The 144,179-nt window shown below is 42.6% G+C and overlaps 1 protein-coding gene across 1 annotated transcript; it reads right to left on the bottom strand.

The window, feature by feature from the left end:
• Positions 1 to 46,433: 46,433 nt before the first annotated feature.
• LOC124545395 (ankyrin repeat domain-containing protein 2-like) lies at positions 46,434 to 100,140 on the bottom strand. The gene is made up of 5 exons (XM_047124311.1): positions 100,008 to 100,140; positions 92,361 to 92,530; positions 92,192 to 92,239; positions 61,896 to 61,971; positions 46,434 to 47,152 (listed from the first exon to the last, which is right to left on the bottom strand). The coding sequence occupies exons 2-5, from the start codon at positions 92,449 to 92,451 to the stop codon at positions 46,663 to 46,665; spliced, it is 705 nt and encodes a 234-aa protein (XP_046980267.1). The 5' UTR covers positions 92,452 to 92,530; positions 100,008 to 100,140; the 3' UTR covers positions 46,434 to 46,662.
• Between the last annotated feature and the right edge of the window lie 44,039 nt (positions 100,141 to 144,179).

Here is a 144,179-nt window from a genome sequence, read left to right as displayed (position 1 = left end):
ATTTCCTGAAGTAACTTCAATATCAATTTATGTTATATGTCACAATAATGTTACATTATCACTCGTTTGTTGATGTAGCGTATTACCGTACACACATTTCATAGAAAAATTAGTACTTACATTGCTGAGATCTACTTTCTTTACACTGATATTTTCGCCAGAATTAGGTAGCAGAGTGAAATAATCCCTTTCGCATTTTAGAATTCAAATAAAATAAAAACTTGCTGCGTGGACGTACACTAGCAGAAGCTCTAGCACAAATGGAGAGCTCTGAAGTGAGTGAAGTTTAAGCTGATGACTTATAATTGGTGATCATTCCACCCTATGCAGATGAAATAACAGATGAAGAAGACAGTGAAGAAAATTCACTGTACGATGGTTATATTGCACAAGATAAAACTGGTACTTTAGAAATTAAAACCAGCAGGACTGACGCCAGTGTTATCGATTTACCGCCCGAAACTAAGCGAAGAAAAGCATTAGGACATGAAGTGAAAAGTGGTGCATGAGCCCTATTCACAATAAGAGCGATGGTAGCTAAAGCATGTCCCTTGGTTGATACAAAAAAATGGAGAAGGGAAATTAATGAGAATTCTATGACTACATGTTTGACATAGATAATGAAGTTTTGCTAGTGAAATGAAGGGACAACAAACCAATATGCGTAGTCACAAATTACGGTACTATTACTCCTTTAAGCTGTGCTAAAAGAAGCTAACAGGCGAATAAAAAGGAAATATGTGTTACAAAGCCTCATCTCACTGAACAATACAATGTTCATACGGGTAGTGTTCCTCTGTACGACAACCAGATATCACTTGATAGCACGATGATAAGATGAAAGAAGTGTTGTAGTCATTATTCGCCCAGATGACTGATATCTGCGTAGTAGCTAAATGTCGCACATACCAAATGCTGTATAAGAGTTGAGGGACATGAAAGGGAAGCAGTGGTTGGGAAGGGAGTAAGACAGGGTTGTAGCCTCTCCTCGATGTTATTCAATCTCTATATTGAGCAAGCAGTAAAGGAAACAAAAGAAAAATTTGGAGTAGGTATTAAAATCCACGGAGAAGAAATAAAAACTTTGAGGTTCGCCGATGACATTGTCATTCTGTCAGAGACAGCAAAGGACTTGGAAGAGCAGTTGAACGGAATGGATGGTGTCTTGAAGGGAGGATACAAGATGAACATCAACAAAAGCAAAACGAGGATAATGGAATGTAGTCGAGTTAAGTCGGGTGATGCTGAGGGTATTAGATTAGGAAATGAGACACTTAAAATAGTAAAGGAGTTTTGCTATTTCGGGAACAAAATAACTGATGATGGACGAAGTAGAGAGGATATAAAATGTAGACTGGCAATGGCAAGGAAAGCGTTTCTGAAGAAGAGAAATTTGTTAACATCGAGTATAGATTTAAGTGTCAGGAAGTTATTTCTGAAAGTATTTGTATGGAGTGTAGCCATGTATGGAAGTGAAACATGGACGGTAAATAGTTTGGACAAGAAGAGAATAGAAGCTTTTGAAATGTGGTGCCACAGAAGAATGCTGAGATTAGATGGGTAGATCACATAACTAATGAGGAAGTATTGAATAGGATTGGGGAGAAGAGAAGTTTGTGGCACAACTTGACCAGAAGAAGGGATCGGTTGGTAGGACATGTTCTGAGGCATCAAGGGATCACCAATTTAGTATTGGAGGGCAGCGTGAAGGGTAAAAATCATAGGGGGAGACCAAGAGATGAATACACTAAGCAGATTCAGAAGGATGTAGGTTGCAGGTCAGGACTGAAGACCACAACAACAACAAACAACAACAACCAAATGAGAAGGTCTTACTTCTGAATGCCTGACGGAGAACAGTGATAATGTATGTTGCAAAGAAAACAGGATCAACACCGAAACGCAGAACACCACAAAGAAGAAAACTGATGGGAGAACGGGTGAGCATAGATGTACGACTAGATCCTGGAAAACACTTTACCGTGCCAAGTAAAATGCAGAAGAGATGTGCACATTGCAAGAAAGAAACAACAAAATGTGTGAAAGGTGCAATGTTGGTGTACATGAAGAGTATTTCGATTCACTTCATACTGAATAGATACTAAAAGCTATTGCAAACGGCGTTTTTAGTTTGTTCACGATTTATATTATAGTTTTCTGCATTGTAAACATTTTTTTTTGTCAGATAATTTTGCCAATGTCCCGAAATAGGACAGCATTTGGTTTTTGTACTAATACAGCGAAATTTTTAAGAGCAGATTTTTCTTTCATTTATTACTCAGAGTTTCACATTAATGTAAAAAAAGTTGAAAAAAAATAACTAATAAAGTTTTGGCAAGTAATGGGTTATTGAACTTTCACGAAGAATCCGACCATATTACTCTGAAACGACAGCAAGCATGCAGATGCTTACTACTGATTCTTTTAACAGCGTAATCTGCTTCTGCAGAAGAACTACGGAAATAGCCACTGATAAAGAATTTTTAGGGAAATGGCTTTGTCGATAATTGATTCTGTTCTGTAGTGGAATTCAAAAAGTTGTCTACTAGCCTCCAATACATACTTCTCTATTGTCTTATGCTGATTTAAACGAAACACTTGCCATGACCCAAGAAATAGCTGAAGAATGTGTAGAAGAAGCGATTATCGTAACATGATTTGAGCAGAGCCGAAACGGCTATGCATGTTCAAGAAAGTGAAGAGCCTAAATTTAATAATATTTTCGTACATTCGGTGGGTTCCGCAAACAGATAGCATTTTTAAAGCAATAGGAAAATTCATAGCCTACTGTGGATTGGCTGAAGTACTGGTTCAGACGAAAGTATTAGCAGGCGGCTCAGGGAACAGCTTTTTAGACTGCCAACACTTTGATCGTTCTAAGCGACTACACCCGCTGACCGCCGCTGTCTTGCAAAAGTTGCACTTTGAACAGTGTTTATCTACTACTCAGTTTTCGCTCGAGATGCCCGACGAACTGCTGAAAATAATTCCTGATGCAACAACTAATCAAACTCTTTCTGACGTCAACAAAAGGATTGAGTTTCCTGATTTATTGAGCCTCGTAGTTAACCGTTATAAAGGGTTCTGCAAATGTACTTGGGTGAGTGTATATGGGAAAGGTCTAATACTACAAGCAGTATTGCGAGTTTGTCTAATTCCTCCGTCAGTTCTCGAGAAGCACACCTACCAATAACTTCGAAATGCACTTGGACTCAATTTTCAGCTGACTGAGTTTTTTCCTGCATTAAACTAATTTAATTATGCTACACTGTTCTTAATATAATTAAAGTAACTTAATCATTTCGCACGAAGAGAAATCACCCCTGGCTACCGAATTTCGACGAGGAACATTTGGAATTAGACATACGAAAGCCTATTTTGTTAGATCAGCTGTTGACTTACGCTAGAGCAGGCCATTAATGCTAATGCCCGTCATCAGTCAAGGAAAAAACGATTATGCGGTGCAATCTGTGCCTAACTTGTCTCAATATTGGTTATAATAATTGCAGGAAGAAAAAACAAAGAAAAAAGTGCTCATGAAAACTTCAATTTAGTTCCAATTCCACATTTAATGGAAAATTAATTAATACGTATGTGCAATAACAAAGACCGTGAAAACGTATTGGAGCAAAATACCCAAACGTAAAAGCAATTTTCGCGACCCCACATAGTGTCGAAAAAACAGAAGTAGTGCGGAACGACGAAACTGATCAAGAAGGAGAAGCATGTCTAGCAGTGTTACAACAAAATTCCCAACAAAGAAGAAATAATGTAATAGAAGAGCAACGTTAAAATTTTACGGAGACAGATCGGCAACAAAGCAAACATACAGAAAAATACGAAAAAGATCGGGTAGCAATAGTAGTGATGAACAGACTACAGAAGTAATAAATAAACTTCGCTTATAAAGTCAGGTCGCGGCACAATCATTGAAGACATCTTCAAATACAGGATGCGCAAGAAGGCAAGGATGTCACTGTCTTAAAAAATGAGGCATGACTATAAAATGTAATGAACATCCAAGCACAGTGATCGGGAGAACGGATAAACTACGTAAATACTGTAAGGCGAAAAAACTTAAGGGAGGAACGCCAAGTATACGCTCCTCAAATAGTAAAATTACACTGAAGAGCCAAAGAAACTGGTACACCTGACTTTTATCGTATAGGGCCCCCGCGAGCACGCAGAAGTGTCGCAACACGACGTGGCATGGACTCGGCTATTGTCTGAAGTAGCGCTGGAGGGAACTGACACCATGAAACCTGCAGGGCTGTTCATAAATCCGTAATGCTTCATCTATATTTTTTATAAATTTTTGCTTTAAAATTTTCGCATATTGGTACCCTATTTTCTGTATGTGTAAAGTAAAGTGTACTGTACTGGAGGTTGAAGTTTTTTGCACTGTATGTCAGTAATGTATTTAAAATGCTATATAAATTGTTTATTACGTTAAAATATTTTCTGATGGCATTTTGTATTTAAAATTGTTTGTGTATATATTCAAAATATCCACGGGTGTACTGCCGGTCTACAGTGTCCAACTGGCACAATATTTCGGCGGTCATACATGTCGCCATCATCAGGTGAACTGACGGACTGAGTGTTGTGTCGGTATCTGGGCCGACACCGTGAAGTTGAGATGGCTGAAAATGAACGCTAGACTAACGCTGTAGCCGATAGGGCACGCAAGGCTAACGCCGACGGGCGTGAAGTCTGGAACATGAGAACTTATAAATGAATAAGAAGAAAAGTATGTAGATGCTTATTACTTATCTTTTTATTAGTCCTTGGAATACATCTCTCTTGAATACTCGTAAGCTATAGGCACTGATAAAAATGGCGCCTTGCTAGTTCGTAGCCATTAACTTAGCTGATGGCTATTCTGTCTCTCGGCTAATGAGAGAGAAAGGCTTCGTACATCTGGTCGGTAGCTAGGTTCTCGTACAACTGGGGCGAGTGCTCTCTCGTATCACGAGACCTGCCTTGGTGGTGGCGCTAGGTCTGCGATGACACAGTGGCGACACGCGGGTCCGACATGTACTAAATGGACCGCGGCCGATTTAAGCTACCACCTAGCAAGTGTGGTGTCTGGCGGTGACACCACATTCCTCCCCCGCAAATCGGCGAACGGTCGTGAGATAAGGCTTCCGCCCGCCGTGGGGAGGACCACATGTTGACGTATGCGATGAGGTGGGGAGCCTAACAACAGGCGAGGCTGTGCCACCCGCACCCGGCCATACGGTCCGAGGGGAGCTAGGAAACGCCTGAAAAACTAGTCCAGGGTGCACGGCAACATGCGGTGTATGCGCCCGTAAAGAGACAGGAGGGACCGAAGGATCAACCTCCATTGCGTCGGGGTAGCCGACGCGCGATGACGTCATGTAGTCCGGAGCGGGCGGGAGTTCCATGGCGGAGGACAGCTGGTCACGGGAAGCGATCGGCGGCGCGTGACCCTGGGAGGCGCTTGGCGGCTGCAACGAAGCGTCGAATGCGGGTGGCGCCGGCGGGAGAACAAGCGGCGGCGGCGGCGGCTGCTGCTGCTGCGGCGGCGGCGGCGCGTCGCCATGGGGCAAAATGGAAGGCATCGTCGGTAACACCTGGGGATGAGGCGAGCCAGTAGATGGGTCCCCAGGGCGCTGACCGGACGGCACCGTCGCTGAAAGCAGACGGGGAGCGGCAGAACCCGAGCGACGACAGAGGCGCAGCTGATTGAGATGCCGACGCACCTCACCAGAGGCCCCCAAAACCAAATACATCGCGCGGCCGAGGCAGCGAAGAATGCGCCCTGCGAGCCAACGCCGTGAACCTCGATAGTTGCGATAAAATACAACGTCGCCTGGAGCAAAAGCAGGAGTCTGCCGCTGCACAGGAACCTGATGCGGCGGATGCAGCAAAGACATCAAGGTGCGATGAGGACGACCGTGGAGCAACTCAGCCGGCGAGCGACCATCTCGGGGCTGAGAGCGATACGAAGACAAAAAGAGCAACAATGCGTCCTCCCGAGAATGCGACTCTTTCAATTTCAACATCTGTGACTTGAAAGTCCGGACCAATCGTTCAGCGGCACCGTTGGACTGAGGCGAAAACGGCGCGGATGTCAGATGTTGAATACCATTGGCCTGGCAGAATGACTGAAATTCTGCGGACATGAATTGTGGGCCATTGTCGGAAACAATAGTCTGCGGAAGACCTTCAATGCAAAAGATAGCCGACAACGCTTGGATGGTGGCGGAGGACGTCGTGGAAGACATCCGGACAACAAAAGGAAAATTACTGAAGGCGTCGACCAGAACCAACCATCGAGCATTCCAGAATGGACCAGCAAAATCAATGTGCAAGCGTTGCCAAGGGGAAGCGGCTTTTGGCCACGCAAAGACTTTCCGCGGCGGTGCGGACTGGTGTTCGGCACACGCCGGGCACGAAGAACACATATTCGTAATCGCAGCATCGATTCCGAACCAAGTACAGTGCTGACGAGCAAGTTGTTTCGTTCGCACTATACCCCAATGTCCTTGGTGAAGAAGCCGTAAAACAGAGGACTGTAACGAACGTGGGACCACGACTCTGGACTGATCATTATCAGAACGCAACAACAAAACACCACGTCGAACAAAAAGTCTCTCCTTGTGAGCAAAAAATCTGCGAACCAACGGATCCTCGATCCGAGACTTTGACAAAGGCCATTGCGTAGCAACAAAACGTAAAACAGTAGCAAGGACAGGGTCAGCAGCAGTGGCTGTAGCGACACGACGAAAATCAATCGGAAACGATTCGACCACTTCATCGGTTTCCGAATCAATGAACATGCAAGCAAGTTCGGAAGAATCGAATGCTTTATCCTCAGCAACAGGCAAACGGGACAACGCATCGGCGTTTCCGTGCTTAGCAGTGGACCGATACAAGATATCGTAGCGGTACTGCGAGAGGAAAATAGACCAGCGAATGAATTTCTGCGCTGTACGTGGAGGTACAGGCTTGGTCGGATGAAAAAGCGATGTCAAAGGTTTGTGGTCTGTGATGATGGTAAAGTGACGACCATACAAGAAATCATGGAACTTAGTAACACCAAACACGAGAGCCAAAGCTTCTTTCTCTATCTGTGAATAATTTCTTTGCGCAGACGAGAGCAATTTGGACGCAAAGGCAATAGGGCGATCATGGGAGCCAACTTTGTGCGCAAGCACAGCACCGATCCCGAATTCCGATGCATCTACCATCAACAAAAGGGGTTTCCGGGGATCGAATGGCGTAAGGCAAGTATTAGAAAGCAACGCCGATTTCAACTGGCGAAAGGCGCGTTCACATTCCGTCGTCCAGACGAACGGAACACCTTTACGGCGTAAGCAATGAAGTGGAGCTGAAATGGAAGAGGCATTGCGCAGAAAGCGATGATAATAGGTGATTTTACCCAACACACTCTGTAGCTGTTTCACATTTTGAGGGGAAGGCAATTCTTGTATGGCACGGAGGTGCTCTGGACTCGGATGTATGCCTTGGGCATTAATGACATGTCCCAGGTATGGTAAGTCACGAGCAAAAAACACACATTTGTCCTTCCTCAAGCGAAGACCATTTTGCCGCAAGACCTGAAATAATGTTCGTAAGTTCGCAAGATGATCTTCTTCTGTCTGTCCGGAGATCACTATATCGTCCAGATAGTTTGCTGCAGTAGGGACCGACGCACAAATAGTTTGTAAATATTGCTGAAACAAGGCAGGGGCGGATGCACACCCGAATGGCAGTCTTTTGAAGCGGTACAATCCAAGATGCGTGTTAACCACCAATACGCGCTGGGATTCGTCGTCCACCGGTATTTGCAAGTACGCATCGGCTAGGTCCAACTTTGAAAAATATTTTCCCGGGCACAGTTTAGCAAAAAGATCTTCCGGGCGGGGCAAAGGAAAAGTAGCAGTCACTAGCTGTGGATTCACTGTGGCCTTGAAGTCCACGCAAAGTCTCAGTTTTCCGGAAGGTTTTGGCAAAATTACTAAGGGTGAGGCCCAGAGAGAAGCTTGCACACGTTCAATTACACCCTGTGATTCGAGATTGTGTAACGTTCTTGCGACCTCATCACGCAATGCGTGGGGAACATTGCGCGCCCTGAAAAATTTCGGTTGCGCGTTTACCTTCAGTTCTAAATGTGCTTCATAGTTTTTAGCGCAACCTAAGCCCGGTGCAAAAATGTCTGCAAATTCGTCACACAGCCGAGAAACACTGTCTGTAGGCACAGTCTGATTCACTGATAGGACCTGATTTACAATAGACATGTTAAACAACTGAAACAAGTCTAGACCAAACAAGTTCGCTGCAGAAGAAGAACGAAGAACGTAAAACGACACAAGTTTTGTTTGTCCCTTGTATGTTGCAAGAAGGCTGCACTGTCCGAACACAGGAATTGTCTGTCCGGAATATGTAGTTAGCTTAACATTTGCGGAACACAACGGAGGTTTGCCCAGTTGTTTGTACGTGTCGTGATTGAGCAATGAAACTGCAGCTCCGGTATCGAGCTGGAACGGTATCACTTTGCCTTCAAAGTCTAAGTCCACAAAAAGTTTATTGTTCTGCTGACAAGAGCGACTGTTTTGTGCAATTGGAACAGACACTGGTACAGAATCACTTGCGAATTGACGTGATTTCCGGCGACGTCGACGCACAGTTTTTGTGGGACGATCACAGTCACTGTTAGAGAAAGTGTCACTGGACGAAGCGGAATTAACGACATGAATGTCCATAGGCGAAGGTCCACGAGCCTGAGTGTCCTTGGTTCGATTCCGGCGCGAAGCAAAGGGCCTGGAATGATTGTGATTGTCTGATCGGAGCTTTTTCTGGCAAACACTTTGAACATGTCCTTTCTTATTGCAGTAAAAGCAAATAGCTTGGCGTGACGGGCAATGTTCACGCGAATGTCTAGTAGCACACCGCGGGCACGATTTCACTACATTTGTGGGCTGGCGCGGCACACGTGGCTTAGCGCGCGGCGGCAGCTGCGTTTGTTTGTGCGATGGCAGTTGACCGGGCCGCGCAGCGCGTCCAGCGGGCCGGTGAATGTTACACACGGCTGGCGAAGTTTCAAAAGATTCCTGAGCACAGTCAAGTGTGTCCTGTCTATCCAAGATGTCTATCACTTGTGGAAGGGAGGGATTAACTAGTTTCAAAATTTGCTCCCGTATGCGAACATCAGAAACGTTCTGTGCAATTGCATCACGCACCATTGTATCTGAATAAGAAAGACCACAGTCACATTCAAAAGCACAGTCCCTAGTAAGTCCTTGCAAGGTTGCTACCCACTCCCTATTAGTTTGACCGGCCGTACGTTTTGTACGAAAGAACGTATACCGTTTTGCAACCACATTAACTGTTTCTTTGAAATAGGCATCTAAAGCAGACAAAATTTCCTCGTAGGACAGAGTTGCTACGTCGCGTCGGGGAAACAATTTCACTATCACACGGTATGTGGACACACCGACACAAGAAAGCAAAAACGGCTGCCGCTCTTTACCTTGAATTCTGTAGGCAGCTAGATGAAAGTTGAACTGGCGAGACCACTCGTGCCAGGTCTCATCGGCTGCCACGTATGGTCGAAAGGGAGGTGCAACAGCGTTTAGTGGCAGCGGTAGCGAAGAAGCGGCGGCGGCCGCATCGGTGTGCAGCGCACGTTGACCCTGGACGAGCTGTCCAAGGGCATCCAATAACGCCTGCGTCTGCTGATTCTGCAAGCGATAAAATTCGGACAGTACATCTGGAGAATGTGGCGAAGCCATGACACAATTAAATGTAAGCAATCAGAAAACACTTTAAATCGTCGCCAATGTTGTGTCGGTATCTGGGCCGACACCGTGAAGTTGAGATGGCTGAAAATGAACGCTAGACTAACGCTGTAGCCGATAGGGCACGCAAGGCTAACGCCGACGGGCGTGAAGTCTGGAACATGAGAACTTATAAATGAATAAGAAGAAAAGTATGTAGATGCTTATTACTTATCTTTTTATTAGTCCTTGGAATACATCTCTCTTGAATACTCGTAAGCTATAGGCACTGATAAAAATGGCGCCTTGCTAGTTCGTAGCCATTAACTTAGCTGATGGCTATTCTGTCTCTCGGCTAATGAGAGAGAAAGGCTTCGTACATCTGGTCGGTAGCTAGGTTCTCGTACAACTGGGGCGAGTGCTCTCTCGTATCACGAGACCTGCCTTGGTGGTGACGCTAGGTCTGCGATGACACAGTGGCGACACGCGGGTCCGACATGTACTAAATGGACCGCGGCCGATTTAAGCTACCACCTAGCAAGTGTGGTGTCTGGCGGTGACACCACACTGAGCTCCTGTGAACGTGCCGGCACGGAGATCCGTACACTATGGCTGCTCAGGGAGAACTGGTTTCGGTCGCGGCGGCGGCCGATTTAAATACCCTCCGCCCGCGGCGCGCTCACTCCGCCGTCCGCGCCCCGCGCCACGGTCGCGCGGTGGAACAGATTGCGACGGCGTCTGAGATGACGTCGGTGTGATGGCTCTGTCCGCCGTGGTCGTCACAACTATACATTTGCTCGATTTACTCTTGATTAACCCAATCGCTGGTTCCCAAGCCTTGCTAAGATTATAGCCACAGTCACGGTTTATGAGGTCGTCATTGGTGCGAATTTCGATGGCCTGTCTAACAACGCTGTCCCAGTATCTCGACGTCTGTACCAGAATCCTCGTGCGTTCATACTCCATAGCGTGATTTTCCGACAAACAATGTTCAGCGACCGCCGACTTGCTCGGATACATCAGTCGAGTGTGCCTCTGGTGTTCACGGCATCGATCCTCGACGGTACGCATCGTCTGACCAATATACGACCTGCCACATTGATACGGAATATGGTACACGCCGGCCTTCCTCAAACCGAGGTCATCTTTGGCGCTCCCCACCAGTGCACGAGTTTTATTCGGAGGACAAAACACAGTTCCGACCCGGTGTTTCTTCAAAATGCGGGCGATTTTCCCCGAGAGTGCGCCTGTATATGGGATAAACGCAGTGCCTACCTCCTCCCTCGTGATTTCATCCATCTGCACAGGTTGTGCTGTAGTGGGTGGGCGGAGAGCACGTTGAATCTGCCACTCTGAGTACCCATTTTCTCGAAATACAGTTCTCAGATGTTCCAATTCCTGGGGTAGACTCTCTGCGTCAGAGATAGTGCGCGCCCTATGTACTAGAGTTTTAAGTACCCCATTCCTCTGTGAAGGGTGGTGGCAGCTGTCTGCGTGCAAATATAGATCAGTGTGCGTTGTCTTCTGATACACCCCATGGCCTAGGGTGCCGTCAGGCCTTCTCTTGACCAGGACGTCAAGGAAAGGTAGTTTACCCTCCGTTTCAGTCTCCATAGTGAATCTGATGTTGGGGTGTATCGAGCTAAGATGTGTAAGGAAGACAAGGAGTTTATCCATACCATGTGGCCAGATGACGAACGTGTCGTCCACGTAACGGAAAAAGCAAGTAGGTTCCCATTCGGATGACGACAGGGCTTCCTCCTCGAAGTTCTCCATGTACAAATTCGCTACCACCGGTGAGAGTGGGCTACCCATGGCGACTCCCTCCGCTTGTTCGTAGTATACTCCATTAAAAAGAAAATACGTGGAAGTCAAGACATGCCTAAAAAGTTCAGTGGTCTTTTCGTCAAACTTCTGACTGATCAATTCTAGTGACTCTCGCAGGGCTACTCTCGTGAACAAGGAAACGACGTCAAAACTCACCATGATATCTGACTCACCCAACGTGAAGCTATCAAGGCGTTTAACAAAATCCACGGAATTACGGATGTGATGAGGGCATTTACCCACATAAGGACTTAATATTCCCGTCAGGTATTTGGCCAACAAATATGTAGGTGCCCTGATGTTGCTGACAATGGGGCGTAATGGTACCGCCTCTTTGTGAACCTTCGGGAGTCCATATAGTCTAGGCGGTACCGGACCTTGGGGTAACAATTTCTTAGCGTCACCCTCCGGTAAATCTGCGTCCTTGAGAAGCGACCTCGTCTTGCTGTCCACCTTCTTTGTAGGGTCAACGCTGATCTTCCGGTACGAATCGTCATTTAGCAGGCTGTGCATCTTATCAGTGTAGTCCTTATGGGAGCAACAACTGTAGCATTGCCTTTGTCAGCCGGTTGTTCATGTTGATGTAAATTTGACAATTGTAAGAAAAGGTCACGCTTAGGGACAATGTATGAAATAGGTGTCAAGCAAAAGCCAGTGTGCTTTTGTTTGGAACGGAAGTGGCTCTGGGTAGTCGAAAAGGCGGCAAGGGCGAATTGGCGCGCTACCTAGAGCAAGCGCGGGAAGTAAGTAGTGGCTTACGGCATAGCTGCGAGTTGCTGGGCTACTGTATGTAAAACTGAACGACGCCAAGAAGACAAACTGAGCCCATACATCAAGAAACTTGCATGTTGTACTGTGGTTAGTGCAGCCGTTATAATTATTCGCCACACCCAAGCCTACAGCCACCTGATAAGATTTTTTTTTTGTATTCTAATTTTGTACTGCGTGAAGTATTAATTTAAACTGTGTTTGATTAATGAATAATCATTCTTGAACTTCAAAAGATACTGGTTCACCCTGTTATTTCATCCTAATCGTACACCTATTTAGGGTTCCTTACCGATGTTTTATTAATCCGAGTATCGTGTTTTACAGACATATGAAGTGCCAAATTAATATAAAGAGGCAACATTTAAATTGTTTTTGTGTAAACAATGAGAGTAATAGCTTTTGAAAGTGAATTCCAGTAACAAAGAAGTTTTCTTGAAGTGAAATCTTCAGTATAAAAAGTGCGCAGTTTAGTATTTAAGCATTTTAGTATTTAAGTTGCTTGGTTATAGATAGTGCTTTTCGAAAGGTCCCCCCCCCCTTCCCCCCCCCTCCCCCCCCCTCCCCGCCCGCCGAAATTTCTTAGCTCCCTGCTTCCTTGAAGTTATCTAGTGGTCTTTTTCTCTTTTAAAAACGTTATGTATAAGGGTGTCGTTGTCAAAAAGAAATTCCCTTGTCTGCACAAACGTAGTTTACGTGGAGTAATATTTATTTGAGAAAGCAACTTAAACAGTAGCAAAAAATAGGCAAAATTCATACTTCTGCTTTTCCAATACTTCACTGTTTTCTTGCCAGGATAGACTGGCTAACGTTAGTTCTTATTTTACAACACTAGATGAACTTTGATCTGAGTTGTCCTAGCTTCAATATAGTATTATTCATACTGCGTTTCTTTCTAACCACTGGATAAGAAATGAATAGTCTAATTTACTTACCCATCAGACAAAACACACAGTCAAATCCTGTAAAAAGGGTAACTCTATTGATTAGCTTTTCCTATTAGCAGGATTATCCTCCCGTAGTCTACTTTATTTGGAAACTAAATCACATTTAGTAAGACGGTTATACATGGCATCATGGAGACAGGGTTTTCTGTTATTTAGGTAAAAGCATACCAAATTCTAGTAATAGCAGTAGGGGGTATACGTGGCGCCTGATGACAAAACTTTTTACAGTAGTTAAAAGTCCATAAGTGTTGCGTACATAGTTCCGCGTAGTCAGCATGTACATAACTTTCCCACTAGAGCGCGCCCCGCTAAGCACAACAGCGCAGGCGCAGCGCTCGTCCATCTCCGCACTACGAGATGGCACTGCCTTAGAGACGGACCAAATTCTGCTTCCGCCGATCCGTGTATTAATATGTAATGCAGCCAATGAGATTGCTGCTAACGTAGAACCTTTTCTCCTCGCGGATCACACTCGCACAGTGATACCTGAATGCACGAGGTATTATAACGAGTGTACAGACCTCCGATTAGTCAGTCTGCATTTGTCTGCACCAGTCTGTACCAGTCTGTATTAGTCTGTACCAGTCTATAGTCAAGTTTCAGTCTGCACCTAATAAGATTATCATATTCCTGTACATAGCCATGAAGAGAAATGTATAGAGCCTTTGTCAAGTATCAGAGATATGTGAGAATAAGATTAACGTACCAAGACCAAAGGAACTTCAGATTGTCAATTGTAAATAGCATCCAGAATCAAGTTACGTAAGGCTTATGCTTGTTACTATTTTAATAAATGTGTGTGGAAGTTAATCAAGTTCTGTTTAAAGTTGGTCACCGTCAATCTGCTACTCTAAGCGTGCAAGTGGCATTTCTATCGTCTGACCTAACAGCAGAAGATAAACACGCCATGATAAGACCACGAGACATATTGCTGACACTCGTGTACTTCGTTAGAGCAACAAGTCAAATAATCTGATGGTGTGTGTACCGAACGTCTTTCAGTACGCACACCACAATAAGTAAATACAGTTACACATTTTACAGATAGGTATGATTCTTTTGGAAGAAGTATTAAGGTCTCAGGAGGAAGAATTTGTTGAAGTGGTTAGGAGAAAGGTACAGCAGTATAAATTATTATGTATGTGGTTTAAGCAATTATTGAAAATGAGTAACGATAAGTATACGCAATATAAAGCCGTAAAGCAGAAGGATAAGGGTGATGACACTTCTGTAAACAGTGAACAAGAGCAGAACAGAGAGGAATCGATTTTGCTAATGGAAAAGCAAGTAGAAAATATTGATTTGGGGGGTGAGACTTCTATGCTGTAAGTCCATCTCAGATTAAGAAAGAAGATTCACAGGAGGAAGACAAGATGGTTGACAATAGTCAACAAAATGCATTGTATGCATTACTATACAGTATGCATACACAGCTGAAAGCACAAGACAAGAATAATTCCATTTTAAGCGAAAAAATGCAGGCACAAAATGAAAAACTTACGAAAACACAGTCTGAAAACACTGCCAGTATAAACGAATAACTTAAGAAACAGAGTGAGCAAATGGAAAGAAATAACCAAAAGTTAGAAAAAGTTAATAATAAACAGGTTTTCCAACTGAGGAACTTATTAACATGAAGAAAGATGTGAAAAATGTAGGTGAAACTGTTAGTAATATACAGGCAGAAACTGTGGACATTAATGACAGGTTTGAAACCGAAGTTGAGAAAATACAGGAAAGGGTCAAAGGTTGGGGAAAAGTTTACCCCTTCCTCAGAAAGCAGTAACGAAATCGAACGAAGAACAGATTTCTCAACTGAGAAAGACTGATCAAGATAGTGAGAAAAACCTAGAAATGAAAATAGAGCATTGCGAAGAGATGTGCTGCATAACATTTGTAGTATACAGGAAAAAGTTAGTGACGTAGAAAGAAAGATTACGTATAATGTCTCTTATGTAGTAAATATAACACCAATTTATAAGGGACTAGAGGGTGAAAAAAAATTCGACCCTTACCGAAAACACAGTGGATTATCGCCTGTGGATTTTATTAATAACAATTTCCTGAAAAAATCACACATCAGGAAAACGTAAATATGTCAATTACTGGTTTAGTAGGAGACACTAGACGATTCGGAACTAACGTAAGCACTGGAGCAATGACCTTCAGTGAATTTAGACTTCTACGAGGAGTATTGGTCCGAGAAGATATAAAATAGCCTTTGGCGAGAGTTTATAATGGTGAGAACGTTAGAAGGTAAAGGCCGAATGAACATGAAAGAATTTTGTGAATCATAGTAGATGAGACTGGTTCACTTAAGGAATCGAAGAAACTGGTATAGGCTATGTGTATTCAAATACACAGATACGCGACCAGGCAGAATACGGCGCTACTCTCGACTACTCCTGTTGTTGTTGTTTTTGTGCTCTTCAGTCCTGGTTTGATGCAGCTCTCCGTGCTACTCTATCCTGTGCAAGTTTCTTCATCTCCCAGTACCTACTGCACCCTACATCCTTCTGAATCTGCTTAGTGTATTCATCTCTTGGTCTCCCTCTACGATTTTTACCCTCCACGCTGCCCTCCAATACTAAATTGGTGATCCCTTGATGCCTCAGAACATGTCCTACCAACCGATCCCTTCTTCTCGTCAAGTTGTGCCACAAACTCCTCTTCTCCCCACTCCTATTCAATACTTCCTGAGTAGTTATGTGATCTACCCATCTAAGCTTCAGCCTATATAAGACAACAAGTGTCTGGCACAGTTGTTAGATCTGTTACTGCTGCTACAATGGCAGGTTATCAAATTTAAGTTAGTTCCAACGTGGTGCTATAGTCGGCGCACGAGCGATGGAGCACAGCACCCCAGAGGCAGCGATGATGTCGAGATTTTTTCCCTGTACAACCATTTCACGAGTGTACCGTGAATATCATGAATCCGGCAAAACATCAAATCTCTAACATCGATGCGGCAGGTAAAAGATCCTGCAAGAACGGCTCCAACGACGAATGAAGAGAATTGTTCAACGGGGTAGAAGTGCTGGGGATTTCAATGCTGAGCCATCAACAAGTGTCAGCGTGTGAACCGCTCAACGAAACATCATCGATATGGGCTTTCGGAGTCTAACGCCCGCCCGCGTCCCCTTGATGATTGTACGACACAAAGCTTTACGCCTTGACTGGGCCCATGAACACCGACATAGGACTGTTGATGACTGGAAATATGTTGGCTGGTCGGATGAGTCTCGTTTCAAATTGTATCGAACGGATGGACGTGTACGGGTATGGAGACAACCTCATGAATCCAAGGACCCTGCATGCCAACAGGGGACTGTTCAAGCTGGTGGAGGCTGTGTAATGGTGTGGGACTTTTGCAGTTGGAGTGATACGTCTAGATCGGTCTCTGATAGATGACACGTGCGTGAGCATCCTATCTTATCACCTGCATCCATTCATGTCCATTTTGCATTCCAATGACTTGGGCAATTCCAGCAGTGCAATGCGACACCCCTACACGTCCAGAATTGCTACAGACTACCTCCAGGAACATTCTTCTGAGTCTCAATACTTCCTCAGCCCACCGAACTCCCCAGACATGAACATCAATAAGCATATCACGGATATCTTGCAACGTGCTGTTCAGAAGAGATCTCCACCTCCTCGTACTCTTACGGATTTATGAACTTTCCTGCACGATTCACGGTGTCAAATCCCTCCAGCACTACTTAAGACATTAGTCGTTTTGCGGCACTTCTGCGTGCTCGTTGGGGTCCTACACGATACTAGGTGTACCAGCTTCTTTGGCTCTTCAGTGTATGAGTAATGATAAACTGAAAAACATCGCTTTGTTTCTGGACCCTTTGGAAACGGATCCTTTGTTATTTAAATGGGTCCAATATAAAATTTATTATTCGTTCGCGTTCAGTAACACTGTCACCAAAATTTCCTGTATCTGACGAGGATATATTATGAAGGTCCTCAGTCTTATTAAGATTTTAGGTGTGAGTTTCTTCTGTTTACCGAACCTCTGGCAGACAATGTGTTCTAGATGAATATAAAAATAAAATGAAGTAAAATGAATATTATGAATTTTTGGAAGTTATTCGAAACTTTAGGGTAAAATGTTAATTAAAGAGATCTTTAATATTTTAATTAATCTTTAAACCAGGTGGCGAACCCAAATTGTTTCAGGGGCCTCTTTGATGACGTGCAACGTCAAAGCGTACCATATTTTATCTTTTGTTCACTCTTAAGATCGCTGAGGTGTGGAGGGTGAGAGTTGCAGATGGCGCATGAACAAGCGTGCAGTGGAAGGAGTGAAGTAAATAGGCATAATTTGCGCCATCTTATTCAGTGCAGTTTCCTTTCGTGCTGCACGACTGCTATAGTGGATAATCGACGATTACAAGCACTTTCTTTGCAGAGACGCTGATATTCGTATGTGGTAAATTTTTTTCTACCAAAGAATATGACAGTAAAGTATGCTGCTTCTGATACAGATGTTCCATGAGTATCCTGTTACGTGCCCTACGCGTTTAAAGAGTGATAGATACTGTACGAGGAAAACTTGCTCAGCCATCTAATTCAACTTAGCACTCAACAAAGCGATAATAAGAACAATAAAATACACACGACGTAACTGATACTGCAGCGCAACACAAACGAGCACTGCACAGACTGGCTGATGTTTCAAAAGTTCTAAACATCACGGGCGAGATCCCTTCAGAACATAGAGGAATCGTCAAAACGTGCAAAAAATAGTGGAATACGGGGCTTAATTTGGGCTGGAACATGCCAGTATCTGTTGCACATCGTGAATACATGCCGAGAATTTATGAAAGACTTTAAAGTCAAAGCGAGGGTTAAATTTTTCTCTGGTTTACATCTACCTTTTGTAACAGTATAAATCATATCGCTGCACAACGACGTCGTTTTCACTGCGATCTCGTTAGGAATTGTTCGCCAATGGGACTGTGTACACATCAAATAATTTCTCGCGGATCTCGCATTCTCCATGAATCATCAGGTGTTAAATGACTCGGTAACAATTTGCAACCCGTAGTTCTTATGCATTCCGCAAATAAGAAGCTACACCTTTGAGTTTGTTACCTGATTGTTTTGGAACGCAGTGGGCGAAGTCCGCACCGGATACTGTTTTAAAACGTAATGTAGGATAGAATTCGCCGCTGCGCAGGCGCCGGTGAACGCCACAGTGATTAGCCTCTGTGTTACGAAAGAATGTTAGCGATTTCTTTGCAAGAAACATTCTACAAGAATGGCAATTTGCAATAGCTACAAAACTGCAATGTGCGGCCGGCCGGAGTGGCCAAGCGGTTCTAGGCGCTACAGTCTGGAGACGCGCGACCGCTACGGTCGCAGGTTCGAATCCTGCCTCGGGCATGGACGTGTGTGTTGTCCTTAGGTTAGTTACGTTTAAGTAGTTCTAAGTTCTAGGGGACTGATGACCTCAGCAGTTAAGTCCCATAGTGCTCAGAGCCATTTTTATTTTTTTATTTTTTATTTTTTTGCAATGTGCGTTGACTGACCTCTCTTTATTTCTGCTCTTCTCCTGGTGTATATCGAGGGTATTTCTGTTCGTTCGTGTTACACATTTGCAAAGTGTTCCTTATGACGTAGACTGTAGTGTTCCTGTTCTTTTTCGATATAAAACGTGCCTTTGTTTTCTATGGTCAGCCATATTGTCACACTATGTAAGCATAGGTTTTAAATTGTAAGACATTTCCACGGGCAGATATGGACTCTGAACACAATCTATTGCTTATGAACTGTAGATTAAAACTGAAGAAATTGAAAACAGGAAGGAATTTAAGGAGATGGGACCTGGATAAACTGGCTAAACCAGAGGTTGTACAGAGTTTCAGAGAGAGCGTAAGGGAACAAATGGCAGGAATGGGGGAAATAAATACAGTAGAAGAAGAATGGGTAGCTTTGAGGGATGAACTAGTGAAGGCAGCAGAGGATAAAGTAGGTAAAAAGATGAGGGCTACTAGAAATCCTTGGGTAACAGAAGAAATATTGAACTTAGCTGATGAAAGGAGAAAATATAAAAATGCAGTAAAGGAAGCAGGCAAGAAGGAATACTAACGTCTCAAAAATGAGATCGACAGGAAGTGCAAAATGGCTAAGCAGCGATGGCTAGAGGACAAATGTAAGTATGTAGAGGTTTATCTCACTAGGGGTAAGATAGATACTGCCTACAGGAAAATTAAAGAGACCTTTCGAGAAAAGAGAACCACTTGTATGAATATCAAGAGCTCAGATGGAAACCGAGTTCTAAGCAAAGAAGGGAAAGCAGAAAGGTGGATGGAGTATATAGAGGGTCTATACAAGGGCGATGATCTTGAGGACAATATTATGGAAATGGAAGAGGATGTAGATGAAGATGAATTGGGAGATATGATACTGCCTGAAGAGTTTGACAGAGTACTGAAAGACCTGAGTCGGAACAAGGCCCCGGGAGTAGACAACATTCCATTAGAACTACTGACAGCCTTGGGAGGGCCAGTCCTGACAAACCTCTGCTATCTGGTGAGCAAGATATATGAGACAGGCGAAATACCCTCAACTTCAAGAAGAATATAATAATTTCAATATTGACAGATGCGAAAATTACCGAACTATCAGTTGAATAAGTCACGGCTGCAAAATACTAACGCTAATTCTTTACAGACGAATGGAAAAACTTGTAGAAGCCGACCTCGGGGAAGATCAGTTTGGATTCCGTAGAAATATCGGAACACGTGACGCAATACTGACCCTAAGACTTATCTTAGAAGCTAGATTAAGAAAAGGCAAACCTACGTTTCTACCATTTGTAGACTTAGAAAAAGCTTTTGACAATGTTGACTGGAATACTCACGTTCAAATTCTGAAGGTGACAGGGGTAAAATACAGGGAGCGAAAGGCTATTTACAATTTGTACAGAAACCAGACGGCAGTTATAAGAGTCGAGGGACACAGGGTTGTAGCCTCTCCCCGATGTTATTCAATCTGTATATTGAGCAAGCAGTAAAGGAAACAAAAGAAAAATTCGCAGTAGGTATTAAATCCATAGAGAAGAAATAAAAACTTTAAGGTTCGCCGATGACATTGTAGTTCTGTCAGAGACAGCAAAGGACTTGGAAGAGCAGTTGAACGGAATGGATAGTGTCTTGAAAGGAGGATATAAGATGAAAATCAACAAAAGCAAAACGAGGATAGTGGAATGTAATCGAATTAAGTCGGGTGATGCTGAGGGAATCAGATTAGGAAATGAGACTTTTAAGTAGTAAAAGAGTTTTGCTATATTGGGAGCAAAATAACTGATGATGGTCGAAGTAGAGAGGATATAAAATGTAGACTGGCAATGGCAAGGAAAGCGTTTCTGAAGAAGAGAAATTTGTTAACATCGAGTATAGATTTAAGTGTCAGGAAGTCGTTTCTGAAAGTATTTGTATGGAGTGTAGCCATGTATGGAAGTGAAACATGGACGATAAATAGTTTGGACAAGAAGAGAATAGAAGCTTTTGAAATGAGGTGCTACAGAAGAATGCTGAGATTAGGTTGGTGGATCACATAACTAATGAGGAGGTACTGAATAGAATTGAGGAGAAGAGGAGTTTGTGGCACAACTTGACTAGAAGAAGGTATCGGTTGGTAGGACATGTTCTGAGGCATCAAGGGATCACCAATTTAGTATTGGAGGGCTGCGTGGAGGATAAAAGTTTTGGAGGGAGACCAAGACATGAATACACTAAGCAGATTCAGAAGAATGTAGGTTGCAGTAGTTACTACGAGATGAAGCAGCTTGCACAGGATAGAGTAGCATGGAGAGCTGCATCAAACCAGTCTCTGGACTGAAGACCACAACAACAACATCATGTAAGCATATTGACGTATGATGTTTTCGAAGGCGAATAAAGACTAAAAATAAATATTTGTAGCAGCTCTAAGAATATCGTCTTCCCTCCAGGGATTCATATTTGAGTTCCCGAAGCACCTCCGTAGCACTTGCGAGTAGTTCGTACGTACCGGTAACAAAAATGGTTCAAATGGCTCTGAGGACTATGGGACTTAACATCTATGGTCATCAGTCCCCTAGAACTTAGAACGACTTAAACATAACTAACCTAAGGACATCACACAACACCCAGTCATCACGAGGCAGAGGTACCGGTAACAAACCTAGCAGTCCGTCACTGAACTGCTTCAGTGTCTTCCTTTAATGTGACCTGGTACGGATCCGAAACACTGGAGCAGGACTCAACAATAAGTCGAACTTGCGTTCTATATCCGGCCTCCTTGACATAGGAACCACCATTTCCTAGAATTCTCCCAATAGGCCACTTTCCTTTCGTACCACGATCCTCATATTACATTACATTTCATAGTCACGCCCAGATATTTAAACAACGTGACTGTATCGTTCTGGACACTACTAATGCTGCAATGGGGCGCCGTGTCAAACACTTTCCGGAAATATAGAAACATGGAAGCTGTCTGCTGCCCTTCATCCAAAGTTCACAGTATATCATGTGAGAAAAGGGCAAACTGAGTTTTGCACGAGTGATACTTTCTGAAACCACGCTGATTCGTGGACATAAACTTGTCGGTCTCAAGAAAATTTATTATATCCGAACTGAGAATATGTTGAAGGACTCTGCAGCAAACCGATTTTAGGAGTATTGGTCTGTAATTTTGGGGCTCCGTTTTCTCCCTCCTTACACGGAAGCGAACTGCGCTTTTTTCTTATCGCTTGGGACTTTGCGCTAGGCGAGAGATTCGCGATAAATGCAAGCTAAGTAAGGTCCCAATGCCGTAGAGTAGTCTTTGAATAACCGAATTAGGGTTCCATTCGCACTTGGCGATTTATTTGTCTTCATCTTTTTCAATTGTTTCTCTACGCCAGGGATACTTTCTCCTATTTCGTCCATACGGTCGTCCATTCAATGGTCAAACGATGGTATATTTGTACGATTCTCCTGTCTGAACGATTTCTTCAACGTGAAATTTAAAACCTTGGCTTTCGTTTTGTTATCTTCATATGCCAGACCACAGCTTCTGGTGGATCACATGAAGCCCACTGTAACGTAATTGGCTGCATAAGTCAAAAGTTCTCTGAGCCGTACAAATGTGTTAGAAGGTACAATGTATGTTTTTCTCGTAAGAACTACTCCAAACTTAGACACAATATCTAGAACACTTTCATAATGCAAGAAGATCTACCGTATCTGTTCGTATGTGTTAGCCAAAACGTCGTGTGTGATTGAAGGCAATGATAATCGCTGAATAATTTGTTCACACACGTATTCTGAATTCGTCAGCGGCGCCCGCTCCCTGGGAGACGGTGTTGCTGCCCCGAGCTCCGCCACCCGCCCCAGCTATGTACTGCACAGGCGGCCGCAGTTGCTGCAGGCATTGTGCTCTGCGTGCTCGGTGTCTGAAACTTTGCCAAACGGCGCTCACTGCCTGCCATCCAGTCCTCATTGCACCCCAAGGACGCAGAACGGAAAATTCCTGGACAGCTTTGACGTTCGTGGAATTCCGATAGCTGGGAGTCGCGTATCAGCTTATCGTTTACTTCGAGTGCTGATTGCCAGGTGCCTGTTGGTGATAAAACCCGCTTAGTCGGAGATAAGAGTCGGTACGCATTGCACAGTATCTGCTTCTTTTTTTGGTAGAAACAAGGGAAATGTTTTTCACATGAAGTTCAACATCGAAGCGCTAGGACACGTCTTACTATCAGAAATGTGCAGCCTATGAACCCTTTCAGTCTCCATTTTCAGCCTCCAATGCGAGGCTGAACAGTCGAAATGTCTCTGAAAATGCACATCAGTCAGTCAGTTGTGGCACACATGTACAGGATTGCTGTCGTCGCAATCCTGACGTTAACACGAGCTCCTCTTGACGTGTCTAAATAGTCCGGTATAAAAAGGGCAGAAGACTGTGGCGCACTACATCTTTTGCAACTCGCGAATATTCAGCAGCGGAGAAGATATTAGATAAATCCGTTATCGTCGGAAAAGGCAATAAATAAGAAATATTCGACGTCATGAGAGAGCTGCACATATATTCCGAATGCTTCCAGACTTTTTATACGAAAAGTCAAAACTGATTCTGTACTTCCGTAAAGAAAGTAAAGGATAAGTTTCAGAGAAAAACAACGAATCGGATGCATCCTATTTGTCCGAAAGAGAGACTGTTAATATCCTCAAGATGAGCAGAGAAGAAAATAATTTGTGTTTGCGAAGCAAGTATTTGTTTTAAAACGTTTCAAAGAAACGTCAGCTCTCAATCATGGTATGTTGCTCCATATATGGAGCGCAAAATAAACTCAATGCAGCTTCCGTTGTTTTGCAAGTACTAAGGTGCTGGATTTTCGTTGAAAGTACTTTTATTCAATTCTCTGAAACGTCATTCCACAGTTTAGTCACGAAACATCACAGGTTTTATTGCTGAACCTGCAACCTGAATACATATGTCTGCGCCTTCTGTAGCTAGATGGGAGGAGATGACAAACCGATTCTATTTTCTGCAGCTCATGTCTATAGTGTCGACTGGAAACATGTAAGAATAACAGAGGTGCCACGGCGCTTGCGATCTGCCTTTGTGAACCACAAAGAGTTTTTCAGTAGTATTGGTTCAAATGGCTCTGAGCACTATGAGACGTAACATCTGAGGCCATCAGTCCCCTAGAACTTACAACTACTTAAACCTAACTAACCTAAGGATATCACACACACATCCATGTCCGAGGCAGGATTCGAACCTGCGACCGTAGCGGTCGCGCGGCTCCAGACTGAAGCGCCTACAACCGCTCAGCCACAACGGCCGGCTTCAGTAGTATTGTTAGGCATTGCAGACGTAGGCTGGTTATTTGTACAGTGCACACAGGTAAAAATGGAAACAACATCGATGGACGCGCTTGTAGAACAGTAACAAGGCCATCTTAATTTATCAGACCCATCTCCATTTCCGGGTGAGACGTACAAGGCCCATTATTATTTTATGGCAGATCAGGCTTTCCCCCTTCTCACAAATATATGAATTTGTTATGAAAGCGCTTGACAAACGAATGAAGAATGTACCGGACGTTTCAGAAATAAGTACAGAACTTTTGTGGGGTTGTAGGTTGGCTATATGCAATCATTTTAAGTATACCATCATGGGGTCACTGATAGTTTGTGTGCCACACAACGCCAAGAGGAGACATCGATGTACACGGTGATTACTGCAGTAAATACTCGATGATCATGAAGACGGAGTTTTCCAAACACTGGTAGAACTAGCATTTAGAGCATGAGCAACGGAGCTTATGCTATCTGAAGGATTGTTGTGGAACATTTGTAGTGCTCGTTCCACGAAACCAGGATTGCGTACACTCTGTGGCCGACCTCGAGCGTGGAAACCTCCCTCTAAGGTGCCCCTTTCATGGAGGCGATGATCCACAGTAGCAGACGTTGTCTGACCTGGTATTCGTCTGCTTGAATATCGTTTTGTGTGCAGACGCCGGTCTCCTTCCACAGTTCCCTACGCACGATAACACAGAGTAAACAATCTTTTTACATTTGCAAGTGCATACCACTGTTCCATTGTACCTTACCTTTGTGTATTTCGCTTTCACCTCAACGTAATTCGCCGTCAAGTGTTGCACCAAATGGCAGCTCACTTCAGGTGTACATCACCGAATCAGCTCAAAGGGAACTAGTAAGGAGTTTCCTCGTTAGGCCGCGAGTACCAGTGAAAACAAATGACATTAGACATCCAAACTCACGGGTATGTACCATCCTTTATCGCACCATCAGGGGGACCGATGTCTTTCTGAGGTCGCCCACAGTCGTAAATACGCCTCAGCGACCCCATGTTCGTAAACTTAAAAAGATAGCCAATAGCCAACCATCATCCCACACAACTTCTGTACTTATTTCTGAAACATCTGGTATAACAGCTCATTGTCATGGGGACAGAAATCAGTTGAATGCCTGTATGGTGTATTAACATCTAAAATCAGAGTATTAAGTGCGCCATTGTATTGAAACCCTTCCAAAGTTGACGTTATCATTCAAGGTAGGAGCGTGTTACACAACGTTATCTGGAACTGTGACGGAAGCCGTCCTGTGTGGCCGAGCGGTTCTAGGCGCTTCAGTCCGGAACCACGCGGTTGCTTCTGTCGCAGGTTCGAATCCTGCCTCAGGCATGGCAGTTTGTGATGTCCTTAGGTTAGTTAGGTTTAAGTAGTTCTAGGGGCCATGACCTCAGATGTTAAGTCACATAGTCCTTAGAGCCATTTGAACCATTTGTGAACTGTGACGGAACATTCTGAAAATCTCAATACATCAGTATCACAACAGGAAACAAAATGAGCAGTCGGACAACTCCACAGCATAGTAGACAATGTCGTTGCACATACTTTGTAGAACGCTTTCCCATCCCAGGTCAGGATAGGTACTGTATTCATACTACACACTGATAATCAGAATAATACTCAAAGGCGATGTGCTACCTTTCACTTCCACAGTGTTACAAGAAGATGGTTTAGGTACTATACTTAGTACTCGCAGTGGCGCAAATTGTTTGAGATAAACACTGTTTTTATCACATGAATCACCTTCCCACTTGTAGTCAGGTTTGAATCATACGAGCTCACTTAAGTGACGGCAGTTACAAATTTCGTTACATGTCTGCCATTACGGCGGCGCATTGGACCCGTTCAATATGACGCTGTCTGTTGGAAGACTCGTCTCAAACTGCCACTGACTAGGCGAGGACAGTCTGTTGAAGTTCGCTACTTAAATTTGGAATATCCATTTTGAACTTACGTTTTTGTGGTGACATTATTGGCTTTCTGTAGCAAAGCCACATGTGTTTTAACTTCATGGCATTTGAGATGTTTCTCGAAATATATTCTGATTTTCCTCGAAATGCTTAAAAAACTTTCATTGACGTCTTGTATGTTTATTTGTGCTTTCCTCCTCCTGTTATCATTGAACTTAGCAAATAAAAGCGAAAAGCTGACGTAGAGTCACTACAACAAAAGAGCAGTATCCCATATATGACAGGGTTGTTTTTACAGAGGCCTTATATGAAGCAGAATCCACAGTAGTAGTGGATGATTAAAAGTCACGACGTCGAGGAACACGAATGGAAATAGTTACAAAAATCCATTGTGCTATTGTTATAGACGGAAGTGGGATTAGAAGACCCTAAAAAGGAACCCTAAGAAAACGCAGACGAAATTAAACAGAAAGTCAGCAAAAAAGCCGACAGTTTTGCGGACACTTATGCAAGACGGATGAAAACAGCCCGAATAAGAAACTTTTTACGATCATTAATGCTAGCAAAATTTGAAGACCAGTTGGCTGAAACTGTAAGTAGGCTGTTTAGGTTTTCTTCATTGGTAACGCCATGTAGCGCTCTGTATGAAAATCACTGGCTGTGCTGTGTGCAGGCTATGGCTGGTTTGCGTTGTAGTCTGCCATTATAGTGTTGGGCAGCGGCAGCTGGAAGTGAACAGCGCGTAGCGTTGCGCAGTTGGAGGTGAGCCGCCAGCAGTGGTGGATGTGGGGAAAGAAATGGCGGAGTTTTGAAATTTGTAAGACTGGATGTCATGAACTGCTATATATATTATGACTTTTGATGATATTAAGGTAAATACATTGTTTGTTCTCTATTAAAATCTTTCATTTGCTAACTATCCCTATCAGTAGTTAGTGCCTTCCGTAGTTTGAATCTTTTATTTAGCTGGCAGTAGTGGCGCTCGCTGTATTGCAGTAGTTCGAGTAACCAAGATTTTTGTGAGGTTAGCGATTTGTGAAACGTATAGGTTAATGTTAGTCAGGGCCATTTTTTGTAGGGATTTTTGAAAGTCAGATTGCGTTGCGCTAAAAATATTGTGTGTCAGTTTAAGCACAATCATGTATAATTTTTCTAAGGGGACATTTCAAAACAAACAAAGATAGACCTGAATTTTTGCAAAATTAAAAAAAAAGAATTAATAAAGAGGAAGAAAAGAAGAGAGGAGGAGGAGGGGACGCTCCGATTGACGTAATTTCACACTTAGCACTCACACTGAATATAGCAACAACATGAAATGTTAGTAAGATGTCCCGGGCTATCGTGCAGTGGTCTAAGGGTTTTCACATCAATACAAAACGTATCGTTCCCACTTGCGGAGGACATTTTCATTACTCACTGCAGCAAAACTGTGCTTCCGCGTGTTTCCGTGCAGTGGCGTGACGTCACGTGTCTTGACTACCCGAGCGCAGTTGGCCGTTGACGACTGCCGGGTCCGCTGCTGCTATCACCCCCTGGCGGAAGACTCGTACACATTTTCTTCAGCACCAGGATCCAGATACTAGTTAATTTCAGGCCCTCCTCTTTCCTATTGAAATGACTACTGTGTTCTTACAATTCAGTAATCGGTATAGCCTTACTGCTAGCCCAACAGAATTTAACAGACCTTTCTGAATGCCAAAGGTCCCCAAAGAACATGTTTCCCTGAGGCCTATTGTGAGTGGTATTGGTTCGTCTACCTATTCGATTGTGTAGATCTTGACAACATTATTACGACCATATGTGGGCCGAGCAGATTCGTACATCAAGTACTCGGCACATTTTACCTGTATATTAAACGGCATATTGGTCCAGCCGAGCAGTTTTGATGTGGCATCGCTTTTCACCATGGTTCCGTTCAGTGAAGTGTTGCAACACCTGAATCAGATTTTTCCTCCCGATATTGAACAACTGTTTAAAAATTTCCTCACAACCACGTATTACAAATGGAATGATGAGTTCTATGAATAGATGGACGGTGTAGCTATGCGAAGCCCCTTAAGCCCAGTTATTGCGAAGTTCTTTATGGTAAAATTCAAGGAGCAGACAGTGGAAACTCCAAACGAAAAGCGAACATTTGGCTCTGGTACGTGAATGATACGATTGCTTTCTTGCAGCATGGCAGAGAGGAACTAAGTCTTCTCACAAAGATATCATTGGGATCAATCCGAAGATTCAGTTTACCACGGAGGAGATGGCAGACGGAAGAAGAACGAGCAAGGCGTGAAACTGAATGACAGCAGGGTTCTGTTGGTGAAGAAGATGTGGACCAGTGTTAAACCATCGGGTGATAGCAACTGCTGACGACGGTAGTAAACAGTGGCAAATTGCGCCCGGGTATTCAAGATATGTGACATCACGCAGCTGTGCTGAGCCACCCGGAAGTGCATTTTTACTGCAGTCAGCAGCGAGGCGGGGGGTGAATCGGATGTGAAATTCACTAGACGTGCATAATAGCACAGAATATTTTATTAATTGTGACACTGCCAGACAGAATAGCAGCAATCATGTGTCAGAAAAATAAGCCAGTGGAGAACAAGGCACCGTCAATAAGTCAGCAGAAAAATAAGAAAAAACTGTATAGACAGGTGCAAGAAACACATGCCAGAAGTGAATACAGTAGCATAAATCAGGCACCAGAAAAAGAAGGCAGAAGTGAACAGCGCAGCAGATATTCGGTACCAGAAAAATAAGCTTCAATTGAACAGAAAAGCAACAAAAGAGATGCCAGAATGTAAACAGTAGAAGTTCACAGAGCACCAGCAACTAGGTAGAAGAAAAAAAAGCTAGTGGTAAACAGAACTGGAGCAAAGCGGTACCAGCAAAATAAAGTAGAGGAGAATACAGCACCAGCGACCAGGTAGCAGAAAAATAAGGCAGGAGTGAATAGAGCAGCAGCAATCAGGTACGAGAGAAAGTAGCCAGGAGGGAACAGAGTAGCAGCAGCCAGCTACAAGAAAAATAAGTCGGAATTTAATTGAGCGGGTGCAATAAGGTAGCAGGGAATTGAGTAAGAACTGAACTGAGCAGCAGCAACCACGTACGAGAGTAAAAATACTATCCGCCAGATAGGTACCTGTAAATCTAGCTGAAACTGAATAGAACAGCAGCAGTCATGAACCAGAAAAATAAGCTGGAAGCGAATTGTGCAGCAGAAATCTTGTACCAGATGAAATTAAGCCAGACAGGAATACAGCAACAGCAGTCATTTACCAGATTAATAAGCCTATAGGGAGTAGAGCACCAGCAATTAGTTAGCACAAAAGGAAGCATAAGGTGTATAGAGCAGCAGTAATCAGGTATCAGAAAAGTAAATCAGACGTGAGTAGAGCAGCTTCATTCTCGTACCGCAAAGATAAAACAGAAGTGAAACCAGCAATAGAAGCCTTGTACCAGAAAAAAAAGCTAGGCAGGAATAGAGGAACCAAGAAAAGAAGCCTGAAGTGAATATAGCAGTTGCAATCCCATACCTGCAAAAATGATCAGTAAGCGAAAAGTGCAGGAGCAATAAGGCAACAGAAAAATGAGCCGGAAGTGAATAACGCGGCAGCAGTCAGTTAGCAGAAATAAAACAAGAAGTAAATAGTGCAGTAGCAATCAGATACCAGAAAAATAGTCAACAAGTGAGTAGAGCACCATCAATCAGGTACGAGAGAAATAAGCCAGAAGTGATTACAGCAGAGGAAACTAGGTGCTAGAAAAAACAGCTGGAACTGAATGGAGCAACAGCAAATAGGGACCGGAAAAAATAGACAGAAGTTAATAGAGCAGTAGGAAAAAAAGCACCAGAAAAATAATCAGTAATTAAAGAAGGTAGTAGTGATCAGTAGCCAAAAAAATAATCGATAAGTGAATACAATAGACACATTCAGGTGGCAGAAAAATAAGTCAGAAGTAAATAGAGCAGCAGCAATCAAGTACCACAAGAAAATTAGTTAAATCTTGCAGGCTATTATTCCATGGTCGAATGGATTTCACATTAGAACCCAACATTTCGAGTCCATCTGCAGAGGGCATTTTCAAGGGGGGATCGTAGCTACTTTGAATGTCTAATTCTCACCGTGGCCCTCTAATGACTGTAGGAAATTCCACTTCTGCCTTGTTGGGCGCAGTGGCGTGACTGCACACGAACGCAATTGGCCGTTGCCGCCTGCCGTCATCCGCTGTTGCTATCATCCCCTTGGTTTAACACTGTTGCACATCTTCAGCAACTGAATCCAGCTGTCATTCAGTTTCACACTGTCTTCCATCCTGCTGATATTCCTGGGGTATATTACAATCTCTATGAATTCCCTAGAATCTTTCATGGTATTCGCTTGTAGCTGTCAATACTTCTAACAAAATGAATATGGTAGTCTCTTGGCTGCAAATCATATTCCGCGACAGTGATCAGTCAATCTCCCCTCTTCTGCAATTGCTTTTGTGCTCTTCCAGTTGTTTCTTGACCGTTCTTTTTATAGTAGCCAGGTATACTTCACCACAATCGCCTACATAGTCACTTCAATCACGGGGCGATCAGTAGACCGTACATTCACAGTTGATGCTTTTCGTCTCAGTATTCAGCACGAAAATACGTAACCATATTTTCTGTTTCATTCCACAGTCAGTGGTATGCACTAAACAGCTGGAGCTGTTTACAACCGAAAACAGTATCTTTACGTCTTGCACATACACAAACAACAACTCAAGTACACATGTTACTCCAAAACGTTATCGTGGAAGTAAGGACGGGTCGTGAGTTGTGCACGGGTAGCTCAGTTGGTAGAGCATTTGCCCGCAGAAGGCAAAGGTCGCGAGTTCGAGTCTCGGTCCGGAACACAGTTTCAAATCTGTCAGGAAGTTTCATATCAGCGCACACTCTCCTGCCGAGTGAAAATGTCATTCAGGGAGCTTTTATATAGTTAAAATAATTTAAAAAGAATGTGTAATGAATGTAGATGACGTTGGTAGCACTTCTGAAAAATATCTGCTGGCATGAAAATGTCGATTCTATTTTTGTGTTAAGAGATGGTGTTTTGTTTACTGCGAAACTAACCTCACTTTTCCGTTTCCTGTACATGTGCTCACTACAATGTCTAACCGTGGTTGTAAAAACTCTGCTGACAGTTTTTGTTATATTTGCGGTGAATTTGTGATCAATAAACACCACAGAAACATTATAGACTTGATGAAAATGGTTTGTCATACTTTGGATCTAAATTTGGTGATCAAGATAAATCTTGGGCGCCACATTAGGTATGTTATGTGTGTGTTGAAGATCTGAGAAAATGGTCCAAAAAGGAGATAAAAGCCTTTAGATTTGTTGTTCCTATGATATGGAGCCAATAAATTTCCGATGATAGCTACTTTTGCAGTGTTGATATTACTGGTCATAATTCGAAAAACAAGAAGGTAATAAGCTACACTAACCTTCCGTCCGCCATCTGACCAGTAGGGCATGGTATAGATTTGCCGGTTCCTGAACCACCAGATGACATAAATTTTATTCCAGCAGAAGTATTTTCTGATGTACAATCTGATTTAGATGAACCAGATGATAATGGATTCCATTGTAATACAGAAAGTCTAGAGCCCAAATTGTTTACTCAGACCAAGCTTAACGATTTGGTTAGGGATCTGGGTTTTACGAAAGAAAAATCTGAACTGCTTGGCTCTAGATTAAGAGAAATGAACTTATTGGCAGTTGGAACCAGCATGTACATGCATAGAAAGAGAGAGCAGCAATTTTCCAAACTTTTTCAAAAAGAAGATGATTTAGTGTACTACTCAGACATTCCCGTCAGATGAATGAGTTTGGTATTCAATACAACAAGGAAGACTGGAGGCTGTTTACTGATTCATCAAAAACAAGTTTAAATGCTGTTTTATTACACAATGGTAACGTGTATGCATCTATACCTGTTGGACATTCTACACATATGAAAGAAACGTATAAAACCTAGGAACAGTGCTGAATAAAATACGCTATTCTGCTCATAGCTGGATGATATGCGGCGATCTAAAAGTAACATTCATGCTCCTTGGTCAGCAAGGTGGCTTTACCTAATTTCCGTTATTCTTGTGTGAATGGGATAGTAGGCCTAGGGATCAACACTGGTGCAGAATTAACTGGCATGGGAGGGAGTCTATAAAACCTGGTGAGAAGAACTTTCTACGCAAAAACCTTGTAAGTCCAAAAAACGTACTCCTACCACCTCTACATATAAATTTAGGCCTAATGAAACAGTTTGTAAAGGCTTTGCCTAAAGATAGACTATGTTTTAAGTATCTTTGCCAAATGCTTCCATACCTTTCAGAAGCTAAACTAAAAAAAGGCGTCTTTGTCGGACCTAACATTAGAAAATTGATCTTTCACGTTAACATTGAATCCACGATGACGTTAAATGACAAAGAAGCATGGGTATCAGTCAAGCAAGTCGTTACGAAGTTTTCAGGGCATGAAAAAGAGCCAAAATATGTTTCCATTATAGCTACAATGTTAAAGAAGTTTAAAACTTTAAGATGTTTAATGAGCCTGAAAGTTCACTTTATGAACAGTCAACTTGATTACTTCTCGGACAATATGGGAGATGTTAGTGACTAGCAAGGAGAGCTTTTTCACCAGGACAGCAAAGTGATGGAAAACCCCACCAAGACCGCTGGAACACCAACATGGTGGGGGACAACTGTTGGTCACTTCACCGAGAAGTTCAGCATGCGACTCATGGTAGAAAAAGCTACACAAGAAGCTTCAAAGAAAAAAGAGGAAGAAAATACAAACCAGTTCCAGTTGACAAGTGAAACCTCTATTAACACATATCATTGTTTTAAATAGCTTAGCCGCGCGGAGTGGCCGCGTGGTTTGAGGCGTCCTGTCACGGACTGCGCGGCCCCACCCTTCGGAGGTTCGAGTCCTCAGTCGGGCATGGGTGTGTGTGTTCTTGTTAGCATAAGTTTAATTAGTGTGTAAATCTAGGGAGCGATGATCTTAGCAGTTTGGTCCCTTAGGAATACACACACATTTGAACTTTTTTTTAAGTACCTTACTGTAAATACAATCCATGTTTATAGTGTAAGAAAGTGTTTCATTAATTTCCTCCTTTACCGTATAGCATAGGATTTTGTATTATATAATAAAAAGCATATTGCTCGAAAACTACTGGTTATACAAAAAAACTAAGGCTAGATTTGCAATCAGCTCATAAAAATTTATGATCAGCTATCAAACTGAAAAAAGATTTTCAAAAAAATTTTTCGTTGGCCTGTGAAATGAATGGCAGTACAACAGTCGCATCACCAGTTTGTAACACAAATTTGGAGTCAACGTGTGTGTAATAATTACGAGATTGCTTTCACTAGCTTTCATCAGACCTCCAACTTGCAATTCACCGAGCTCTCGTTTGACACCACTGAAAGCGCAAATGTCGGTGGTTTGGGGTGGTTGGAATGTACACTTAGGGGCGTCTGGTTCGGAGCTGTCCTTGAAGTAAACAGTGGGTAACAGTTCCTTGTGTCACTGCTGCTCAAATCACTGCTGCATATGCAGTACGATACGACAGATTCATACCTCGAACATGGAGGTCTTCCCTCTCATTAATACCACGTGGCCGTCTGGAGCCCGTCTTCTTGCGATCGTATATTCTCGTGACCACCGCTGCCAGCAACCATCTTTTGCAGTATCGCCGGAGGAACATGCAGCTTCTCGTAGCCCTATTACACAATCTTGTTTAAACTCAACGAGCTTCTGGTAATGTCATCTTTGCCTCCTTAAAAGCATTCTTTCTTGACATCAACACACAACGTCCAATCTCAAGAATATCTAACGCTCACGACCGTCACGGCAAAGTTTATTTGCATCGTCACCGTGGCACTACTTGCCCGAGTCTCGTGTGAGTGGTGCGAAATTCTAACAGACATATTTTCTCAAATGTAGAAACACGCGTACCAATCTCCGTTTATGTCGCACGATTCTTTCTTGATGTCGCGATTCTTTTTCCGTCAGTGTATTACTCGAGTCCAACATGTTATTACCAGTAACATTCACTAAGTATTTTATGAATAAAACTTACATACAGCACGCAACAAGGTGGAATACATGTCCTACAGATTCATACAACACTGATCATGCGTTAGTCTGTGTGTGCAGATCGAAAACATTTACTCAACATTGCATATAGGGCTGACACTACTTCCAGTTTTAAGAGTAATTTTTGGATGTCAGCGACGACTGTTATGCAGTTTGTGCAGCACCAGGCGATCCTGCCTCCAAGCTTATTTTATTTTCAAATGGTACATTCTGGGACATTCTTTCTCGTCAAAAGTTTTTCTGGCGAGTCCACTCTACTGCTTCTGGAAGACCCTGAGGAATTGTAAAACACTCTGTACCTCTCCCTAATACGATCCCTCTGTCAGCCAGTCAGTCCCGTAGATCGTCTGCAGTATTCTTGTTGACATGATGTGGAGTGTCTTCAGTGTACAATCTGTCTACAGGGCGTGGAAGGCGAGATATCCTACCACAGATATATCTACAACGGTTAATAACATAAACGCTAATTTATAGTGCAGAATTGTAGCAGTAACCATCAAGACCGACCTCAAATGGAATCGTATTACTCCGTTCTACACACGTCTCGCAGAAAGAACACGATGAGAAAATTCGAGAGACTGCTGGTAACAGCAAGGTCGACCGACAATCATTCTTGGCATGAACCATTCGCGACTGGAACAATAAAGGGGAAGGGGGAAAAGTAATGGTACAAGAGGTACCCTCCGCCACATACCGTAAGCTGGCTTGTGCCGTGCACACGTAGACAATGTGGTGAATGTTATGAAGTGAACGGCTAATTAGCAGAGTTTATGGCCACCGAATTATTTGACCGATAACTTTTCCTACGAACCACAGGATGTCCGTAAATAAAGTTGAAGGATCGCGCGGTGCCGGTAAAGCTCTTTAACAAGACCGGTGACTGTGCGCCAGCACCCCTGCACAAGTTCCGGACACTCAAGGGTGTGACAAAAGACGTTGGTCTGATGTCGCTAAGCGCCTGGAGAACATGATTACAAAATTCCAGGTTCCCTTGACGTGCAATGTGAAACACGGGGGAAAGCATTTATCCGGCGTCTGTGAAAGACGTGCTCATAGCACGAGCGGCAATGTACAAACATGCACTACACGAGAAATTGCCCGAATGTTGGAAATGCCTTCTAGCAAAGTGCATAAAATCCTATTAAACATCCTGCATTGCTATCCAAATAAAATCAACCATCTTCCGGAATTGCTTACGTTGATCTGCCAGCAAAACAAACGTTCGCTCTCTTATTTATTGCTCACCTGGAATGGGGTAATGAATGGCCAAGGAACATTCTATGAACAGACGAAAGCCATTTCCTTCTCCAAGAACATGTCACTACGCAGAACTGTAGAATGTGGACAACGGAAAATTCGCACGCGCGTCGATCGGTATCACTTTATTCTGCATGAGGTAGCTGTGTCGCGCTGGGTATTGACGACATCTTTTATCATAAAGCCGTACTTTTTCGTGGAGATGTCCTGCGTGTGCTCTTGACTATATCGTCAGTCGTAAACGCTTTGAGAGACTTTTGCGCAGACATGTTATTCCAGCCGATCAACAGCGTGCATGCTTAGGTAGGATCACTTTTACGCAAGTTGGCGCTCGACCGCACGCTGCACACCCAGTGAAGCGGCTGCTGGAGAGGCATTTCAGAGGTGCCAGAACCATCGGCCGTCATCTTCCTACAGCCTGGCCGACCAGGTCGTCTGATCATAATCCGTGTGACTTCTGGTTGTGACGGTATCTGCAATTCGTTGTGTCCAGTGTTCCAGTTACGAACGTAACTGCATTGAAGACACGCATTTTGAAAGTGGCCCCCGAGACACTCCGGCTTGTCGTGGAACAAGCTGTTTCTCGATATCGGATCGTGACGGAAAATGGTGGACAGCATACTGCACATGTCTTGCGCCAGTCTGACGACAGTTGTAAGTTGATCCCTTTTTGATTTTTATGCGATTTTTGGCCCCGTGACTGTTACAGATCTATGTCAATTTGCTTTTTATGCTGTTTTTGGTTCCAGAATAGTAAAGAAAACGATGTCTTTGTTGATTCTTATGCGGTTTTTGGCCTCAGGACAATTAACAGGTTTTTTCCTTTCCGCGGTGAATGGGCTTGCCTAAGAGTACCGCAATTGTTGACTGCAGAAATTGTGCAGTCAATAACACTGAACACTACGAATGGTGTAATATTGCGGTTTATGTGTTATTTGTAGCCGACCGCATTTACATTAAGACACTTACGGTGCCGTCTGTTGGTAAATCTTCGGTATATTTTTTTTTGGTCCATGACTTTCCCCCTGAGTCAATAATATGCTGTTCAAATTTAATGTCATTCTGAGCTGTGGTTCTCTTTGCAAGTAGAACTTCTGTTATAGACACTGTGTGCACCGAGATGACAAAAGTCTTCGAATATCTCGTAATATCGTGTCGGACCTCAATGTGGTTACTATGCACGAACTGGCCTATCGGTTATGACTCATAAATGTTCAGTGGGATTTATGTCGGGAGACCTGAGTGGCCAAATCATTCGGTCCAGTTGTTCAGAATTTTCTTCAAACCAACTGCAAACAATCGCGGCCCGGTGAAATCGTTGTTTTGGAACATGAAGTCTACGAATAGTTCAGTTGGACCGAAGTACCCGGTCCAGTCCACATAAACCAGCCCACAAAATTATGGAACCACCACCAGCTCGCCCAGTGCATTGTTGAAAAATTGCGTCCGTAGGATCGTACTGTCTATCATCAGGTCTTACTTGCTGAAATCGGAACTCATCTGACCAGGCCACGGTTTGACAGCGCCTAGGGCCCAAGCTCATGAGAACCGCTGTAGGCTATTTCGTGCTGTTAGCAAAGACACCCACGTCGATCATGTGCTGCCATAGCCTATTAACGCCAAATTTCGCCACACTATCGTAACGGCTACGTTCGTCGTACGTCCCACATTGACTTCTGCAGTTATTTTACGCAATATTGCTTGTCTGTTAGCACTGACAACTCTGTGCATACGCCGCTGCTCTCGGCCGTTAGGTGAAGTCTGTTAGCCACCGCGTTGTCCATGCTGAGAGGTAATGCCTGATATTTGGTATTTTTGGCACACTCTTGGCAATGTGGATTTAATTCCCTAACGTACCATTCCACGTTCAAAGTCCGTCGTGCGGGGATAATCACGTCGGAAACATTTTCACATGAACGACTTGAGTATAAATACACTGCATTTCTATACCTTCTATATGCATTACTACCGCCGTGCATGTCACTATCCCATAACTTTTGTCATCTCAGTGTATACAAATCCGTCTGTGGCACTGTAATCAGCCCAGAGGACTTGGCCGAAGTGAATATGTTGCACATTATTCAGTAGGAAACCAGTGCCGCTGTGTCAAGGAGAGAGAAGAGGTCCACAAACCTGCCTCCTGCCGTACCGAATGTGAGCGAACATGTGACTCAGGTACGGTCCGTATGTTTACTATTATGACTGCATGTCAGGTGCTCCAAATACAGAGATACTGTACCTGCTACAATGTGACCGTCGACATACTATAATGCACACTGATGTGGAAATTTCTCAGTGTGGACCAGTGCTATAGGTCGTTGCATTTCTTCGTGAGTCATCTATTACTTTCTAAACCTCTAGATTTAATTTTCACTGCAGATAAAAGTCCAGTGGAGTAAGGATATAGACCGATCTGTGTTTGAAGGTGCGTGTCTCCAGGTCGTGAAGGTCTGCCCTTGGATCGGTATGCATGATGCAGCGCTGTACAGAACGCCATTGTAAGAAAGTCAGTGGTGTGAGCTCACGTGACTGTAGCAGCCACTGAATCACACAGTCTTTTTCAGTGCACCTATCCGCAATCTCATCATCTAGACATGATGCTAGGACGAACTCCGCTTACTGCTGTGTTTATTAAACCACTACCGGTTTCGAGGCTTTAAGCCGTATCATCAGCTGAACAACGTTAAAAGACAATAGGCTCACCCATCGTTCCTAGTCAAAATTTACTATTCAGAGAATATCGCCAATACTATAGCATGCGAGTATTGAGATATTCTCTGAATAGTAAATTTTGACTAGGAGAATATCGCCAATACTATGGCATGCGGGTATTGAGATATTCTCTGAATAGTAAATTTTGACTAGGAGCGATGGGTAAGCCTATGATCTTTTAACATTGTTCACCTAATGACGCGGCTTAAAGCCGCGAAACCGGTCGTCTTTTAATAAACAACAATTTTACCATCTGTAATCGGAGTTCTTCCTAGTATCAGGCCTGTCAACAGCTGCGTTCGCCTGGAATACAAAACATTTTGACTTCATCTGAAGATTGATTGATATTTTGGAACAGCGAGATGGTGCCCCACCTTGCTGAAATATGGCGTCAAGTGTCAGGTGGTCCGTCTGTGGCACAGTGAACACAGTAACACGTCTCACCCTGTGAATCTGTGTATATGAGGCCGCCCCACACAGTGTGTGTCGTGTCCGAGAAGTATTGAGTGCATCTCAACAAAGTGTGATATTTCATCTGTAGGAAACCAGAGTAAAATTAGGTATACAATACGCCAATAGTCAAGTTGCAAACCTCACTTCCCCTCCAGACCCTTCCTATTCTGGTGTGGTTCATATGCCAGGGGGATAGCAACGTCACATGGTGTAGAATGACTGCACGTCAGACATACACAGTGCATGTAGTATCAGTGACCATTCAAACTGTGGCGGATCTAACATCAGACTTTAATGCTGGGAAGAGTAAAAGTGTGTCTGAACACACAGTGCCCCGAACACTCCTAATGATGGACTTCTGCAGCCGATAGCCCATACATGTGCCAATTTTAACGCAGTAAACACAGTAACATCAGCAACTACCACTGAGACGGCACGTGACAATAGGCACTGAACGTTGGCGTAGTGGCAGAGCGTTGCATGGTCTGATGAATCCAAATACCTTCTTTGTCATGCCGATGGGAGGGAGAGAATCCGTCGTCTTCCAGGGGAACGACTCCTTGACACCGGTACAGCAGGACGGAGACAAACTGGCGGCAGCTCCATTATGCTCTGGAAACGTTCACTTGGACATCCATGGGTGCAGTGGCGGTCATGCAAGGCATCGTGACAGCCAAGGAATGTAGACGACGTACACCGCTTCATGACGATGATGTTTCCCGATGGCACTGGTGTTTTTCGACAAGGTAAAGCGCCGTGTAAGAAGGCCAGGAGGGTGATGGAGTGGGCTGAGGAAGACCGTGGCGAGATCCAGTTGACCTCCTGGCGCCCTAACTCGCCAGATCTGAGCCTCATCGAACACATCTGAAATGTGGTTGATGCGATTAAATGTGGCGTCAAAGCCCATCGCCCCCTCCGGAGAATTTACGGGAAGTAGGTGACTTGCGCGTGCAGATGTGCTGTCAACTCCCTGCAGTGACCTACCAAGGCCTCAGTGTTTCCATACCACGACATGTCGCCGCTGTTATGTGTGCCGAAGGTGAACATACCGGGTATTAGGTAGACGTTCATAATGTTCTGGCTAATCAGTGCACGTTCATAATTCGCTAGAAAATACCCGCTGGAAATTCGTCTGGTTGGTTGACAGAATTATATGACCAAAACTAGTTCTACGAATAGCTGTTCGACGCCATTGTTCCTTGCTCTGTTTCCAGAAACTTTTAATGCTTTCTATAAACCTTACACAACAACAAACACGCTTTTTCCAACGTGTTAATACTTATTTTCTGCTTATTATGTTTCAGTAGTCTTTTATTACTTTGCTTCCATTCCTGTTCCATATAATTTTCTATCCTAATCACAGTGGATAGTTTGTCACTGATATGTAAGGTAGCATTCCCTGCACCCTTCGTTTTACTTAAATTATGGTTCAAGATAGGCATCCATATATTCCTCTGCGAGGGCTACCTACGACATTATTCCTAGCGTAACTTTAATTTACATTAGACAGCTGAATTCGTTGGGAGCGTACCAACCTCAGGTAATGTTCAGGTTGAGTCAGGTACCAAATTGCTTATGTAAATCGAGGCTCGAAGACCGCCTCCTTGCAGTGTGTCGTTGTCACGCTATAATCACAATTCTTTTTGTGCTCTATAATAGCCCTGTGAGTCACCGACAGCCATTTTTGACAAAACTCTGCCGTAGTTAGGAATGAATTCGGCTCAATACACGTATTACTCGAGGAGTGGGATGCCTAATTAGAGTTTCAAGCGGCGGAGAGGCATACTACAACTTGACGACATCGGCCCGATTCCAGCCAGTGTCCTGTAAACTGCCTTCCACTGAAAGTAAGTTCTCTGTTTCAGAGCTGAAAACATTACAACATCTGAAGTACCTCTTATTCTCTTGTGGATGAGCTCGAAATGTGGCTGTTAATGATGCAGAATTTTTGCGATCTGACCACAGTCTAGAGGGAGAATGTGTTTCTTCTCAAAAATGGAAGAAAAGCGTGACGCGTCAGAAACGTTACGTTTTTATTTCACAATTTTTTCGGTCAATTACCAGAACATTGTCTGACCAAAACTTTGATCTTTTCACATATTGTACAAAATTCTAGATCGGTTCTTGAAGACAAACATAAGCTATACGTGAAAATGTACCATCTAATCGGACTACGGCCTCTGTATGTTTGTTCTGTCCAATGAGATCATCATTTAGCTTGCATTTCTTTTTCAAAATCCTACTGAACTGCATTGTATACACAAGATTCACTAAATCTAGCAATATTATGTTTGCAAGCAAAGCTTCGACTACTTCAGTCTGAATCACTTATGTTTCCCACCCATTTGAAGATCGTGTTATTTCCATAAATTTATGCGATGTTTTGAAACGACTAATCGAATTATCAGTAGTAGCAAACTCTTTTGTGCCTATAGTGTGAGCAATATCTAAACCCCAATCACCTAAAGTGGTCAGACATTAATTGACTTGTCTAGTTTCAGAGAAAAATTTCTAACACCTGCGCATTTAACTTTGTCGTAGTTTCTCATCGACTCTTAAGTCGTTCTGATACTTTCGTATTAGATACGCAGCTTAAGTTTAGAAATCCGAGAGTGCTGATACTCGTGCTGCCTGCCGTTTCTGTCCCAAATTTGGTTGAAATAGATCCAGGGTTTTTTCTTTTAGTTTCTTCGGGATCAGTGTATGCACAGTCTGCAACATCACGTGTTCCAGTCTTCCTAATCAAATACGTCCCCTTTTTTAAATGTCGTTCTAAAAGTTTAATCACTATTTCGCATGTACGCAACCTTCAAATGTGTTTTCTGTTGATGGTGTAGTGGGTACGGACACAGTGAAATGTTAACTTTGAAAAATTACAGATACACATTGAAGTTATTGTTTATCTATTCATTGTTTCCAGTGTAACACACCAAATACTAGATGTGTGCATTCATTGTAGTGTTCTTTCTATTGCTAAATAACTAATCATTTTTACTAGGATCTGCAACTGGTGTGATTGTGAACACACAAGAGGCACTCCAGTCATTCGAATGTAACTGCAGTAATGTTTTCTTAGGACAAACTTACCATTGAACGCCACTGGTACGGAAACGTCTCTTTTGGAAGTTAAAATACCACCTTTCTAACGGCAAAACGCAAGGATAGGATTTTTGCAAGTGGAGCCAATTTACTACCGCAAAAATTAGCAACGAAATTGGAAACTATTACTAAGTTTTGCGATCGCTTGATAGCGAAGTTGCTGAGCTAATTTCCGATTTTATCCCCAAACCACTACCAGCTTCCTCATACATAGACACAAAAACGATTTAACACAGAATTTATAGGATCTCAGTCACGCTCTGTTAAAAAAAGATGTGGCCTGCCATGAGTTTCTCTCCTGTGCGACCCTTTCATCTCAGCGAGCAATTGCAACCCACCTCCTCAATTACTTGATGGTTATATTCCAATCTCTGTCACTCTCCACAGTTTTTACACTCGACAATCCATTCTGGTGCCGTGGAATTTATTCCCCGATGTCTTAACAGGTGTCCTACCATTCCGTCCGTTCTCCTTGCTACTGTTTTCCATATACTCCTTTCCTCGCCAATTTTGAGGAGAACCTCCTCATTCCTTATCTTACTATTCCAGATAATTTCCAACATTCTTCTGTAGCGCCACATCTTAAATGCTCCGGTTTTCTTTTCCGGTTTCTCACAGTACATGTCTCACTATCATACAGTCCTGTGTTTCAAACGTACATCCTTATAAATTTCTTCCTAAAATTAAGACATGTGTCTCATACTAACGGACATTTCTTACCTAGGAACGACCTTTTTACCAGTTCTAGTGTCCTTTGACGTCCTACTAGCTCTGTCTGTCCTTGGTTATTTTCCTGCCTAGGGAGCAGAATTCCTTAACTTCATCTACTTTGTGATCACCAATCCTTATGTTAAGTTTCTTCCTGTTCTCACTTCTGCTACTTTTCATTAAATTCATCTTATTTACTTTCGTTATGTATTTCCTTGCACGCTGTGTTATTCTTTAGTGGGTACAGGAGCGACTAGATCATGCTGTTTATCAACAAAGAATTCATACATTATTTTAATCTACATGTAACATCAAATAGTAAAATTATACATAACTTGGTTGAGGTATTTGTAGCGTCAATCGCTACAATATCGTTCAGGAGATGTCAAGCCCTGGCAACTACGAAATTCTATAGATCTTATTCAACTGGCGAACACACAAATGGGGCTATAGCACGAGTGTTCGAGCTTAAGTACGCCCGCTGCTGGACATCTGAAGAGGGGGCGCTTGCTTCCGTCTCACTGGCACCGGCGTAATCGTTGGTGGCAGCGCCACCGTGCTGCTGTGACGGCTGTGGGAAACGTGGCGCCGTGCCTGCCGGCGCGTGTGTCAAAGTGCGGCCGACCGGGTAGTGGCAGGTTCCGAAATTTTTAATCCATGTTCTGCACTAATTAAGCTGTTCGCCCCATTCAGTAGATCCTATAATTCCTCTTCACTTTCACTGAGGACAGAAATGTCATCAGTGAATCTTATCGTTGATATCCTTCCACCCTGTATTTTCATCACACTCAAGAACCTCCCGTTTATTTCCGTCATTGATACTCTGACGTATATATTGAACAGCAGGGATGAAAGGCTACATTTCTGCCAAGTACCAATTTTAATCCGAGCACTTCATTCTTGGTCTTCCAGTCTTATTGTTTGTTTCCGATTCTTGTACGTATTGTTTAATCTCATCTTTCCCTACAGCTTACCGCTATTTTTCTCAGATTTTCGAACATCTTGCACCAATTCACACTGTGTACCACTTTTTCCAGGTGGACAAACCCTGTGAACTTGTCTTAATTTTACTTCAGTCTTACTTCCATTACCAGCCACAATGTCGTAACTGCCTCTGTCGTGCCGCTACCTCTCCTGAACTCAAAATGATCGTCATCTAATAGATCCTCAGTTGTTTTCTCCACTCTTGTGAGGAAGTTGGATGCACGACATGTTAAGCTGACAATACGATAATGCTCTCAATAGTCGGCGCTTGCTATCTTCGGAATTGTTTGGATGCGGTTTTCCGAAGGTCTGATGGTGTATCTCCAGTCTCATATATTCAACACACCAACATCAAGAGTGGTTTCGTTGCCACTTCCACCAAAGGTTATACATATTATCCATCCCTTCTGCTTTATTTGCTCCTAAGTCGTCCTAAGCTCTTCTGAATACTCTTCTAATACAGGATCCCATATCCCCTTGTCGACTCCTGTTTCTTCTTCCATCACATCATCAAACAAGTGCTCCTTCTGACTGAGGTTTTTATGTACTCCGTCCACCTAGCCTCTCTCTCCTTTGCATTTAACAGTGGAATTCCCATTGCGCTCTTACTTTTAATTTCAAACACGGTTGTTTTGACATTTCTGTCTAGGGTGACAGTCTTTCCAACAATCATATCTTTTCCTGCACGTCCCATTTATTTCATTTGTATTGCTATATTACTGAATTTCTCTGAACACTTTTGTACTTCCGTCGATCAACCTACGTATTGCTTCTATTACCCATGATTTCTTCGCAATTGCCTTCTTGTACCAATGTTTTTCGTTCAACTGCTGTTCTACTCATCTTTGACTGTCTTCTGAGCTATTCATTATCGCGGTATCTATTAGTTACTTCTATATCTGTTGATGAATCACCATCCAAAATAAGATGCTGCTTCCTCCATATCAAGAAAACCTCTGTACAGTGATAAATTTGTATGGTACCCTATACTAGCTTACTTCAGTTAGTAAGTATTAATGGAATAAAAATACACTTCATTTGTAAGTAATTATTTTTTTGTTTCACCATCGGCCTTGAAAGTCTAAAGCTCTGTCTTCAGATGGTGCTAAATAATTAAGAAATCATAAATGTATGGTAGTGGAGCCGGGAACCCACAAGGGACCAAACCCATGTTGACAATGTATGGAAGCATAGGAATGGCAGCCATGGCTCCCACCTTGACTTTCTTCTCATCTGTGCAGATGGCCAGCCCACTGAAGCTCCTACACATGTGTGTTGTTCAGTGTGGCTTTGATACCTGTTGACTGACCCGATCACAGCTCATTTATGATTTCTTAAATTATTTGGGTCACCTGAAGATGGGGCGTCAGGCATTCAAGTCCAATTGTGAAATAAAAACAACTTGAAACTTCAGCGGATTTTGCTCCATTAATATGTTCCTCAGTTGTGGATGATTGCCTCATCAATTATTTAGTTAATACTTGTAAATGTTGTACTGTGTCAAATGGTTTATTCAAATCAAACAATATTGCATCTCCTTGATAGACTTGGTCCTTTGTGTTGTGAGTGTCATGTGAGAAAACGGATTTGGATTTCACACTATGAATGTTTTAAAGGTCATATCAGTTAGTATGGAGGAATTCGTTCTGTTAGAAGCATTCATTCAATAAGTACAACAAGACATGTCAAATATGTATTAGCTATACTAGTAACATATTAACTCTGCATTGTGCACACAAAAGCAGAGTTTTATACATCAAAACAGTTTCGAATTATCTTTTTATTTGAAAGCCCCTCATCGACATTTTAATCAGCAGCTGATGACTGACTATGTAATTGGCAGAAGTTGTTTGGCTGTATTGAGATTCTGGAGAATGAGAGGCATACTGTCTGCACCTGTTATTGCTTCCATGTGATTTGCAGTAGTTAAGACATCAACAATTCAATTAATTAACGAAACAGTAACACTCTAGTTAGACATTCTGTTAATAATAATCATTTATTTGATCATGAGTGAAATTAGAACATTTTATTTCCTATAATCTCACGCAATTCATTATCGCCTCACCTGTATGATTCTCCCTGATACGTGCAACAGTTTGTGTGCAGTGTTGTAGGATCTATGTTGTTCTCTTGCTGTGATCATATTGACAATCTGTCTCCTGCTTGAAATGCTACCTCAAATCCTTCGATGGTTGTAGTTTGATGATGAAAAGTAGACATGACAATATAATGAAGATAGAAAATGTTATTTTTTGGATATGCTGTCTTTTGCTTCTGACTGTATTACTGATTAAGGTTCTGCTTTAACTGTTTTACTGTAAACAAAATGAAATGAGGGCATACACTTCTTTGCAGAGAATGGTTGACTAGCGCGGAATTTTCTATTACAAGATTAAATTACATAGCCATTCTATCACTGCTTTTGGGGTAGTAGTAACTGGTTGTCAGCAGTCTCTTTGTCGACTGAAACTGCTGATCTAACGCTTTATTATTCATTTAGACAAACTGAAAAATTCTTTCTGTGTGCATAGCCGTTTATTTTAAGTACCATGAGAGCCATCAGTTCTAATTACTTCAGAGCAGGTTCATGTGTAGAGTCACACGTGGCAGGAAGGAAAGGTAGACAGAGTGAAGGCCTATGTCACCTGATACAAGGTAATATGTACGTATTATAACTCCAACATTCTGCATCATAGTATTTGAAGCTGTTGTAACATTATTCTTACTTACATGTAAACTGACAATATGGTTCCAGATGATAATGCGAGAACACGGTGGTAATATTGCTGCCACTGTTACACTGTAATTAAACACTGTAGCCATCTGTACTAAATTCAGGCTGAAGTCAGTAGTAATGCGCTGTGGGCATTCCTAATAATGCTAGATGGTAACTAAAAACACAAATTATTGCACTATCTGCATGCAGAAGTAATTTCAGTTTTAGATATTAATTAAAGATGCAGTCTAACAGTAAAGCTTATAAGGCGCTAATGTGTATGTGGTAGTTTCACACTGCAACAAAATGCAACTACTGAGTACTTTTCAGTAAAATATGTAGGAACTGCTGTTTATTAGTAATTGAATGCTTTTAGACATCTGTTGACTTTACACAAAACAAAGTTCCGGTTACTTACATTAGTCTGTGGATATCTCTGTCTGTTGCTATTGTTGTAATGTTACTGAAGTGGGTGCACAAAGTGGTTGCAGAATAAATTATCTGAAAAATTCACTTAGCAAGCTTTATTTCTCTTACTCCACAGACGTTCTAGCTAGATCTCAGGATGTCTACCAGCTGCTGGTGGTCGTTGGCCCTGGCGAGGTCCAGTGGGCTGCTCCCGCGGACGTCCCTGGCCTCCTTGTCGGCCCCGGCCTCCAGCAGTGCCCTCACCGTGTCTGCGTAGCCACGCTCCGCCGCCCAGTGCAGCGGCGTCTGCTCTTCGTCGTCCTCAGCGTTGGGGTCGGCAGAAGACGCCGTCAGCACCCTCACCACCGCTACGCGGTCGCTTCCTGCAGCAAAGTGCAGAGGGGTGGCCTCGTAGTCGTTCCTCGCGTCTACCTCCGCCCCGGCCGCAACCAGCCACCTCACAACCTCCACGTGTCCCCAGAATGCTGCCCAGTGCAATGCGGTCCACTCCAAGTCGCTGTCCCTCGCCCTCACATCCGCCCCCGACGCGAGTAGCGCCTGCAGGTCCCCAACTGCTCCCTCCTTAGCCGCCTGGATCAGTCTTCTGTTCTTCTCCTCTTGAGAAAGGTTCCTGCACAAAACAGCACGATAATTACACTTTCCTCCAAACACACACATACACACCTGATTGAGAGTTTTACCACAAAAGCCACACAGAGACCAACGTTAAAAGAAAAAGAATGTTGCCCAGTGACAAATAGCGAATCTGCAATTATCTCCTTTCTATGATACAGTAAAATGAGAAGGTCTGTGTGTATTATGGTAAAGACGTACAGAAATATCGTCATCTGTAAGCCAGGGGACAGATGACCTCAGATGTTAAGTGCCATAGTGCTCAGAGCCATTTGAACCATTTGAACCTCTGTAAGTCACTTCAAGAAATCGACTCATTACATTTTATCACATTGATTCTTGACACTGAATTCCTTGTAACTCAGGAAGCTGTTATTAAGCACTCACTGACGTCCACTGAAAGAAACGCATCCTGCAGTCAACACTAGTTTTCTGTGCGCAGCAATCCCTTCTGATGCTTACAAACATAATACAGAAAGTAGTCACATCTACAGATAATCAAACAAGATTTTCTGCCATGGCAGTAAAAAAATTGAGTCCAATTATTTGCAAATACATACATACACTCTTGATCGACAAAGCATCTTATTACCAGAACGACATTTAATCAAAAGATTTCAAACATGGCAATGACACTAACTGCATAGCCACACCTCTATGCATGAATACAATTATTGTCACATGCCCACATGGACACTTGCTCCAGTAAACGTCCTTGTATGACAACCAACATGCAGACATGCAATCAGTTACACGAACACACACACACACACATACATAATTTTAATCTAAATTGTTGCTGTGACGTGTCTGAAGGCAAAAACAAAACCTTCAAGTAAATAAGAGTAAATTAATGTCTCACTAACTTACCGCGATTACCATTCGAAATACTGTTCCAAGTAATTACAGATTTCCTGAAAAAATTGTGGACTCCACACCACTGATGTGTACACTGAGAAATACACGCCGTCATTTGCATGGGACGCCTCTGTCACTAACAGACAACATCAGAACTGCTTTATAACCTAAACACTATCAAAAAGTAATTCATTTCGTTATTCAGCTAAGTGAGATTTTACAACTTGTAAATCCACTTCGTTCAAAGTACTCACTTTCTTCTTCCGTATATATATATATATATATATATATATATATATATATAAGCGCATGTAAATGACCTAACGTGGCTCTTTCGACTGAAAAATCATTCATTTCATATATTCAAAATGTGTCTTAGTGCTCTGAAACTGTTTAAAGTAGTTTATATCCTCCATATTGTATGAAGAGGTGAACGACTGATAGTGTTCATCAGCCAACAAGTTGGTTTTTCCCCCACTGTGCTTTACTAGGTGTGGCCCTGGAGAAAGCGGCGCACCTGTGATTGCCTCTTGGGTGCACACCAGTTGAAATGCAGCCTACCAGTAATGTTCCAACATAGTTTTTAAAAAGTAGAGAGTACTGGCACATGTCAGAGTGATGTCTACTGATTTAAAAACTCGTATAAATGCGACTCGAATCCTACGCTGTAGAACTGGCGAGTTTAGTATGGAGCAACTGGGCTCGTTGGCATACACACGCTTGACCGTCGCGGTAACCTGATGCAAACTGCTTAGGATCACTGATGTTGTACGACATTTAGCCTGCCACGTACTCTCATTGTTTCTGTACTTTTTTGGAGTAAGTACTTTAATTGCTTTATCATCAATTCCACTGCAAGAACCTCCCTGGATGGCCGAGTTAAGGGAATGCTGTATTTTCTTAGGACAATCATAAGTGACCAGTGTGTTTGCCTGTTGAAAGGTGAGGAATTCTGTAGTGTTACCTATAGCAGGAACAGATTCTGTTTTTCGTGTGTGTGGTTACTGGGGTAGGCTGTGACGTCAACTTGTAGGGGTGTACCCAGGCTGTGGACTTATAACGGCCTCCTCGGAAGTTTGAGCCAGGTCAGGACATGGCGAAGTATCCTACTGGTCAAGGCGAGTGCTCGTGATAAGCAAGAAACCCGCCTTTCAGTCCCAATGTCGTTCAAATTGTAAGTCTTCACTACACACAGAAGTATCCAAAAGAGCCAGTTAAAGAAAAAATATTTAAAACTGACATAGCTTCTTAACACACACTCCAAAACATGTCTGATGCATGCACATAATTTTTGATCCGTTGTAGGTTCTGAACTCAAGCAAAAGCAAGTTATTTTTACCAGATACTGGCCAAAAGCACTGCTCATACCATATTTTTAATGCGCTTACTCCCATTTTCTCACTCTTGCTTACTGTGGCGTAAATATTCCCTGCGGCCCTTGCAAGATGAGGCACACGAGAAAGAAACGTAGAGGCCAGACGACCTCCTACTTCTGGCAACATAATAAATAATTTTCCAACCAATTTACCACCCAGATTAACAGTCGGCAAAATCGTATACGACTGTGTTAAGGCAGTGATGTCAATTGATTTAGACAACTCTCTTGGTGCCTCTTATTTCCGTGGTCCTCTCATATGCATTTCCTCTTCAAATACCGATTCGTCGGCGTTGAAAACAAGTTCTTTACTGAACAATGGGATAAGTATGTTTATCTCATCTACAAATTTTCGGGCCTATTCCGCAGTTTGCTGTGCATCGTCAATATGACGCATCGTTAGAAATGTCGTTATCTTACGTCTTACAATTCTGTAGCACTCTTTGAAATTATGCAACCATCCACTGCTCCCCTTGAAATCACTGTAATTTATGTCGCGTGAGGTTTGATGTGCGTAGCATAGTAGATTAGTATCATGCACATCCTGTAAATTTTATCGGGCATCTCGAAACGGGCAACCACAAGTTTTTGTAACACGGCTCCTTGTGTTCCCTTGAATATCCGTATCTTTTCTTATGCACTACACAATCATATTGATGCCAGCTTAATCGAAATCTGTTCATAATCTTTTTTTTTTACTATGCTGCGGGTGATCTTCCATGTATGTAATTATGTTTAGCACCCGCTCCTTGGACAACATTTTTCTTTTACTACATTTCACTGTAGACGTGGTTTGTGGCTTCCTGTCCAACAAGGATGATGAAATACACGGCTCGACATCTGTTTCAATATCACTTTCACCTGTTAAGCATGTATTGTCATCATTGTAGTCCTTATGTACGCTGTCCACCCAGTCGAGCGTATACGACACCACATACCACTGACTCATCTCGCAAAAATGCTAATATTTCATCTGCCACTTCTTTCTCACTCTGCGAAATTCCTTGGGTTCCTTTCTGACGAAATGTTAACCTCGACAATTGTTGTTGTAGATAAAACACAATGTTTGCCTTATTTATCATTGCCATTGGTTTGCTTGAACGATGATTATTGTTAATGAAGTAAAAGATCCGCGCAGAGAACACCAAGTGAAAAAGCTACTCCTTATGTTTCTGATCTAGACTGCCATAAAAATGTGAAGGAACTATTCATCAGAACTCCGGGAGAAGTTGTAGCCTAATTCACAATCGATTTATTGATCTTAAACATGACAAGACAACAAAATTATTAAAGAAACATCTTACAAAAATATTTATTTAACAAAAGCCTTATTAAAAAGGGATCTATGGTGGACAAAGTGATCTGCTGGGGATCGACAAACGACACTAAGCAGAACACTACTCACTCTATCTCACTTCATACACGTGAATCCAGGTTATGGCATCAAACTACGCCACCACCAAGCATCTATATTCTACCATACAAAAAAAAAAAAAAAGGAAAAATATGGTTCGAAAGAACAGGATGCTGAGAAATAGATAGTATAGCCCTATGTCGCAGCAGCGAATACTTTACCATCCTACTGGTCAAAGGCGGCAAACCACGATGCATTCGGCGACTGAAGTCATGGGCGGCGGCAATCTGTTATTAAATGCGCGTTCCCGAAAAATGCAAGTACGCAGTCTCACGTTCAGTTAATTCAGAACGCAGGTACTTCCCTAAGAGTCTCTGAAACCCTGATGGATTCCAGTGTGCAGGTGGACCCGTTTGCTGGTATGCCAAACCAATTTGACTCCATGCCATGACTGTGCGTGTCAGAATACGTCAAATGTTTTGACGGCCGACTCAAGACAAATAAGTGCACGCATGTGTCACTTGTTGGACTGTGATGATATAAGCAGTACCTCTGATGGCTCAAAGGCACAACCGAGCAAAGTACACAAGTCTCACCATTTAGGTAGAGACCTGCAGTTCTTTACTAGTGAAGCGCCAGTACAAGAGACTTGTACTAGAGTGCCTCTTCTTACTCTCTCTGTTTCCTCCTCAGCTCAGTTACAAAAGCAAATTTCTCTTTTCTGACTTTCCCCACTTTCGCACAAGCCAATCACGAGCTGGATCCCGCCATTCTAAGCTCGGAGAATGGTCTTTGCACTGCAAACCGATTTGGCCAATCAGAAACTTTTAAGTTATTTGGTAGAAAACAGAAGAAAATTCAGCTTTGCGGCCTCTTTCTCAAGCGTTTGCCATGTCTTTTGCCAACACAATACAGGGTGAAAGCACAGCCCTCCACAGCTAGTTATGTCCCCTGTTGTGTCCATTTCAAAGTTTGCAGAGAATGGCCATAAACATGGAAACAACTTTGTACATTGACAAAAACATGTTTTGAAACAGAGTCTGGACATCTGGGCGCCAGTTTCCCTGTCCCACGGACATTTGAAGAACGTTTACATTTCTTTTGGCGGATTGCCGCCTAACAGGGCCTACAGTGCGCTGTCAGCGACTTTTCGGCGCTAGGCTGTAGATCTGGATGTCTGCCTCGTGTCTGGCGCCAAGCTAAATGTGTTTTGCACAATGCGACTGCCGCACACGGCCATTTAGAAATGTCTCCTCATCGTTCCCCAGAGAAAACGCGCGTTGTAGGCCCACCAATGCCGTGATTTTACTGCAGTCGCACAAATCGGCACCCTGTTCCTTTGAACGCAGGTAAAGCTTACTGTATTTCTTTCCCTAGAGCATGCAAACAAGACCATAAACTGCTGCCCACCATTTCATCACAATGCATGAAGTGAAATCGCAGTAGATCATATTCCCTACACCGAATCAGAAGTGAGAGTGTCCAGCAATCTCTCATGCTTGGTATCAGCACCACTAGCACGGAGCACTGTTGTGAGTTAGTCGCCCGCTAAGCAGTTCAGCTACGTGCCGTGGCCTCATGCTGTGCTCACCGTTGCACACCTCTAGTCCCGAATCCTGTTGCCATCACCAGGCAGTATTTTGGCTGCATGGTAGACAATATGTGGGACATTGAATGCTGCAAACTTCATTGGCCTTTTGTGAGCTCACACTCAAGGGGTTCCTTTCAGTGGTGTTCACATTGCTTCGTTTTCCGTATGACTGCAAAGGCAGTACGAGAGCAGAGGCACCGTATTTGTAACCCAGAGACCACGTGGACTGCTGGAGGTGGCTTCGTTGCGAAAGAAGTGCACGCCGTGGAGGGCCGTACTGGCGACCCGTGTCGTGTCGCGCTCACGCCCGCAGCGGCAGAGCGCAGGGAGTCTGCGTGTCGGGGCCACGCTCGTGGCCCTGCAGCCTGGCCTGTTCCCGAGTCGTGATACAGCCTGCAATTTGGCTTCCATTACACATTGCCTGTGGAACTACAGTGAGCATTCCCGAACTTTATAATTGAGTTCCTCGATCTTTGTCCAGCTCACCATAACTTTACTCTGTGCTTAAGACTAACAGGTTCGGTTTGGGCAGTGGGGGCGAGCGTGAAGGCAAGTGTGTGCCCGGTTGTCCCACGCTCGACTTAACTGCTGAAATTTTGAAGATATATTTTTAACACAGATGTGTACGGTTGTCTTTCATTAAGGCCAACTTGCGACAATCGTGCGACGTAATTTATGCTGAAACTAATCGTATTTCTCTGTCTGTTATAGTGTTGTGTGCGATTTTGCCGTTTCCTGAAATTACTTGCACAGTGTGCTGAGACACAGGCAGCTGCAACAGGTTACAACAAAATGGCGCCATTCACTGTGTGTAGGCTGACTGAACGTTTGGCGTGCCATGGTTTAGTACAACGGGGTAACTGTATAACAAGCTCATATGTCTTCTCATGAGGTTGTTCTATATTATCAAGTCTGTTGTTCCTTGCTTAAACAGAATTCCAGACCATGTGTCGACTGTGTATGTATTTGTTTTCCTTTGATTATTCACGGCCGAGTTCCTCAAAAAATTTGACTTTAAATATTCTAATACTCCTTTGGTTTACTACAGTCGCTTTACATTTATCTGTAGCAGCAAATGTTCTTCGATGGGTTATTACGGTCGTTTGTTCAGAAAGTAAATTGTACTTGACACATCCTGATTTGAAAGCCTGCTGGCTTTTGTCTTGGGTTCTTTGTCCGACGTTTGTCTGATGATTGTTGTGATGTATCACCAGTACGAGTGTCTGGAATTATCAATGTTTCACCCTCCATTGCTGATGGTGGACTCGAGGCGAGGTCGTGGCGCGCCAACGTCCAGGGGCTTCTCCACGGTCATTTCCGGTCCGGTTTCGCTCTTGCTACCTGCAACGATCGTTCACTGCAGCACGGGAATCCAGAATCCATTTACCTTTCCTTGTGTATTTCTATAGCTTCTCTCAGCAACCGGGTGTGGTAGCTCCTCTCTAGAGCCAGAACTTCCGTGTGGTTGGCCTCATGCGCTTAGGAATAGCACGGTGACAGGAAGTCCTGAACAGCCTCCATGCCAACATAAAATTTGCCATGGAGGTAGGAAAGGACAAACAACTAACATTTCTAGATGTGCTGGTCACAAGAAATGGTGAAAACCTGGGACACAGCGGGTATTAAAAACCGACACACACGGACCGATACGTGCACTAACTGTCATATCACCACCCGAGCAAGAAAAGAGGCGTGATTAATATGCTCGCAACCTGAGCAAGACGAATATGTGGGCCACAACACCTCGGACGCGAAATGCAACACTTGGAAAGTGTTTTGAAGAGCAAAGGGTACTCCACAAGTTATATTAGAAGTGTAACAGAATCAAACAGTCGGCGAAGTGACGCATCGGAAAAAGAAATGTCGGGTACGTCTTTTCTGTCATGCATTTCCAGAGTGAAGTGCAGAATCGGCCGTATATTGCGCAAACACGGCGCAAGGACTATTTATAAACCGACAAAGAAGACCAAACAGTGTCTCAGAGAGGCAAAGGAGAAAAGCGACCGACTTGCAATGTCGGGAATGTACGGCGTACCATGCAGATGCGGAAAAGTTTATGTTAGAACCAATGGACGACCAATCAATATCAGAATCACAGAACATAAGCGACATTGCAGATTGACGCAGGTGCAGAAATCGGCCGTGGTAGGGCACGCGCCGTTTGAGGCCGGCTGTATAGTAAAATTTGACGACACGGAGGCCCTGGCTGTAGAGAAGAGCTGTCACACCCGCTTGTTCAGAGAAACCACAGAAGTGCACAAACATCAGAAAAGCTTCTACAAGAAAGAAGAGAGCCTCATGGCAAACCGATCCTGTATTCCCATGCTGCAGCGAAAGATCGTTGCAGGTAGCAAGAGGAGGATCTCACCGGAAATAACCACAGAGAAGCCTTCGGACGTTGACGTGGCAAGTATATATAACGTGCGGCCACGAGTTCGCCTCCAGTCCACCACCAGCACTGGATGGTGAAGCTTTGACAATGCCAGCCACTTGTGCAAGTGAGACGTCAGAAAAATCATCAGACAAACGTCGGGCGAAGAACCCGAGAGAGAAACCAACAGGCAGTTTCTCAACAAGTGGCCACGAAAGCCGCAACAATTATGTATTTCCTGATTTGTCTAACTGGCAGTTTACACCGCCTATCGTTGCTTAAAGGGTTCTCTAGTCTTCAATCCGTTAAACTGTGCGATCGACCCTCGCAGGTCAGAGGCGTGTTACTTAACAACTCTCATTTAAATAGTTTTTGCTTAATAACGGCTGCTTGCTTTAAGTTAACTGGTCTTATTGATCAGTCATGACCATCCTTGCTTAGTTAAAATTTACTTCATCAGGTTACGCTCCATTCAGAGGCTGTTGCAAGCAGCGACTGTTATATTGACTTGTAAGTAATACATTTCAGCTGTCAGTCGTCCCTTTGAAATTTTATTGACATATCTAGATTTCCGCTAGAAACTAGCCATTCTAAATGCACTATTATTTTCGATCAGAGCATGTAATGCCTGTTGGTCGGGCTTCATCCACAGTTCATTGATCATTTTTGATCAATGCATGTAATGCCTGTTGGTCGGGCTTCATCCACAGTTCATTGATCATTTTTGATCAATGCATGTAATGCTTGTTGGTCGGACGTAATGCCTGTTCGTCGGGCTTCATCCACAGTTCATTAAATACTTGAATGCATTACATGCATTGATAAAAAATGATAGTGCATTGAGAATAGCTAGTTTCTATCTGAAATCTAGATCTGATAGCTGATAGCTGAAATCTATTATTTGCAAATTAAAATTTGCTTATTTATACACCGATAGCTCCAGTTAGTCACCGTCGCTCTCTCTCTAAAATTACTTGTATTTTTCTGAAATTATTGGCATGTTTAACATTGTTTATGTTGTTCATTTTACTGTCGCACGTCCATGGCCGTTTGGGGATAAAGAAAAAATTTATCGACAATAATATGGGATGTCCATGTGTAGATATAATTGAAACTGTTCTCTGGAATTATTGGACCTAAATCCTTTTTAGGAAAATAGTAATTATTCTCATTTTGCTTGAGACTACTTCGATGTACATACATATTTAATCGAAACTGTTTCAATTTCCTAACACAAGAGCTTTAATTGTTGCTGTTGTCTAGAATTAACAGTGCTTGGGTAGCTCAGTTGGTAGAGCACTTGCCCGCGAAAAGCAGCGCTCCCGAGTTCGAGTCTTGGTCCGGCACACAGTTTTAATGTGCCAGGAAGTTTCAACAGTATTTATGTTTGGTTTTCTACTAGAAATAAATGTTTTACTCAAGTGTGCCTTTTCCTGTATTACTCACGTACCAGTGCATGCACCGTTTGACTTAACGTGAAAATAGATTTTGAGAAGAGCTCAGTGGCCTACCCCCCAAGGAACCGCAGTCTGCATGCATACCAGCTCCAACATTAAAGTACTACCCTTCACCTCACTCTCCATTCGCATATTATTTTGTTTTTCGCTTCCTGCTTATTATTCCTTGAGCTTTTCCTTTTGATGGTCGCTGTAGACTTAGATTATTATTTGTGTATATTGTCAAGGCTTTCAGCAGCTGAAATGCATCAAAAGTCATTCCCAGATTATTTCTGTCTACAATTAATTTGGGAGATAGAGAACCATCACTGAAAACAGAAATTGCCTCCAGCATACAATTACATTCACTATCACTGGGGAAGTATTTAGTTTTATAGGATCTTTGCAGTATAGGTGCACTTAGTGCGCATTTGTGTCCTGATGTGAACGTAATTTACACTATGAACCCGCAGGAGGATGCAGAGAATCACTTATATCCGTGCCAGTCTATCGTCAACGTTTATAGGATGAATGACTTATCCCGACGACTAAAACCTCTCCTTTACTAAAATAATTCACTAAAGCGACAATACATATTTTGCTGTAATACTTCATTAACGCCGCTATAAGTCGAGCTATAAGTGTGGTGCACACGCTCTTGAAGTGATGTAACTCTCTGCACGAGACAGACGGCAGCCTACATCCTTCTGGATCTGCTTAGTGTATTCATCTCTTGGTCTCCCTCTACGATTTTTACCCTCCACGCTGCCCTCCAATGCTAAATTTGTGATCCCTTGATGCCTCAGGACATGTCCTACCAACCGATCCCTTCTTCTAATCAAGTTGTGCCACAAACTTCTCTTCTCCCCAATCCTATTTAATAGCTCCTCATTCGTTACATGATCTACCCACCTAATCTTCAACATTCTTCTGTAGCACCACATTTCGAAAGCTTCTATTCTCTTCTTGTCCAAACTATTTATTGTCCATGTTTCACTTCCATACATAGCTACACTCCATACAAAAACTTTCAGAAACGACGTCCTGACACTTAAATCTATACTCGATGTTAACAAATTTCTCTTCTTCAGAAAGGCTTTCCTTGCCATTGCCAGTCTACATTTTATATCCTCTCTACTTCGACCATCATCAGTTATTTTGCTCCCCAAATAGCAAAACTCCTTTACTACTTTAAGTGTCTCATTTCCTAATCTAATTCCCTCACCATCACCCGACTTAATTCGACTACCTTCCATTATCCTTGTTTTGTTCTGTTGATGTTCATCTTATATCCTCCTTTCAAGACATTGTCCATTCCGTTCAACTGCTCTTCCAAGTCCTTTGCTGTCTCTGACAGAATTACAATGTCATCGGCGAACCTCAAAGTATTTATTTCTTCTCCATTGATTTTAATACCTACTCCAAACTTTTCTTTTGTTTCCTTTACTGCTTGCTCAATATACAGATTGAATAACATCGGGGAGAGGCTACAACCCTGTCTCACTCCCTTCCCAACCACTGCTTCCCTTTCATGCCCCTCGACTCTTATAACTGCCATCTGGTTTCTGTACAAATTGTAAATAGCCTTTCGCTCCCTGTATTTTACCCCTGCCACCTTTAGAATTTGAAAGAGAGTATTCCAGTCAACATTGTCAAAAGCTTTCTCTAAGTCTACACATGCTAGAAACGTGGGTTTGCCTTTCCTTAATCTTTCTTCTAAGATAAGTCGTAAGGTCAGTAGTGCCTCACGTGTTCCAACATTTCTACGGAATCCAAACTGATATTCCCCGAGGTCAGCTTCTACTAGTTTTTCCATTCGTCTGTAAAGAATTCGCGTTAGTATTTTGCAGCTGTGACTTATTAAACTGATAGTTCGGTAATTTTCACATCTGTCAACACCTGCTTTCTTTGGGATTGGAATTATTATATTCTTCTTGAAGTCTGAGGATATTTCGCCTGTCTCATACATCTTGCTCACCAGGTGGTAGAGTTTTGTTAGGACTGGCTTTCCCAAGGCTGTCAGTAGTTCTAATGGAATGTTGTCTACTCCCGTGGCCTTGTTTCGACTCAGGTCTTTCAGTGCTCTGTCAAACTCTTCACGCAGTATCGTATCTCACATTTCATCTTCACTTACATCGTCATCCATTTCCATAACATTGTCCTCAAGTACATCGCCCTTGTATAGACCCTCAATATACTCCTTCCACTTGTCTGCTTTTCCCTCTTTGCTTAGAACTGGGTATCCATCTGAGCTCTTGATATTCATACAAGTGGCTCTCTTTTCTCCATAGGTCTCTTTAATTTTCCTGTAGGCTGTATCCATCTTACCCCTAGTGAGATAAGCCTCTACATCCTTACATTTGTCCTCTAGCCATGCCTCCTAAGCCATTTTGCACTTCCCGTCGATCTCATTTTTGAGACGTTTGTATTCCTTTTTGCCTGCTTAATTTACTGCATTTTTATATTTTCTCTTTTCGTCAGTTAAATTCAATATTTCTTCTGTTACCCAAGGATTTCTACTAGCCCTCGTCTTTTTACCTACTTGATCCTCTGCTGCCTTCACTTCTTCATCCCTCAGAGCTACCCATTCGTCTTCTACTGTATTTCTTTGCCCCATTCCTGTCAATTGTTCCCTTATGCTCTCCCTGAAACTCTCTATAACTTCTGGTTTAGTCAGTTTATCCAGGTCCCATCTCCTTAAATTCCCACTTTTTCGCAATTTCTTCAGTTTTAATCTACAGTTCATAACCAATAGATTGTGGTCAGAGTCCACATCTGCCCCTGGAAATGTCCTACAATTGAAGACCTGGATTCTAAATCTCTGTCTTACCATTATATAATCTATCTGATACCTTTTAGTATCTCCAGGATTCTTCCATGTATACAACCTTCTTTTACGATTCTTGAACCAAGTGTTAGCTATGATTAAGTTATGCTCTGTGCAAAATTCTAACAGACGGCTTCCTCTTTCATTTCTTAGCCCCAGTCCGTATTCACCTACTATGTTTCCTTCTCTGCCTTTTCCTACTGTCGAATTCCAGTCACCCATGACTATTAAATTTTCGTCTCCCTTCAGTACCTGAATAATTTCTTTTATCACACGTTTCTTCAATTTCTTCGTCATCTGCAGAGCTAGTTGGCATATAAACTTGTACTACTGTAGTAGGCATGGGCTACGTGTCTATCTTGGCCACTATAATACGTTCAGTATGCTGTTTGTAGTAGCTTTACCGCACTCCTATTTTTTTATTCATTATTAAACCTACTCCTGCATTACCCCTATTTGATTTTGTATTTATAACCCTGTATTCACCTGACCAAAAGTCTTGTTCCTCCTGCCACCGAACTTCACTAATTCCCACTATATCTAACTTTAACCTGTCCATTTCCCTTTTTAAATTTTCTAACCTACCTGCCCGATTAAGGGATCTGACATTCCACGCTCCGATCCGTAGTATGCCAGTTTTCTGTCTCCTGATATCGACGTCCTCTTGAGTAGTCCCCGCCCGGAGATCCGAATGGGGGACTATTTTACCCCCGGAATATTTTACCCAAGAGGACGCCATCATCATTTAACTATACAGTAAAGCTGCATGCCCTCGGGAAAAATTACGGCCGTAGTTTCCCCTTGCTTTCAGCCGTTCGCAGTACCAAAACAGCAAGGCCGTTTTGGTTAATGTTACAAGGCCAGATCAGTCAATCATCCAGACTGTTGCCCCTGCAACTACTGAAAAGGCTGCTGCCCCTCTTCAGGAACCACACGTTTGTCTGGCCTCTCAACAGATACCCCTCCGTTGTGGTTGCACCTACGGTACGGCTATCTGAATCGTTGAATCACGCTAGCCTCCCCACCAACGGCAAGGTCCATGGTTCATGGACTTTAATGATAGGAACATTATATGGAGCAGTGTGTGTATTACGAAAAGTTCAAAGTACAGGGTAGTTTCACTTGATCTAAGGAGTTTAATACAGTCGTGAACGCTAAGGATTGGCAATGTGTGAGGAGAGAGAGTGCTTCGAACACACGTAGACACACCTGCTGATAGGAGGAACGCCAGACTGGTGACTTTCCTATCCGGACAGACTTTTTGGGAGACTTTTCAGTAGGCACAGCCGAGGTAGGTGATGGGCGTCGCGACCTCCTCACCTCGTGTGTGCGGCACCGGGCGGGGTAGCTGCTCGGCTCCTGACGTCTGCGCGGGGCGCGGCTCAGCTCAGCCCTCACAGATGCTCGTCGAATCTGGGGCAGACGGCTTGGTGCGTGCTGCCTAGACGGAGGTCGGAAGTTCGATGGCGCCGATTTTGCTGCGGTACGGGCGAATGCAGAGTTCGCAGAAAGGGCGGTAAGGACATTAGCTAGCTCGCTTGTTGCAGGAGTACGGGCGAGCTCTGGTCAATCGGGAGCGTACTGGGACGGAAAGCGGTGCTGTCTGTAGGCCCGACTGGCCGGGTCGCTGACACACGTCACAGGCAGAGGCGTCGAGCAGCGCCGAGCGCCGCCGCTCTCAGTAATGCGCCTGGATGCCGCACACCAGAGTGGGCCGCGGTTGAGGCCTACACGTTCCGAGTGTCCAGTAAAAAACGCGTATTGGGAGCTGCTCAGTAAATGAACATAATTAGACGGAGGATGTCAAACACCTTTCAGCTGTCATATTTCAACCTTAAAAAATGGTTCAAATGGCTCTGAGCACTATGGGACTTAACATCTATGATCATCAGTCCCCTAGAACTTAGAACTACTTAAACCCAACTAACCTAAGGACATCGCACAACTCCCAGTCATCACGAGGCAGAGAAAATCCCTGACCCCGCCGGGAATCGAACTCGGGAACTCGGGCGCGGGAAACGAGAACGCTACCACACGTTTCAACCTTATTTTATGTGGCAACCAGTTTCAGCGTTTTGCTACGCCATTTTCAGGTCCCTGAGAGACGTGTTGGAATAATCTGCCTCGCTTGTGATCGAAACAGGGCCCAGCAATATTGTCGACTCGGCAGGTGAGTTTTGAACTGGTCGCTGTAGTAAATATCTACTAACAACAGCATTGCTGACCCCTGTTTTGATCACAAATGAGATAGATTATTCCTACACGTCTGTCAGGGGCCTGAAGATGGCGTAGTAAAATGCTAGAACGGGTTGCCCTATAAAATGAAATTGAAAAATAACGGCTGAAAAGCCGGCCGCTGTGAGCGAGCGATTCTAGGCACTTCAGCCCGGAACCGCGCCAATGCTACTGTCGCAGGTTCGAATCCTCCCTCGGGCATAGATGTGTGTGACGTCCTTAGTTAGGTTTAAGTTGTTCTAAGTTCTAGGGGACTGATGACTTCAGATGTTAAGTCCCATAGTTCTCAGAGCCATTTGTACCATTTTTTTTTACGGCTGAAAGATGTTTGATTTGATATCCTCTACCGAGCAGCTGAGTCCCGCAACAATCGCTAAAAAGATAGACGTACAGAGATAATTAGATGGCTCGCAGTGTGGTGGAACTGAAGATCGTGGAGATAAGACTCATAAGTAAGCTCTTCCAAGTCATTTGCTAGCTACTTTCCCTGCTAGGAAACACAGTTTAATTTAGAGATTCAGTGAACCTGTTATTAGAAGTCAATGAAAGCATCGTGAGTTATTGGAAAACGGCCATCAACAGTGGTGTGCCTTACAGCACAGAAACATGTAAGGAAAGTAGCAAACATTGTTGCCTTGGATATATACACACGCAGAGCCAGGCAACACAGACGAATGACGTATTTCGCACTTACCTAGCTTCTGACGGCGTCTGCAGGAGCACAGCTGTGGTCTCGTTGACCTCCTGACCGCGTTCCACTGTAGAAGATTCTGAAACACGGAGTCACTGAGTAGCCCTTTGCCCTGACACAGTACTTTCTACATGGTGACTCAGGAGGAAAGATAAATACTTCGAGGGATAATAGTATCAGTGACTCTGAACAAAGAACGTCGTATGAATATATTGTTAACAGTCATATGAACATATTCTTAATAGTTTCCGAAGAAACTAACGCAAATAATGACAACAGGGCAAATTGCAGCGGATAGTAAATGAAACATTGTGATTTGATGTTTCGTTTAATCATGTACATTTTCTCACAAAAGACGTTCATAAAGTCCACCATCAGCTCCAATGCATTTTTCAGCCCTTATATACAGCTGCTTTGAGCTCATTCATACAGTCCGTTACTTGAGCACGTGCATTTAAAATACGAGCAAGGCATTTCTCCTTTGTGTCCACTTCGCACGTCCTGGTGTAAAACTCATTCTTAATCCAACCCTACAAATGGAGTAAGATCATCATTCGTATTCATGAACAGTGGCTCTGGAATTCTAATTGCAAAATCCATAGGCAAAGATCGTGTCACTGTACTCTTCATATGTGACGAACTTGGCATTTAATTACACTGACCTGTACGGTTTTGGCTGCACGCATAACAACACTGCAGTACACTGGTGCCACCACTATAGTACTGAGACACAGGGTAGCCAATATTTACACTTACAGGACTCGTCACCATGCCGTGTGCAAGTGGTGTGTGCATTGAAGTGATCATTAATAACAACACTACATATCCCCATGAAACCTTGGTTCTATTCGTATGAGAGTGCTGGTGAAGAAGAATATGAGACTGACATCTGTAATTCTCAGACAGGTGTGTTTTGGATATGCTTAAGAAAAGAGCGTACGTTAATTTGAATCTTCTTGTCCGGAATCACCAATACTATTACCCCTCAAGCTTGTATATTTCCTCCTGACCCATCCTGTATGCTTGTATGAGGCACATGCAGGTCAGTATGAAGTAGCAATTGGTAAATTTTGTCCATCGTATGTTAGTTGCAACATTGTGTCACAATGATGCCACAGGTGAATAGCTGTAAATCTGAAATAACCCCAATTTAGAAAATCCCTATTTCCTTAAGCACATTTAATTTCTACAACAAACCCTAGAAGCAGTGGAGACCTCAGTTCTTTAATTTCTTTCTACACTTGTCTGTTCAGGAAGCCACTCGAACTGGAAATCTAGCATAATACTAATATGGCGACAAGATAGTAATACTTTATTCAATAAGCTGGCCACTTGATTTATTGTTATTTAAGAAAACGACGGTATTTTAAGACTAGAATCTGTTTCATACTGCCATTAACGGCAAGTATTGCATGCTGCTATGCAAGAACTGGTTCACTCAGTGAATCAGTCATCTGCTACTAAGGTCTGGGGAGCCTTTCTGAGAATCACTAACTCGAAGTAACAAGCATAGTCAGACCTCTCATCCTCAAACCTCCTGCCATAGTCCAATATGACAACACCCAACCATGTACAGAGGCATATAGTCAATCGTTTTTCCCTATATATTTAGACGGCCGGTGTGGCCGTGCGTTTCTATGCGCTTCAGTCTGGAACCGCGTGACCGGTCGCAGGTTCGAATCCTGCCACGGGCATGGATGTGTGTGATGTCCTTAGGTTAGTTAGGTTTAAGCAGTTCTAAGTTCTAGGGGACTGATGACCACAGATGTTAAGTCCCATAGTGCTCAGAGCCATTTGCACCATTAGGACGATATGTCAGAGCCAACCTTACAGAATATGTTTCCTTCTACTGACATATGTGCTATCGTTTTGTAGCTGATGTTACGCTACCACAGCATTGGAAATGGTACTGAAAACTAAGTGATTCCATTGACACAAGTTTTCAGTTGCAACCTCGATCTGTCACTAAAGAAAATCTTAGTTCCAGTTCACACTCAGTATCTAGGATATCCACAATAGATGCTAAAGCTGATCCTTTAATTACTTTTTGTCCACTAACACCAGTCGTTGTGGTTTTCTTTATGAAACTGAAGTCTGAACTGCCTCCAAATAATGCGGGAAACAACAAAACCTGATACAGATAATGTGAAAAACTTAAAGAGAAGAATATCTTCATTCGCGAAAATTACTAGGCGTTTAACCTAGATATGAATGCATCATAAAATAATAATCTTCACTGTCTTCAAGCAGTTGACACCACGTTCTCAGAAAATGAATCTGGGTTCAGTAAAAAATTAAAGAATCGCAGCAGAAAAATCAGATTTAAAATAATTTAGAGAGAAACATACGGAAATGAATTTATAAATATAAGAAGCTTCTGTCGATATACGGAAAGTGTTTCATAATGTAAAGGGACAAAATGAAGCTTGAGGAACTGAAGGAAGTAGGAATAAATCAGTCACTTATAACTTATCTGTAAGCTTTACAAACACATGAGGAATGTTACTGATGGGTGCCTAACGCAGACAGGGGCACTTATTTAGAAGGGAGCCATAAGAATGTCCGCAACCGGTAACTATTTTTATGGTATAAATCCTAAATGTTTTCAGTTAGATGTCTGGACATACAGTATATACATACATATTTTACAGTGCTTCAGAGTTAAAGGCTTTTTCATCATGTCATTGTTTACACACATATGCGTATTTCTTTTTATGCCTTGCTTATTGGCTAAACGTTTCCTTTCAAACATTTGCTTGCAGCCACACATAGATTGGTTGACATATTTTTAGTGTCAAATATTTCGTTTTATGTATCTCTTCGTACACATGTACACATAGAGTTTGTAGTATTTATTTATTGACTGCTCTTATCATATGCCTGACTGTGAACAGACACACACACCTTTTATAGAACTGTTCTGTTGTGTTCCTTTCTTACGTACTGTTGGACATGCATGCACCAAAATAGTAGTTTTTTTCAACAATTAATTCAGATTCGATTTTCTAGTTACGTCGAGTATGAAGCCTACATCTTAATGCCATTGAAGAAAGAAAGATTTGTTTTTCAATTTTTTTCTTGTTTTATTCCATCTTGTGCATATACGAACAAATCGTGCGTACAAGAATAAATCAGGAAGTTTTCGATCCACATGAAGGCGACATACAGATGTGCATGAGAGAAGGATGGATTTGCCAAATTTAGTCTGGGTACTTGTAGCAACTATAACTGTTTGTTTTATTGATAGTCACTGCAAATGCGAGTCACATCACAAATAACACGCGTTTGAGTTTGAGTGGCATATCTGTCGAAATCAATGGGACATGTACCAACTGTAAATCTTCTCCTGTAAATACTCCATTTAAAATTGTAGCTTAGGTAATATCCATCAACATTTTCTTCAGAAAAAACCTAGTACCATAGCAATGTCTTGGTTGATTTGTGCTTGCAAGGAGAATAACAGGCACGCTAATTTTCAGCGTTAGAACTTGTGGTGGCGGGCTTGAAATGTCTAGTAAATTCAAGAATTTGGTTCTTTATCAGAGAGCTTCGTCTTGATTAACTACATTAACAATAAACAGATGCGCTGTCGCTTCGCACGGTATTTCGTTTCCAATTTTGAAACAGTCGACACTGGCATTGAAGTTTTTGGCTGATAAAATAGCACGTGTGGTGAGCCGCTGTTATTATTTGTAATTCTTTGTAAGTCGATTCGTCTGTGTCTGCTCCGATACTGCAGAAAATTATTGAAAATGTGACAAACTATGTGGATTTATCCATTGCCATTTCCCAGTCCCAACATTCGAAAGGTTATGCAAAACGTTCAGTGGCTGTAATAACAGTTGTAAACATTTATTGATCTTCAAACACAATTTCTGTATGTGGCCCCTATACAACCGACGATTTGGGAAATGCTTTCGGTTCATCTGTGGCTGTGAGTTTGTCAACAATCACCAGAAAATAAAGTGAGTGCATCACTGAACAGCTGTTCATTTCCACTCAACTCTCTTAGTTTATGATAAAGAGCATGTAATTGTTTTTTTCTCCACTGTAGTGCAATAGTCCCATGTAATGAGCTGGCGTACATTACCCGTTACAGAATTTTTGTTGGTATTGTGTACAAATGTAAATGATTTCCATATTCAACAGCCACTTCAGTCTGAATACGCAATTTGGCCATCGTCCAAAAGAGTTTCCCACTTCCAGATGATACGATCGCCAGTTCAGTATTTCTGGTGTTTGTGTGGTTATCAAATGAGAGTAAAATGCCTCTGGGCGCGTATAGGAAATAGAATCCACCTCTTGGGCCTGCATATGTAAGAAATATATATTACAAAAGTAGGTGTATAATGTGCGAGCCGCTAAGATAGACCCGGTACGATCAAGGCAGTTATATGGTATGGTAGCCCTCTATCCCCCATCCATTAAGAGGGTTCCCGTTTTTACCTGAAGGGCGTGCTTTTGAAGATATAAGAGCTGGGAAGTTTCACCCTCTAGAAATTTCTACAACATTACCGAAAATTCGAGAGTATTCGAGAACGTTCCAGACATTCTAGAATACTCAGGAGAATTCCATAACATTCCAAAATGTCCAAAATATTCCACAATGATCCAGGATGTTCTGTAATTTCGGGAGTAGTCTGTAAAATTCGGAAAGATTCCGCCGGAGGTTCTAACTTCAGTTCCTTACCAGTGACGAAAGCAGGAAACGAAAAAGCAGTGCAGTGAGTGAATGAAAACAAACAGTGAAGTGTGAGTACTCAAAGTGATATAGCGACTGAATATAAATCGAACATAAAGTATGAAATGTGTATAAAATTTACTTAGTGTATTTATTGGTAAAAGGTTGACTGGATTTATATTTTAGACAACGCCGAAAAGTAAAAGAGCAGGAGATTTTGACAGTTCTGAAGTAAAATGGCGGAAATAGAAGCACGTTTTAAGTTCCCAGCGAACGAGAATGAGCACCGCAAGAAGCAGAGAAAGCGAAGAACAACGGAATGGAAGGACTGAAAAATCATGAATTGAGACACAATCTTGCAATAAAAGACTGCGACCTCAAGCCAGCCATGAGCGTGGTAGAGGACAAGTAAACGGTACAACCTAACAAAGGAAGCAGTCCACAACGGTCCAACGAAAGAATATAACAAACACAAACACGTCGTAATCGGAAAAATGGATTACATCTGCCAGTTTTGCAAAGCGAAAAAAATTCAGTACAGAAACAACAGTAGTCTCTTCATGGATGGAAAAATTCGATTAGCACCACTGGGGCAGAAAAACTCTAGAGCCAAACACTTTCTTCAAAATATAAAACCCTACGCCGCCTGCTTCTAAATGACTTTTTGGAGTCTCACTTCGCTCAACGGTAAGAGAGATGAAATCGATTATGTTTTTGCCATCCAAGGACAAATCTATCATAACATGGGATCATTACTACTGCTACAAAAGAAAGATCAAGAATTTCTGCAAGTATATTTCATCGCAAAATAAGAAGTAGAAAATGATCAACGATGAACAACTATTAGTGGATTGAGACAAGAAGTAGTTCGAGATGTGTAGAGGAGCTTACACGAATAGAATCAACTTATTCACGTATTCAAGACAGCGCTGGGCCGAATGATATATGATGACTATAAACTTATAATTCGAACCGGCGAAAGACCACATTTACAGCACGAATGTCGACTTAACGCACTTTAGATAGACGAAGTCACTATTGCAGTTGTGGACAATGAAACTACAAGCCGCGACGTAATTGTAAAACGAAGAACAGAAGGACTACAACGCATTGCAGAGACCCACCGTTCATATGACGTCCTCCAATATCCATTAATATCTCTGCACGGAGAGAACGTGTATCATTTTAATTTGAAACAAATCGAACCTTAAACTGGCGTAGAAACAAACAGTTAAGTCACTTCCAAGGAGTTCTGTGCTTACCGGTTAATGATCGGAGACAATGAAACTTAAATTTGGTTCTCAACACTTGCCGTTTACTTCAACAATTCCTGGTAGACATGTATCCAAAGCAGAAGTGGAACGAAGCTACCCACGAAAGAACACAGCCACCTTCGAGACGCAATCATAAATGGTAGATTTGCGACATTGGAATAATGGTAATCTTACCCCCATCATGCATAGGGAGTCCAAGACCCATGCACAAATACACTCAAGATACGAAGACCGACATTAGAAAATGTGGACAACCAGACCTCTTCACAAAACTCACATGCAACTCCCTGTGGCCAGAAATCAAATAGCAACTAAGATACGGGTTAGCCCCCATGCATCGACACGATATAATAGCCTGAGTTTTCCGATAGAAACAAGTGAGATTTATTGGAGTCATCACAAAATACCACATCTTTGCAACCGTTAGATGTGGATGTACGCAATCGAATGGCAAAAACGAGGACTGGCTCACACAATCTCATACGGCTACACGACAGAATTAATACCACGGATATCGACAAAATCATCCAAGCTGAATCCAGTCCACAAGAAGATCCGGAACTGTACGACAGAGTAGTGAAAATCATGGTTCACGGACCATACGGGCCATTTAAGTCCATTTCCCCGTGTATGAGTGATGGACAATGTACAAAACAGCACTCAAAACCATGCTTGGACGACACACAAACCGGAGTTGATGGCTATCTCAAATACAGAAGACTATCACCCAAAAACGGTGGCTTCACAACAAAAATACGAATACGAAGCAGCGACGACCTGGAAACAGGTATCAGTGAGCAGTACCATAGAACATACCACTTTCCAAAATGTTTCTAGCACACATAAACGTAGAATACTGCAATTCAGTGAAATCCATCAAATACCTGTAAGTAAAGGCAGTAACTTGCCAGGACAGCGAACAGCAAAATTCACGTACCAAATGAGAAGATACATCAACAGTAACGAAGCAATGTGGCGGATTTTCGGTTTTCCCATATACAAACGCGAACCATCTGTGCAACATCTAGCAGTACATTTTGAGAATGGACAGAGAGTTTACTTCACAAAAGATGCCGCCATAAAAACAGCAATCGGAGCCATCTCAGAAACAGCACTGACAGCATTTTACCAGCTCTGCCAAACGGATCCACTCACAAAACCATTACTAAATGTCGACGTCCCTATCTACAGTACTATACGTGGAGGACAACAAGAAAAATCTTACAACGACTAAATCAAGGAATTCCAGTAGAAGATCATCCGGGAATAATAGAAACGGGCGCACTAGGCCAAGTATACACCGTACATCCGAACAACGCCTAATGGTTCTACCTCCGGATGTTGCTACACGAGTTACGGGGACTAACTAACAAGTTTTACAGATCTCAAGACTGTTGACGGTTGCTTATGCCAGAGGTACAGAAAAGCATGTCAACGGTTAGGACTACTGGAAAACGACAACCACTGGGAATTGACCACAAGGAGTCTCACTCACAGCCTCAGATCAATAAATGAGACACTTATTCGCCATAATTGTAGCAACATGTAACCCATCGAATCCAAAACAGCTACGGCTCTCCAAAGACAGTACGACTGTTGACATACTATACCAAATCCGACAAGCTCATCCTGAACTGAATTCAACAACGATATATTCAATGAAACACTTATTCGCCTAGAAGATAAATATTTAGTAATAAACAACCAACCTTAGCACAATTTGAGATGCAAGCACCACAAAAAGATGCTATCAGTGTGCTTAACTTCGAAACTACAAAGGTAAAAAAGCTACGACGTCAACGACCTACTTCAATACATTGCTCACAACAAACCACTCTTCAGTGACAATAAAAAGGAGATTTACAACGTTATTATGGACCGCATCGGCGACAACACTGGGGGAATAATTTACTTGGACATAATAGGCGGCAGCGCAAAAATGTTTCCAATAAATCGATTTCTGGCGGAAATACGTGCTAAATAACATATCTAATTTGCACTGGCATCATCCGACATTGTACCCATGCTTATGGGAGGAGGACGAACGGCCCATTCCGCCCTACAACTACCGCTGAATTCAGCCAAAGATCAATTCCCGGTATGTAAAATCTCAAGAGCAACTGGACGGGGCGAACTTCTAAAGCAAGCTAAAATTATCTTGTGGGACGAATGCACAATGGTACACAGAAAATGACTCGACGCCATGGAGACAACATTACAGGACTTGCGAGGAAACTCTGAAGTGAAAGGAGGAGCTCTACTCAGGAGATTTTCGACAAACACTTTCACTTATCCCCAAGTCAACACCAGCAGACGAGATAACAGCATGCTTAACAAAAATCACACCGCTGCCCATACATGCAAATACTGCGACTAAAAAAAAAATATGACAGTTGAACTATCGAAAGACGTCTAACTCATCGGCCCAATTTATTCAAATATTGTTCATGACTGTACAAATCCGGGCTGCCTACTGAAAAGGCCAATTTTGGCTATTTAAAAAAATATCGTTGACGATATAAACTTTAATGTTCAAAAGAAAGTTCCCGGTGAACAGAGAATGTACAAATCAACCGACACGATGGTAAAAGTTGAAGAAAGTGTGAAATTCCCTATAGAATTTCTAATCTCTTTCCATTACACTGCCATTGACTTAAAATTGGATCTCCGATCATACCTCTCAGAAATCTCAGCTCATCAAAACTGTGTAATGGAATAATGATGATCGTCAAACAGCTATTGAATAACATCTTCGAGGCAGAACTTATGACTGGAAAGTACGAAGGACACACACTACTTGCCCCCAAAATGCCACTGATCTCTACTGCACTACCATTCCAATTTAAATTACTGCAATTTCCAACCAGATTAGCTTACAGTTTTACAATTAACAAAGAGCAAGCACTAACTTTAAAAGATTGCGGCATCAACCTCAACGAAGACCCCTGCTTCTCTCACGGTCAACTATACGTAGCTTGCTGAGCAGTAGGAAATTTGAAAAGTTTGTATATATATATATATATATATATATATATATATATATATATATATATATATATATATATATATCCCGGGTAGCTAAAAGAGAAATGTTGTTAATAAACAAATATTGTGAGTAGTTTATGTTTGCAAAAACCTTTTTTACCTCTTACAATTTCAAGTTTATTCTTCTATTCCAGCTACCATACAATCTCATATCAACTCCTTGAGCGAAGCCGGGTATCACAGATAGTTCTAGCATAAGAAATGATTTGTTCTGGTGCCTGTTTCGGAAGATTAGTTTGAACAAATGTACCCAACTTGTCGACATCAGGAAGTGTTTTTCGTTGCAAATCACGATAAAAACGTCGTTTGCAGATTGATTCAGTGCAGCCTTCCCAACTGTTTTGCTAGCAGTTGCCAAACATACGTCCTCAGTCAAAACCAGTGGCGCATTGGTATTAACTGAATATCCGGATTTTGATTCGTAACACGCAAACGATGTAGTATGTCTTCCCTCAAGTATTCTTTGTATTCTTCTCAGAAACCGTTTGGTTATGACGGGAGGCACGTCATAAGTAATGTACGTATATGGGGTGGCTGAGCAGTTCAGTACTTCAGCGAGTGAAGTGCCTCAATGTGCACAATTCTGAAAACGATTTAATTCCTGGCAAGAGTTCTCAATTCTCGGAAGGACAACAGTCTACGTAGGTTGATTAACAGTTAACATAAGCAAGAACATTTAGTTTTGTTCGCGTGAATAGCATACAGACGGCCTAATGCGACGATGTAACATAAAATGGGATATCCTGAAAATACTTTACCTAATTTACAATGTTAAAATCTGTTCACAAGTACATTCTATATTATTTAATATTCTGGCACTTCGGAGTAAACTATAGTCTTAGCAGATATTACGCTTTCATGATTAGAAAATATACAGTTAACGTTGTTAGCGGTGTTAACAACATTCTTATACGTGTATTGCCTGTTATAAAGCACAAGTACCGTCCATTTTAGAAGTGAGCTGTCAAATAAACAACTATTAGTTGTCCCAGTTACTACTAGTCGCTTGTTGCGTTTTCCCTGCCACAACTCTTCAGGTTTTGAAATGTTTGATCATGTGTTTAATGCATTTCATCAAACTGCACTACTCCATACTATTGTGTGATTTGTGAGTTTTCGAGAGTAACTGTGAATGCGGTATATCCTAACCATTATTGTCCTTAATATCATTGCTCAGTACTTTTAAAGTGATGGATTTTTCACCATCTTCAGTTTATCGTGTATAGAAGAGCCACCACTGCAGTTAAATGCATTGGATTTCGTTTGGTCCATTAATATTGGATTGTATGGTGAAGTGTTGAATAAGCCACATGGACGTTGAAGACAACTTCAAATAAGACTGGATCAATGTCAGCAACTGGTATTTCTGCTGAGACGATTCGACAGTTTGATGTGGTGCGACTTTATCGATTAACCAGATTAAAATGTGTGCAGGTAGCAATGCTCTTTTTCACCATTCAGTGCAATACATCCAACAACGTGTCTCTAGAAAAACATAATGGTTCTTAGTGAAATCCATTAAAGGTTTCAATTTTTGTTTCAACACAGGTACAGGAATATTACGACGATCCGATGATGATTGTCCAGTTAACAGAAGTTCGTTTATTTCATGCCATACGGGATTGCATGTGAATGTAACAAAAGACTGGGCGGTCATATGTCATTATATCTTGTGTATATTCATGCATGTAATGCAACCAGTAGTACGACTGTTTTAGACAGTTCGATGCGATTCATACTACTGTCTTAACAACTGCACTAAAGAAATGAGTGTACTCCTTGTAACGCAACTTGGTTTGATTTATTCGAATGCTGAGGAGTTTATCAGTCTCGATTGTCGCATACATATCCGTGATGTGCTGATGTAACAATTGTAGATGTTTTAAAATGCTACTTTTAGCGTTTTCAAATATCCTCGATTGATATGGATACTAAATTCCTTTTCGTTTCTTAATCCGCTTATGGATTTCTCAGTTTGATGCTGAAATGGTATCCACCTTCTCTTTGCCAACATAAAAAGGGATGTCGCGATCCGTTGTATGAGCGAGGAATTCTGGACAATCGCTCAACCTCAGCATTTCTTCCACGAAGAATTCTATCACCCTGGTTAAATGTTTCACAACTGCCACCTCACCAATTGTTGGTGCATTGAAGTATCTTTCGTGTTGGCCGACATGTGTTTTGTCTACTGTAGTTACAACTTTGTAGTTCAAGGGTAGTTCTGAACAATCGAATTAATTTGTTTTGTTGATAGAATAAAGTTTGTAATCAGTGGGAATTTCTCAAATAGTGGCCGTAGTTAATCGACAACGTCGATCGATTTGTTCATCACTGTTTCATACGACATGGAGTTGCGTTCTACAATGGGCAGTAGAGATTCTGTAAAATGATAAATTTTGCCCGTACACTTTTTAAGTAATCAAGTAATTATTTACCACGGAATTTGTTGCACCAAATTATGTCATTTGCAAACACGATACGGGTGTGTTCTATTTTTGCCAAAAAATGTTTCGAATGACTAGTGTCACCTGATACCATCGTCGAAAATGGTTTGGCTGGTGAATGTACAGTAATTCTGGCAGTTTCACTGATCCACCCAATTAGCACATTCCTTGTGATTCATTCCTAAATTTGGGGGCACTGTAATTCACGCATAGTGGATCCACTATTCCAGTACTCTCATTTGGAATGAGGCTGTAGTCAAAATTAGTATCTTAATGCAATGGGACAGCATGTAAATCAATGTCGAATATTTGTCTGGATCGAGGAATGCATATTGGAGAACTATCCAGTCTTGCTTTTCATTGCTCGTTTGTTCCAAAATACAGCGCTGGAGCATTGCGTACTTGAAGGGTTTTCACCCTAGCCTCCCATTGCTCGTCTGTTAGTGACATTCCTGAAGTCCTTTCCTTTCTTGCTTGGCATGTAGATCGACCAATTGCTTGTCATTTGGGTGAAATAATTGATCTGACGCCCAAAATAATGATTTTTGGTCACAATTACAAAGTAACTTGGGAAAAGAAAAAGAAAAGAAAATCCGTGTGCTATCATCTTCCCACCCCCCCCCCCCCCCCCCCAATGAACCATGGACCCTGCCGTTGGTGGGGAGGCTTGCGTGCCTCAACGATACAGACAGCCGTACCGTAGGTGCAACCACAACGGAGGGGTATCTGTTGAGAGGCCAGACAAACGTGTGGTTCTTGAAGAGGGGCAGCACCCTTTTCAGTAGTTGCAGAGGCAACAGTCCGGATGACTGACTGATCTGGCCTTGTAACACAAGCCAAAATGGCCTAGCTGTTCTGGTACTGCGAACGGCTGAAAGCAAGGGGAAACTACAGCCGTAATTTTTCCCGAGGGCATCCAGCTTTACTGTATGATTAAATTATGATGGCGTCCTCTTGGGTAAAATTTTCCGGAGGTAAAATAGTCCCCCATTCGGATCTCCGGGCGGCGACTACCTAGGAGGACGTTGCTATCAGGAGAAAGAAAACTGGCGTTCTACGGATCGGAGCGTGGAATGTCAGATCCCTTAATCGGGCAGGTAGGTTAGAAAATTTAAAAACGGAAATGGATAAGTTAAAGTTAGGTATAGTGGGAATTAGTGAAGTTCGTTGGAAGGAGGAACAAGACTTTGGTCAGGTGAATACAGGGTTATAAATACAAAATCAAATAAGGGTAATACAGGTGTAGGTTTAATAATGAATAAAAAAATAGGAGTATGGGTAAGCTACTTCAAACAGCATAGTGAACGCATTATTGTGGCCAAGATAGATACGAAGCCCATGCCTACTACAGTAGTACATGTTTATATGCCTACTAGCTCTGCAGATGACGAAGAAATTGATGAAATGTATAATGAGATAAAAGAAATTATTCAGCTAGTGAAGGGAGACGAAAATATAATAGTCATGGGTGACTGGAATTCGTCAGTAGGAAAAGGGAGAGAAGGAAACATAGTAGGTGAATATGGATTGGGGCTAACAAATGAAAGAGGAAGCCGCCTGGTAGAATTTTGCGCAGAGCATAACTTAATCATAGCTAACACTTGGTTAAAGAATCATGAAAGAAGGTTGTATACATGGAAGAACCCTGGAGATAATAAAAGGTATCAGATAGATTATATAATGGTAAGACAGAGATTTAGGAACCAGGTTTTAAATTGTAAGACATTTCCAGGTAAGATGTGGACTCTGACCACAATCTATTGGTTATGAACTGCATATTAAAACTGAAGAAACTGCAAAAAGGTGGGAATTTAAGGAGACGGGACATGGATAAACTGACTAAACCAGAGGTTGAACAGAGTTTCAGGGAGAGCATAAGGGAACAATTGACAGGAATGGGGGAAAGAAATACAGTAGAAGACGAATGGGTAGCTTTGAGGGATGAAATAGTGAAGGCAGCAGAGGATCAAATAGGTAAAATGACAAGGGCTAGTAGAAACCCTTGGATAGCAGAAGAAATATTGAATTTAATTGACGAAAGGAGAAAATATAAAAATACAGTAAATGAAGCAGGCAAAAAGGAATACAGACGCCTCAAAAATGAGATCGACAGGAAGTGCAAAATGGCTAAGCGGGAATGGCTGGAGGACAAATGTAAGGATGTAGAGGCTTATCTCACTAGGGGTAAGATAGATACTGCTTACAGGAAAATTAAAGAGACCTTTCGAGAAAGGAGAACCACTTGCATGAATATCAAGAGCTCAGATGGAAACCCAGTTCTAAGCAAAGAGGGAAAAGCAGAAAGGCGGAAGGAGTGTATAGAGGGTCTATACGAGGGCGACGTACTTGAGGACAATATTATGCAAATGGAAGAGGATGTAGATGAAGATGAAATGAGAGATATGATACTGCGTGAAGAGTTTGACAGAACACTGAAAGACATGAGTCGAAACAACGCCCCAGGAGTAGACAACATTCCATTAGAACTACTGACAGCCTTGGGACAGCCAGTCCTGACAAAACTCTACCATCTGGTGAGCAAGATGTATGAGACAGGCGAAATACCCTCAGACTTCAAGAAGAATATAATAACTCCAATCCCAAAGCAAGCAGATGTTGACAGATGTGAAAATTACCGAACTATCAGTTTAATAAGTCACAGCTGCAAAAAACTAACGCGAATCCTTTACAGACGAATGGGAAAACTGATGGAAACCGACCTCGGGGAATATCAGTTTGGATTCCGTAGAAATGTTGGAACACGTGAGGCAATACTGACCCTACGACTTATATTAAAAGAAAGATTAAGCAAAGGCAAACCTACGTTTCTAGCATGTGTAGACTTAGAGAAAGCTTTTGACAATGTTGATTGGAATATTCTCTTTCTAAAGGTGGCAGGGGTAAAATACAGGGAGCGAAAGGCTATTTACAGTTTGTAGAGAAACCAGATGACAGTTATAAGAGTCGAGGGACATGAAAGGGAAGCAGTGGTTGGGAAGCGGGTGAGAGAGGGTTGTAGCCTATCCCCGATGTTATTCAATCTGTATAATGAGCAAGCAGTAAAGGAAACAAAAGAAAAATTCGAAGTAGGTATTAAAATCCATGGGGAAGAAATAAAAACGTTGAGGTTTGCCGATGACATTGTAATTCTGTCAGAGACAGCAAAGGACTTGGAAGAGCAGTTGAACGGAATGGACAGTGTCTTGAAAGGAGGGCATAAGATGAACATCAACAAAAGCAAAACGAGGATAATGGAATGTAGTCGAATTAAGTAGGGTGATGCTGAGGGAATTAGATAAGGAAATGAGACATTTAAAGTAGTAAAGGAGTTTTGCTATTTGGGGAGCAAAATGAAGAGGTATTGAATAGAACTGGGGAGAAGAGGAGTTTGTGGCACAACTTGAGCAGAAGAAGGGATCGGTTGGAAGGACATGTTCTGAGGCATCAAGGGATCACCAATTTCGTACTGGAGAGCAGCGTGGAGGGTAAAAATCGTAGAGGGAGACCAAGAGATGAATACACTAAGCAGATCCAGAATGATGTAGGCTGCAGTAGGTACTGGGAGATGAAGAAGCTTGCACAGGATAGAGTAGCATGGAGAGCTGCATCAAACCAGTCTCAGGACTGAAGACCACAACAACAACAACAATCCTCTCATCTAACATCGACCAGCAATTGTAATTTCACAATTTTATGTCACATATGTACAAAAATGTCACTTGTTGTATTCAGTTATGTCATGTGTGCGCACCCGTACACCGAAAACGCAGGAGCCCATAAAATACAAACATATGTTGAAACAACCCACACGCTACCCATTGTAAAATCGATTTTGTATAACTGATGGAGCGGGTAGCATTTAGTGGACTTGTACGCATGTTTCCCATTCATCTTGTTCTACCAGTCTGGTAATAGTAGGTGAGTTCATCTCTTAGAGGTCTTTATGAGTACGTCCAACTTTTGCAACTGACCTCTGCAGTATACCTTTCTTTCTGCGTTTGCAAACACGAGTCTGTAGGCACAGAAGTTTGAGAAGCTTTAAAATCTTTATTTCGCCTGGATTGGTAACAAAGGTAAAAAGAACAGTAGGAGAAAGGCTCGTCAATTGGCAAGTGAAACGTCTTTTTTTTCTTCCAACACGTTGGGGCAAATGCATGACAATCACTCTGGTCAGGTCTGGTTTGTCAGGAGTCAGGACTTCGTATTTCTCCTCTATACACATACATGTCACAGGGTTATCTAAATATTTTAATGAGATTCTCGTTTTCTTCATGTACTAAGCAATGTTTGGCCAATTATTTTTCTGTGAATTTCCGGTTCCATGATATGATTCCCTTCTACTTTCTTTGTACACTGAGCACCGTCGCTATAAAACAGTTAAGTCGTGCTATAAGACGATTAAATATTTTTATACTACTGATTCCTGCGTTGAAGGATACCAGTGTTTGCTCATCGTTTACCTTTAAAATATCGCTTTAATTTTCTGATTTCACTCCACTATCTGCATGAACTCGACCACGTGCCTCCCAGTTAACTTAGTCGTGATATAAGATGAGTAAGTGTTTCCTCTCACTATTTAAAAATGTCACTGACGTGCTTGGTTGTTTTCTCATAAATTACTGATGTAATAAGTGTTTAATTTCGCACCATCTTCCTTGCGCATTCAACCACGTGGCTCTATAACGTCAATTTGATTACGCTACAAGACGACTAAAAGCTGTCGTAACTCTTGTGTAAGAAATACATCTTGCATCGTATGCTTCTCTAGCTCAGAAGTACGCTAATTATCTTTTCTCTAAACTGTGTCATATAACTAAGTGGTGCAAACGACAATGACATCACAACCTTCCTTTCCACATATGAACCATATATAAGGCTCTTGTAGGTAGTATGATGTGCTGTCTACCAATAATCAATGTTAATGGTTTCGATTTTCTTTTAAGGAATGTTCTGCTACTGAGCCTTGATCCATGTAACAGAAGATCACGCTCTCTGTGTGTTATCTTTGACATTAGAGCCATCAGTGTTTTACTGGCCAGACAGTCGCTGACATACCCTACTGATAATACTCAGCTGATAGGTTTCCATTGCGAACGAGATTATCAGAAGGTTGAAATACACTCCTGGAAATGGAAAAAAGAACACATTGACACCGGTGTGTCAGACCCACCATACTTGCTCCGGACACTGCGAGAGGGCTGTACAAGCAATGATCACACGCACGGCACAGCGGACACACCAGGAACCGCGGTGTTGGCCGTCGAATGGCGCTAGCTGCGCAGCATTTGTGCACCGCCGCCGTCAGTGTCAGCCAGTTTGCCGTGGCATACGGAGCTCCATCGCAGTCTTTAACACTGGTAGCATGCCGCGACAGCGTGGACGTGAACCGTATGTGCAGTTGACGGACTTTGAGCGAGGGCGTATAGTGGACATGCGGGAGGGCGGGTGGACGAACCGCCGAATTGCTGAACACGTGGGGCGTGAGGTCTCCACAGTACATCGATGTTGTCGCCAGTGGTCGGCGGAAGGTGCACGTGCCAGTCGACCTGGGACCGGATCGCAGCGACGCACGGATGCACGCCAAGACCGTAGGATCCTACCGCCACTTCCCAGCAAATTAGGGACACTGTTGCTCCTGGGGTATCGGCGAGGACCATTCGCAACCGTCTCCATGAAGCTGGGCTACGGTCCCGCACACCGTTAGGCCGTCTTCCGCTCACGCCCCAACATCGTGCAGCCCGCCTCCAGTGGTGTCGCGACAGGCGTGAATGGAGGGACGAATGGAGACGTGTCGTCTTCAGCAATGAGAGTCGCTTCTGCCTTGGTGCCAATGATGGTCGTATGCGTGTTTGGCGCCGTGCAGGTGAGCGCCACAATCAGGACTGCATACGACCGAGGCACACAGGGCCAACACCCGGCATCATGGTGTGGGGAGCGATCTCCGACACTGGCCGTGCACCACTGGTGATCGTCGAGGGGACACTGAATAGTGCACGGTACATCCAAACCGTCATCGAACCCATCGTTCTACCATTCCTAGACCGGCAAGGGAACTTGCTGTTCCAACAGGACAATGCACGTCCGCATGTATCCCGTGCCACCCAACGTGCTCTAGAAGGTGTAAGTCAATTACCCTGGCCAGCAAGATCTCCGGATCTGTCCCCCATTGAGCATGTTTGGGACTGGATGAAGCGTCGTCTCACGCGGTCTGCACGTCCAGCATGAACGCTGGTCCAACTGAGGTGCCAGGTGGAAATGGCATGGCAAGCCGTTCCACAGGACTACATCCAGCATCTCTACGATCGTCTCCATGGGAGAATAGCAGCCTGCATTGCTGCGAAAGGTGGATATACACTGTACTAGTGCCGACATTGTGCATGCTCTGTTGCCTGCGTCTGTGTGCCTGTGGGTCTGTCAGTGTGATCATGTGATGTGTCTGACCCCAGGAATGTGTCAATAAAGTTTCCCCTTCCTGGGACAATGAATTCACGGTGTTCTTATTTCAATTTCCAAGAGTGTATTTGCACTCTGTCTCCATGTAACATACTTTCTTCTGGAACTCACGTTACGAAACACTCTTGTCAAGTTTCTTTTAGTTACTGGAACCGATACTTACCTTGTTTAACATTTCTGATTGTCGAGCTGTCTCAGTTTATGAAGCAGGCTATGTGCAAGATGCATAACTTGGCAGTAACACTCTTAAAATGTTCCGATATTAATGATGCGCATTTAGAAAACACTTGCATCTGTATGTGCCCGCCAGGGCCATTGAGTCTTACTTTCCTATCACTACATTTCCTGTAGTTCGTGAATGCGGCATAGCAGATAAGCTATCCAACATAAACAACAACTGCAGTGATTTCACAAGTGCTGCAATGATCTCACTTCCCCTACATAACCAGTCATTAATCACCAACTACCGAATTATATGCAAATCGATGAACAGCTCTTCCAAATGGATCCTTAGGCCACGAATATGCCAGCAAATGTTCCCACATCCCCTGAAAAACTCTTTCCATCTTGTTTCCGTACAGTAGGTGTTGGAATATTGTCTCTTTTATCGCCATAAATACCGACTTCCAGTTGCCCTACAAAGCAGGTGCCGTACATAGGGAATTAAACATTCAAAGGGAACAGAAGCAGCTTTATGAACACAAGGAGCTCAGAGAGAAAGTCTGTACCAAACAAAGAAGGAACGAGTACAGGGCGGCAGAATATATAAGATAACTGCATAAAAGAAAAGTGAAGACAGTAACATGGAAAGGATAAAAAAGTCACTGATGATGACGTGGGAAATGTGATAGTGCGAGAAGAATATGACATGGAATAGAAAGACCTACGTCAGAGGTCAGAGTAAGGCGCTAGGTGCAGACCACATTCTCTCAGAATAGGCTATTTTACTAAAATATTGTTCGGATTAATGTTATTCTAATTCCTTATAATATTTAAATAGCATTTACGGTCAATATTGTCATAACATATCTATTATTTTTGTGTAATTATATCTTAAAAATAATTTACATCAAGGTCTGGTCACATGATCGTAAACCTTCTGTTATTAGCTGATGCTCTGGTGAGGTCACAGACTAGGAGTGCGAAGAAGCTAAACGTGTATTACGAGGTTTTTACTTAGTTTTCCTGTAAACACTTCAGCTATTTAGTGATGGAAAAAACGCATTTGTAGCTTTTAAGTAGCAATAAAAAGGAATTTTATGAACGGTGATAGGGGAAACCTTGCGAAATTAGATGCATTTATGCTCCACCCACTTAGAGCGGCGATATGGGCAGCGACGGACATTCTTTTCTCTGTTCTCTGCAACATCACTAAAGTCGCTCAAGACTAAGGAATTGTAGAACTTTTGCAAATGGATCCATATATTACAACTACATTGTTGACTATTAGTCATGAGCTGGGCGAGGGGGGGGGGGGGGGGGGCAAAACACAATAAAATTATTCCTGGCTAAACTCAGTGTTGGTTTCATTTCTAAAAGACACTCAGCAGATAGGCGACACTCAGGAGTTTTCCAGTCGCGCAACGGATAGCGCATCGGGCTCTAGATGAAGAGATCACGTGTTCGATTCCGAAAGATCATGTATTGTTTATAAGTTTTGCACGAGAAACGAAAATAGCGTTAGCAAGAACTGATTGGAGCAGTTATTCGATTGTGGGAGGTATTATATACAGCTTCACATTAGTCTTAGTCTGAGAAATGCATTTATTTTGCGAAGAAACATTTCACCTTTTTGGAAAGCATTGCTAGCAGTGAAGCTATTTCCATACGCCCACAGTACAATGTTTGCGACGATGAGGTTATACGGAGAGATATAAAGATGGTAGAACGAGGAGGTCACACAAAGCAAAAAGGACTGTGATGCTTGTGAGTGTAAACTAACGTTAAGGTCTGAAGCAGACTTACTTCATCTTTATGTAAGACGTTAAACGCAAATGTTTAAACGATGAGGATTCTAGATGGACAGTACGAAGATAAAAATATTGTTTCGAATATAGTAAAACGTGTGTGGTCACATAAACTAGAAAATGTCTCTCTGTACGTGACGTGTGTGAACAGCGATTGCAAATGCAAGCGCATGTAAACAGCAAGGAAAACATAATAATATTCTATTCCTGATCGGTATGGTAAAGCTTCGCAATTGTTATTTGGTTTTCATATGAGAGGACTGACGAGTCGTTTTAAAAATAAGTTAAAATCTTCTTTAGGATTAGGTTCGAACCAGCGATCTGTGGACATCTTGTTATAAAATTCGACGGCCTATCCCTCTAACATCTGTGCTGCCGAATAACCGAGGTTTAGTTAGGTAAAAAGGACAATTTTCACTAGGAGTTTAATTTCGTTGAATGGCGCTATTTTTCATTGCAAAAGTGGGAAAGCATATGTCAGACGTATGGTAATGTTAACTTCACAGTGCAGCAGATTTTTAATACGTTAGTGGACTTGTGCGTACGTGATGCAGTTTGCCAGTACAGTGCAACTACATTTTATGCGTCTCCTCATTCTCTGTAACACTCAAAAATAAATTTTCAGGAATTTTTATAGATGTATTTCTACAATATGGTACTCTACACCATTTGTAACACATTTTCCGAAACGTAAATTCCAAAACAGGGATTCACTCTGAATTAACATTATGACAAATTGTTGTGACTGCGTATTTCAATCACTTTATATCGTAAAAGGTCAGTCGCAAATTTTTTGGAAATAGTAGAAATGAAAAGACTGTTACACCACAGCGAAGTGAAATTAGGCCTAAACGCTTACCAGGGTTCAAAACTCAAGTTGAAACGTCTTCCCTACAGCCAACAAGATGTTGCTAATTTCTCTTATCTTTGTGGTGCTTAAGCGAAATGTCTCTTGGAGGCAATAGAATCGTTCTGCAATCAGCTTCAAAAGTCGGTTCCCTAAATTTTGTCAACAGTCTTCCTCGAAAAGAACGTCGCCTTCTCTGCAGGGATTAACATTTGAGTGCCCGAAGCACCTCCGTAACACTGCAGTCTGGAACCGCAAGACCGCTACGGTCGCAGGTTCGAATCCTGCCTCGGGCATGGATGTTTGTGATGTCCTTAGGTTAGTTCGGTTTAACTAGTTCTAAGTTCTAGGGGACTAATGACCTCAGCAGTTGAGTCCCATAGTGCTCAGAGCCATTTGAACCACCTCCGTAACACTTGCGTGTTGTTCGAAGCTCCCAGTTACAAATCTAGCAGCCCGTCTCTGTATGTTTCGATTAAAATGTGGGCTAATACGGATCCTTAAAACTCGAGCAGTACTTACGAGGAGGTCGAACTAGCGTCCCATATGCGGTATCCTTTACACATGAACTGCACTTTCCTAGAGCTCTCCCAATAAACGAAAGCCGATTATTCGCCTTTCTTATCACAGTCCACACATTATCGTTCCACTTCAAGTCGCTTAATGGGTCTAAGGCTTCCATTCAGCCTCTTGTTGACCAGTGTGGTGTGGCGGCTGAAGATACCAGAACGACAGCCGAAGTTCTAAATTTCACGTTCAAAAACTTCATTCATACAGGGGAATCGTGCAAAAATGCTCTCATTTGACCATCGGACAGGCTCCCGTGTGGACAACATACTAATAAGCATCCCTGGCGTAGAGAAACAACGGAACGATTTGAAAGCAGATAAATCAGTAAGTCTAGATGGAATCCCAGTTCCGTTTTACAATCAGTACTCTACGGCGTTGGCTCCTTACCTAGCCTGCATTTGTCGTGAATCTCTCGCCCAGCACAGAGTCCCAGCGACTGGAAAAAAGCGCAGGTGACTCGTGTGTATAAGGACGGCGAAAGAAGGGGCCCACAAAATTACAGTCTAGTATCCCCAACATGGGCTTGCTCCAGAATCCCTTAACAGATTTCCAGATCGAACATCGCGTATAGGACGCTGGTGCAGCCCTGGATGAACGATATTTCCGAACCGGGGAAGAAACTTGGTAATGGGGCTCCCCCCACTCACTCCCCGACGAGTGTTTGAGATAGGACGTCAAAATTTAAAAAAACAATCGATTTTTCGAAAATATGTTGATTTTGTAGCGCCCGTCTTTCTGAAGAGTTTGATATATAAAACATATTGTTCGAAGAAATGTAAGACATGTTATTTCTACATCTACATCTACACACATACTCCGCAAGCCAACGTACGGTGCGTGGCGGAGGGAACCCTGTAGCACTACTTGTCATTTCCTTTCGTGTTCCACTCGCAAATAGAGCAAGGGAAAAATGATTGTTTATATGACTCCATATAAGCAGTAATTTCTCGAATCTTATCTTCGTGGTCCTTACGCGCAATTTATGTTGGCGGCAGTAGAACAGTTCGGCAGTCAGCTTTAAATGCCGGTTCTCTAAACTTTTTCAGTAGTGTTTCTCGAACAGTACGTCGCCTTTACACCAGGGATTCCCATCTGAGTTTCCAAAGCATATCCGTAACACTTACTTGATTTTCGAACCTACCGGTGGATTGCTTCATCTACATCTGGATGGATACTTTGCAAATCGCATTTAAGTGCCTGGCAGAGGCTTCGATGTCTTCCTTCAATTCGACGTGATACAGATCCCAAACATTCGAGTAGTACTCAAGAATAGGTCGCACCAGCGTCATATAAGCGGTCTCCTTCACAGATGAACCATTCCATCCTAAAATTCTCCGAACAAACTGAAGTCGACTACTCGCCTTCCCTACCACAGTTCTTACATGTTCGTTCCACCTGATATCACTGTGCAGTGTTATGTCCAGATATTTATGACCTGACTGTACCAAGCAGGACACTAGTAATATTGTATCCGAACATTACAGGTTTGATCTTCCTACTCATCCGCATTAATCTACATTTATTCACGTTTAGGGCTAGCTGCCATTCATCACACCAACTGGAAATTTTGTCTGTCTTGTATCTTCCTACCAGCACTCAACTTCGACACCTTAGCGTACACCACGGCATCTTCAGCGAACAACCGCAGATTACTGCCCACCCTGTCCGCCAAGTCGTTTATGTATACAGGGAATAACAGTGATCCTATCACATTTCCTTGGGCACTCTTGATGTTAATTCGGTATCCGATGAACACTCGCCGTCGAGGAAAACGTATTGAGTTCTAACACTTAAGAAGTCTTCAAGGTAGTCACATATCTGGGAGTTTATTCCATATTCACGTACCTTCGTTAACAATATGCAGTCAGGTACCGTGTCGAAAACTTTTGGAAAAACCGTAAATATGGAATCTGACTGTTGCCCTTCATCCACTGTTCCCAGTATATCGTGTGAGAAAAGGGCAAACTGACTTTCACATGAACGAAGGTTTCTAAAACCATATTGGTTCGTTGACATAAGCTTCTTTGTCTCAAGAAAGTTTATTATATCCGAACTGAGATTATGAGAGTATGTTCAAGGATTCTACAGCAAACAGAAATTAGGGATATTGGTCTGTAATTTTGCGGATCCGTTCTTTTACCCTACTTGAATAGTTGAGTAATATGCACTTTCTTCCAGTCGCTTGGGACTTTGTGCTTGGCAAAAGATTCACGATAAATGCAAGCTATGCAATGGGCCATTGCCGTAGAGTACTCTTTGTAAAATCGAACTGGGATTCCATCTGGACCTGGCGATTTATTTGCATTCAAATCTTTCAGTTGTTTCTCTGAGCCAGGCATGCTTATTACTGTGTCGATAATACGAGAATCTGTCTGATTGGCATATGAAGGTACGTTTTTACGATTCTCTGAAATTTAAAACTTGGGCTTTCGTTCTGCTATCTTCAATCGCCACGCCGGACTGGTCAACAAGGGACTGAATGGAAACCTTAGACCCGATTACGGATTTTACGTAAGACCAGAATTTTCTCGGGTTCTCTGCCAGATTTTTTGCTGATGTGTGACGGTGGTAGCTGTTATATGCTTCGCGTATGGATCTCATTTGTGTGTTCCCCTTTGAAGCGAGAGCGCAACAGGCTCTGCTTTCTCAGCATCCGCCATGGTGGGCCGTTTCCATCCTTCATCCACTTACTATGCACGTCACTCTCCAGACCACGACTCACAATCTGCTTACTCTTTGCCCGTAATTCGTCAATATTCATCTTACTGGAACTAAGTGAGGCCAGTTTACTGTGTAAGTGAGATGCTAATAACTGCTTATCTGCTCTAACTAGCAGAAACACTCTCCTAGACTTGTTGACTGATTTATTAACTTTCGTAATCATAGTTGCTATAATGACATCACGATCGGTAATTCCCGTTTCTTCACTGACATTGTCGATAAGACCTGGCCCTGACATTGTCGATAAGGTCCGGCCTATCTGTAGCTACAAAGTCTAAGAAATTTCCATTGAGTGTGGGCTGACGATACAGCTGCTCAAGACAATTTTCAGAAAACGTGTTCAGAAGTATGACTGTCTGGCTGTGTCCACCGCAATTAATCCATAGACATTCCAGTCTATAATCGGCAGGTGAGTCGCTTCCAACTAGTATTGCATGATTTGGGCCTTTACGTGCTGTTGACCATAACTTCCTTTGGATGACTCTAGAACTGTCACAGCAGAGTCGGGTGACCGGTAAAAACATTCAACAGTTAACTTGGTTTCACGTACACCTGTTATAAGCGACCAGATGACTTCAATGTCACACTCAACTTCGACCTCAAAAGCAACGAATTTTTATTTCTACTGCAATGAACATCCGGTTTCAGCCAGCTTTCATTCCCAAGAATAATTTGAGCTCGTGGACTTTGGTTTTAAGTGTGCCAAAGTGCAGTACCACACCTCTTCACACTGCATTCTTCTATCGCACGTCACAGTATTTCGCTCTATGAAATTCAGACGTGTATATTTTGTAATGAACACAATAAACCTGTATTCAGGACAGTGGAAATTAAAATGTCCTGTCGTGTCTCTCTCAATCCCAGTAGGCCGGTTTGGCATCTTACCCCCGTTAAAAAAACTCGCAATTAACACTCGGTGGGATTATTTGTGACCAGGAGAATAATCTTCAGAAAATTTGCACTGTTCTTGCCTATTACCTAATAACTTTCTCTTTTGTGTGACAAAATGTCGTTGTCTAATACTGAAAAAGCCGTTAATTCGAATAGTACCCAAAAGTGGTGTAGTTTCTCGATTTGATTACGTTTATTTTGTCACTGTCCGCTACGTAAATGGAAATAGGCCTTTGTAATATTTCAGCAATTATAACACATGCCAAATAAGCGAGACTGTTTTGCCACAAATATTCATTTTTATCTACCTCGTGTAAGTCGTGAAGTACCAGTGTCACATACGTATTAAGCTTATCACAGGCAAAAAGTTTATGCTAGGTAATAGTTTCACATTTCATTCATATCTTCCAGTTTCTCAGAGGTCTAAAAGTGGTAGCGGTACTAAATGTTTATATAAATTTGGAAGCGTCATATTCTTCCATATAATTTGTATGATTTCCTGTCTCTTCTCCTCCCTCGTTCTGACAAACAATCTTGCCATCACTAGTTCTGTAACTATTCCTGTCACTGTCAAAACTTATTCTCCGGTTAACTTCGCTAACCCTGCCGGAATCACCAGTTAATTTTTCCCGCGTTTATTCTCCGGTTAGACGTCATTACGTATTCGTACAATGCGTTTTCCGCGAAATTCCGAGAATAGAACTTACGCGGCTGCTAACCGGAAACTGTACAACTGTCCCTCAGTAGTAGCAATCTGCCAAAAATTTTCTGTCAAAACTTCATGTTACTGGATGTCGCCGAGAAGATAATATGTAATCTTTTTTACCTGTTATTCCTGTTAGTCGTTTATTTCCGCTCTGGTAGTTTGAATCTACGGATTTCGCTAATAATTATGACAACACTAATCATTCGCACACTCAATCAACAACATAAGCAGTGATTGACATTACCCGTTGGGTTTTTTATTCGGCCCAGCTCTTATAGCCGCGTCGCCTTTTGTCTGCGGGAAAGTTTTTTACTTCTTGATGCGACGGGTAGTCCCCTGGCAGAGACATCGCGTACACTATGCACGGATTCTAAAGACAACTTACGATTAGTTCAGAAATCAACTTACAACATGTTCAAAAATGTTCAAAAACCAACAGGGATGCGTTTCAAAGTCGTATGAAAAATCGATAGACCAATATGCTCTGGTTGCTAGGAGATTTGTGAAACAAGGTTTTTTCCTTCTTTGGCGATCCCGGTTTGCCCGCCTCCCCTCCCTTCCCACTTAAACCGCTAGTGCGACCTATTCTTGAGTACTTCCCGAGTGTCTGGGATCTGTACGAGGTCGGGTTAAAGGGAGACATCGAAAAAATTCTAGGTGGGCTAGGTTTCTAACTGATACGTTCCAACAACAGGCAAGTGTTGCGGAGAACTCAAACGGGAATTCGTGACGAGAAGGCGACGTTCTTTCCAAGGAACACCACTGAGAACCGGCAACAAGCTGACTGCCGAAATATTCTGTTGTCTCCAACATACATAGCGTGTAAGGACAACAAAGGTAAGATACGAGAAACTGGGGAACATACGGACGCATGCATGCGTTTTTCCTTCGTTCTCTTTCCGTGTGGAACAGGAACGGAGATGAGTATTAGTGGTATAGGGTACCCTCCGCCATGTGCCATAAGGTGGAGTGCGGAGTATCGATGTAGATGTAGATACATCCTCACTAAACATAAGGGATTTTTCAGTATTTCAGTATTTACATTTAGCAGCTCTGGAAGTTTTGCAATTACTAACTAAAATGTAACCGTTACTTTCACTATTTACAACAGCAACATCTTGTTAAATTCAAGTTAGATGTTTCAATTTACGTTTCCCAGCGCAGCACTGCACCCTGAAAGAGCTGCTAAAAGCATGACAAAGGAGGACAGAATAACATGTAAAAGAAACAGAACTAAAGATGATGAAAACACACTCAGAATGGTTCAAATGGCTCTGAGCACTATGGGACTTAACTTCTCAGGTCATCAGTCCCCTAGAGCTTAGAACTACTTAAACCTAACAAACCTAAGGACATCACACACATCCATGCCCGAGGCAGGATTCGAACCTGCGACCGAAGCGGTCGCTCGGCTCCAGACTGTAGCGCCTAGAACCGCACGGCCACTCCGGCCGGCTGGAGGGAAGAAACCGCTCATTCCGAAGAACACTACTGAGAAAGTTTAGAGAACCGTGAACTGAGGCTGACTGCAGAAGGATCCTCCTACCACCAATATACATTTTGCGTAGGGACCACGAAGATAAGATACGAGAAATTAGGGCTTATACGAAGGTAAATAGACAGTCGTTTTGCCCTCGTTCTCTCTGCGAGTGGAACAGGAAGGAAAACGATAGTTGTGGTACAGAGTACCCTCCGCCACGCACCGTATGGTGGCTTGCGGAATATGTATGCAGATGTAGATATACCCATAATATGCTTTTCGGAACGAGGAAAGGAATACGTGGAAAATAATAAATGAAACGACCGCTTGACGAACATGTGTTCAGACATCGGGGAATAACTTCCGTGGTACCAGAGAAGGGTAGAGGGCAAAAGCTGTAGGGGAAGACAGAGACTGGAACATATCGTGTTAATACCTATAATTGAGGACGTAGGGCAAAAGTGCTGCTCTCAGATAAAGAGGCCGGCATAGGATGGGAAGTCGTGGTGAGTCGCATCAAACCAGTCCTTATGAAAAGGGGGCGTGGGAGACTCCTCAAATGCCACTGGAGCTGCACCTTGCAATATCTATCCTATAGCAACTAATTACCTATGTTGAGCCGGTCGGTGTGGCCGAGCGGTTCTAGGCGCTTCAGTCCGGAACCGCACGACCGCTACGTTCACAGGATCGAATCCTGCCTCGAGCATGGATGTGTGTGATGTCCTTAGGTTAGTTAGGTTTAAGTATTTCTAAGTTCAAGGGGACTGATGACCTCAGATGTTGAGTCCCATAGTGCTCAGAGCCATTTGAACCATGTTTGAACCATCACACCTTTAAGAAATACGCATAACTTGAGATGATAGTACATCAAATAAGCTGTTGAAAACGTAATCAACGGAAATATCTACAGTACTGGTATTGAGTCACATCTTTCTTGCAGCAGTTCACCAGGCAATTTTTCCCAACAGAATGAAATATGTCATTCTATGATTTCTTGAAGGAAGGGCAACCCACTCAAAACAATGACTGATCCTAGCAGGATGCCACAAACGTCACCTACTCTCCTAGAGAAGGAAATTATTAGAATAATTTATTCATACAAAAATGGGCAAATTTCTTGAAGGCTCCGTAGTCATTAAAAGAAAATAAGTTCCCTTTCAGAAGAATGTTGCAGTCATTAAAATTATGACAGATATCTTAGGACACCTAAACTAGAAGTATTTGTCAGTAAGTATAGTCTGTGGTTTCACCGAAGCCCTTGTGTTTATCACAGTCTCCTACTAGCAAACGCTACCACTATCCCATCAATAGCTCGTCAGCTAATTAGCTTAAATCCTGTCCTACAGACAGCTATTGTCTATGGTATCAGATTAATGTTTTGTATAGTTTTATGTTCCTTTCTGTCTTCCCTTTCGTATCCAGTCTATGGTAACAACCTGGTAACGGGACGTAAGTGTAATTTAAATTAATGACTTCGGCGACGCCAACAGGATGACTAAAATTGTGTCAGCTACAGACCAATAACTTCCTTTTCCTGTTTGCCTCATGTTTGCCATAAACTTCCTATCAGACAGCCTACCTCAGGCCAATTACATTCAATTGCCCTTCAGCCATAAAATGTAGAATAAGCTATATTTATGTACAGTAATAAACTGTTACAGGAGGTACATAGCACAAAATTCGTAGTTATTCACTCTTATTACAACTGAAATGGAAATGTAACATACTTCACACTGTGAAGAGGTAACTCGAGAGGTGTTTTTTAATGAATTTCTCTCGTTGTTGACCAGAGAGTCATAAAGCTTCCTTTTTTGCTCGTATACGTTCCATTACGCGATATGTGGCTAATTTTTAAGCGAACTCGGCTCTTACTCAAATTATCTTTATTACCCAGAGAAGAATGAGTAGAACCATTTGTAAAATTAATGCGAGGTCCTTCCCCATTAAATTGTCTAGTTGTGAACATTTACCACTGCTCCACAGTTCACAGATTTTCTCGTGTGGATTGTTCTAACAAACTCTATTGTAAATCACATAAGTGTCCACATGGGCTGTAACAATGGCCTCAGGCAAGGAGTGAAAATTCTGCAGTTGATGAAAGGATACAATGCTGTTGAAAGCTGAAAGTTGATGAAAGGAAACAATGCTGTCATGAGTCTGAACCAGCTTCGCACTGATCTTGAATGCATAAGAAACAGGAAACAGTTTTCTAAACACAACCCTAACACTTCTGTTCGGTAGCTCCTGGTACTCGTGATTTTGTAAAGACAAATACAAAATAAATGACTGACATTATCAACTTCATACTTTTTCCAGAATGAGATTTTCACTCTGCAGCGGAGAGTGCGCTGATATGAAACTTCCTGGCAGATTAAAACTGTGTCCCCGACCGAGACTCTAACTCGGGACCTTTGCCTTTCGCGGGCAAGTGCTCTACCATCTGAGCTACCGAAACACGACTCACGCCCGGTCTCACAGCCTTACTTCTGCCAGTATCTCGTCTCCTACCTTCCAAACTTTTCAGAAGCTCTCCTGCGAACCTTGCAGAACTAGCACTCCTGAAAGAAAGGATATTGCGGAGACATGGCTTAGCCACAGCCTGGGGGATGTTTCCAGGATGAGATTTTCACTCTGCAGCGGAGTGTGCGCTGATATGAAACTTCCTGGCAGGTGGTCGGGCACACAGTTTTAATCTGCCAGGAAGTTTCATACTTTTTGATTGGTTACATATGTACTGTGAATGCAAGGAGTTTATTATGATAACATTGTGTAGATAATGCCAGGAGAGTTTGCCATTGCTTGTACATCAGCATTGTGTTTGTAAAGTAGCAGCTTGTTTAATTGTTGTCGATTCGTTTCTTACTTACTTGCTTTCTTAGTTTTTACTGTTCATGTGTTATACTGATCTACATTGAACAAGCATTTGTTTGTCAAAATGGAAGTGATACATTACACAGCCGTACTACAATTATTGGTGCAATGATCTATGGAACATGTATACAGTGGATAAATAAATAGCATTCCAACTACTAGAGTATATAACACCGAAAAGTAATGATGTTACAGAGATCATTCAAAAGAGTAACATGATTAGACTGTGACCCGAAGCAGTTATTAAACCAACAAATAACACAATCACGATGAGATGAGATAGCTGCGACTGAAGTTCTTGAACCACTAAGTGTGCCAAGGAATAATGGAACAATAATAGGATGCTTACCTGTATTACCGGTTTTGAAACGGTGGACCGTGACTTCAGGATCAGATCCTGAAAAAGAAATTAATACATATCTCAGTGGAAAAACTGAACACGCATTTCACGTCTTGCTATAACATTGTTATTCTTTATAATACACAGAGTTATAAAAGAAAAAAAGAAAATTTTTTACCTTTTAACGAATTTCGGTCACTGAAGTTAGTAGCTGTGGCTACTGTCACAAAAATGTAGATGGAAAAGATGATGCTTCTGCAGACCATCATGAAAGGACGCAAGTACTGAGCCAAGTATAGATATTTTCCGTCCAAATATATTCATAAAATGTGCACACTGTTGATCAACCTGTAAGTTTATGAATAAATATAGTTACACAACCAATTTCATTTCTACACGCTATATATCAAGTCAACTAGTAAAATTAATGTTTCAACCTAACTTAGATTACGTTACATAACAAAATTCGCTGTGGCCAATACATGCTGACTGGTTCTGCTTAAATATTAACCGCCAATGTTTCCGAAGCAGCTGAGTTATCGTAATTCTATTTACATCTGATTAATTGTGAGAAAATGCGAAAACAGAAAATTTGAAGGAGAAAATACCGTTGATGACGTACAAGTGGTTCTAACTTCAAATACCACGGAGTGACACTGCCGTCAAATAGCAGACGTTTGGATGATATAAACAATAAAAGTGGCCTGGCCAAGCGAGCCGTAAAACAACTAAATTGTATCCCCTGGAAAAACAATATAACATGCAGAACACAATATACCATCTAGTAATTCATTGTCAAAAGTGTCACAACGTATAGAGAAAGGTTGCGGTAGCTTACAAACTGAAAGACATCCTGTTGGCTGTCGAGCTTTTCAGAGCATTCATACAAGGTTGGCGCCGGTGGCGACACCTTCAACGTCCTGACATAAGGAAAGTTTCCAACTGATTTCTGATACACAAACAGCAGTTGACCGGCGTTGCCTGGTGAAAGGTTGTTGTGATGCCTCGTGTAAGGAGGAGAAACGCGTCCATCACGTATCCGACTTTGATAAAGGTCGGATTGTAGCCTATCGCGACTGCGGTTTATCCTATCGCGACATTGCTGCTCGCGTTGGTCGAGATCCAATGACTGTTAGCAGAATATGGAGTCTTCAGGAGGGTAATATGGAGCGCCGTGCTGGATCCCAACGGCCTCGTATAACTAGTGGTCAAAATGAGAGGCATCTTATCCGCATCTCTGAGTCAACAGATGGGAACGTTTGCAAGACAACAACCATCTGGCCGGCCGAAGTGGCCGTGCGGTTAAAGGCGCTGCAGTCTAGAACCGCAAGACCGCTACGGTCGCAGGTTCGAATCCTGCCTCGGGCATGGATGTTTGTGATGTCTTTAGGTTAGTTAGGTTTAACTAGTTCTAAGTTCTAGGGGACTAATGACCTCAGCTGTTGAGTCCCATAGCGCTCAGAGCCATTTTTGAACAACCATCTGCACGAACAGTTCGACGACGTTTGCAGCAACATGGACTATCAGCTCGGAGATCATGGCTGCGGTTACCCTTGGCTCTGCATCACAGAAAGGAGCACCTGCGATGGTGTACTCAAGGACGAACCTGGGTGCACGAATGGCAAAACGTCATTTTTTCGAATGAATCCAGGTTCTGTTTACAGCATCATGATGGTCGCATCCGTATTTGGCGACGTCGCTGTGAATGCACATTGGAAGCGTGTATTCGTCATCGCCATACTGACATATCACCCGGCTTGATGGTATGGGTTGCCATTGGTTACACGTCTCGGTCACCTCTTGTTCGCATTGACGGCACTTTGAACAGTGCACGTTACATTTCAGATGTGTTACGACCCGTGGCTCTACCCTTCATTCGATCCCTGCGAAACCCTACATTTCAGCAGGATAATGCACGACCGCATGTTGCAGGTCCTGTACGGGCCTTTCTAGATACAGAAGATGTTCGAGTGCTGCCCTGGCCAGCATATTCTCCAGATTTCTCACCCACTGAAAACGTCTGGTCAATGGTGGCCGAGCAACTGGCTCGTCACAGTACGCCAGTCACTACTCTTGATGAACTGTGGTATCGTGTAGGAGCTGTATGGGCAGCTGTACCTGTACACGCCATCCAAGCTCTGTTTGACTCAATGCCCAGGCGTAACAAGGCCGTTATTACGGCCAGAGGTGGTTGTTCCGGGTACTGATTTCTCAGGATCTACGCGCACAAATTGCGTGAAAACGTAATCACATGTTATAATATATTTGTCCAATGAATGACCGTTTATCATCTGCATTTCTTCTTGGTGTAGCAGTTTTAATGGCCAGTAGTGTACAATTTCAGACCGCACAGAAAGAAAGGGCCCACTCTATTATAGTCACAATGTATGCCAGACACAAGATAGCCAAAATGAAAATGGCAACAGACTCCCCATGAATTTAGAAGAAAATTAATAACCAAACAAACAGTTTGAGCTATCATAGCGCAGAAGATATCCAATGAAAGCTAACATGTATACATCGCAAAAGGTAACAATTCATTTATTTCACATGTTCTAAAAGTTACACCTAATTTTATAAGATTATGATTGTGTAAATGTTTGACTATTCGACACAAATGTAGGTCGTTTTCTATATTGTAACTCCCACCCTCCACCCTGCCTCCAAGTAAGTTTTTGCCTATACCAGTTTTGTTCATGTAGTAATCAGTCAGATTATAATTGCTCCAAACCATACAGATGTATGTAGATATATATATTCACACATTCATTTTAATTTTCGCATCATTGCGAAATTGTGCATCACTAGTTACGCATTATTTCCATTAGGCCTGCTTCAGACGGGAGCGAATGGAGGTAATACAGCAGAAGGAGCATCCGCTGACAGCTTTCCAGTATCCATCTGTCGACGACAGTTCGCTTGTACCCGTGACCTGGCGTTTACCCTGGAGCGAACGCACGGGAACGCGAGGCAACCAATGAATGCTGAACCGCTTTTAGTAAAACTATACCAGAATGACAGTTCATACAATTTTTAATATCAGATCATCCCTACATACAAAAAATTATACCCTTTGTCAAAAGTAATGGGAACTTTGTTTGACCAGAGAACTTTATGTGGTATACACCTTTTCTATGCTTCACTACTTTCCACGAAAGTTTGAAACACCTCTTTCAAATAAGAGAAAAGGCGTACGGCAATGTACTGTTGTAACTGGACACTCTCATGCAGTCAGTCGTAACTCAATGTATTTGGCCATTCCATCAAAGATCTTGTTTAAAAATTAAACCTTAATTTATGAAGCACTACGAAATAAGTATTTTGAGGCAGCGTGTTGTAGGAATAAATGAATAACCATCCACACCTCCGCTCTCCACTGCACTGTACGGTGGCGGGGAGCACTTGCGCCCGCTCCGCCGTGGCAACAGCCTCGCTACAGCTTTTGGTCCCCCCCCCCCCCTCCCCCCGCTCGACATTCTCCTACTTGTCTGGCCGAACTGCGTCAGCACCACGGGGAAGTCCTGGCGTCTGTCGACACGCTGACCGCTTCCCGTTGACAAACCGCCGTTTCGCAGTGCTAACATTATTAGCTCACAACTTCCAGGCTTGCAGCAACAGCATCTACCGCAGCGTCTGTCAAAAAAACCCTAACTTGCATCTATATCTACATGTTGTCGTTGTGATCTTCATTCGAGTGTCTGGTTTAATGCAGCTCTCCATGCTACTCTATCCTGTGCAAGCCTCTTCATCTCCGAATAACTACTACAACCTACATCCTCCTGAATGCGCTTAGTGTATTCATCTCTTGGTCTCCCTCTACATTTTTACCCTCCACGCTGCCCTCCAATACTAAACTGGTGTACCCGTTGATGCCTCAGAACTTGACGAATCTATCGATCTTCTTCTAGTCAAATTGTGCCACAAATTCCTCTTCTCCCTAATTCTGTTCAGTACTTCCTCATTATTTACGCGATCTACCCACCTAATCCTCAGGATTCTTCTGGAGCACCGCATTTCGAAAGCTTCTACTCTCTTCTTGTCTAAACTATTTATCGTCGATGTTTCACTTCCAGTGACGACTACACTCCATACAAATACTTTCAGAAAGGACTCCCTGACACTTTAATTTACACTCGATGTTAACAAATTTCTTCAGAAACACTTTTCTTGCCATTTCCAGTCTGCATTTTATATCCTCTCTACTTCGACCATAAGTTATTTTGCTCGCCAAATAGCAAAACTCATCTAGCACTTTAAGTGCCTCATTTCCTAATCTAATTCCCTCAGCATCACCTGAATTAATTCGACTACATTCCATTACCCTCGTTTTGATTTTCTTGATGTTCATATCTGTATCTATATTCCGCAAGCCACCCAACGGTTTGTGGCGGAGGGTACTTCGTGAACCAATATCATTGCCCATTTTTCCTGTTGCAATCGCGCATGGTTAGCGCAAAGAACTATCGGTGGGAAGCCTTCGGGCGGGCACGAATCTCTGATTTTATCTTCACGGACTTTTCGAGATTGACATAGGAGGGGGCAATAGCTGTTGCTTCAAAATGAATATACAGGTTTTCAGGTATCGTAGCATTTATTACTTCAACTTACAATTATATATAACACATCAAATGAAAGAGCAACCCAGTTTAGTTTGTACAGTTGTGCACAAAGGGAACGGTATGTAACGACCAAGAGTGACTGATGAACGTGTTGAGGGAGTGATAGTCTCTTACACGTAGTCCCAAGAAATCAGTTCGGAAGGCTAGTCGTGAATTAGGAGTTCCAGTAACGTCTGTGTTGTTTAAGGAGACGCTTACAACTACGTCCTTGTCGAAGCTTTAATGCCTGCAGACTACGGTTTACGTGCCAACTTTGCAAACGAAATGCTGCTGCATGACGATAAAGATTTTCTGGATTGTGTAGTCTTCAGTGATGAATGGACATTTCACCATAGCTGGAAGGTGTACACACACAAAGTGAATTGAATGTTTTGTGTGCCGTATCCCGGCGAAAAGTTTATGGGCCTTTCCTTTTCGATGAAGCGACTGTAAGTGGTGTTTCTTACTTGAAACTGAACAACAGGACTTTATTTGGCAACCAGATGGTGCGCCACCTCATGAACTCAGTACGCGACTGGTTAAGCGACGCTGTACCCGACCACTGGACTGACCTCTCACATACGGTGTGACGCCGTACAGATTTTACATGCGGGGATTCTTAAAGGATCGTGTGTATGTGTCTCCGTTACCAGAAAATCTACACGACTTTAGAAGCAGCATTGTTGCAACAATTACTCCAGACACACTGATCAAGATTTGGAAAGAAATCGCCTATCAGCTCGATATGTGACGAATGTGCTCACAATGAACACTTGAAGAAAAACTGTTTGACCTATTATTTAAAACGGTAAGGTGAATGTAATAAAATGCTACAAAGCCTTAAAACTTGTATATTCATTTTGAAAGACCCCGTATATTGGTTGACTCTTCCAGGAACGCACGCTCCCGGAACGTCTAATAGTAAACCACACCGTGATGTAGAACGCCTCTCCTACAACGTCAGCATCTGGAGTTGCCAGAGCATCTGTCTGATTCTTTTGTGCCTACTAAATGAACTTGTAACAAAACACGCTCGACTTCTTTCGATCTTCTCTATGTCCTCTATCTATCCCATCTTCAATCCTATGTGGCACGAATCCCTGACTGACGTGCAATATTCAAGAACTCGTCGAACGAGTGCTCTGTAAGCCACTTTCTTTGTTGATGGACTGCATTTTCTAAGCATTCTTCCTATGAGCATCAGTCAGGCATCTGCCTTACCCACAATTCATTTTATGTAGTCGTTCCGTACGCATGCGCTTTAACATAATATCAAACTTCCTACGTTATTATGTCAAGCGGATAGATCAAATTTTAGTTTCGAATACATTTACGCTTCACGCCTGCCCTTCCTTAAGCTGCTTTTGGTTTCGTTCGGTTTTCGTTTGGCGGTGAGGTTTGGGCTACGCGTAACTTTTCAATGTGCCTCTGTTTGCTTTCATAGGAGCTTTCTAGGATGGTCATCGAACCGCAGTTAATCTTTTCTGCCTCTCGCACTGGACACATTGCAAACTGCAAGCGACAGGGACTGGAGGTAACCACCTGTTCTAACGATATATCATAGCGGTCAGCGAACTGGACCACCCCACAGCTTTCATGTGCCAAGTCAGCCTTGCCAATCGTTCGCAGTTTCGCAAACAGTTGGTCAGTGCTGCGCTGCTGCTGCTGTGGTTGTCAAAGTGTAAACACGGTTGTAGCTCCATTACTTTTGCCACATGTGGTTTGATAAAAACTTGCCTTTGCGACGTAATTTAATACAGCCAAGGGTTGTTCCAAAGAATGCTATGAACTTCATCAGGAGTACTTTTAGTCCTACTTTGTTTTATAAACGAGGAGTAACGTTTTTTACACAGGAGGAAAATTATGAGTGAGCCATCAATTGGTAACATCCAAGTAGATTCCAAGTAAATGGTATCAATGAAAGTCAGTCATACATTTCACGCGTGTTTGTTTTGATTGCATTCAAACAATAACAAAGTAGCTTCTTTCTATCTGATTAAACACAGCAAATATTGAAAGCTATAAAACTCGCCTGTGCTTTTCCTCTATTTAAACTGAAGTCGAGATATTACTCCCGGCAACTGTTATTAGACTACGGTGAATAAAGTTCGCACATTCCACAGGAGGAGACGGATACATGTCGTCCAGGTAAGTGTGGCAATTAATATGCGATGCCCCATGACTGCAGCTTTGAGAATGTTTACTCTAGATTGGAAAAGTTTAAGTAATTTGGACGTACCAGCGAAACTTACACGTTAAGTACGATGGACCACCTAAACTCCCAGCAGCAAATAACTATGTGCAACGACGAAAACATAACTATTTCACTGTCAGATAGCGAGACAATAAGACAGGGAATTATTTTTTTCTCATTTTGTACAGAATGTTTCAATCGGAATCGTTTGAGAAATTGTTACCGCCTTCGTGGACCTCATGGTGACACTCACAGCCTAAGACGGCCAGCGACGAGCGCCTGAGAAAGCTCCGCTTCCGCAGTCCAGCGTGATCCGGTCAGTTATGAACTACACGACATTTATGGTTCGAAAAGGATGTTTACACGCTGAGTGAAAAATATGAGTTTTAGAAACTAAGAAACTGCGACTGGCAGATTCGTGTCGTAATGTCAACCGACTGATATTGTACGTTAGTTTCGGAGCTACGTTTCGACCAATTTTTGGCTCGCCATCTTCTGGCGAACGAACACATTTCTCTTGAAGAGCAAATCAGAGCGACTCGCTGAGACACACTGCCGTAAAAGAAGTGGCACTTCTTCAGGAGCGGAAAATTTGTTCTCGTTTCCTTAGCGGTTCAAAATCTTCACCCCGTTCCCAACAGGACGGCCTAATCCGTGAAGGCATTCACGCCTGCGCAGTCTCACACTTGAAAAGAACGCCAACAACAAACTCGGCCTTTAATTTCCACGAGTGGCTCCGTATTGCGAGCGAAGAGCCGCGATGTGAGGAGGCGAAACGGGAGGGGATCTGACACGCAGCCGCGAACCACTCCAGCAGCCCCTCCCACAAGCTGGAGGTGGGCAGGCAGCTGCCTGTCTGGCCCTGAGGCGAGACGAGAAGGTCTTAAAATTCGTGACTCGCCACTGCCAGCTGCGCGCCGTTCTCCAGTACTAAGTTCTTCCACACTTCGCTTCATAAATTCTCATCTCACAAGCGTCTGCTCTGAAACAAGGAAGGCAGCGCGTAACAGAGGTGCTGGCTCGGCGCTCCTACCTGCTGTACGCGCACACTCGTGCACTGCTGCAGGGACGGAACACCGAGTTTTGCGCTCTGACGCGTCTCACCGCTGGCACGCCTCGCGAGCGACTGATCCACAAGACGCGCGTCCGCGGCTCTGCACTGTTGTGACCCCCCCACTCTCCGGACGCTTGAGGAGAAGGCGAAACTCGTGGGGCACGACCGTTCTCTCCATCTTTACCGAAGAAATGAGGCGACTCGACACTTCCTACGGCAGAACGCTGCATTCCGTGTGAACCATTCGACCTTCCATTTGCCTAGACGTCAGCTCAGCCCCCCTCAGTGACGATACAACTGACTTATGCAATTAAAAACAAAAGATGCAGGTAAAGAAGTAGTTCCAGCTTCCTAGATTTCTGGAAGGCATCAACGCTGTACCACATCATCTACACTCTGTCCCAACCGATATACGATCGCACTGAGTGTCTTCGAAGATATGTGACTGCTTCCACGAATATCTGACTGATGGAACCGAGTATGTTACAGTGAACGAAATTAACAGAATTAACAGAAACGGAATTAAGAGGCCGGGCTGATAAATACTGCCTCCGCATTTTTATGTGAACAGTTTTAAAGCTATGAAAGTCTGCAGGCTTTCGTGGCCGTTGTCACTGAAGTTAAAATCTTCTGGGTTATTAGGCCGCGTCATTGTTCGACGTTTTGACCCCTCTGCTGGGATCTTCCTTACTAACGTCCCAGTATCAGATACAATGGAGATCATAAGAGAGAATGTTGCTCCAGATGTTTGTGACTTAATCGAACTATGGCTTCGTCCGAGCTATTTTAGATACAATGGTGAATTCTATGAACAGGCTGACGGCCTTGCTATGGGCTCACCCATTTCACCAGCTGCAGCTGGCGTTTTTATGGAACATTTTGAGCAACAGGCCTTACGTAGTGCTCCTTTGAAGCCTTCTTGCTAGCTCCGTTATGTGGACGATACATTTGTTATATGGCCACACGGCGAAGAATAACTTCATGCGTTCCACAATTTCTTAAATGGAATTCACCGCAAAATAAAATTCACCTTGGAGCTTGACAGTGAGGTCGGTCTCCCGTTCCTAGATGTGTTGGTATACAGAAGATCTGATAACACTCTGGGTCACAGAGTGTACAGAAAGTCGACTAACACAAACCGGTATTTAGATGCCACTTCGCACCACCACCCCGCCCAGAAGCAAGCAGTACTCAACACTCTGTCTTCACGTGCCTTCCGTATCAGCGATGACGACAACTTAGAATCGGAGTTGAATTTTTTAAAGAGGACATTGAAGGCAAATGGGTATGACAGTTATTCAATCGACAGGGCTTTTAGGCGGAATATTTATACCGTTAATAAGAATGACGAGGAGCCGCCTTCTCACTCCGTCAGGTTACCGTTCGTTTCAGGGGTCACTGACCGCATAAGCATAATTTAAAGAAAAATGGTATTCAGATCTTTCTTTAGTCAAGACTTTTTCCGACGGAAAACGGATGCACCTGATTACCCCCACAATGCACGCGTCTATCAAGTGTCATGTGGCTACGGCAAAGTGTATATAGGCGAAACGGGAAGAACTGTTAAAGAACGCATTAAGGAACACGAACGGCACATGCGGCTAAAACAAAGTGCAAAATCGTCAGTTGCGGAACATCACGAGAACTGTGGCCCTGACATCGATCTTAATAACGTACGTGTACAGGCTAAAGAAACAAACATTTATAGAAGCAAGGTCCGAGAAGCGGTTGAAATTTCTAAGAATGCATCTAATTTCAATAGAGAGGACGGCTATAGGCTTCCGGCGTCGTGGCTCCCCGCCATCAAGGAAGTAAATACGCTACCGCTGTGTAAACAACACGCTGCAAGTCACCTCGGCGGACAATAATATTTTGGGTAAACATTCCCCCCTCTCTTGCTCTGTCCGTTTCGAATCTAGCCACTGATGGCGACCAACCAATAGCGGTAGCAGGCATTCTAACCAATAACCCTTCTCCAGCATAAGTGTGGAACAGTAGTGCCTTTCTGTCCAATGATGATGACCGCCAATGGTATCCACAGGAGATGAGCTACCAACGCTCCTTCTTCTGCATTAGCCTATGACTGTGGCCCACCAATGGTAGCCATATGAATTTTAACCGATGCTATCTCTACTCCAGCACGAACGCCAGAAAACTCCCCCTTTATAAGTGGACGCGGCACTCGTCTCTGACAGTGTTCTAGCAGTAGGTCTTGAGGACGATCCCAGCAGAGAGATCGAAACGTCGAACATTTTAGAAGAAACATGACGCGGCCTCATAACCCAGAAGATTTTAACTTCAGTTTTAAAGCTTTTTGAATAAAATAAACGCTATTAGTAGCCTACACCTTTACTCGTCGTTAACACATATTTGCAGTCATCTGCCGCTAGAAGGCTCCGAATTGGTGCGTGTGATATGACAGTGTGCAGCGTAGCTACGAAGGTCCGAGAGAAACAGCCGGCTGTAATCGAGTTTCGAACTCTAGGAGTTCGTCGACCCATGGGCAGCCCTTTTCTTCAGTATGGCAATGGAAGACCACACACGAACGCTGCGAGAACTGCAACAATCCGGCCCCTCGGGCTCACATTTATCAATCATCCATCTGATTCCAAAACTTAAAGCTTCGACGACTTCACTTTCACAGTGATGAAGTGGTGTAAGTAGTGGTAATGTTGTAGCTCCGTCAACAAAATCAAACATTTTCCAGTGACAGTATCAACAAACTGGTGTCGTTCGTCGCTAGGTTGACTGCCGACAAACAAATAAGTAGATATGAAGTATAAACAAGTAGAATGTTAATAACGTTGAGTTTATTCAAACAGCTGCAAGAGTTTTCACATAAACTATTCGGAAGAATTACTTTTCAGGCACGCTCGTAACATATGTATGCCCAAAGAAGGCTGATATAACAGCCAACGTTCTCAAAATGCCTAGGTGTAGTAACACTGCACACTGCACGGTGATGGCGTCATCTACATGAAAGTATCCTCGTTGGGCGATCGTAAGGTAACTCACAGAGAACTGTAGAATTTTTTCACCTGATGTAATAAATGGCAGCTCTCTTCAGCCGTGAGTAAATGTAAAATAATGCGTCTAAGAAAGAGAAAAAGCGCGGCGGCACCCGATTACGAGATTATTTTCGGCATAAGTATTCGCATAATTATTGAGGGGTGAGGCTAAGAAGCGATATGAAGTGGACCGGCGCGGAAGGACTCTAGGAGAGGGCGGTTACCCCCTGTGAAACCTCTGGCTGGTGCGAGCGCAAGGCGGGCGCTGCTACAGTTAGAACTGGCCGTTGTTGTCCATAGGAACGGTCGAGCAACTTAAATCAAAGAAACATTACCCTCTTCAGTGAATTCAATGACCCGATGTTCCACAAAGACTCCACCACAATTCTGCGGCCACAGTATAGCCAGCGTATTACCGTGAGAATGAGGTGAGAGACATTGGAGGGAATGAGCAGCCATTTCTCCCTCGCTCAAGAAGCGAATCGAATAACAAAGAAAGTCCACAATATGAGGTCGACGTACCCTCCGGCATTCAGCGTTCTATTTCGTGTGGTTTAGGTGCGCAGATGTGCAGCGTTGTGACAGTTACACTGTATTTTAAGCTGGAAGATGTGTCGCTGTAAAAACAACATGATCTTTCTACTCATTACAGAAAGCATCTACTTTACATAATGCGTGTGAGTAGTAATATTTGAGATTTACAATGTACTCTTTAAGACGTTGTGTTCAGTTCCAGAATCACAAGTAGCGTAGGAGAGGTTAAAGTCCCTCAATTTATAGTTTTTCTGATGTTGCAAGCAATCACGAATCCATTTTCCGCGATTTTAAATTGAAGTTATAGGATGGATTGTTACCTGTTACCTATTCAAATACCAGCTCTGCCTCGTAATTAATTGCAGAGAAATTCACAATTTAACTAAAACAAAAACTGCTAGGTTTTACCCCAAAAAATGGAGTAAAGGCCCGCAGTGCAGTTCGTTGTCCCACTGGAGATGTTGATGTTGTTGTGGTTTTTACCCCAAGCACTTCCCTCCAGTAAAAAACTGGTGACCATCTGATGTCTCAGAATGTGTCCTATCAATCAAAAATGTTCAAATGTGTGTGAAATCTTATGGGACTTAACTGCTAAGGTCATCAGTTCCTAAGCTTATACACTACTTAACCTAAATTATCCTAAGGACAAACACACACACCCATGCCCGAGGGAGGACTCGAACCTATCAATCGATCCCTTCTTTTGGTCAAGTTGTGTCACAGATTTCTTATTACCCCAATTCTACTCACTACCTTCTCGTTAGTTCGACCCATCATATCTTCATGTTTTGTGTAGCACCACATTTCAAAAACTTCTATTCTCTTTCTGTCTAAACTGCTTATTGTCAATGTTTCACTTCCATACATGACAACACTCCATAGAAACATCTTCAGAAAAGACTTCCTAACACTTAAATCTATATTTGATGTTAACAAATATCTTTTATTAGGAACGCTTTTCTTGCTATTGCCAGTCTTCTTTTTATATCCTCTCTACTTCGAGCATCATCAGTCATTTTGGTCCCCAAACAGCAAAACTCGTCTATTACTTTAAGTGTCTCATTTCCTAATGTAATTCCCTTAGAATCCCCTGATTTAATTCGACTACATTGCATTATCTTTGTTTTGCTTTTGGTGATGTTCATCTTATATTTTCCTTTCAAGGCACAGTCCATTCCGTCCAACTGCTCTTCCAAGCCCTTTGCTGTCTCTGATAGAATTACAATGCCATTACCAAACCTCAAAGTTTTAATTTTTCCTCCCTGGTCTTTAGTCCTTACTGCAAATTTTTCTGTTGTTTCTTTACCACTTGCTCACTATACGTCTTGAATAACATATGGAATTGGCTACAAACCTATCTCACTCCATTTTCAAACAGTGGTTCCCTGCCATGCCCCTCGATCTTATAACTGCCATCTGGTTCCTCTACAAATTGTAAATAGCGTTTCCGCTTTCAGTGTTGTAGCCCTGTCACTTTTAGAATTTGAAAGAGAGTATTCCAGTCAACATTTTCGAAAGGTATCTCTAAGTCTACAAATGCTATACATGTAGGCTTGCCTTTTCTTAACCTATCTTCTATGAGAAGTTGTAGGGTTAGTACAGCCTCGAGGGTCTCCACATTTCTCCGGAATCCAGTCTGACCTTCTCCAAGTTCTTCCTTTTACCTATAAAGAAGTTAGCATTTTGCAGCCGTAACTTATTAAACTGACAGTTCGGTAATTTTCACACCCGTCGGCATCTGTTGGATTTGGAATTGGAATTATTATATTCTTCTTGACATCTGAGGGTATCTGGTCTGTCTCGTACATCTTGTTCATCAACTGGAGGAGTTTTGTCATGGCTGGCTCTCCCAAGGCTAGCAATATTTCTAACGGAATGTTGTCTGCTACCGGGTCTTCTTTCGAGTTGGATCTTTAAATGCTCTTTCAAATTCTTCACACATATTATGTCTCCCATCTCATCTTCATCTGCGTCCTCTTCCATTTCTATAATGTTGCCCTCAAGTACTTCTCCGTTGTACACAAACTTCACCTTTCAGCTTTCCCTTCTTTGCTTAGGACTGGTTTTCCATCTGAATTAGTAACTGATATTCGTACAGGTGGTTCACTTTTCTCTAAAGGTCTCTTTAACTTTCCTGAAGGCGGCATCTATTTTTCCCTTAGTAGTATGTGCTTTTAAATCCTTACACTTGTCCTATAGCCATTCCTGATTAGCTATTTTCCACTTCCAATCAATCTCAATTTTTATTGGTTTGTATTCTCTTTCGCCTGCTACATATACTGCATTTTTATATTTTTTCCTTTCATCGATTAAATTCAAATCTCTTGTGTTACCCAAGGATTTCTTCTAGCCCTCGTCTTTTGCCTGCCTGATCCACTGCTGCGTTCACTACTTCATCTCTAAAGCTATCCATTATTCTTCTACTGTATTTCTTTCCCCTGTTGTTGTCAATCGTTCCCTAATGCTCCCTCTGAAACTCTCTGCAACCTCTGGTTCTTGCAGTTTGTCCAGATCCCATCACCTTAAATTCCTACCTTTTTTGCTATTCATTTAGTTTTAATCTACAGTTCATTACCAATAAATTGCGGTCAGAGTCTGCATCTGTCCCTGCAAACGTCTTACAATTTAAACTCTGGTTCCGTAGTGCTTGTCTTACCATTATGCAATCTGAAATCTTCCAGTGTCTCCTGATCTCTTCTTTGTATACAACCTTCTTTCATGATTCTTAAACCAAGTGTTAGCGATGATTAAGTTATGTTCTGTGTAAAAGTCTACCAAGCGGCTTTCTCTTTCATTCCTTCCACCCAGTCCATATTCACCTACTATTTTCCCTTCTCTATCTTTTCCTACTATCGAATGCCAATCCTCCATGACCATTAAATTTTCGCTTCGTTTAACTGTATTTCATCTCATCATACGTTTCTTCAACCTCTTCATCATCCGCAGAGTTAGTCGCCATATAAACTTGTAATGCTGTGGTAAGCGTGTACTTCGTGAACATTTTCGCTATGATAAAGCGTTCACTATGCTGCTTATAGTAACTTACCGGCATTCCTATTGTCTTACTCGTTATGAAAACCACTCCAGAATTGCCTCTATCTGACTAAGTTTTCACTTCGTCAGAAGTCCTGTTCCTTCTGCCACCGAACTTCATTAATTGCTGTTACATCTAACTTCAACCTATCCATGTCCTTTTTTAAATTTTCTAACCTACCAGCCTCATTGAGGGATCTAACATTCCACCCTCCGATTCGTAGAATGCCAGTTTTGTTTCTGCTGATTACGACATGCTCCTGAGTAGTCACCTTCCGGAGATCCGAATTGGGACTATTTTATCTAAGAGGACGCCATCACCATTTAACCACACAGTAGAGCTGCATGCCCTCTGGAAAAATTACATCTGTAGTTTGCTTTCAGCAGTTCGCAGTACCAGCACAGCGAGGCCGTTTTGGTTGATGTTGCAAGATCAGATCAGTCAGACATCCAGACTGTTGCCCTGCAACTACTGGAAACGCTGCTGCCCTCTTCAGGAGCCAAAAGTCTGGTACCGCGCGCCGCGGAATTTGAATACGCGCCAGATGTCATGGACGTCGAAGACCCATAGAGGTCTCTGCACCATCACGCCTTAAGCTGTGGCGGCGCGCGCCTCCTGGTCCGCTTTTAGTGTGAGGGCGCCACAGTGGAACACGTGGTCCCAGCGGGCAATAGCGGCGGCCCCGATAGCGTACTTAAGCGCCGGCCACTAGCTTAGCCAGTCAGTCTAACCTCGCTTACGTCGGGTTACACCTCGTTTTGCGCTAGACTGCTTGCTTCCCGGTTCGTGTACGAGTTTGTTTCCTGGTGACTCTGTTGTTCAGTCTTGTCGTATTCGTTCCGTCCTACGTCGGTCGTGTCCCTCCTCTTCCGTTGTGTTGTTGTTCGTGGGCCTCTCCGCGGGTCCCGTCACACCCTCCGCCTTTGCTACCCCCGCGACCGTCCTGGTCGCAGTTACTTTGTCTGGCCTCTCAACAGATACCCCTCCGCTGAGGCTGTACGTACGATACGGCTATCTGTATCGCTGAGGTACTCTAGCCACCCCACCATCGGCAAGGACCATGGTGCGTTGGGTGGGGGGTGGGGGTGAGGGGGGATGGAGATGTGAGGTAAATCTGCATAACAGTGGATGACTGAAAAAAAAAGGAACTGAAATGTCACGTAATTCTGAACATCAAGCATAAAAAAAATCTTTGCAGTGGTTAACAACGAAGATTTGTATTTCCACTCTTGGAGCTGAATGGATTTATGACGAAACGCCTGCCGGAATTTCTCCCACTGTCGGTTTTGGGCCCCAACCGCAACAACTATTTCCACGCTAAGCTTAAATGCTATAGTGACAACTAGTAATTCATTGATTCTTCCTTTCGAACCCTACATTATAAACCGCTCAAGTAAAGCATTAGAAAAATTACATGTAAGTAGCAAACTTACCTTATCTTCTCACCTCTGGAGCGACTTGCCGGGAGCAACTTCCATGGAACATTAAGTCACGATGGCACGGACCTACCAGCTGTTGGTCAACTCCTGAACCGAAGGCACTCTGTTCAGAAACTCGGAGTGGGTTTTAACACCTCGCGGACCTTAGGCCTTACCCCCCACCTATCCTACCTTAAACGTAGCACAAATTTCTCTTTCTGTTAGGGACGTGAAACTACACTACTGGCCATTAAAATTGCTACACCACGACGATGACGCGCTACAGACGCGAAATTGAACCGACAGGAAGAAGATGCTGTGATATGCAAATGATTAGCTTTTAAGAGCTTTTACACAAGGTTGGGGCCGGTGGCCACACCTACAACGTGCTGACATGAGGAAAGTCTCCAACCGATTTTTCATGCACAAACAGCAGTTGACCGGCGCTGCCTGGTGAAACGTTGTTGTGATGCCTCGTGTAAGGAGGAGAAATGCGTACCATCACGTTTCCGACTTTGATAAAGGTCGGATTGTAGCCTATCGCGATTGCAGTTTATCGTATCACGACATTGCTGCTCGCGTTGGTCGAGATCCATTACTGTTAGCAGAATATGGAATCGGTGGGTTCAGGAGGGTAATACGGAACGCCGTGCTGGATCCCAACGGCCTCGTATCACTAGCAGTCGAGATGACAGGCATCTTATCCGCATGGCTGCAACGGATCGTGCAGCCACGTCTCGAGTCAATAGATGGGGCCGTTTGCAAGACAACAACCATCTGCACGAACAGTTCAACGACGTTTGCAGCAGCACGGACTATCAGCTCGGAGACCACGGCTGCGGTTACCCTTGACGCTGCATCACAGACAGGAGCGCCTGCGATAGTGTACTCAACGACGAACCTGGGTGCACGAATGGCAAAACGTCATTTTTTCGGATGGATCCAGGTTCCGTTTACAGCATCATGATGGTTGCACCCGTGTTTGGCGATATCGCAGTGAACGCACATTGGAAGCGTGTACTCGTCGTCGCCATACCGGCGTATCAGACGGCGTGATGGTATGGGGTGCCACTGGTTACACGTCTCGGTCAGCTCTTGTTCGCATTGGCGGCACTTTGAACAGTGGACGTTACATTTTAGATGTGTTACGACCCGTGGCTCTACCCAGCATTCGATCCCTGCGAAACTCTACATTTCAGCAGGATAATGCACGACCGCATGTTGCAGTTCCTGTACGGGCCTTTCTGGGTACAGAAAATGGTGGACTACGGCCCTGGCCAGCATATTCTCCAGATCTCTCACTAACTGCAAACGTCTGGTCAATGGTGGCCGAGCAACTGGCTCGTCACAATACGCCAGTCACTACTATTGGATGGGCGCTAATGACCATTGTAGTTGTGCGCCCTAAAACCACAAAAAAACTACTCTTGATGAACTGTGGTATTGTGTTGAAGCTGCATGGGCAGCTGTACCTGTACACGCCATCCAAGCTCTGTCTGATTCAATGCCCAGGCCTATCAAGGCCGTTATTACGGCCAGAGGTGGTTGTTCTGGGTACCGATTTCTCAGAATCTATGCACCCAAATTGCGTGAAAATGTAATCACATGTCAGTTCTAATATAATATATTTGTCCAATGGATGACCGTTTATCATCTGCATTTCTTCTTGGTGTTGCAATTTTAATGGCCAGTAGTGTAGTTTAACAGCAGCTCATAGGTCCAAGTATGTAACAAAATTAATTCATATGAGTCGGTAACGAAGGTGTTTTCCAACTACGCTGAGATGGGCGAAACGGTTATTTTGTGGCTCCACTTACTCAATTAATCATTATTTTTTATCCTAGTTATTTTTAATGGCTTCTTATGAGTGGCTGTTATCTGTGTTGTATATGGTTCATAGAGAACAGATTGAGCCGTCGCCAAATGTTGCATTATAGCACAGACATTTTCTTGTCGTATTTGTAGAGTCGATCTTTCATAACAGTTAAATTTGCAGTGCAAAAATTGGAAACCGGTGTCTCTGTTAGACTTCTTGTTTCGGTGTAACATCAAGTGCCGGCACGTCGGACGGAAACGTAACGGCAGAGAAGGCTGTGAGACGACGTCAGCTGAATAGACTAGGACCGCACCACGAGGAGAACAGAGGCGCCGCTCGTGCCAGCCTTGGCTGGACTGGAAGTCGAGCACTAGGAGACGCACTAGAAGGCGAGCCGTCACTTGTGGTCAGTATTATTTACTTGTGTGGAAACTGTGTATAACAAAGGGCACTGAGTACTCAGGCCAACGGTGGAAAAGCTTTTTTGCTGAAAATATCTTATTCCTATGTTTTTTAGGGTGGTAAATCCAAATATGATACTTAAAAAACAGTATCACACACCATTTCTTCACATTTTACAGTTAAATTTATTGAATTAAGCGATCTTTTAAACAATTTAACAGCTTTTATATGGTTAAAATAATTTAAAAAGGAGGTGTAATGAATGTAGATGACGTTGGTAGCACTGCTTAGAAACATTTGCTGGCAAAAAAAGGTCGATTCTATTTTTAGATAACAGATGCTGTTGTGTTTACTGTTACCCTAACCACACTTTCCCGTTTCCTGTACATGTGCTCAGTTCAATGCCTAGCCGTGGTTGTAAAAATTCTGCTGACAGTTTTTGTTAAATTTGTGGTGAATTTTTGATTAAAAAACACAAAATAAACATGACAGACTTCGTGAAAAACGTTTATCTATCATACTTTGAATCTAAACTTGGTGATCAAGGTAAACCTTGGGCGCTGCATAAGGTATGTTATGTGTGTGTTGAAGATCTGAGAAAATGGTCCAAAGGGAGAAAAAAGCCTTTAGATTTGCTGTTCGTATGATATGGATGGAACCAAGAAATCATTCCGATGATTGCTCGTTTTGCAGTGTTGATATTACTGGTCATAATTCGAAAAACAAGAAGGTATATTAAAAGAAAAGATCTTATTGGCAGTTGGAACCAGCATATACATGTATAGAAAGAGAGAGCGGCAATTTTCCAAGCTTTTTCAACAAGAAGGTGATTTAGTGTACTGCTCAGTCATTCCCGGTCTGATGAATGCCTTTGGTATTGAATACAACAAGAAACACTGCAGGCTGTTTATTGATTCATTCAAGACTAGTTTAAAGGCTGTTTTATTACACAATGGTAACATGTATGCATCTATACCTGTTGGACGTTCTGTACATCTACATCTACATTTATACCCCGCAAGCCATCCAACGGTGTGTGGCAGAGGGCACTTTACCTGCCACTATCGTTACCTCCCTTTCCTGTTCCACTCGCGTAGGTTCGCGGGAAGAACGACTGTCTGAAAGCCTCCGCGCGCGCTCTAATCTCTCTAATTTTACATTCGTGATCTCCTCGGGAAGTATAAGTAGGGGGAAGCAATATATTCGATACCTCATCCAGAAACGCACCCTCTCGAAACCTGGACAGCAAGCTACACCGCGATGCAGAGCGCCTGTCTTGCAGAGTCTGCCACTTGAGTTTGCTAAACATCTCCGTAACGCTATCACGCTTATCAAATAACCCTGTGACGAAACGCGCCGCTCTTCTTTGGATCTTCTCTATCTCCTCTGTCAACCCGACCTGGTACGGACCCCACACTGATGAGCAATACTCAAGTATAGGCCGAACGAGTGTTTTGTAAGCCACCTCCTTTGTTGATGGACTACATTTTCTAAGGACTCTCCCAATGAATCTCAACCTGGCACCCGCCGTACCAACAATTAATTTCTGTACATATGAAGAAAAGCTATGAAAACCTAAAGATAGTGGTAAATAAAATAGGTTATTCTGCTCATGGTTGGATGATATGTGACAATCTAAAAGTAACATGCATGCTCCTCGGTCAGCAAGATGGCTTTACCAAATTTCCATATTTCTTGTGTGAATGGGACAGTAGGGCTAGGGATCAACACTGGTACAGGAAGAACTGGCCTGTGAGGGAGCCTTTTAAACCTGGTGAGAAGAACATTCTACGCAAAAACCTTGTAGGTCCAAAAAAACGAACTCTTACCACCTCTGCATATAAAGTTAGGACTAATGAAACAGTTTGTAAAGGCTTTGCCGAAAGATGGAACGTGTTTTAAGTATCTCTGCCAAAAGTTTCCACACCTTTCAGAAGATAAACTAAAAGAAGGCGTCTTTGTCGGACCTGACATTAGAAAATTGATGTTTGATGTTAACTTTGAATCCACGATCACTTCAGATGTGAAAGAAGCACGAGTATCACTGAAGTAAGACGTTACAAAGTTCTTAGGACATGAAAAAGACCCATAATATGTTTCTATTACAGCTATAATGTTAAAGAAGTTTGATACTTTAGGATGTTTAACAAGAATGAAAGTTCACTTTTTGAACAGTCACTTTGATTACTTCCCCGACAATATGGGAGATGTCAGTGAGGAGCAAAGAGAGCGTTTTCAACAGGACATTAAAGTAATCGAAAAACACTACCAAGGCCGATGGAACACCAACATGATGGGGACTACTGTTGGTCACTTCATTGAGAAGTTCAGCAAGCGACTCATCGTAGAAAAAGCTACACAAGAAGCTTCAAAGGAAAAAGAGAAAGAGAATACAAAACAATTCCAGCTGACAAGTGAAACCTCTTTTAACACATATCATTGTTTTAAGTAGCTTACTGTAAATACAGATCATACTCATGTTGTAACAAAGCATTTCATTAATTTCCCCGTTTTTCGTATAGCATAGGATTTTTATAGTGTATAATAAAAACTTTTTGCTCGAGAACTATGGCTGTTCCAAAAAGTTAAGGCTAGATTTGGATTCAGCTCATAAAAATCTATAAAGATCAGCTATCAAATTAAAAAAGGTTTCCAAAAAAATTGTTCACTGGCCTGTGTTATTGGCATGTTGACAGTTGCAGAAACGTATGTTAAGTAATGTCAATTCAGTTACTGTAATAAACTTCATTAATGGGATTTGCTTGTATGTTGTCCAGCCATCCGAGGAAACAGGTTCCTCGGCGCCCTATAGGACATGAGTGGGCACGATCCCACACTGCTAAGTCACGCTTCGAAAACGCACGTCATCTGCATCGAAACAATTAATCGTGCAAACCTGCGAATTTACTGGAAACTGAAGCCAGAGCATGTAACGTAGCCACTGCACATCGTGACATGGCGGATCGCCGACGGGCAACTCATGCAGAAACAATCAGTTAAACACGGCAGTAGCAAGCTGTACATCTGAGCGTACAGAACTGATTTAAACAAAACTACAGCTTCTGCCATTCGCTTATTGACCGTGTATGTTAAAGCGCTTAACCTGTAAGTAAGGTTTCGTCAAACTGCTAATTGTTCTGTAGATGGAATGGGGTGGTTTTAGTATTATGTCTTGGCTCTGTCAGTGTGTGAATCTGATCCAACTGTCGTCTGTTTAGTGATAAGCGATCAGACGCTTCCGCAAACAACACTTATTCGCCATGTCTTCTTAGCGTTGGTATGTACTTGCTACTTCTGTTGCTAGCGTATCAACTACTGCATATAACACTTCTGAGTTCCGTATCAGACTAAGACTCTTTAACTGCACTGTGGAGTCTGCTTGCTCGGGAGAGGAGGAGGGGAGGGGGAGCGGTAAGCTCTCTCTCCTTCTCCCTCCTCGGTCAACAGTGGCATTCAGACCACACGCCGACGGGATGCTCCTAATTACTTAGATTTAGGGCAAATGAAGCTCAGAATTCAAATACCAGTCTCCCTCGCAGTAGTCTGATGCATCCCTCGAACAGTCTTGAGAAAATCGTCTTTGAAGATTCTCGGACCATCTTTATTACCCTGCAGCAATATCTGTTTATTGACAGGCATCGTGACGCTGTGGTAGAATATTTGCTCACCACGTTGGCGGTTCAGATCTAACTCCTGGATATGGTAAATTTTTAAATAAAACGGATTTCCGCGAAGGCTAAAATATAATAAGACGAAAAAATTCATTTGTAATGTTTATCGCATTATTAACGATCTTTTAAAGAAAATGTCTAATTAAGAACACGCATTTGCGATGAAAACTGCATTTTTGCTTGTGACATGTAATTAGAAATAAAAAGACGTTCATATTTCACAGAGATTGTAATTAGATATGTGTTAATTGGCTTATATTAGATGTATTTTATATTTAAATTGAACTGAAGAGAAAAATTGTGGTGTCACCGCCAGACGCCACACTTGCTAGGTGGTAGCTTAAATCGGCCGCGGTCCATTTAGTACATGTCGGACCCGCGTGTCGCCACTGTGTGATCGCAGACCGAGCGCCACCACAAGGCAGGTCTCGAGATACGATATAGCACTCGACTCCAGTTGTACGACGACTTTGCTAGCGACTACACTGACGAAGCCTTTCTCTCATTTGCCGAGAGACAGTTAGAATAGCCTTCAGCTAAGTCCATGACTACGACCTAGCAAGGCGCCATTAACCGTATCTGAAGATAGTCTTATTTGTATTAACAAGAAGAACGATGTATACAACAAGGATAAATAAAAGTTAAGTATTCGAGGAGCTGCATACTTTTCTTATTAGCTTTCACTACTTATCCTGTTCCATAATTCACGCCCGTCTGCGTTAGATTTCGGCCTCCTCTATCTACAAGGTGTTGGCACATTTACCAACACATCAAAAATGAAGACCGAAACGGGACTCGAATTAACGTATATCAGTCTCGAGCACTACCGGTTTCTTTGCCACCTGTATGTATTTTACGCTTTACGGAAATCCTCGTAGATAATGCATCTTTGTTTAAAAATTTGCACTGGCCGGGAATCGAACCAGAACCGCTTATGCACCAAACGAACGCTGCACCGCAGAGCTACACTGCTCAGCGAAAATGCGGTTTCACTTCATATTACTTATACATTCGGAAAACCTCAAAACTTGAAAGCTCATTTTCAGAGATTTTTTGAGAGTTGCATTTACTTGCTTGGTTTGATCGTCATTTGAGATCTGATCTTCACATTTCACAAATATATATAAACATGACGAGACTGCGGCTGCCGCGTGGTCTGTTTCTCGGAAGTTGTGGGACGCGGTCGCGTTACGCCTGTCAGCTGTTTACGAGGCCACGTGGTCGCGGCCTCGGCTGCCCCTGGGCTGGCGACGCGCGCTTATCTCTGCTGTTTACAAAACTGCCGCTCTGCGGTATCCGACATACGCTCTGCATAGTTGTCGTTTCGGGGAAAAGTGTTGCAACGAGATTCATTACTATAAGGAAACGTCACCCACATTTTATCTCGCTTGGAGACAAGATGTCGCAGACAAAAGCGAGTCTGCTTCCCGGACCCCAGCCTGGTTCTCTTCCTGGCTCAGCTTCCCGCTGAGGCTGCCGCCGCTCTGTGCCTCTGCAGCCTCGCAAGGGCTACGTGAAGACAGCGGCCGTTTCTGATTTCCTTCGTAAATGTGCTCGTAAACCAGGTTCCTTTAGCAGTTCGATCCACTTCTCAAAAATACTAGAAAAAATCGACTGGGAAAATTTGCGATCTCAATTAAGCATCGAACTGCCGAACATAAAGGGCCGACTGTATAAAGCGTTTGATCTTAGATTAACATAGAAAATCACAAGAAATCATCCAAAATCTGCGTTGTGTAAACTTTAACCCAAGATTTTATCGCAGTAAAGTATGAAAAACTTTAACTAGCGGAAATTAGCGAATCAAAGTTGGCTTCAAATGTAATTGTCAGCTTACCGTGTGGTGACGTAACAAAACAACGCTTTATTTTGTGCAAATACAAACAAAAGTACTAAAGAAGTTGTTACTAATACGTAAATATGTGACTATGTCACTCCAACACTGCTGAAGCTCGAAACATATTTTTCGATCTCTAAGGTTAAGTGAAGGAAATTATCAGCTACGTACGTAATGAATGCAGATAATGATTGATCTCATGACAGTTCTTGGAGACGTCTCGTAATTTTATACACACTCAGCGCCACCGACGCATAGTAAGAAAGGAAATTCGAAATATTTGGCGTGAATAGTTACATATGTTGATTCCGACAGCAGAAAATAATGACTGAACATCTCTTAAATGTGCTGTCTCAGCTTGAGTAGCAGTAATTGCACAATGCGTATTATTTTTTTTTTTTTCTAACAACCGAGCACGAAGCCAAACTGCTATGACACTTGCATGCACGTTGATGAATGAAGCACATGCAAGTGTATGTAAGTTGCTTAGCAACGCGTTTCAGGGCGTATTAGTGTTAGACCTGTTTCATACGTATGTGGTTCTATTCGATTCGGTTCGTTTTCAGGTGCAATAGAAAACGAATTAAACCCTTTCTCACATACGCACTTCATATTAGGTGTTCTGTTGCCTTCTGTACACAGGCTCAGTCGTGATCATGAAGAGGAGTTAAGTTGTTGCCACGTTGTTTCTTTACAGAAGTATAAATAAAACGAAGGAGGAATATTATAATTCATTGGCAGTAATCTATCATCACTTTACAGCACGGACTTGGAGCACTCTACACCATTTTCCCGAAGCAATGAGGCCACGAAGACAAATCTTTTAATTACTTCCGGATGTCAATCAATTCATCTGATGAATTGGTAGGTAAAGGACCATCTTCAATCCCAACATACAATTATGTGCGAAAGTGTTTAACCGATTCAGATGCTGTCCATAGTTCTAAGGTAAGACAATGCAACAACACAATTTTTAAGGAATCTCTTTCTTATTTGAATTAAAAAATTCAAACAATAGGTTCAACTTAATGCAAGGAAAACTATCGTTAGATGATGTTTGACTAATTGCGAAACGCATTTTCTGGGCGTCCGTCGGTAGAATAACTGTGGAGAAAGTCCAGACCAAGGTCGTGTGCGTCCTGGCAGAGTTGAACATCGAACACTTGTGATTGAATTGGCTTCTGGTAGTCCGAAGCAGTGTGTTGCGGATTTGGCTGGCGTTGCACATATTGACACCGACTGGGGACCGTCGGCAGAGTACCAGATGGAGAGACCATCAGTCGAGTACTAGATGGACAGGCATATCGTGTATCGGATGTAGGACGAAGAGGATGGTTCCGCTACCTGATTGTCTTTACAGATTACAGCACCTCCATTTGAAAAAAAATATGCCAAGTTCTTTGAAATCTTCAGGAGAAGAGAATAATTATTTGAAAAATAAAAGATGTCGATTTGGTGTTTCCTTCAGGGCTATAACAATTTCCAGTTCAACAGAATCCAATTATCCATTTTCTGTTTTCTTATGTTGGTGTTTTGAAAGATGTGGTACTCTTGGAACTGATTGCACGGGAGTCTCATTATTTTCAACAGTTACATTTGCAACACTACTATTATTACCATCAATATTTTGTAAAATAGTGTCCAGGAACTCCGACGGAAATGCGTAAATGTAGGTTTTGTTTTTTGAAACTTCTGCTCCTGATTTCGTATTAGTTTTGCCAGTTGATTTTCGATACAAGTTGCTCAATTTCGTTCACTTCTTCAGAACGTGTTTACCTAAAAAAAAAAAAAAATATGTATGTCACTAATCATAAGAACTGTCAACTTCTCTTTTGTTGTTTCTTGTAACAACTTTCGTTACAATATTTTTATCTAGTTTATTTGTTGTTCTGTTTTAGGTATTTAACAAGCGGTTATACTTTCTCAAATTTGCGTTACACCAATTCCCTCGGGATTTAGATTATAAGAAAGATCGCGAGAGAGGATCGTTGTGAAATCTAGATTACGATTGGAATGCATTCTTGTTCCAGATAAGAATAAATGGAAATCAATTGCCCACAAATTTGAACTAATTTCCCCGAATTGCTTGGACGCCGTTGATGGATTACATACACTCCTGGAAATTGAAATAAGAACACCGTGAATTCATTGTCCCAGGAAGGGGAAACTTTATTGACACATTCCTGGGGTCAGATACATCACATGATCACACTGACAGAACCACAGGCACATAGACACAGGCAACAGAGCATGCGCAATGTCGGCACTAGTACAGTGTATATCCACCTTTCGCAGCAATGCAGGCTGCTATTCTCCCATGGAGACGATCGTAGAGATGCTGGATGTAGTCCTGTAGAACGGCTTGCCATGCCATTTCCACCTGGCGCCTCAGTTGGACCAGCGTTCGTGCTGGACGTGCAGACCGCGTGGGACGACGCTTCATCCAGTCCCAAACATGCTCAATGGGGGACAGATCCGGAGATCTTGCTGGCCAGGGTAGTTGACTTACACCTTCTAGAGCACGTTGGGTGGCACGGGATACATGCGGACGTGCATTGTCCTATTGGAACAGCAAGTTCCCTTGCCGGTCTAGGAATGGTAGAACGATGGGTTCGATGACGGTTTGGATGTACCGTGCACTATTCAGTGTCCCATCGACGATCACCAGTGGTGTACGGCCAGTGTAGGAGATCGCTCCCCACACCATGATGCCGGGTGTTGGCCCTGTGTGCCTCGGTCGTATGCAGTCCTGATTGTGGCGCTCACCTGCACGGCGCCAAACACGCATACGACCATCATTGGCAACAAGGCAGAAGCGACTCTCATCACTGAAGACGACACGTCTCCATTCGTCCCTCCATTCACGCCTGTCGTGACACCACTGGAGGCGGGCTGCACGATGTTGGGGCGTGAGCGGAAGACGGCCTAACGGTGTGCGGGACCGTAGCCCAGCTTCATGGAGACGGTTGCGAATGGTCCTCGCCGATACCCCAGGAGCAACAGTGTCCCTAATTTGCTGGGAAGTGGCGGTGCGGTCCCCTATGGCACTGCGTTGGATCCTACGGTCTTGGCGTGCATCCGTGCGTCGCTGCGGTCCGGTCCCAGGTCGACGGGCACGTGCACCTTCCGCCGACCACTGGCGACAACATCGATGTACTGTGGAGACCTCACGCCCCACGTGTTGAGCAATTCGGCGGTACGTCCACCCGGCCTCCCGCATGCCCACTATACGCCCTCGCTCAAAGTCCGTCAACTGCACATACGGTTCACGTCCACGCTGTCGCGGCATGCTACCAGTGTTAAAGACTGCGATGGAGCTCCGTATGCCACGGCAAACTGCCTGACACTGACGGCGGCGGTGCACAAATGCTACGCAGCTAGCGCCATTCGACGGCCAACACCGCGGTTCCTGGTGTGTCCGCTGTGCCGTGCGTGTGATCATTGCTTGTACAGCCCTCTCGCAGTGTCCGGAGCGAGTATGGTGGGTCTGACACACCGGTGTCAATGTGTTCTTTTTTCCATTTCCAGGAGTGTATAAGGATCGTCCAAGCTCTCAACTTGCTTCATATCGACTATAAAAGATATTCATCTATAGTTCTGTTTACGGAAAAATTTCCATTACTAACAGAAATTGAAGGTAACACGAGTCACAATGCAGTGAGTGCGGTAATTATTAACAATTTATTTACACGAAACTAGTTACTCTGTTCATGTTGGCCTTAGTAGCTTTATCAGCTTTTCTTGCGTTCTATTGTGTCTTTACATTAGCCCAATATGACTTCAGCAATAAATCTTTTTGTATGGGGACAAGTTCTAATATGGCTCCTTTTCCTGTTTACTTTCTTCAGTCTTTATAGCTTGACGCCTTCGATTATACAGGATGAATCGCGTGAGAAATAGCACTCCTTTTATTTGGTGAACGATTACACTTACAGAAACACGGTTTTCGGCAAATGTTAGAGCGTCGACGGACACACATCTTTTTTTTGTTTGGTTAATGTGTTTAGCGCTGGTATCAACGGAGATATCGAAACAGGTACGTTTTTTTAAATGTAACTGTATACTTTTAATGACTAAATTCGACTGCTTTCGAGAGGAAAATTACAGTGATATAGCATATGTTGGTGTTGACCTTGAAACTTGCCGTAAAAACATTCGAGAAATGTCCTAGAATGTGAGAGCACGGCGGCTGGAAACAGCATTTGAGGTGCAAACACTGCCAGGTAGGCGTCTCGGACGAGGCTGCGTAGCTATATACCGTAGGGTAGGCCGGCACTACCAGAATAAATAATAAATCTCTATTTCCCCTCGAACCAGCTTACGATCTAGGTGCAGGTTCATCTAAGAATGTTGTGGATGGAAATTTGACATAGGCTAGGATCTAGTGTATCACAAAGCGCTTAAAAAATCTCTTTCACTTTTTTGTATCCTTCCAGAGTTATGTGAACTGAAACAGAGAAATTATCTATCTGTTCATTCTTCAAAAATAAAGAGGTCTTATACGCTGCAAAAAGCAACTACTGTATTAAATATCTAAATGTCAGAAGGAATATTTGACCTATCTTTTCCTGTAGTGGCTCTGTGAACGTTCAATACACACTGTCGATTTATGTGACAATGCAATGCCATTTCGTACACTTAAATGAAATAAATAATTTACTAACAATTATTTGGTAACGACCGACATCATATAGCATAGATTTTGTCTTTAAAATAAATAGCTTTATCCTTTATTTCATAGTGTGCTCAAACTGTTGGCCATGGGCTGAAAGGCACATTTGCAATCGGCGTTCGGAAGAATGACGAATAGATGTAATTTGCAGTGGATGATATGGTATGGCACGCACTGCTGATTCGACGACACATATCGTCTGTCGGGGTTGCATCTTTGAGTGCTCCCAAGAGAAAGAAATCAAGAGAAGTCAAATCGGGGGAAAAGTATATTTATGTTCAGTCTGGCGCAGAGAGCAGATTGGATTAAAAATTTCAGGATAGAAATCGAGATTCTAATTTCGCGCTATCCACCAACCAAAGAAATTTAACTATACCCACGAAACGGAATTTTCATTTAATTGAAAAAATAAAAAATACAAAAATCGATAAAATTTATTCAAATTCAATACCATGAATCAGACGATCTTTATTTTGTTTTTTTACCTCAATAAATAAAATTTTATCTAATTTATCATCGCCATTTGCGAAGGTTTTGGCACAACGCTCTGGAAGAGTAATTTTATATTTATCTTCTTAAAGTAATAAAATTTTTTCACCAAATTTATTTGGTAAAATTTCAGCTTTTGAAATGTTATAAGATTTATGTTTTCTAAGCTGTGAAAATTTAGTGAACACTTTTACACAACCATTACTATAATTATTAAGTTCAGTTAATAGATTTTCAGTGTTACCATTGTAAGGTGTCAATCGAATAACACACCTTACATTGAATCGATATGTCATACATGTGAAACTGTGGAAATTATTGATAGACAAAGTGAATAATCAAGCCAACATTTCGTGAAAATAAACCACTAACAGTCACACTAATAAATGCATGCAAGTAGCTTCCTAGACCCGAGCAATGAGACACAGTCCTGAGGGAAAGAGAATTTTATGACAGCAACGCCCATCCCAATGCTAGGCCGAAAACCTTCGCAGTGGGACATCCAGTGGACACTATGAGACCCCAGAGCCACTGTGTAGGCTGCCGACAAAAGCTGCCCTTGTCCCTGCTTTTAACGATGACCCTTCAGAAAGACTTTCTACAGGAGAACAGCTGGAGATGGCAGATAAATGTCCAGAGAATTCCAAAACACTGGTGACTCACTGTCGCCACCTGCGTAAAAACCCGCATGAAAGAAAAAACTGTTTGTTTCAGTATTACACTGCAGAAGTTAAACCTTGCCCAACAAAATAAACGACGCCTGTGATATGCTACAGAAGCTCTAGTGGGTGGAGTTATAACAAGTACGAATGTTCTGATTGGCCAGAAAGAAAACACCTGGCCACCAGCTTTGATATAGGCAAAGGGAAACAGAGAAACGTGGAGTGTTTGAGCAAGGCTACTCACACTGTGCTGAGACGATGGCGAGAGTAATTACGTGAACACTTGTTCATTGTTTCGTTACGACTCTAAAGGAGTTGAACTGCAAAGTCTCCTAGTATGGAGAATTGTTCCGAGCACTGAAAATTAACGCTTGTGAGTGATTTGAGGACAAAAACGTACACATTATTCCAGCTAAATAGCATGTGCCATGCCAGTTATCTAGGGAACAAGTAGTAGTCTCGGCCTCACCAAAGTCGAAGGAAATGTATTAGACTGATGTTTAATAGTCAGGAGATGTTTGGAACAGATTCCCAGGTTCACAGATTGTGCTGACAGCAGCCACTACCAGTGACAACGAAAGGTGAACATACGCGCTCGCAGTACACCAGCAAGTGATATTCAGTTGACACTCAGAACTGTTACAGAAACTTGGAACAGTTAGGAACTTCGCTTCACAGTTGTGAACACCCAATATCAATGTTTTACCGCTCTGTACATATTAAAATTATAATATTATGAAGTCATTCTTAGAGCAAAAATAAACTTTAATATAGAATATCTAAGATTTTCATTTTTTGCTGAACCCATACACTGATTTCTACTAGTGATATTGTTTCCCGTTTCCTTTACAGGGAGTATAGTGGAACCGACATTGAGACCATTGTCTGGTTACATCACTGTCCGTACAGCTGCTCTCTTCTGAACTGTGCATGGTGGCCTGGTGTCTTCCTATTTTGCAGGCTGTAGGTTCAATACAAATTCCTAAAACATTCACAGAGCGTCCTTGTCCAACTGTGGTAGGAAACTAGAACAGAACCAGTCTCACACATGTCAGATAATGGTCACCCTGCCAGGATGGTAAAATGCTATGGTAAGGTGGTCGACCATATGTAATTAGTAGACCAGAAAATTATGCTGTTAAAAATGTTCGTAATAAATTTTTCTGTGTTATATCAAGCAATGGTAAATATCAGTGCCTATTTGCAAGTCAGGAGGGAGAAAGAGATATGCAATGCACCAAGAGATGTATGTGGTATCTCCATAGTATAGTTGTAATGCCATTGTTAGCTTTAAGATTTCTTGCAAGCACACAGGTGACTGACACAGTGTGGATAAGTTAGTTCTGTCCCAGTTGGTAAGTGATGGTCGTACAGTCTTGTTACGGTCAAGGGAACTAGGAACAGTAGAGAAATGGTGAAGGTAATAATTTTAGGAAGCAAGTAAGATTGCGTGATTGCATGATTATGAGAAGTAGGGTGCGTCAGTTAAGATTGCAAAGACGGGAATCAGGGAGATTAGCAATGGCAGACCAAGGCCCTGACTGAATTGAGAGTGACACTCAGGAAGATCACATACGGGAACCTCAGAACAAGAAAACAGGCGACACAACGCTGCGAGAAATAGAACAGAGGGTGCAGCAGGACGTAAATATCGAGCAACAAGGCGCTGTAAGCGGCGCCCAACATACTGCAGAGGTGCAAGAAGATGGGAAACGTCTTGCATACATAGCACCCATAGTACATGTAACAAGACCTTCCTCACAACCGATTAGAGGCAATACAAGTCGAAATGTGTCACCACATGGTTCACTGCAGTCAGTTACGGACAGACATGATGATGGAAGAAGAGATAGCAGAACCAGTTAATTTGTCGGAAATCCTCCAGCAATTAACGTGAACCATAACGATACAACTCAGAGAGATAAAACAACAAATATGTGAGCAGTGAAAAAACTGCAACAACAGATACGTGAGCAGAATGCAGAAAGAACGAAACAACTGCATGAAATTAAAAAAACAAAACAGAGGCCAAAGAACAATTACGTCACATTGAGGAAGAGGCAAAAGAATCCTGAGATGTGATCGAAGATTTAGTAGTAGGTTACACTCAATTATTAATAGGTATTGACAAGTTCCAAGTGGACGTGCAGACATTGTGGGATGACACCCAGACTGAAATGAAAACGTTGCGTGACGACACTGGTTGAACTGGAAACATTACGTGAAGACTTCAAAAGTTTGTGTGATGACGACAAACCATTATGTGACGATACCCACAGTGAAATTGCGAAGATAGCCAAACAGGTTAATGCAACTACACGCCAAGCACTGGCGCAGCAGACAAATAGTTGAAGATAGTGTGTTACAAAAACGCATCATGAAAGTGTTTCTCAAGAGTCACGATACTCACATCATGAGAATAGAAGCCAAAAAAGAAGAATCAATTCGAAAAATTATTCAAGAGCGAATGGTCAAGATCATACAAGCTCTGAATCCGTAACAGATTCCGAGTCAATAACGCCTCCAGAACAGTAATAAGTTTCACAAGGAATGAAAAAAAAGATTTCACGCAAATACAAGTAATCACAGGCAGAGAACAAGTTATGCGATAGCCGATCACCTGCAATGACACAGGCACGAAGAGCAGACGGCATCACGAAGACACTGGGTACCTCAGGATTACTTTTCGGAACAATTCGGACCACATGATGAAGCGGCAAGATTAGCCAGGCAAGACACCAAGCCAATACATGATAGTGAAATGTAAGAGCGCAAAGGTTATAGCGTAACGCATACCGCCGTTGCACAGAGCTAATGGAATAAAATAATTGCGTTCCATTACAGTGAAATGCAAGACTAGGCGAAAATTATAGTGGGCAGTATCCAATGGATTTATCACAACCTGAAAGACTGACACGTGAAATGATCGCAAACAGATGCAGCAAGGACCCTCGAATTTCGTATGGTACCATGATGAAGTACGAAAATGATCATTTCCTCACTTTAAGGAAGTTTCAGCATTTCCGTGAAGGAAACTCACTGCATCCACGAACCTTCATTGATCAATTCAAAGCAGGACTACCAGAACATTGGACATTAGTACTCAAACTAGACTTTATGTGTGCCCATATGTCTGGAACAATACCAGAAACGAAGCAAACCGTAGCAGCTACAGGACATGTCGATCATATGAATATTTCAGAGATAAGTTTCTCTCACGGTATTGGTCGAGTGAAGTGCAAAATAGAGTGAAGTATAACTACATCAAAATCCATATTTCTAGGACTGCAGAGAGAAGAGCCCTGTAAAATTTTTCGAAGCTATGGCAAAGAAAAAGCCAATATTTGGATGTGCCATAAGCGATGGAGGATTGATTGCACAGGGCTGGTTGTCACAGTGTACATGTGTGTATAATAGAGTGCCCCACCACTAGGTATGAGAGGCTTATCCCGGAAATGCCCATTCGTTCCAGCCACAGGCTACCTCCGCCACGCGCCCCAATATCGCAAATGGTGTCGTCATAGGAAACAAGCCACATATTTGTCACTGTAATTACAGTTGAATATAGCGATTGCAGCCCCAATCTGATGATATCCGACGATGAGCAAAGTATTGGGAATACCTCCTCCTGATGGCTGTGTCTCTGGATATATCAGGATATGAATCCTTTTTATGGGTGGACGTAGTTTTCTAAGTAAAATCCTACATGCCCCTCAAGGTTATTGGTTCATTGAAATCACTGTCTTCCACATCAAATCAATGAATGCAGACAATCTGCTTGCAGATGTCAGAACAATGACCAGATGAACTTTACAACCCAACAGAAGCTGTATAAGCTGCTGACCACAGCGAGTCTATCACACATCACCTGTTAATCAGAGCACTTCGCAAATAACTGAATGCAAGAGGCACCAAACAGTATTGCACCAAAATCCACGATGGCTGGACATGCCTCATTTGTTTTCATTGTGAGTGGAACCCATGTGTCTTAGGAAGAGAGACGTTATCGTCTTATAAGTGACCAGCCGTTAAAAATACGTTGAGGACGACCATGTTACTAACACCCTGCATAGAAAGAAGTCTTGGTTATACAGGCACACACAGGTGTCGCTAACGATATACATGTTGAAGAACTATACGTGCGTTATAAATTGAGGTGTGGTATAGCTTCCGAATGAGGCGGCCTCCCACACAAATACCACGAGATTGAATATAGGTGGTGGTTGCGGGATGTGTATTGACAGACCGAAAGTGTGGGTGCACGACGCCAGCAGTATAAGCTCATAATAAAACCACACTTCTGACCGAATTTCAAAGTTTGCAACTCCATTCTGCCACTACTAGATATCTTCTACACTAACAACCAATACTGGTAATGCATTCTACCTTCATATCATGTAGAAAATGCAACAGAGCTTCTGCGATATATCCACAGTGTTATAGGAGAGGGAGGAAGATGATTGAGAATGGTCACACACAGTAAATGGTGTGCTGTGTGAGGAATCACTTAAAAAATGCAACAGTAGATTGAAGTTGTAAGAAGTGTACAGAAACCAGAGCACAATTTTTTCAGTATACTTTTATGCTCTCTAGTAGTAATGCCGTCTGCATTTCGGGATCAAGTCTCTCCATACAACCACGTATTTGCATCGGATCCTATGGATATGTCTTTTAGTGGTTACGACACACTAGTGAATCATATTCATGACACTCTCATATCTCAAAGCGAGTCAACTTCTTTTTGGAACCTATCTACTAAGCACCCCATACAGAAACATGATTTTAGACAGCACTTCTTGATTTTAGATAGTCCCTCTGTATCTTGTACCTGTTCCTCGGTCTCTGCCATGCCCTCTCTGCAACTTTGTCCATGTGATCGTTCCAGTTTAACTCAGAACTGTGCGGAAGTCGGAGAGTTCTATGTATACCACTTTCTTCATCTCATGAAGGAACAGGCTGAGCTGAGTTAATGGGACAGAATTCGGTGGAAATGGAGACATGTAAGTCCTGTACCATGCACAAAGCCAACACCAGATGAAGCTTTCTCCTGCAGCATAAGGTAGAAGGTAGTAGAAAAGACATGATGATCTGTTATGGAGGAGTTTCTTATCAGGAAATTTATGAACATTCCACATCGTACGAGAACTGGAAGAAGGGTGACGATTTTCCTAGCGCATTGCAGTGCATTTCCAATCTACATACAGGTACTACAATCTGAAGGCAATCTGCACCCCTCAGGGTGCATTCATGTCTGCCACCCAAACGTTGTCTCTAGCCCCCATTACTTTGTACTACCCAACAGGGAAAAACTATGAACTATATAAACTCCGCCAACATCATTGAGTAGAGAACTCAACAAGATATTACTGTGTACCTCTATCCTAAGATATGAAAACAAATACTGTCTACGTGCTGACATCTAGCGTATTTGACGATCATATTAATTGTGTAGATATAGGTTCTCTGGAGCATGTGGCCAGTGATCGAAGTCGCTTGCATAGACCAGTGTAAAGTTTCATCACCCATGCTGTATGAGTACCATACTCCACAGACTATCAGTCACAAGAGGGGAGGGTCCCTGTGTTATTCTTTCATAAGCAATTTGATACAATGTTGCTTTTTTCCTGCTGTAACACATCCAGGCTTTGTACACCAGTGTATGAATACAGCTTTTTACACTGCCATCCTTTTTTTTTTTTTGACCTCTACACTTTATCTCTTCTTTCACAGTGATGCGGTCAAAGGGACCATGAGCATTGATTCCTTATGTTGCAGCCATGTACACAATCACTGTTTAAGTGCTGGCCATCCCCAGAAGATGTTGCTCCCACCAAGAATCTATATATGTCATACAAGTGGTATCAGTCAATCATTATGTGGTAATCCACAGTGTACCAGTAGATAGATGAGATGGAAAAAGACATCCTTAGTGTTTTGTAATAAGCACCACTGTTGATAGTGTGGTTAGTTTCAGAAAATTTACCAGCTTTCTGTAATTTAAGTGCTGACGAGTGATACAGTAGCTTGCTTCCCAGTTTCTACATCGTTACTAAACCATGCTTCGACTACTTTGCAGGTATCATTTTATACTAGATTGCAGACGTGGATAGATGACTGTGCAGTACATCTATTCATGGTTAATTTTTGAACATATACGCGAAGTATATGAGACAGCATCCTATACTGATGCAGTTAGGTCATCTACATGTTTCTAGCATATTAATAATAATATGTAATTTACATTACATTGCTCATCTTTCCCTAATTTGATGTGAGTGACAAAGCATTTTTGTAGTCTAAGGATAAAGCTGGAGGTTGAAAAATCTCCCCATAATGCCTTTGACCAGTGCTCCCTAGAACACTGTCATCGATTTAATTTGCAGCTGATCAGAAGTCTCCTGAAGAAACACAGCCAGCTTAGTCCATATGCGCTGCACAGCAAAGATTATTCTGCACCAGTCTTTCTCATAGCACCCATCAAAGTGCACAAGGTCTCCCCAGATGAACGCTTGTTGAAGAGGTTACCCTCTTATCAGTATATAGTAGATACGAGACTGTTGTGATTTAACAGATGGTTAAGACGAAGCATGTGGTTTATGCAAGCTGGAGCTCCAGCAGGAAGGAGTTCGAAACATTTTACATAAATCAACTGTGCTATCAATTCTAAAGTATTGTTCTAGTGTCTGAGTCAGTACCAAGAAGACATTGACAAGAGAAAAATGATCGCAGATCAGTGTTGGATTCAGACCCAGGATCTCCTGCTTATTAAACAGGTGTGTTATCTGCTGAACCATCCTGCACACAGCACTATCGAAAATGCTTGGACTATCTCGACATACCTCACGGCTGACCCATTCCCTCTGAGCATCAGTTATCTGCAGTACCTGTCCATTTTGTCCTCATTTGCTACTCTGAAATTCCCACATTAGGTCAGATGTATATCTGCATCTTCACTGAAGAAGGTAGACCCATTTTCCAGCTACGCATATCAATTATATGACTATGTGGTACCCGTTCATTCGGACAAGTCTGAAAAAACAGACAAAATGCATTCATGAAATCCATATGTTGCGATGTCTTCTGCATTTTTCTCAATAAGAAACACAGCCTCTGTCTTTTATTTCAACTATCCTGTGTATTGCGTGAGCAGCATAGCTACACTATGCAATGTCCAGCTTTCTGTCAGAGCCAATGCAATGAAATGTGTTAATGCTCGTTTAGCACCTCACACAGACTTTGATGTTGTGGTTGAAAAACAAAATGTATTGCAGTGTAAAAAGTTGTAGTCATACACTGCTGGGATGTGGTACAGCAGAAAAAAAATCATTGTATCAAATTGTTTATCAAAGAATAGCACAAGGATGCCCTCTTGTGATTGGTAAGCTCTGAGGTATACTGTTTCTACAGTATGGATGAAGAAGCCATCTGCTCCAGTGGTCCAATACACGCATATTTTAAAGGTTTAGCACGTATGCTCGATGTCAGCGTGCACACAGTATTTGTTTTTGATATATCAGAGTTCTTATAGTTCATAGAATTTCCCTGTTGGATGGTACAATAGAAAGTGGAATAGAGAGCATGTTTGTGTGACATATATGAATGCACCGTGAGGGATGCAAATCTCCTTTGGATTGCAGTATCTGTATGTAGTTTGGAAACACTCCACAACGCAGTAGCAAAATCCTGCTCCTTCTTCCAGTTTCTGTATGATTTGGAGTCTTCCTAAATTTTCTGATAAGAAACACCACCATAACTGCTTATACTGTCTTTTTCTTTGTATTGCAGGAGAAAGCTTGACGCTGGCTTTACCCACTGTATATGACTTTCACGTTGCACACTGTTGGCAGTGATCAAAACACGTTTATGTTGCGTTACCTCATCGCACCCAGTTTCTCCATGGGCTGGAGGAGGTGGTAGCCTTAATGCTCGCCGACTTCTATTCCGTTCTGACTTACACTGGAACGAGCACATGGACAAAGGCGCAGGGAAGGCATGACAGAGGCCGAGGAACAGTTACAACATACAGTAGCACTGTTTGGAATCACATTGGAGTTTTGATGTATGGGGTCCTTATCAGATAGGTTCGAAGAAAAAAAAGATGACTCATCTCGACACATGAGAGTGCAATGGATATGATTCAGCAGTGGCTGTAATCATTAAAAGACATCTCCATAGGGTCCAACGCTAGTATGCGGTTGAATGTAGAGCTGATTCAAAATTGGAAATGGCAATACTACCAGAAAGCATGAAACTGTAGAAGTGACAAGCCGGTGTATAGGTCACAAGATTTCGTACATTTTTTGTGACTTCACTCTAGTGTTACATTTTTTAAGTGATTCCTTACACAGCATACCATCTACACTATGTGACCATTCTCAGTCAACCATCTTCCTTCCTCGCTTATAACTCCATGGATATCACAGAACATCTGTTACACTGTCTACATCGTATTGAGATAAAATGCACTAAAAATACTGTTTGTTACTGTGGGAAATATTTAGTAATGGCATAAGGGAGTTGAAAATATCAACTTAATTTTACGTTCATCCGCCAGATCACTTCCTAATCCTGTGAGAAGGATGGTTTTATTACGAGCTTACACCGCTGGCGAAGGTCTGGTAATACGCATCCGGCGATCACCGTCTATATTCAGTATCATGGTATTTGTGAGGGAGGACATTTCAATCGGAAGGAATAACACACCTTGATTTATAAAGAATGTACAGTTTTCTTTAACGTGGATATCGTTAGTGATACTTGTGTGTACCTGCAGAACCAAGACTGCTTTTTATGTAGCGTCATAGTAACATGGTCGTTGTGATCATATTTTTAATATCTGATCGCTTATAGGACGATTACATCTCTCTCCGTAAAAGACACTGGTACCACTCGCGAGGTAAACAAGTGAGGTGTGTCCATCCATCACGGATTTTGTTCATTATTGTTGGTGCCATGGGCATTCACTTACTTATTGGTGAGATATTATACTTAGTAGGGGATGTGTAATAGATTCACTGTTATTGGCTCTCAAATGGCTCTGAGCACTATGCGACTTAACTTCTGAGGTCATCAGTCGCATAGAACTTAGAATTAATTAAACGTAACTTACCTAAGGACATCACACACATCCATGCCCGAGGCAGGATTCGAACCTGCGACAGTAGCGGTCGCTCGGATCCAGACTGTAGCGCCTAGAACCGCACGGCCACTCCGGCCGGCCTGTTATTGGCGGGCTTATGAAGTTTGTCTTGCGATGTAAAGCTACCGTGTCCTGTCACAAAGGTGGGAGACTGTGATTTCAACGCACCAATATCCTTGAGGGGGATGAAGGATTTTACATGGAAAATACAACGACGATACTGACATTGAAATTCCGAGATCCACAGTCGTCAGAACGAGATTTCTCCGATACTTTTCTCATTGTCAAATGTCATCAGATTGGGGCTGCAATCATATTTAATTGTAATTACAGTGATACATATGTGGTTGGTTTCCTAGAACGACGCCATTTGGTGCTCGATTCTTGGGGCAGAGGTAGCCTGGGGCTGGAACGAGTGGGCATTTCCGGCTTAAGGCTCTCTCAAGTGTGGACAGAAAGAAAGGTTTTGACAGGCCGGCTTGTAGGATCTTGCCCACTGCTGCAGGGGCAAGTCCCGGAGCTGGCGCTCTCTGGATAGCTGAATAGCGAACTGATGTTCAATACGCATTGGGGTGTCTCTGTGATAGCGTGTGTTGCATATATTCACTGTCCAAATCTGAGAGGTTCAACGTCGATCACCACCAAGTGTTGTTAACGTCCAAATACCTACGTCTGTGATCATCTTCGGATCCTCTCCATGGCAGGGGGTGGTGCACTCTGGCGCACTCGTCTGCACACTGCAGCGACTAGCGGTGTGTGTGACTCTCTGGCCTGGGGCACTGCGTGTGGACACTGGGACATGAGCGCACATGATGTATACATGTTAAGAGTGATCCCCGACATCTAGCCATGACAGCTATTGCTACAGACTGGATTGTGTTTTATGTGCATTGTGTTTAGTGCCTCCCTATACATCGCAGTTGAGTCTGTCTTGCAGAGGTCTTTGTTGTTCTTGTTGTCCTTATGCTGGCATGCAGTAAGTCCTTCCTCCTCCTTCCATACGTAGCGGAGATAACCAACTACGGTGTTATATAGTGCCTTAAGACCCAATCGTGTCATCAAATTCCAGATTGATCAATTTATTGTTTCTGGTAGGGGTATTGCGAGCACAAACTCCAGTCCAATTCCTCCACAGATTGTTTAAGGAGACAGAATGCAACTGATCTGAAATTTTCAGCTATGTGCAATACAATAAACCTCCTACCAAATGACATAAATGTGCCAGTACTCACCGGTAGGAAGCAAGCGGAAAAAAATCTAGTAGGGTTTGGAAATAAGGTGTTGCAGGATCGGAATGCAGAAATCAGAGATGATACGGAAAGATAAAGACCTCATTTTTCTACTCACTTCGTGAGAGTGGAATAACAGAGAATAAGTACGAAGGAGTTTCGATGTACCCTATGACAGTCACTTGTGGTTTGGTGAGTAGCCATGTACATGTAGATGTACAGGACGACAATTACTGAACCGTATGCAAACGTCACTACAGATATTCGTATTTAGGTTATGACATGTTTGATATGCCTGCCATCGTTGGCGGTGATGTGGCCCTGATGAATAGCGAAATTCTGCATGATCCCCTGAAATGCCGATACACCGGTGCTGTCGATGAACTGAATGGCTGTTTTCAGCACTGCAATGGTTTTGGGTTATTGCTGAACACCTTGCTTTTAATGTAGCCCTACAAAGAGGAGTTGCTTGTGTTGATATTCGGAGAATATGGCGGCCAACCGAGGCCCGTTCCAGTGGCCTCTGGTTACCTCAAGCCAGAACGTGGTCCCCAAGGTGCTCCTCCATGAGATCAAACACTCTCCTGCTTCGATGGGGTCTTGTCGAAATCAGTGTCACTTTGGATAATGAGGATGAAACCATCTTCCAAAATCTTCACGTACCATTTGGTACTCACCGTGCCATCAAGAAATAACGCACTAATTATTCCGTGACTGGGAACTGTGCTCCACACTGTCACCCGTTGACGGTGAAGAGACTTCTCGATCGCGAAATGCGGATTCTCAGTTCGCCAAACGCGCCAGTTTTGCTTATTGACGAACGCACCCAACTGAAAGTAGGGTTCGTCGCTAAACCAAACCATATTCACATCAAAGTCCTGTTCATCAATACTGTGGACAGGAGTGTTGGCGAAACACAACCGCTGTTCCACGGCCCTGGGTCTTAATGGCTGATTGGCAACACTGTCACACGAACACTGCCCGTTTTTCAAACTTGCGAATCAAATTCTTGATTGTTAGCACAATTGGACCGGTTGTCTTCAGCTTGAATTCGGTCGCAGTTGGGCTGCTATTGTTCACATAGCAAGTCTTCACAAGCGCTATACACTCTACCGCGACATTTTAACGAGCAAATGGCGAACAACAACAAGGTACGTGTGCATGAGCGTACTAATTCCCATCTTGTAGCCCCACTTCCCCGCCACCACCAAGCCAACTGTGTAGTTTGAACGTTCTAACGCAAACCGATCGGAAGTTATGACGATTTTATTTGAAATAGTTTAATAATTGTCACCCTATAAATGTAGTGATGAGGTCTCAGGAGTAAAGGCGGTAACATGTAAGAAAAACATATCCAGAGACACCAGAAACTTAGCGAGTTTAAGGGGAGTTAGAAAGGAAAAAAAATTTTTTTTCACATTTTCGGATTTTTATCTCATTATATAATTTGCAATTTTCCGAGTAAAATGATATACATATCTCTCGTAAACTCACATGGGAAGTATTTTACTTTTTTTTTAAATATACTCTACACCGGTTGAAAATGTTAAAATTTTTACATGCTTTACTTCAAGATCTAATAAAATCGTTAATTTTTCATATAGAAGGCTGTGGATTGCCGTGTTATAAAGTTTGAATTACGTATTTGTATTGATACCACTGTCGAATACAGTATCGTATCGTTTCATAGCGTAAGCACGCGTTGTATGTCGAAGTGCTAACGTTTTTCCAAGTCAAAATGACGAATTGATTGGTAAATCTCTCAAAAGGTAAAGTATGACGCCAAAAGGAAGTGTTTTTAAGAAATGCGGTTTCATGGTAATAGATTTTCAAATAAAGGGAAACATTGTGTAAAATATGTGGCGTGCGAAGTTACAGACAATGAAATACAGGCAAACTTGTCAGTATCTAGAGAAACACCCATTACTGCTTCGAAGATTAAAATAAAACGTTGTGATACACAATTTTATCAAAACGACAGTGATGTAAATGGTAGATTAGGCTATTTTTGATGATTTACACCTCCTAACAAGAGTGTTAGGTGAATGTGTGTGTTGTAAAATATGTGGAGGGCCAGTTAGTTTAAATGTAGACAGTGAGATGTCAAATGGACTAGCCAGGAAACTTATCATTAATTGTGCCAGAGGACACACTGCAGCAGAAACAATGTGTGCCGTGATGTATATGCCACGCCCACCTTGTAAAATCGACAAGTATGCAGGAACCTCTTGCATGTGAGTAAATGAAAGGTGCTGCAAATGAAGCTGTTGAAATAAATGATGGTGGGACTGACATATCAGTATCTTTTGATGGCACTTGGCAGAAGTGCGGCTACAGTTCTAAGCATTCTGTTGCTATGATGACCACTGTGGATACTGGAAAAATAATAGATTTCCAGATTTTAACCAAACATTGTTATAAGTGTAAATTAGGGAATGAAGAAGGGCTTATCTGTGACAGGAACTATGAAGGAGCAAGTTGTGGTATTGAGGCCTCTGCAGCTTTCGAAATTTTTAGTCGATCTGTGAACGAAAGGGGAGTGTGTTAAACTAATTTCTTAGGTGATTGAGACTCAGAATCATATAACAGTGTAGTAGCTGCTCAGTCTTATCGTGAGAAGATTATCAGAAAACTGGAATGTGTTGGTCAAGTCCAGAAGAGGATGGGCACCAGGTTGAGGAAGTTGAAACATAGTTTGTGAGACTAGAAACTTTCTGACTGTAAAACCATAAGAGGCAGGCTGACAGACAAAATGATTGATGAACTACAGCAGTATTATGGGATGTCCATTAGTAATAATACTCAGGATTTGTTCAAAATGAAGCAGTCAGTATGGACTACCTTCTTCCAAAGACTGTCAACTAATGAAAAACCAGTGCACCCTCTTTGCCCTCCTGGACCTGATCCATGGCGTAATTACCACAGTGCCCAGTATTCAAACAGTTCATGCAGCCTTAAACATTCCATACCAGCAGCAGCCGTGGATATCATGAAACCTACTTACAAATCTTGAATTACTGAAGAAGTGTCTGCATGGTCAGACTCAAAATCCCAGTGAGTCGTTCAATAATCTTATATGGACTCGCATACCAAAAAATGTTTTTATTGGAATGAAGACACTGATGTGGGGGGTCAGTGACACTGTTATTGCTTTTAATGATGGCAACATTGGTAGGGTAAAAGTGCTACAGCATATGGGAATTAATCCTGGAGCAAACAGCATTAGAGAACTTGAACCGATGGATAAGGTTCGCATTGATAAATCAGAGTATGCTGCACAATTGGCCACTAAGGAGTCTAGAAAGAAAAAAAGAAGAAAAAACCCTTGGAAAAAAGATCAAGAGGATGATATACAGTATGGTGAATGGTGCTTCTGAGTGACGAACAATAAAAAATTAAGCATATATTGAGTTACAGTCTTTTGAAACTTTAGAAGTCGTATGCAATTTTGTCATATGATGACATGTTGGAGACCGTGGCTGTTTTTGAAGACGAATGTTGATCGTGTTAGGACAGCAACCAGCCACAAATTTACTTTGAGTTCCTTTATTCAAAGGAAACCGTTACCGGTTTCGAATCGTTGCGATTCATCATCAGACGGTTTACACGCTTTCGTTCTACATTTGGTGTGTTTTTTACAGATTAATTGTCCTAAAATATATTTCTACATTTGGTGTGTTTTTTACAGATTAATTGTCCTAAAATATATTATTTATATTTTAGGACAATTAATCTGTAAAAAACACACCAAATGTAGAAAGAAAGCGTGTAAACCGTCTGATGATGAATCGCAACGATTTGAATAAAGGAACTCAAAGTAAATTTGTGGCTGGTTGCTGTCCTAACACGATCAACATTTAGAAGTCGTTCCTGAAAATTTACATTTTCGGTTGCATTTTTCCTTAAATCTCAGAAATCACTTCGAGTAGAGTATTAAAAATTTTCAGGGATTAATAACATACATATCCTCAGCCTACTGAACTAAAAGAAAAACATAAGGTTATGAAGAATTAAAATTATTTTGGATACCATACAAGAAAGCACACGAAATTTTAACCATGTAATTAAAAAAATTGTATTTCCAAAAGCAGACGCTGAAATGCAATTATTGTAGTTCAGTAGACTCAGAACATATAGTTTAATGTCCTGTAAAAGTTTCATGCCAATGGCTACAGTGGTTCTTGAAATACAGTGAAGCCAAGTCACTAAATTTAACATCGTTGGGATAGGGCGTTCCAACTCCCGTTAATGGTTTTATTGCAATAACACTTTTACCGTAACTGTGCTAATTACTTAGCTATCGGTATTTTTGACTATGCGTAAATACACAGTATTACAAAACTAAATTTACAAAATTTGGGAGATTGTAGAGGATGGAATTCGAAACATTTTGCAATAAGGGACCTATAGCTGGAAATTGAAAATAAAGTTTCTGCAGCACTGCGCAGTTAACGCATTCGGCAGGCTAAATGAGACGCCTTAACACGGTAATTCTGGAGACCTTTATTGGGAGAACAGTAAGTACAACAGATACTGTAAAACGAATCTGTCGGCTCAATAGTTTCGAGTGAATGGTCGGTGTGATGACCATAAACTTGGTTAGATAATGCGCACCGATGTACCACGTTTTGTCTGTGCCATGCTTTGTCTGATTCTCTGTAAGGTTTCACACTCCCTTTTGACGCTACCAAACGCTGTAAAGATGTGATTAGGAAGCTCAGATGCTGCTCCTACCAGCGTTGAGTAGAGAAGGGAGGATTTAGTAAAGAGGGGTGTGATCAGGGACAAAGGACAGGGCATACATGCCCTTGCAAAGTGGCCATTTGTCACTGAACCTGTCCACTAACGTATTTCAGAGGATGACATGCAAGTTCCTTTGCTGAAGCAGTTGTTCAATTACACTTCTCTGTAATCGCAGACGTGGATTAGCACCGTTAGTGGCTGTTTTCGTTTCACTATTAGTGTTTTCTGATTTTCGTATATAGTTGGTGGGGTTTAGAAGACCAGAAAGCTTATAAGTTGGATGCACTGGATGAAGAATTTGCAGCTAAAAAACTGTTGAGACCTTGGCAGAGGTAGCCACACTGGTATTCCTGTCCATTCCAGCCCGCTCTCCAGGTGGGTTACGGGACACGCTTTCTCTGTCGGAAGAAACAGGAAATTCTTCGCAAAAGAGACGTGGCTTCCCTCAGGGCGTGTAAATGTTCATTAGGTCGCCGCGGGATGACGTTCGGTTTGAACTTCCAGAATCCAGATTTCTGATTGGGCTATGCAATCAATTTCGGGGTACACCGTGCCTTTTCGCGGCGTCTACGTGCAGCTCATAAGGTAGGTACTTTTAGAATTGTACCATGGAGTGGGAGAGGTTTTTCAGATTCTTCAAGATCTAAGGCCGTTATTGATTCGGCATAGAGAGAGAATATACGAGAGTGGGAGATTGTTTAACATCTTCACTTGATTCTTACTGCTCAGCACTCGGAATATTTGCCAAAAATTGTCCAGCGAGTTCCTGTTTTGATGAAAAACAGCTAAGTTCCAGAGCAGCCAGAAGGAGAAAATTTCACTGTAGGATTTGGAGGTCTTCATAAAGTTTCTGTAGGGTAAACAGGTGAGGACAGGAAAGATGATGGATGAGATGAGCTTTGCTGCCTCTACATGTATTTCCGTACTCAAGCACTAAGTGTGAAAAGAGGGTGGAAAACATGTTCTCCAGCTGCTACTGCCGCTGGCTTCTGTATTCACGATTTGGAAAGAAGGGCCATCTTGGCACACACGGTCATCGTTCGGTCACGAAGATGATTTACTCCCTTCACGAGCCAAGTAAGCTGGTTTGAAGACATGTGTCCAGATTGTTGCTGTCAATGCGGATTTTAGCACTTTTATGGTGTTCGCTCCTATCTTTCCGTGTACTTACCGTATTTAACTGACAACTTTTGTAGTCACTGGCCGTGTCCGCGAATTAATAATGTAAATTTGTTTCATCCTCCCCACGCAGCTGTTAGAAGGTTATACTTTAGGGTTATCATCCCTTGCTCGTTTGCTACTGGCCCTTTATGAATGTCAGTGGGTAATTCTCTTGTTTAACGATAATGAATATACTTTTTATAGACACCATTTGTTACCATTCATAGCTAGAAGGTTCTTCCTCCCGTTAATATCTCTGTGCGAGTGGCGCGGTTCCCATTTTAATTGGCCTACCTCTGTTAATACCCATTTAAGGAAGATGCTTACCGCTGCGTAACAGTTTCTTTGTTTCAAATTAATTTGTGTCATACTTTGGGAAAGTTCCTCACACAGTTGGTCACCAGAGTTCTGTCCAACGCATCCACAGTCTACAGCCACACCCTTCCAGTTACTCTCAACTTGAAATTATGTATGAGATATGTCCTGACCTGACGGTCAAAGCGTTGGAGCACCATCTGTCTGAAACCGCGAAGTACATTAGTGCGCAGTTCCAAGAGAACATCCTTCAGAACTTCTGCCAAGGTATTGTCCATAAAGTACAGATACCATGCACCGCTCAAACAATCTGGCGAGATTTGTTGCTCAGTAAGGTTTTCTCCAAGAACTCTGGGCCAAGTGTTTGCTGGGAATCTCACCTGGAGTTAAAGATACCCTCTCTTGTTTACTGAGTCGTCAGTAAACGGCAAAAGATCTGGGAAATTGGGGACAGCAGTACACTGTCGAAGGAATCACTGCGAGAGATTCAAAATCAGTCCGTCTCATAGCTTGAACTGGTTGACCATGGAACTCACGTGGGAAGTTGCAAGTGTGCTTGTTGTTGGATTCGCAGCTACATGTTCCATAACGTCTTCTTTTCAAATTCATAGGTTCGTGTTCTTCTCCTTCCACGTGCCTGATCTGTTGGATCGGTTTGTCTTTCTCTCAATCGACGATCAAAACTGCTGGGGTGCTTGGAAGTCGCCGGAGTACCTTCCAGCGCAGAGCCGACGAGCTGCGCTGATATTCCCGCGAACTTCACCATAATACAAACGCATATCAGCAACTTCTCCAATGTGTAATTACCCTCCAGCAAGTCATAACTCAACTACAGGACGTAAAGCACGAAAACAGAAAACTGTACATTGAATCACCTCCACTAAATAAGAGTTCATAGCGCACCGCCAACTGATGGAAGGGGTCAATAGCAGGATGGCAAACACTAAGTAAACAACTAACTGTATACAGGATCAGGCATACAACTGTAGTTGTGTGTTTACAGCCTGCCATCCGCGGCAGTAACATAACGTCAATGGATGGAAGGGGAGCTACCCAGGTCTAGAAAAGTTTTCAGAAGGACACTACAAGTTACAAAATGATTTAGACAGGATATCACTATGCTGCGAAAACTAGCACTTGTCCCTGAACAATATAAAGTGTGAGATCTTCTCGATGAGTACTAAAAAAACAGTTCTATTTCGGGTACACGATAAACAACAGAAATTTGAAGACTGTCGGTTCAACGAAATATCGTCAGTTGTACAATGATATTGTAACAGGTGCTCAATTTGTGATGTGTGTCGTCAACTCGTACATCTGTAATACGATAACAAGATGTGCAGAAGGCATTGCACACACAGGACACCACATAGATCGACAGATCGATAGCCAGATCGAAACCTTCTGTATTTTCACCGCCATCTTGTCCACTGCACCACAGATTTGTGTTATGAGCGGTTTTCGAAGTTACTGCTACGTTTGTGAAAATTTGTGAACAATATCCAAGAAAGCCAAGAGAGCCACAAAAATGGAAACACCTCAGATCATCACAACGAGACTGCCACGCCATAAGAACAAAGTGACTGTTACAAAACATTTTCATGCAAACATCAGTCCAGCTTACAAAGTGACATCTTCTCTTACTGAGTTTTCTCTTCTTCCACAGGACAACCACAGCACGTGTGAAAAGATTGTTTAACGTCTGCATGATCCTATTGTGAAATTATTTTTTAATGACACATAGCCTGATGATGAGGTATACCCTCGAAACATGTGACACAATAAATAAATAATATATTAGTTAACAAATTTTGTGACTCGTAGCGGTAGTTAAAAACCTTTACCTAGGGATTATAATTACGAACAACTTAAACTGGAGCCTTGATTCATACATACATAAAGTGGGGAAGGCGAATCAAAGTCTGGATTTTATTGGCTGAACGCTTGTAAGAAAGAACAGTGCCACTAAAAGGACTGCCTACACTAGGCTTGTCCGTTCTTTGCTACAGTACTGCTGCACGGTACCGAACCCTACCACATAGAACTAACAGAGAACACTGAAAAAGTTCAAAGAAGAGAGGCCCGTTTTGTATCAACACGCAATAGAGATGTCACGCATGTAATATGAGGGCTAGGGTGACAGTCAGTAAAGCGTAGGGGTTTCTCGCTGCAGTGAAATCTTTTCACAAAAATTTTAGTTACCTCCTTTCTACCTCGTATACGAAAATATTTTGTTGACGCCCAACTATATACACGGAAATGAACATCGTTCGAGAATAGAACAGTCGAAAAATTATCCAAAAGTGGTTGTGTGAACCCTCTGCCAAGCAGTAACTGTGAACTGCCGAGTAGTGATGAAGAGGTAGGTTATAAGTATCAAACAACTCCTACTATTGTAGTAATCTTATTCCACACTTCCGGCTGTAGGTTCCTTGTTGCAAAATGATACGAATTTCGTCCTCTAGAGTTTCTCAGATTTTTAAGCGTCATTGTTTAATACCTGTAAACATGCTATACCGTATTTAAAATGAATCGTAAACAGGTATATACATTGTGGTATTACGCACTACTTAATATGATCCATACAAACTCGTGAGTAATTTTGCTTTATTCGGACATTTATCTTAATGGTTCGTAATTTCGGCAAACTCGTTCACCATCTCAGGCCCCACTATGAAGCACCTCCTCTTCACATGTCACGAGAGACATTAGTTACACATGAAATTTCAGCAACGATATCTTAATGATAATTTCATTTTCCAGGCCCTCTTCGGATAAAAATTACGTTTTCCTATTAACAGTAAAAACATAATGCAGATTGCTTTAAATACAATGCAACAATTGAGCAACAAAAGCTACAAAGATAGCTTCCGTTTCAAGGAAAGAAATTACTTAAGTTTTTCATGATTATTCGAAACTAGGAATTATAAATGTAATTATAGTGTAACATTTAATTCGTAACTAGAATTCTTCAAGGCCTTAGCCCTAATATGAAGATTCCAATAAGAAAGGAAGTATTGAAACATAAAAGAATTTTTTTGTCGACACAACATGAAAAATATCGGAGAATTCCATTTGGTGAAATGAAGTTTATATGTGATACGTAAATGAAATAATCTTTTAGTGCCTCTTGGACAAGAGTACGTTGCTCTTATTGCCGCTTAATACTTGCACAGTGATATGGATTAAGTTTTTCGCCACTTTGAGGCCCTGGGTAGTCGTTGACCAAATCAGCATCTTAGAGAAGCGGGTTGCATAGCTAGCAGTAAGCTTCCGATGACAGTCCACACAGTGCAGTTTCCAACGTAAAATTTGCTGTATCTGTGTCGATACAATCATAACATACGTGGAAATGTAGATTCTATAACAAATACACAAAAGCATTATTTTCTAGATAAGGAAACAGCGTTCAAAATCTGTGCAGATCAGAGTAATAACGACATTGGTTAGAAACTAACGAATTTCCTCTAAAAAAATGATAGCTCTGTTAAGTTCTCACTAGATTTTGTACACGATAATTTCCGTTGTCAACGGTATTGTCCAACGTGTCATACACGCTGTAAACCACTTTTTTTAATTTTTTGTCGTTGTTTCCTCTTTTCTTTTTCCTCACTTTGTAAGTAGCTATATATGTTATATGTGCACTATAATTAATGCAGGGGAGGTGAGCGTAAAAATTAGAGCTTTTTAAAGATCCCTCTGCAAAATGTCATTATGTATGTTTCATTGCTATATATTTCTAAGTAAAGAGTCCATTAATTACTTTGCCACAGAATGTTATTTATTAACACAATAGGATGTGAAAATACGCAGGCTCAGGCATACACCTGTGGTTATAAGCTTATATCCTTCTATCCGCAACAGTAACATAACGTCAGTGGATTGAAGGGTAGCTGCCCAGGTCTAGTAAAGTCACCACAAGATCAGTCAAACTTACGAAATGATTTTCACAATGTATGTCTACGGTACAAAAAGTAGCGCTGGTCCCTGAACAATAAAAAGTGTGAGATCTTCTAGATGAGTACTAAAAAAACCGTTCTATTTCGGTTACACGATAAATTATACAGATTTGAAGGTTGTCGATTCAACTAAATACCTAGGAACTGCAATTAGGAACAACATGAACTAGAATGATCGCATAGATAGTATGGGGAAGGCGAATCAAAGATTGCATTTTATTTGAGAACATTTATAAGATAGACCTTTTAGGTAAACTCAATGAGAAAATCTTTTAAATGAGAAAAATATCATTCTCAGTTTCTTAATTAGACTGCCTGTGAGTTGACTCCACTATATATAGCTCGAAGCAAAGCTGTTGTGCATACAGCTAACATTTGACTATGGTACCAGCAAGAAATCTGATTAGTTTCAAATATGTTTCCTTAAAGTTAGGAATAAATGGAATACGTGATGACATGTATGCATGGAATCGGAACTCCTGGAGCAATTTGAAACATATCTCTTATGTGTATTAGTTATTATCTGGCAGAAATCAGTGTTGGTATTGCGATAAGACTCCGTGGGCGTGAAAGTAACTATGTACACTACAAAATTGTTAAGGCTTCGTGGCCACTTGTTGACGAACTGCCTATTGGCTTCTGTCTCGGGTTCTTCGGCCGACGTTCATCTAATGATTTTTCTGACGTTTCGTCAGCACGAGTGGCTGGCATTGTCAAAGCTTCACCCCTCCACCGCCGGCAATGGAGGGTGAAGCTTTGACAATGCCAGCCACTCGTGCTGGCGAAACGTCAAAAAAATCATTAGATGAACGTCGGCCGAAGAACCCGAGACAGAATAGGCACTTTGTCAACTATGTACACTGATGGAAAAAAAATCGCAACACCATGTAAATGAAAGTTGGTAGGCGTGTTTGTGCATCTGAAAGATGATGGCTGTTCAAATTTAGCGCTAGTCGAATACGAGAGGCTCTAGTAGTGCCACTGTGAGTATGCGAATACCGTTTGCTTTAAATACATGCTGTATCGGTCGTGATCTATAATTACCCTTGAGATTGGACGTGGTGAGTTGATGTTAATCGAGCATGCCTGTGAGACGACGAAGAAGCCATAATCAGCACTTCACTGAGTTTGAACGAGCTCCGGTGATAGGACTACGAGAAGATGGATGTTCCTTCTGCGATATGCAGCAAGACTTGGCAGGCATGTAGCCAGTGCGCGTGACAGCTAGCAGCGGAGTCCACAATGGTGTACCGCAGCAAAAAGACCGGCCAGCGAATGACCACGTGGCCCTACCGAGGGGGGAAGACAATTTGTCAAGGCTCTGTAGCATCCTACAGCATCTGCAGCAGCAATTTGAGCAGAAACTGCCACCATAGTGGCACAAGTAGCTGTTACAAATCGTTTACTTCAAGGGTAGTCCCGGTCAGATGGCTTGTAGCGTACATTCCACTGACCCCAAACCTCCGTCATTTGCGACTTCAGTGGTGTCAAGCGAGAGCTCATTGGACTGCAGGGCGCAGGTATGTTGTGTTTTCTGATGAAAGCCTCGGTGACAGTGACGGCCATGTACTGATAATAAGGTCAGTTAAAGGGCCTGCAACATACCTGTTTACGTGCTGGACAACGCGGACCTACACCCGGAGTTGAGTTGTGACCTGGTTTGCGATTTTGTTTGACGTGAGGAGCACTCTCGTTGTTATCCCACACATATTGACAGTAAATTTGTACGTAGATCTGGTGATTCGACCTGCTATCCTGTCATTAATGAACAGTATTCACGCCGGCCGCTGTGACCCAGCGGTTCTAGGCGGTTCGGTCTGGAACCGCGCGACCGCTACGGTCGCAGTTTCGAATCCTGCCTCGGGCTGGGGTGTGTTGATGTCCTTAGGTTAGTTAGGTTTAAGTAGTTCTAAGTTCTAGGGGATTGATGACTTCAGATGTTAAGTTCCATAGTGCTCAGATCCATTTGAACCATTTTTTTGTATTTATAAGGTGTTTTCATAAAGAATAACGCTCGCCCACAAACCACTGTTGTAAGTCAACATGCTCTACAGAGTGTTGA

This window comes from Schistocerca americana, chromosome 8 (assembly GCF_021461395.2).
Source record: "Schistocerca americana isolate TAMUIC-IGC-003095 chromosome 8, iqSchAmer2.1, whole genome shotgun sequence".
In the NCBI taxonomy this organism is placed as follows: Eukaryota; Metazoa; Arthropoda; class Insecta; order Orthoptera; family Acrididae; genus Schistocerca; species Schistocerca americana.
This window is presented reverse-complemented; position numbering and strand designations above follow the sequence as displayed.

What these genes read in the sequence shown, in the direction of transcription:
- LOC124545395 (XM_047124311.1), bottom strand. Translation starts at nt 92,451, where the DNA reads ATGATGGTCTGCAGAAGCATCATCTTTTCCATCTACATTTTTGTGACA. An exon ending in TGACCGAAATTCGTTAAAAG is followed by an intron (nt 92,240 to 92,360) that starts GTAAAAAATTTT and finishes TTTCTTTTTCAG; the next exon opens with GATCTGATCCTGAAGTCACG. An exon ending in CAGACGCCGTCAGAAGCTAG is followed by an intron (nt 47,153 to 61,895) that starts GTAAGTGCGAAA and finishes TGTTTTGTGCAG; the next exon opens with GAACCTTTCTCAAGAGGAGA.